General features: G+C 43.9%; 2 protein-coding genes across 2 annotated transcripts in view; both read left to right on the forward strand.

Moving 5' to 3' along the window:
• The window catches only part of LOC309560594 (histo-blood group ABO system transferase-like), a gene marked incomplete at both ends in the record, with an annotated part of 17,641 nt that extends 17,586 nt beyond the window's left edge, over positions 1 to 55 (forward strand). Inside the window, one exon of the mRNA XM_082264223.1 lies at positions 1 to 55. This exon is cut by the window's left edge and continues 118 nt beyond it. Coding sequence (XP_082120349.1) covers positions 1 to 55 — 55 coding nt within the window.
• Positions 56 to 21,455: 21,400 nt separating this feature from the next.
• On the forward strand, positions 21,456 to 112,364 carry CCDC180 (coiled-coil domain containing 180; the record flags this gene model as incomplete). The annotated part of the gene is made up of 36 exons (XM_082262829.1): positions 21,456 to 21,524; positions 34,860 to 35,047; positions 38,784 to 38,872; positions 41,777 to 41,886; positions 41,973 to 42,101; positions 43,591 to 43,701; positions 45,966 to 46,061; positions 54,307 to 54,470; positions 54,933 to 55,052; positions 57,144 to 57,223; positions 62,470 to 62,558; positions 64,276 to 64,398; positions 66,430 to 66,603; positions 68,662 to 68,777; positions 69,330 to 69,456; positions 74,023 to 74,334; positions 75,074 to 75,312; positions 77,359 to 77,534; positions 77,984 to 78,164; positions 82,985 to 83,131; positions 86,697 to 86,841; positions 90,064 to 90,180; positions 91,370 to 91,468; positions 93,628 to 93,714; positions 95,199 to 95,389; positions 97,040 to 97,107; positions 97,649 to 97,766; positions 101,499 to 101,573; positions 101,683 to 101,749; positions 104,872 to 105,016; positions 107,588 to 107,748; positions 108,574 to 108,711; positions 110,061 to 110,172; positions 111,110 to 111,215; positions 111,596 to 111,740; positions 112,110 to 112,364. 36 exons carry the CDS (start codon positions 21,456 to 21,458, stop codon positions 112,239 to 112,241), a joined length of 4,746 nt encoding a protein of 1,581 aa, XP_082118955.1. The 3' UTR covers positions 112,242 to 112,364.
• Between the last annotated feature and the right edge of the window lie 31,815 nt (positions 112,365 to 144,179).

Consider the following 144,179-nt stretch of genomic DNA (forward strand, 5'->3'; position numbering starts at 1 on the left):
TAAAGAGCTAGAAAAAAAGACAGTCAGATTAAATTTCATGTCTGTGCTTATATAGATACGGAAGCAACACATTTAACAAAAACAACAATGTTAGGGGAAATGCAGAGGCTTCCCAGGCCAAAAAATAGCCCAAGGTCTTCAAGTGGCTTCTAATGAGTCCCTGTCATAAATGGTCAAGTCGTAAATGGTCACAGTTTTAGAAATACAAATCTGTGAGGCAGCAGTATTGCCCCAAATTGACCTATAGCTGAACTCCTCATAGCCACACTTCATTCTGTAATGCAAACAGCTATGGAGTTTTCTTCCAAAAAAGCAGCTAATTAATATAAGAGAAGATACCACTCGGACTCATACAAGACTAATCTACAATGTCCAGCAGGCTGAAACACATTAGACCTCCTGGGAGAAATATACATCAAATACATCTGACATGTTTCGTCATACATGACATCACTCAAGACAAAACATGTCGGGTGGAGCTTTGCACTGATGCCATCATGTCCTACCTGACCCTGGAAGTGAAGGTGTTCCTGTATTTGTCTGCCGGCAAATTAACTGTTTATCAAGGCTCATGTTGTTTTTATGCATTGTAAGTCGTTTTAATGGCATTTTAATAAATTTATCTTTAATGTTTTAATGGTACTATTTAATTGCCCTTCACAATCCCACAAAAATAGAGGAATCCAATTTGCAGTGAGGCAGAGTTCAGGGATTAGTAGTAAGTGAGGCAGAGAGGCCAGTTAGTAAGTGTGGCAGTGTTCAGGGGTCAGCAGTAAGTGAGACAGAGAGGTCAGTAGTAAGTGAGGCAGAGTTCAGGGGTCAGTAGTAGATGAGACAGAGTTCAGTGGCCAGTAGTAAGTGTGGCAGTGTTCAGGTGTCAGTGGTAAGTGAGGCAGAGAGGTCAGTAGTCAGTGAAGCAGAAATCTGGGGCCAGTAGTGAGGTAGAGAAGTCAGTATAAGTGAGGCAGAGAGGTCAGTAGTAAGTGAGGTCAGTAGTAAGTGAGGCAGAGTTCAGGGGTCAGTAGTAGATGAGACAGAGTTCAGTGGTCAGTAGTAAGTGAGGCAGAGAGGTCAGTAGTAAGTGAGGTAGAGTTCAGGTGTCAGTGGTAAGTGAGGCAGAGAGGTCAGTAGTCAGTGAAGCAGAATTCTGGGGTCAGTAGTGAGGTAGAGAAGTCAGTATATGTGAGGCAGAGAGGTCAGTAGTAAGTGAGGCAGAGTTCAGGGGTCAGTAGTAGATAAGGCAGAGTTCAGTGGTCAGTAGTAAGTGATGCAGAGGATAGATTTTATAAATATGTAATCTCTCACACTAAAATAATAAAAAAGATGTAGTGCTCAAATGTTTACCGTGACCACTATTCCTCGTGTGTCAGTGAATACACAAAATATAATAAATAGAGATATATATGATGCAGCAGCTTTAAATACCAGCTCAAAAGGAGCTAAAACACGAAGCTGCGCAGTAAAAGTGAATACATGTACGAGTTTTAAACCATGTATAAATAATAAATATTGTGAAATGACAATCTGTCAATAATCTATAGAATCAACAATCTTCAAAAAAACGAGTCCAACAGATCGCTGAATATTGCACAGTTCTGTGAAGATGAAGGATGAAATAATATCATATATTAGGAGCCCCGTAATTAAAAGTAGTTTGGTCAATGTGAATCCACCACCAATGTGACAACCACTCCCATTAGCTGGCAACTCACCAAAAATTATTAACCCCCATTCTCATTGGCTCATACGCAGTGGGGAATATATTACAGCAGTCCTCTTTGGATCAACATCGCCCAACGCCTTTCTTCTCTCAAATAGTCCTCAAGATGCCAACCATAGAACGAGAAAGCTCCACTAGTGTGATATTGTCTCAATCAAGTTTATTAAAAATATAAGTTCCCACTTATATTGCACAAGGTGACAAAATGCAAAGCACATATATAGTAAACACAGGGGGGTCTGGAGAATTCCCCTAGTCCTCACCACCTCCACGCTGGTTACCGGACCCCAGGGAAATGATCTCCAAGACTCTGACAAATTCTCCGGTGTGCGTGTAGCCACGTTCCGATGCGTTTCGTCACTTCCGACTTAGTCACAGGGGGGTCTTTTTCTTTGAATATTGTTGATTCTATAGATTGACAGATTGTCATTTCACATTATTATTTATACATGGTTTAAAACTTGTACATGTATTCACTTTTACTGCGCAGCTTGGCGTTTTAGCTCATTTTGAGTGGGTATCACTCATTTTTTTTTTAGAGGATCGATTTTGCCCAACAGTGGTAGGGGCTCCCAGCATAAATCCCCCCCCCCCCAACCCCTGGTTCTAGCACAATCCACTTATACCCCTTTTGCAAAATCCCTTCCAAGCACAGATCCTATCCACTGTTGGAAGAACAACAGCAAGTACTGTGTACTGTATGTATGCATTATACCTATCTATACCAGCAGGTGGCACTGCAGTGTTATAGTAATATAGCTTGCAAATCATTGATATGAGGAAGCATTATCTTTCTCTGTATATGGTCTTATTTGTGTTCTCTTTCTGTCTCCATGATGTGAAGACATGTATTGCTATCCTCCATTCAAGTAAAGCAGCAGTATTGAAGAAGCTTCCAGCGCATCATTTCAATACTCAGCCAACAGGTTATGGGCCCAGGCACTGGAGAGAATGCTACAAGTCAGTGCGTACTGTATACAAGCTGCTGAAAGATGGCAAGCAGTTCAGATCTGAAGTTTTCAATTGCAAAGCTGAACAATGCCAATTACCAGCTGTGGAAGTTAAAGCTAGAAATGCTTCCCAGCAAGGATGGCTTGTGGTAAGTGCGGAATACAGACAGACCCACAAACAGAGATGGAGGAATGGGACAGAAGAGAAAGACAGGCAAAAGTAACCATAAGCTTACTAGTGGAAGATGACCAGCTTATCCACATAAGAGCAGAGAAAACAGCCAAAAGTATGTGGACTTTATTACAAATGTGGACACATTACTGCATGAGCGTTCAAGTCTAAACAATAGGGTTGAGCGGACACCTAGATGTCCGTGTTCGACGGGTTCGGCCGAACTTTAAAAAAAAGTCCGGGTCCGTGTCCCGGACTTTTACCGAACTTTTCCCGGACACCGAACCCCATTGAAGTCAATGGGGACCCGAACTTTAAGGCACTAAAATGGCTCTAAAACACCAATGGAAAGGGCTAGAGTGCTGCAAATGGCAGCAAAACGTAGTTAAGAGCATGGCAAGTGCTCTGCAAACAAATGTGGATAGGGAAATAACTTAAAACAACAAAAAAAAAACAGAAAAATAAAACAATGTTCTTCATCTCTGAAGGACGAGGCCCATAAGGAGTAGGAGGGAGGTTGAGGTGGTGGTGGATGTAGCGGTGTCATAGGCGTGCGCACAGGGTGTGCCTGGTGTACCTGGGCACACCCTAATCACCTAGGGCACATAGCATTATCGCTCTGTTTGCCAGTGAGGAGATGGGAAAGATCTCCCTCGCACCTGCTCTGCTCTATTTCTCTTTGCCAGCAGGGAGAGTAATGTATCGGGGCCATGTACATGTAGGCAAACACATGCATGTGTATTTCAACTTTGGGGTGCACACCCTAATGCAATAGGCTGCGCACACCTATGGGCGGTGTAGGTGGAAGCGGCGGTGGAGGAGGACCAGGGCCAGATTAAGAGCATCATGGTCTTGGTGCTGAGGATTTTGAAGGGCCTTAAGGGCCGTGCCTTGGCATGCACCCAGAGGAGGAAGGGTGCAGCCATGCATGCCTAATTCAACATGGGATGCTGTCTCTGAAGCCCATAAACACATCCATGCATCGGCAACTGTCCCTCCTTGTCCGGCCTTCGCGCTGTGTGGGGAGGTTCTGAGGGTGCTGCCTGGGGAAGCGAGCATAGAAGCCAGACTTCTGTGTTTACAAGTGACAGAAGAGCGGTCACAGTGAATATGGCCAACCCGGGGCCTATATAAAAGCTAGGGGCCTGCATGGAGCTGCAGCTCCAATAGCCCCTACGTTAATCTGGCCCTGAGGAGGAGGACGAGGTAGCCAACACTGCTTCTTTTCACAAATTTTAAATGAGGGTACACCCCAAAAGAGTGAGAAAGAGCAAAAATGGAACAATGGCTGGGTAAGGTCGGTATCCATTGCTATTCTGCACAAGGTACGGAAAAGTCCCGTGGGATCCATGCCTGGTTCATTTTAATGAACGTGAGCTTGTCCACATTGTCTCTGGACAGGCGGCTGCGCTTGTCTGTTATAACACCCCCAGCCGTGCTAAATACCCGTTCAGATAATACACTGGCTGCAGGGCACGCCAGCACCTCCAAGGCGTAAAGGGCAAGCTCAGGCCATGTGCCCAATTTGGAGACCCAGAAGTTGAAGGGGGCAGACCCCTCATTCACTACATGTAGGCGTGTGCACACATACTGCTCCACCATGTTGGTAAAATGCTGCCTCCTGCTAAGACGTTCCATCTGAGCTGCTGGTGCTGCTGTTTGTTGTGGCGTGCTGACAAAGCTTTTCCACATTTCGGCCATGCTAACCCTGCCTTCTGAGGTGCTGGCGGTGCCCTGGTTGAGTTGGCGACCTCCTCCTCCTCCTCCTCTGCCTTGTGCTTCCACTGTGGCCCCGCTGTCAGATGGGAATGCCAGCAGCATCGCGTCTACCAGCGTGCGCTTGTACTCGCGCATCTTGCGATCGCGCTCCAGTGAGTGAATTAAGGATGGTACGTTGTCCTTGTAACGGAGATCCAGCAGCGTGGCCACCCAGTAATCAGCACAAGTTAGAATGTGGGCAACTCGGCGGTCGTTGTGGAGACACTGCAGCATGTAATCGCTCATGTGTGCCAGGCTGCCCAGAGGCGACGAAAGGCTGTCCTCTGTGGGAGGTGTATCGTCCGTGTCCTCTGTATCCCCCCAGCCACGCACCAGTGATGGCCATGAGCTGGCCTGGGTGCCACCCTGCTGTGAACATGGTTCCATCTCCTCCTCCAGCTCCTCCTCATCCTCCTCATCCTCCAGAACTGTGCCCCTGCTGGACAATTGTGTCCCTGGCGTTTGTGTGTGCAGGAACCCACCCTCGGAGCCCCTTGCGAATGACTGCCCTGAAAGCCTTTGAAATGTTACCTCTTCATCCTCCTCCTCCTCCTCCTCATCCTGTGCCACATCCTCTTCCATCATCGCCCAAATTGTTTTTTCAAGGAGGCATAGAAGTGGGATAGTTAAGCTGAGAACGGCGTCATTGCCACTGGCCATGTTGGTGGAGTACTCAAAACAGCGCAACAAGGCACACAGGTCTCGCATGGAGGCCCAGTTATTGGTGGTGAAGTGGTGCTGTTCCGCAGAGCGACTCACGCGTGCGTGCTGCAGCTGAAACTCCACTATGGCCTGCTGCTGCTCGCACAGTCTTTCCAGCATGTGCAAGGTGGAGTTCCACCTTGTGGGCACGTCACATATGAGGCGGTGAGCGGGAAGGCCGAAGTTACGCTGCAGCGCTGCCAGGCGAGCAGCAGCAGGGTGAGAACGCCGAAAGTGCGCACAAACGGCCCGCACTTTCTGCAGCAGCTCTGACATATCGGGGTAGTTTTTAAGGAACCTCTGCACCACCAAATTCAGCACATGCGCCAGGCAAGGGATGTGCGTCAAACCGGCTAGGCCCAGAGCTGCTATGAGATTTCTCCCGTTATCGCACACCACCAGGCCGGGCTTGAGGCTCGCTGGCAGCAACCACTCATTTGTTTGCTGTTCCATGCTCCTCCACAACTCCTGCGCGGTGTGTGGTTTGTCCCCCAAACAGGCAAGTTGTAAAACTGCCTGCTGTCGTTTACCCCTGGCCGTGCTGAAGTTGGTGGTGAAGGTGTTACGCTGTCCGGATGAGGAGGCGGTAGAGGATGAGGAAGCGGAGTAGGAGGAGTTAGGAACAGGAGGCAAACTGAAGCGCCCTGCAATCCTCGGTGGTGGAAGGACATGCGCCAAATTGCTATCCGCCTCAGGCCCATCCGCCACTGCATTTACCCAGTGTGCCGTTAGGGAGATATAACGCCCCTGACCGTGCTTACTGGTCCACGTATCGGTAGTTAGGTGGACCTTGGCACAGATGGCGTTGCGCAGTGCACACCTGATTTTTTCCCCCACTTGGTTGTTTAGGGAAGGGATGGCTTGCCTGGAAAAGTAGTGGCGGCTGGGCACGACGTACTGTGGGACAGCCACCGACATAAGGTTTTTAAAACTGTGCGTCTCCACCAGACGGAATGACAGCATTTCAAAGGCCAATAATTTTGAAATGCTGGCATTCAGGGCCAGGGATCGCGGGTGGGTAGGGGGGTACTTCCTCTTCCTCTCAAGTGTTTGGGAGATGGAAATCTGAACGCTTCCACGGGACATTGTGGAGATGGTTGTTGGTGACCCAGGTGGTGGTGTTGCTGACAGATCGTCTGTTTGCGGGGTGGCAGGTGCCGGTATCACTACAGATGTGGCTGGAGCGGCCGAGACTGCAGCAGAAGAGGAAGCAGGATGAGCCAGAGACGTTTCTTGGTTTTGAAGGTGTGTACTCCACTGCAGCTCGTGCTTTGCACTTAGATGCCTGATCATGCAGGTTGTGCTCAGGTTGAGAAGGTTTATGCCTCGCTTCAAGCTCTGATTGCACAGGGTGCAAACCACTCGTGTCCTGTCATCAGCACATTTTCTAAAGAACTTCCACGCTAGAGAACTCCTTTGAGCTGACTTTGGTGCGCTCGTTCCCTTGCTGCGTTGGTCAGTAGCGGGCGTAGTGTCTAGGGCACGGCCGCTCCGCTTCTGCACCCTGCTCCCTCTTCTGCTGTGCTGGTGGCTCTGTGCGACCACCGCCTCTTCCTCCAAACTACTCAGGTCACCTGCATGACGTTCATTCCATGTGGGGTCGAGGACCTCATCGTCCTCCACATCATCTTCCACCCAGTCTTCACCCCTGCCCTCCTTGTCGGTCTCCACAATGCTGAACGCCGCAGCAGTTGGCACCTGCGTTTCGTCATCATCGGAGACGTGCTGCGATGATCCTTGCATGTACTCATCTTGAGAAATAAGTGGTTGGGCATCGCTGCACTCAATCTCTTCCACTTCTGGGGCAGGGCTAGGTGGATGGCCCTGGGAAACCCTGCTGACAGAGTCATCAAAAAGAAGAAGAGACTGCTGTATGGCTTGGGGCTCAGACTGCTTGCCTGATTTGCAAGGGGGTGAGGTGAAAGACGGTTGGACATCGGCTGCAGGTGCCAACTGTGACCTTTCTGCAGTAGACTGGGTGGGAGACAATGTGAAGGAACTGGAGGCACTGTCAGCAGCAAACCAATCTACTATCGCCTCCACTTGTTCTGGCCTCATCACTTCTAGGGGCGTATGATGCCCTACCAAATACTGATGCAGGTTCTGTCGCCTACTCACACTTGAGGAAGGTGTTTCACTTGTGCGTGTAGCTGGCACAGATCGACCACGTCCTCTCCTTGCAACAGGAGCTCTAGCAGCAGCACCACCACGACCCAGGCCACGGCCCCTATTTGACGCTCTGCTCATATTTCTGAAATTTAAGATCTTGCCCTAGAAAGGTCTTTATTGAATAGCGGAACAAAAGAACAACAGTATCGCACGGGTGTATCTCACAGTCAAATATGCAAACTATGCCGCAATTTAATGTTTTTTACACCAAAAGGGTGTGTATTGAATAGCGGAATAGGATAAAAAACTGTGTATCTCACACGTACAAACACAGACTAGGCCCGATTAAATTTTTTCCTACCCTAAAGGGAGGATGAGGAAGAGGAGTATGGAACAGGCAGCATCCTCAAATCTTCAGAAGTATGAGATGAACCCCAAAAACTTGGAAAGGTGGATCTCACACGTACCGACACAGACTATTCCGCAATTTAATTGAGCCCCAAAGGTTTTTATTGAATAGCGGAATAGGAAATATGATCAAAAAAAAGTGTATGTTTTTCACACGTACAGAAGCACACTAGGCCCCAATTACTATTGTTTGTACACCTAAAAGGATGGATGAGGAGGAGGAGGAGTATAGAACAGGCAGCACCCTCAAAGCTTCAGAAGTATGAGATTGTGTTCACTGTACCCCACAAAGATTGTGTTCACTGTACCCCACAAAGATTGTGTTCACTGTACCCCACAAAGGTTTTGTTCACTGCACCCCACAAAGATTGTGTTCACTGTACCCCACAAAGGTTTTGTTCACTGCACCCCACAAAGATTGTGTTCACTGTACCCCACAAAGGTTTTGTTCACTGCACCCAAAAGGATTGTCTTCACTGCACCCCACAAGGATTGTCTTCACTGCACCCCACAAAGATTGTGTTCACTGTACCCCACAAAGATTTTGTTCACTGCACTCCAAAAGGATTGTCTTCACTGCACCCCACAAAGATTGTGTTCACTGTACCCCACAAAGGTTTTGTTCACTGCACCCCACAAAGATTGTGTTCACTGTACCCCACAAAGGTTTTGTTCACTGCACCCCACAAAAATTGTGTTCACTGTACCCCCCAAAGATTTTGTTCACTGCACCCCACAAGGATTGTCTTCACTGCACCCCACAAGGATTGTCTTCACTGCACCTCACAAAGATTGTGTTCACTGTACCCCACAAAGGTTGTGTTCACTGCACCCCACAAAGGTTTTGTTCACTGCACCCCACAAAGATTTTCACTGCACCCCACAAAGATTGTGTTCACTGTACCCCACAAAGATTGTGTTCACTGTACCCCACAAAGGTTTTGTTCACTGCACCCCACAAAGATTGTGTTCACTGTACCCCACAAAGGTTGTGTTCACTGCACCCCACAAAGGTTTTGTTCACTGCACCCCACAAAGATTGTGTTCACTGCACCCCACAAAGATTGTGTTCACTGTACCCCACAAAGGTTTTGTTCACTGCACCCCACAAAGATTGTGTTCACTGTACCCCACAAAGATTGTGTTCACTGCACTCCAAAAGGATTGTCTTCACTGCACCCCACAAAGATTGTGTTCACTGTACCCCACAAAGATTTTGTTCACTGCACCCCACAAAGATTGTGTTCACTGTACCCCACAAAGGTTGTGTTCACTGCACCCCACAAAGGTTTTGTTCACTGCACCCCACAAAGGTTTTGTTCACTGTACCCCACAAAGGTTTTGTTCACTGCACCCCACAAAGATTGTGTTCACTGTACCCCACAAAGATTTTGTTCACTGCACCCCACAAGGATTGTCTTCACTGCACCCCACAAGGATTGTCTTCACTGCACCCCACAAAGATTGTGTTCACTGTACCCCACAAAGATTTTGTTCACTGCACCCCACAAAGATTGTGTTAACTGTACCCCACAAAGATTTTGTTCACTGCACTCCAAAAGGATTGTCTTCACTGCACCCCACAAAGATTGTCTTCACTGTACCCCATAAAGGTTTTGTTCACTGCACCCCACAAAGATTGTGTTCACTGTACCCCACAAAGGTTTTGTTCACTGCACCCCACAAAGATTGTGTTCACTGTACCCCACAAAGATTGTGTTCACTGTACCCCACAAAGATTGTGTTCACTGTACCCCACAAAGATTTTGTTCACTGCACTCCAAAAGGATTGTCTTCACTGCACCCCACAAAGATTGTGTTCACTGTACCCCACAAAGGTTTTGTTCACTGCACCCCACAAAGATTGTGTTCACTGTACCCCACAAAGGTTGTGTTCACTGTACCCCACAAAGATTGTGTTCACTGTACCCCACAAAGATTTTGTTCACTGCACTCCAAAAGGATTGTCTTCACTGCACCCCACAAAGATTGTGTTCACTGTACCCCACAAAGGTTTTGTTCACTGCACCCCACAAAGATTGTGTTCACTGTACCCCACAAAGGTTGTGTTCACTGTACCCCACAAAGATTGTGTTCACTGTACCCCACAAAGATTGTGTTCACTGCACCCCACAAAGGTTGTGTTCACTGCACCCCACAAAGATTGTGTTCACTGCACCCCACAAAGATTGTGTTCACTGCACCCCACAAAGATTGTGTTCACTGTACCCCACAAAGGTTTTGTTCACTGCACCCCACAAAGATTGTGTTCACTGTACCCCACAAAGATTGTGTTCACTGCACTCCAAAAGGATTGTCTTCACTGCACCCCACAAAGATTGTGTTCACTGTACCCCACAAAGGTTTTGTTCACTGCACCCCACAAAGATTGTGTTCACTGTACCCCACAAAGGTTTTGTTCACTGCACCCCACAAAGATTGTGTTCACTGTACCCCCCAAAGATTTTGTTCACTGCACCCCACAAGGATTGTCTTCACTGCACCCCACAAGGATTGTCTTCACTGCACCCCACAAAGATTGTGTTCACTGCACCCCACAAAGGTTGTGTTCACTGCACCCCACAAAGATTGTGTTCACTGTACCCCCCCAAAGATTTTGTTCACTGCACCCCACAAGGATTGTCTTCTCTGCACCCCACAAAGATTGTGTTCACTGTACCCCCCAAAGATTTTGTTCACTGCACCCCACAAGGATTGTCTTCACTGCACCCCACAAGGATTGTCTTCACTGCACCCCACAAAGATTGTGTTCACTGTACCCCCACAAAGGTTTTGTTCACTGCACCCCACAAAGATTTTGTTCACTGCACCCCACAAAGATTGTGTTCACTGCACCCCAAAAAGGCTGTGTTCACTGCAGCCCACACACAGAAAAATGGATGTGGATCACTGACACCTGCCTATCTCCTATCCCACACCACACAGCAATATAGATTGTAGTTTGTAGAACACAGTTTCCCTAAAATTCAGCAGACTCTGTCCCTAACAGGACTGAGAAGAGATCGTAGATCAGGAGAACTAAGTGCAGACCCCACCCCACACAGCAATATCGATTGTAGTTTGTAGAACACTCTGACCCTAAAATTCAGCAGCAGCCTCTCCCTAACAGGATTGAGAAGAGATCGTAGATCAGGATTGAGTGCAGACCCCACCCCCCACACAGCAATATCGATTGTAGTTTGCAGAAGACACTGACCCTATAATTCAGCAGACTCTATCCCTAAAATGCCTACAACTCGCCCTGCCTAAACACTCCGACCTGTCCCTCAATTCTATCCGGACACAAATGGTTTTTTCCTGCCTATCTTTCCCTAATCAGCAGCCAGCACGTTGATGTGTGCTCTGTCCCTGATCTAATCAGCATAATGACGCCGCTGCGGCTGCCTCGAACTTATAAAGACTTGGTCACATGCTTCAGACGGCCAATCACAGCTACTGAGACATTTGCAGGCATGGCTGGGATGGCTTAAGGCACACCAGTTAAACGATTGTTGATTGGCTGTTGAAAGCCCGCCATGAAAAGAGCGCCAAAGCATGCAAAACCCGGAAATAAAACGACCGAACACGGATTTTTACCCGAATATACAGTAAAGTGTCCGTGTTCGTGTTCGGGTAACAAAAATCCAATTATTCGGTACGAACACGAATAATACAGTCCGTGTTCGCTCAACACTACTAAACAACAAGATGTTTTTGCTAAGAAAGCTGTATAACATGAGGCTAGAAGAAGGCCAGTAAATGTGTAAGCCTTTCAGAGACATAATATATGTAATAACGTGCAGCGCTAAAATAATACTCAATAAAGAAGTACAATGATTAAAGTGAACAATGTGACTAAAATATCATAAAAGTCCCAAGTGCAAAAACGTAAAAATCTATTCCAGGGTGATGTGCATGATCCACGTAGGACAACAGATCCCAACACCAAGAGGAAAGACATATGATTACGCTCACCAGAACAAATGGACCCAACTTGTCATATGACAAAAGGGTCACATAGGCTCATAAGATATCTTGAGGGTCTTCAAACTGCAGTAAAGGATGTTCACGTTTGCAGTCAAAGGGCCAGATATAGTAAATCTCCTCTCTCCCCAGATTACATGGAAAGGATAATCCCAGACAAAGCAAACATAGTGTAATTCCATTTAAAATTTATTAAAAGTAAAAAATACACTTACAAACATCCAGGAATATTAGGCAGTGAATGAGAGAGACATGAATCCAGCAGTCTTTGGCATAGTCCTGGCTGCATGAGGCAAAGTTCTCTTTTTCAGAGACATATACTGCTCTTATTAACGCTTTAGAAACCAGACCTGAGGAGGATCTAATGCTAGACTAGGTCAAAGACAAATTCATTAATTAATATGACGGAAGGAAAGAATACGCACCATGATGACAAAGTTCTTAAGATGTACAAAGGCAGAAAACAGAGCATGTTTTAGTTGTAAAAGGACCGGTCAAAAAGGACTGTTCCATCTAGAAACCCGAGCAGCAAAAGCTAGAGCCATCTAGAAAAGAAAGAGTCAAAAGGAACCTGCAAACACTTCATGGAGTGGCACCTTTAAAGTGACACAGAGCGGCGGGCCACATGGCTGGTGCATAGACTCAGAAGCGACAAACCACATGACTAGCGATGAGCTCTTCTTCACAAAAATTGATTACAGTGTAAAAAAGTTTTCCTAGAAAACGGGAAAAACATCACCTCAGAAGTTAAAGGCCAGGGCTTCCTGAACTGCATTACACCACAGGAAGGCAAGCATAGTATCTTTGTAAAGGAAGTGCTGTATGTTCCAGAACTAGAAGGCACCCTTCTATCAGTAAAAAGTCTTGCAAACATTTGTCTTCACAGTTAAATTCCAGGGAGATGGTTTTACTGATTTACTGATTTTAATGATGCTTAAAGTGAAACAAGAAAAATGAAAAAATTACTTTAAATATCGTGCCTGGGGGTCCCATTAATGTGCCTGTAAAGTAGTGCATCTCTACGATGTATGTAGCAATACTGACATTTCTAAAGCAAAAAATGTCATATACAAATATACATATACAATTTCAAATCACATTTACTTGTCATACAGGTGCTGAAAAATTTGGGCCTTTGGTGTTAGTGGTGCCTGAACACCGTAATTTCTCACAGTTACTCTTGCTGGGCACAGGTACAGGCCCTGCCATTAGAAATAAGATACGGAAATTGAAATTGTATGAACCTGTCATACAGGTGCAGAAAAATTGGGCCTTGTGGTATTAGTGGTGCCTGAATACTGTAACTCTTCACAGTTATTGTTAGGTGCAGGGCACAGGGCCTGCTGTTAAAAATTACATACAAAATTTAAATTGTATGCACCTGTCATACAAGTGCAGAAAAATTAGGCCTTGTGTGTTGGTGGTGATCTAAACCAAAAACATTGTTGGAAGCTAGCAGAATCAAGATTGTGGAATAGGATAGGCAGCATATGCAGTCTTCAAGGGCAGTCCCCTAGCAAATTCAATCAGTTACATCAGATGTGAAAGGTTTGTAACATACGAGACATAAATTACAAAAGTGCGCTATAACAAATGAAGAGAACAAAAATGTTCATAAATGGTGTCTGCTGAACCAGCAGTAAAACACAAAAACCTTTATATCTAAAGGATGTGGTGAAATTTACAAAAGTCTTTCAGTCCAAAGAATATAGTGAAGGTTGGGGAGTGATGGGAGGTAGGTGTGACCTCTTCCCAGGTGGTGATCCAAAGTAATTATTTGTAAACTTGAATACACGTGTGAACCCCCAGTGATAGGAGTGGACTCTTACCACAATATGGAGAGATGTAAGCATATACTGTGTTTATCCAGGGGCCCAAACTGGTCAGTTAGGTGGTGCAATTCTCAGGTGGAATGGATCAACCAACTGCTTCCAAATTGAGAGGATCTGTAGGCTAGCCGTGCTGTTACAAGTCTCGGACCGTACTGCAGACGTCCGTGACCACCCTATATATGCTGCTTATTTATCTGGATTCTGTAAGTGTTACTTCACACATTTTTTCAATAAACTGAAGGTAATGCACTATAGTTCCTTCTTCTTCTTTGGGCACGGTCTTTGTGGCGATATCCCCTTGTTTGGAAGCCTACAGATCCTCTCAATTTGGAAGCAGTTGGTTGATCCATTCCACCTGAGAATTGCACCACCTAACTGACCAGTTTGGGCCCCTGGATAAACACAGTATATGCTTACATCTCTCCATATTGTGGTAAGAGTCCACTCCTATCACTGGGTGTTCACACGTGTATTCAAGTTTACAAATAATTACTTTGGATCACCACCTGGGAAGAGGTCACACCCACCTCCCATCACTCCCCAACCTTCACTATATTCTTTGGACTGAAAGACATTTGTAAATTTCACCACATCCTTTGGATATAAAGGTTTTTGTGTTTTACTGCTGGTTCAGCAGACACCATTTATGAACATTTTTGTTCTCTTCATTTGTTATAGTGCACTTTTGTAATTTATGTCTCATATGTTACAAACCTTTCACATTTAATTCTTTTTCCGTGCTGCTTCCAATTTTCATTTTTACAAGGTTCACGCACCTAATTTCTTTATCCATATTAATCAGTTACATCAGCATCAGGGACTTGATAGCTGCTGTTGATCCAGGACTGATTCATTTTGATAAAAGTCAGCTGGTTAACAGAGTCTGTGGACAGACACACTCTTATGTCCGTCATAAAACTCCAGCAGCACTGAACGTCCATTCGGAAAGTATGCTGGAAGCAGGACAAGCCAGTAGCTCCATTGCATATCGAGCAAGTTCTGGTCAGTGGTCCATCCTCAAGACCCAGTAACCCAGTGGATACGCAGTTGGAGAGGTCTCCAAGTCTGCTCTTGCCCCTAGAAAATCATGCACCATATGATGGAGACACTGCCGATGGTTGCTTAAACCCAACAGCCCTGGGTGCTGAGGACTAAAGAACTGTTTAAAGGCATCGGTCAGCTTGCCGCCTTCTCCACCGCTCCTCCTTTGGCTGAACGATGCCTCAGAAACATGTCGAGAGAATGTTAACCTCACAGTGTCTGGAAAGGCGTTGCACAAATTTGTCTTCAAGGCATCCTCAACATGTTTCATCCTCTGCAAAGGCAGGATAAGCTCTGCAACTTTACCCTTGTATCGTGGATCAAGAAGGGTTGCCAACCAGTAATTATCACTCTCCTTGTTAGCACAAATTCTCTAGTCCTCTCACAGGCTTTGCAGAATCAGGGAGAAAAAATATGATTGGGAAGGCCTTTTAATTGAGGTTTACATTTGTACCCCTATTGTTGCCACCAAGTGGGTGATCTTCTCCTTGGCACAAAAAAAAAAAAAAAAAAAACTTTCCTGCATAGGACACAGAAAAAAAAGAGCCTTATGGAGATTAAAAAATAACACAATAGGGTATTAACCAAAGTGTAGATTTATTTATTGTGCAACAAAGTGCAAATAATTGTAAAAATGGTGTTGTTGACAACCATGAGGTTAGTAAATTGAAATGAGCTGGGAATACAAAAACAATTACCAATGTGACAACATGTAGCAAAAAACATGAATAAAAACAATGGTGATGGGGTTACGTCCGGATGCCAGGTGCACCTTGGCAAAGATGGCAAAATTCCCACGACAAAGACCGTATGTGACTTTACCTATGGTAATTGACTAGGGAATGCCATATGTGCCAAGCGCATGGGGGCTCGAGCTAAAAAACAAGGCAAAAGAAGCAAGGATGGAAAAGAGGGAGAACGAGCACTGGAAGTGAAAGTGGAAATGCTGCAGTCAAAAAGGGGGCCAAGTAAATGGAAAGATGATGTCCTTGTACAACTCTCAGTTGGGTGTACTGCAATAGTACTTCTCCCTATTATGGCCCCAGTGGTCCTGGATCCGTGAAAGATGCTGAATAAACTAGCACAAGGCTAGAAAATGGATTGCTTGAACAGCTCCTAAAGTTCCACTAAGCCCCTCAATACCAGTACCTGTGCAAAATGAATACAATGTCCAAGGTGCTACCAGAACAATGCTGGTTTATTGATGCAGTTAGTAAAAGAGTATGCCCAGAATATATTCCATCTGCCACATCTGTGGTCACTGATCATCCTTAACATGCAATGATGTAGAGGGAATCCTGGAAACAGTAAAAATGTTTTAATCCTGAGTGCATCCAAATAGACCTCGGCTGAAACATATGCACAAAAGAATGAGGGAAGATGAAACTGTACTTCTCAGCCCATGATTCCATAGCCTTGGATAGAGCAGCTAAAGTCAGAGCCGGTTTGCAGGCCATACCTGCCGTCAGATAGATCCTCTTCAGATCCAAATCCATCCTGCGGTCAAGCGGATCTTAAAAAGAGACCGTATCCTCTAAGGGGAGGGTTACGTGCTTAACCAGCCTCATCACTGCTGCATCCACTGGAGGAGACTCAAGGTTTTTGACATCTTCCTCCCTGAATGGGTACAATCTGGACATCTTGGGGACCAAAGAGTTTTTCCTCTCAACTGGATTGGCTCAAACCCTTGAAGACATATCATCCTCCACCCACTGCATCTTCCATAAATGTCACTAGTTGCTCACATGCTGAACTTTCCTGATGGTGAACACAGGGAGAAGGGAGTGAAATGGGAAGTATCTGTTGCCAATTAACCCCCCAAGGAAGAGCTCCTGAGCCGGTGAAGTAGTGGCGGTGACCCGCACGCTTGCTAGCTTGTTGCACGTACGGGGATCCTGGAAGCGGCATCCGTACGCCGATGACATCAATGCGTTTCACTGTGCTGGTGCGTAGCTTCGTCTGGCCTTTGCACATAGTGGAACTTGAGTGAGTACTGAGCTCAACCTATAGAACACCTTTGGGATGAATTAGAGTGAAGACTGTGAGCCAGGTCTTCTCACCCAACATCAGTGCCTGACCTCACAAATGCGCTTCTGGAAAAATGGTCAAACATTCCCATAGACACACTCCTAAAAACTTTGTGGACAGCCTTCCCAGAAAGGTTGAAGCTGTTATAGCTGCAAAGGGTGGGCCAACCCAATATTGAACCCTACGGACTAAGACTGGGATGTCATTAAAGTTCATGTGCGTGTAAAGGCAGGTGTCCCAATACTTTTGGTAATATAGTGTATTTTATATTGTATTGTCAGGATAATCTCTCCTATGGAGCCATTGTGTTTTCCAGATGGGGAGTGGTCCCTGCTGGGAGAAGACAGTGATTATTGCTAGTAGGTATCACATCGGCTAGCGATAATCGCATGCAAAATCCAGGAGACTGGTGGTACCAAAGTTGACCAATCGGTCAACTTGGGTACATTCAGACTGCCCTTACATAGTTCAATTTTTGGCCGGTTCCTGCTAAAGACTCTAACTGGCCGAGATTTGAACCATTTAAAGCTGGCTTTAGCCTATAAGGGTGCTACAGAAATTCTTAAAAAATAATTATTAAAATAAAAACCACAAAAACGCACACATTTTTTTTTTGTTTTGTTTACATAGAAGCCTGCACCCACAAACAGGAGATGGCAAGTGCGACTTCCACGTAAATTGTGGGGCGGTGCGCAGGTGGTGGGATGAAGACTCTGACCACATTGCACACCAATAATGTATAGAACATGAAAGCTGGTCAGAAAGATGGAGTGCTCCTCAAATTTGTCATGTTAGGGTCCAGGGCTGTTTAACCACTTGCCGACTGCCTAACGCCGATCTACGTCGGCAGTCAGCCCCTCACAGGCAAAGTGACGTAGGGCTACGTCACTAGCTTGTGAGGGTCTAGGGAGCGAGCGCGCGCCCCCGGAGGCGCGCTCCCGCTCCCGCGTGGTCACGGACCCCCCCGCGCGTGTGACCGGCGGACCCGATGCGATCGGCGGGGGAGAGGGAGAATGTCAGGCAGCTTGTGTAAACAAGCCACCTGTCATTCTCCTTGCTGTTAGGATACTGATCACTCGGATCTAGTATGTAGATCCGTTGATCAGTGTCCATACAGCTCAAGCCCCAGCCAATCACAGTAGAAAGCACGCCCCTAGGGATACACACAGCCCATCCCTCCCAAATAAAGTTAACCCCTTCACTACCAGTGTATTTTTACAGTAACAGTGCATATATATAGCACTGATTACTGTAGAAATGTCACTGGTAACCCCAAAAGTGTCAAAAATGTCAGTCAAGGGTCCGATCTGTCCGCCGCAATGTCGCAGTACCGCAAAAAAAAAAATCGCAGATCGCCGCCATTACTCGTTAAAAAAAAACAACAAAAATGACAGAAATCTTTCCAGTCATGCACCATCCAGCCTCTGCAGCTTTGTTAGTAAACGCGATAACTTTTGCGCAAACCAATCAAAATACGCTTTTTGCGATTTTTTTTACCAAACATAGGTAGCATAAAACAAATTGGCCGAAAAAGTAAAAAAATTTTGATTTTTAAATTTTTTTTTTGGGGAATTTCATATAAAAAAATGTGAAAAATATTGCTATTTTTGCAAAATTGACGCTCTTTTTTTGTTTATAGCGCGTGATCAAAAAATCGCACAGGTGATCAAATACCACCAAAAGAAAGCTCTGTTTGTGGGAAAAAAAGGACGCCAAATTCGTTTAGGTACAGCGTCGCACAACCGCGCAATTGTCCGTTAAAGTCACGCAGTGCCGAATCGCAAAATACCCCCTGGTCGGAATGGGGGTAAAATCTTCCGGGGCTTAAGTGGTTAATTGGCTATTATTAGAGGAAACATGACAACTACCACCCCTAATATGAGTTCAGGTGTCAGGACAGCCTCTTTAGACCAGCCCCGCTCTTCCATCCACCCCCCTGAACATGAATTTCTATGGAGAGAAGTCATAGTCACTATTCTCCACTCTGCAGCAGCGGGAGCGCGCACTGCACCGCACCGCCACCGAAACCATATAAATGCGCGAGGCGCGCCCTCTGCTGCTCACATGTGGAACCTACAGGCTCCGGTCACTGCTGATCTCGCAGGATTTGGCTGTGTTCTACCATGGAATTTGGAAAAAATCTCGCGAGATGTGTCTGGTTGCCTGGAAACGGAGGAAGCCGAAAAGGACGCATAGAAGTCAGCAGCACCCGGGAGTCCCTCCTGTGCCAGGCTGGAGAATGTGCGGCCAGGACTCGGGTGAGACATGACAGGGGCCCGGACACTCATAACACACTATAGTAGAATATATAGATCGTGTAATGTTCACAGGACCTGCTGGACTTTCTCCTCCTAGGTGAAGAGTATACACAGGACTTCTGTTTCTTCATTGACTCTCTGATCTTTTCTGAATATTGGTGTGTGAGTGTAGAATAGTGGTGGTATCCTCTGAATGTTCTATACATGCCTGTCAACCAATGGGAAAACCACGCACATTTCACCGGCAGAGACTTCAATTCACATCAGTTTTCATGTGAGTTTCACTCAGTTTTTAGGCACGCTGACATCAGTTTTCATACACGTCAGTTATCGCCCTACTCCCACCAGTGTGCCCTATTCCCCGCCAGTGTGCCCTATTCCCCGCCAGTGTGCCCTATTCTCCGCCAGTGTGCCCTATTCTCCGCCAGTGTGCCCTATTCTCCGCCACTGTGCCCTATTCTCCGCCAGTGTGCCCTATTCTCCGCCAGTGTGCCCTATTCTCCGCCAGTGTGCCTTACTCCACGCCAGTGTGCCCCATTCCCCGCCAGTGTGCCTTACTCCCCACCAGTGTGCCCCATTCCCCACCAGTGTGCCCCATTCCCCACCAGTGTGCCCCATTCACCACCAGTGTGCCCTATTCCCACCAGTGTGCCCTATTCCCCACCAGTGTGCCCTATTCCCCGTCAGTGTGCCCTATTCCCCGCCAGTGTGCCCTATTCCTCACTAGTGCGCCCTATTCCCCGTCAGTGTGTCCTATTCCCCGCCAGTGTGCCCTATTCCCACCAGTGTGCCCTATTCCCCGTCAGTGTGCCCTATGCACCACCAATGTGCCCATTTCCCCACCAGTGTGCCCTATTCCCCGCCAGTGTGTCCTATTCCCCGCCAGTGTGCCCTATTCCCACCAGTGTGCCCTATTCCCCGTCAGTGTGCCCTATGCACCACCAATGTGCCCTATTCCTCACTAGTGCCCCCTATTCCCCGTCAGTGTGCCCTATTCCCACCAGTGTGCCCTATTCCCCGTCAGTGTGCCCTACTCCCACCAGTGTGCCCTATTCCCCGCCAGTGTGCCCTACTCCCACCAGTGTGCCCTATTCCCCGCCAGTGTGCCCTATGCACCACCAATGTGCCCATTTCCCCACCAGTGTGCCCTATTCACCACCAGTGTGCCCTATTCCCACCAGTGTGCCCCATTCCCACCAGTGTGCCCCATTCCCACCAGTGTGCCCCATTCACACCAAAGTGGCATTTGCAGCACATCCCCCGTTTAATGGAATAGGCCTTGTTACTGTCTGCCAAACGCAACTGCAATGATAGTTTTGCCGCGGGCATGAAGAACAGCATTGCACCATGCGACCACCCTGCTGCCTTTACACCTTTAAGTGGTATTAAACCCAAAACCAAAAAAGCAATACATTGCAGCTTACCAATCATTAGATGTGGTGTCTGCATTCGTTTTCTTTTCTTAGGGCCCTTTCATACATACGGACCATTCATCCGTTTTTCATCCATCTGTTCACAGATGAAAAATGGACATCAATGCATTCCTATGGAAAAACAGATGTATATGGATGATCATTCATTTACATCCATTTCCATCCACTTCCATCAACATCCGTTTTTTTTAACGTATGAAAGCCCTATTTTTCATCCGTTAAAAAAACGGATTGGACGAAAAACAGATGAAAAACTGATGGCAACGGACGTAAAAAGGAATGGCAACGGATGAAAAACTGATGTTGACTGAAAAAAAAAAAAAAACTGATGACAAAAAAAAAAACGTGACTGAACTGATGAAACAAACAATCCTTTCACACAGCTTTCCACCCGGCGGACTCGCCGATCCCCGCTGAGCAGGCGGATGACAGATCCCTCTCCGCTTACTTTGCAGAGACGGAGCTGTCCGATCCCCACTTCCCTCTATGGGAGATCGGATGAAAACGGACCGCCTGTCCATTTTCATCCGATCTGATCCTCCAGACGGATGGAAAATAGGGTTTTCATCCGTCCGGGTTTCACGGACAGGATCGGATTGGATAGCAGCGGATGTCAGCGGAGACGTCACCGCTGACATCCACTGCTCCATAGAGGTACATGGAGCTTCCGAACAGGTCTGCCTGAAAAACTGACATGTGAACCTGAACGGAAAGCCGGTGTGAAAGGGGTCATAGGCCTTTTCCCCTCCGTTTTCACCAGGTGATCTGACCAGTAACACACCTCCTGAATCAGGCCAGAAGTAAATATTTCTCCTGCCAGATGCACCATCCAGCCTCTGCAGCTGTCAGCCTCTCAGAGTTTGACAGGCTGGCGGCCATGGGGTTGATCAGGGCATCTGTGTCTTCCACCATCTATTTACCCCCAGAGCCCATGCAACGGGCAAATGTAAGATTGGGACAAAATCTTTTAACAGTTATATTCATTTTTTTTTATATATCTTGTGATTTCACAGATGGTGTAGGGTAACAAATTTCCGGTGTGCGTCGAATACCTGGAGAAATGGCTCTTGTTGGAGAAGTGCATGTTGTGCCTAGCGGTAAGGTCTACAGACAGATCTTCGATGCAGAGGTAGGTATAACAAATTGGAGAGTCTTCAGTTAGAAGAAAATGTTATGTGTCATGCTAATAGAGAGGTGACAGGCAAGACCGTTTACAACTGTCAATTCAACTCATTTATTCAAGTGAGTCTATTTTAAATTCCAACTGAACTGTTGGTTTAAATCATATAAATATATTCCAGGTGCATACAAATTTGTGCAAGGTCTTACTGCCGGTTCACACTGATCCGACTTGTCAGGCGACTTGGTCGCCTGACAAGTAGCTTCCAATGCTGTGCAATGGAACCGTTCTAATCAGAGCGACTCAAGTCTTAGAAAAAGGTTCCTGCACTATTTTTCTGCAAAGTCGGAGCGACTTGCATTGACTTCTATTATGAGAAGTCGTTGCAAGCCGTGCTGAAGTCGCGCTGCACGGGCAACTTCATTAGTCGCCCGAAGTCAGGGCGACTTTGAGTCGGATTAGTGTGAACCGACTCTTATAGTTGGTTTTCCTTAAAAAGCAGCCACAGCCCAAATAGAAAAGACTGTGCTCTGCCAGCATGCCGCAGAGAAAGGCCCTCGATCTCCCAGACTTTCCACTCGCCCCCTGTTGAGTGAAAGTTAGAGCTTGCCAATAAGCGGGGAGTATGAGCTTTGCTGATTGCAGAGATATATGTCTGACTCAGCAGGGGAGTATGATGGACCTTTGCAGAGAGACTGCTGCTTTCACACAAAAGAGAAAGCTCATTCTCTCCAGCATGTTGGCAGTGGACAGGCTTTTCTAATGAGACTGTAGCTGCTTTTTAACCACTCTGCAACCGCTCACAGTAATACTACTGCGGCAGAGTGGTTCGTTATCGTCCAGTCACGTAGTATTAACGTGACTGGACACTCCCCCTTCTGGGCGGCGCTTGCGCGCCGCCGGAGGCTCGCTCCCGCTGTTTTCAGTCACAGCGGGAGTCGGGCCAGGGGAGGAGCAGCGGCGATCGCCGCTGCTCTTACCCGATCGTCGGGGATCGAGTCTGGAGATCCGCCCGCTGTGTGTAAACACAGCGGGCGGATCTCCATAGTGACAGGGAGTGACAGATCGGACTGTTCAGCATAGCTGGACATCCGATCTGTCCATGACTCACACAGTCACCTCCCCCCCTACACGTCAGTAAGCACCAGGCATACATTAACCCCTCCCTCTCCAATAAAATTAACCCCTTCCCTGCCAGTGTCATTTTTACAGTAACAGTGCATATATATAGCACTGATTACTGCAGTAATGTCACTGGTACCCCCAAAAGTGTCAAAAATGTCAGTCAAGGGTCCGATCTGTCCGCCGCAATGTCGCAGTCCCACAAAAAAAAAAAAAAAAAAAATCGCAGATCGCCGCCATTACGCGTTAAAAAAAAAAACACCAAAAATGACAGAAATCTTTCCCTTTGTTAGTAAACGCAATAACTTTAGCGCAAACCAATCAAAATACGCTTATTGCGATTTTTTTTACCAAACATATGTAGCATAAAACAAATTGGCCAAAAATTTTTAAAAAAATTGGTTTTTACATCTTTTTTGGGGGGAATTTCATATAAAAAAATGTTAAAAATATTGTTATTTTTTCAAAATAAACGCTCTTTTTTTGTTTATAGCGCAAAAAGTAAAAATTGCACAGGTGATCAAATACCACCAAAAGAAAGCTCTGTTTGTGGGAAAAAAAGGACGTAAATTTCGTTTGGGTACGGCGTCGCACGACCGCGCAATTGTCAGTTGAAGTCGCACAGCGCCGAATCGCAAAAAGTGGCCTGGACGGAAGACAGCAAAATCCTCCGGTGGTAAAGTGGTTAAAGAAAAACTCGTTTTCTTAATGGTCGCACCTGGAAAATAGTTACCAGAATAAGGCCTTTTTTACGCTGTCCTGCTACGGTTTGCCCGCAGTGCAGGTGCAGTGTAGTTTACCTGTGATTTTCGTGCGGGTTACCCGTGCTTTTCAAGTTTCTATTTTTTCAGGTTTTTATTGTTTTGCCTGCTGGATAGGTTCCTTTCCTGTTATAGTGACAGCATTTGTAACCAGGACAGGAAGTTAGGGGAAATTGCTTTAAAACTCAAACTGTAATGTGAACCTGATGTCTATGGTTTATGTACATTAGATTAATATAGTATTTCCTTGATAAATTACCTATTCAAACCCCTCCTGCGCCCAGCCTGTTAAGAGCTTTTAAATTCTGGGAGGCAGAGGTGGGTGTTCGGGTCATGCGACCGATATGATTGGCTGTTACAGCGGTCACATGATTGGAGAGCTCCCGATCTCAAGTATACATCAGAAGCTTTCCAGACCCCATTGGTGACTGAGCTGGAAGGAAAGAGAAGAAAAGAGAAAAAAAAAAAAAAGACAGAAAAAGAGAAAGAAAAAGAATGAAAGAGAGGAAGAAAGAGAAAAAGAGACAGAGAGTGATTACCTGAGCGTCACCCAGTAGTGGACAGCAAGACCTCTGATGTCATCATCATTAATAAACATCATTGTAAAAAACAGTCCCAATCTTGCCAGCCTTTGCTAACTGCAGTGTGCAACACATTGCTCCACGTATTGGTACTTTGCAGTGCCAGTCCATCTATTGGTATTAGAGGAGGAGACACACTATAATAGCTGAACATTTAACAGTTTACACATTTCTTTTAACGTGTTATAAAGGGGAACCCTGAATTCAAGGTTTTTTTTTAATCCTTTAGATTACTGAGCGTGTGGAGAGAGTCCTTTGCGGATGTGTACTCCTCAGAGTTGGAGGTTGGGCCATCTTTAGTGGACATCATTGCCCAGTGCCCTCCCAGAGCGTTGCTATGCATCATATCCACAAACATCCTCTCTGACACTGCAACAACGAGCTGCTCTATAACCTTGCCAGGAACATTGCCAGTTTGGTACTCCACTTCTTTAGTCATAGCAGTCTGGACATTACATAGGACATTTCACACTTACTTTAGTGGTAACCCCAATCACAATTAAAATCAGAACTCTCCCGACTCAGGTATCCAAACAGAGGCTTTGGCATTCTTAGGCCTCTTTCACACGGCCGCTCCGTTTTTTTGCGGGACTTTTTTTTTTTTTCACGGAGCGGATGACAATTGTGTCATCCGCTCCGTATGTCCGCATATCATCCCATCCATTTGCGGATGATATACGGACATAATTTAAGTCTATGGGCATTGCGGATGGCACCGCTGACATCCGATTTTGCTTCCTTTCCGTTTTTTGAACGGAGGAAAAAATAGGATTCTGTTCCGTTCCAAAAAACGGAACAGAACTGAAAGGAAGAAAATTGGATGTCAGCGGATGGTATTCCGCTGACATCCGCAGTGCCATTGACTTACATTATGTCCGTAAATCATCCGCAAAAAAATAGAATGATTTGCGGACATACGGAGTGCCCGTGTGACAGGACCCATAAACATCACATTTTCAGATTCCTATTTAACCCTTGCCTCCCCACTGTACAGGGCAGTGCATAGAGCAGCCTTTCTCAACCTTTTCAACACAGAGGAACCCTTGAAATAAATTTCTCGTCTCTGGGAACCCCTGCTAAAAATTTTAAATCTACAACTCATGACACATTAGTGTGACAGTCAGTGGGAAGAATGCTCCTAATGCCCCGTACACACGTGCAGATTATCTGCAGACTTTTGTCTGCAGACTTACCAAAACCATATAATATGAGGTCAAACCTAAACACTTTCAATTTGTATGCAATCCGGCAGGCCCTTGCACTACATAGAAAAGGTAAATCTGAAGACAAAAGTCTTCAGATAATCTGCACGTGTGTACGGGGCATTACTCTTGTCATCATTGGGAATAATTACTCCCTTACATATAGCTAAAAGGAACAATGGTGTCATTGGAAACTTATTTGAGAGGCAAAAATTGCCCATTGTTCTTGGAACCCCAAGGAACCCCTAGAAACCTCAGGAGGAACGCTAGGGTTCCACAGAACTCTGGTTGGGAAACCTTGGCATAGAGGAAAGCTTCTCTCCAGATACACAGTGGATCCCCCAACTGGGATCACTTCCATATAATGGCAGACAGTTTTACTGGCAGTCTCTCTAATACCAGGGTTAGCACTCACAGATAGTTTCTCTTTAAAAAAAAAAAAAAAGTTTTAGTTACCTTTGCTGTAGTTGCAAAAACTCTATGGGGTCCTCTTTTCCTTTTTGATCTGCCATTCCAGACACACAGCCACTGGGCAATACAGTAGCAGGCACAATTTAAATGTCACTGCTGTGAAATGTCAGCACACATGTCCATGGCAGGCTCCCAAACTGGCGGATTGTTTCGGCCATGTGGGGTTGGCCGAGGTGGTAAAACCTCTCCAGGCAGAGAATTCACTTTCTCATTTCTGTAATGTCCTCTTTTTTTTTTTTTTAATACACCGTAGTGCACACAAGCTGCTTACAAAGTCCACAGCAGTTGCATGGTTCCAACGAAAAAGAGAACTGTCAATTTTCACACTAAAGCCCCGTACACACGTACCGATTGTCGGCCGTAAATATTCGGCCAATTGTAGGCTTGTTAGTATGATGCTTCCGACAGCCGACAGCGCATTTACGGCCGAACAGAATCTGTCGTGCAGGCATTAAAATTTTTGTTGGCCAACACCAGAACGGCCGATTGTTCTCCAGTCAGTACAGATTTCGGCCGACAGACAGCAGATTAGCAAGACTGGGCATGCCCAGAAAAGAAAAAAGACAAGGAAAGTTAACCATCACATGACATCACTTCTGCAGTCAGCTGTCTTTGGCAGTCGGCAGTCTTTTGCAGTTTTCAACAGACACGACAGCCCTGGACAAAAGACGGCCGATCGTTCGGCCGACGATCAGTACGTGTGTACGGGGCTTAAGCCTTGCAGGTGTACAACACCTACAGCACACAATGTGCTGCAATCAATGGCTCCATTAAACAGATAGCAAAAAGTTATTTCCATAAACTCACATTTCAGCGAGGATCTGCGAACTCCACGTTTGCCCGCTTCTGGGCATCAGTTGTGGGATTTCATTCACACCAAGGGTAGCACATTTAAGTACTCAGTAAAAAAAATGACTTTTATTCATCAAGCAAAAGTTCTTCACAGCAGGTTTCCCTCGTAGCAGTTTTAGCATCACATCATTCCATCAAAAACTGTTCAGTCTCTTGGCTATCTTTGGTCTACACCAGCCGAACATTCCATATTAAAAGCAGAGACACACCACTTCTCTTGGGCAACAGCCTTGTCAAAACACCCCTCTTTGAGACCAGAACAGACATTCTCCTGGTGTCTTCTTCACACACATTGCTCTCCTGCAGGACTGCTGTTTTCTTGTGCACAACACAGAACACTGTCCTCATCAGTTTGGTTAAGACACCTGTTCTTTTTATGGGCAACAACCACCTGACAATTAGTGTAACACCTGGTCAGAGACTCCTTGCTTGCCAAATGATGCTTTAACCATGTCATTATGTGCAATGGTGATGGGCTAAACACCCCCCCCCGTTCGGTTCGCACCAGAACATCTCAAACAGGGAAAAAGTTCTAGTGAACATGCAAACTCTATTAACCACTTCTGGACCAGAAGGATTTGCCCCTTTAACCACTTTAAGACCGGAAGGATTTGCCCCCTTAATGACCAGGCCCTATTTTGCGATTCGGCACTGCGTTATTTTAACAGACAATTGAGCGGTCATGCGACGCTGTACCCAAATAAAACTGACGTCCTTTTTTTCCCACAAATAGAGCTTTCTTTTGGTGGTATTTGATCACCTGTGTGATTTTTATTTTTTGCGCTATAAACAAAAAAAGAGTGACAATTTTGAAAAAAAAAAAAAAAACAATATTTTTCACATTCTGCTATGACATTTTAAAAAAAAAAATTAAAAAAAATTTTTTTTTTTTTACATTTTAGGCCAATTTGTATTCTGCTACATATTTTTGGTAAAAAAAATCGCAATAGGCGTATTTTGATTGGTTTGCGCAAAAGTTATCGCGTTTACTAACTACGGGAAAGCTTTATGTTGTTTTTATTGTTTTTTTTACTAGTAATGGCGGCAATCTGTGATTTTTTGCGGGACTGCGACATTGTGACGGACAGATCGGACCCCTAACTGACATTTTTGACACTTTTGAGGGTACCAGTGACATTACTACAGTAATCAGTGCTAAAGATATTCACTGTTACTGTAATAATGACACTGGCAGGGAATGGGGTTAAACCAGTGGTGATCAAAGGGTTAAGTGTGAGACTAGGGGAGTGTTTTGGGGGGAGGAACTTGTGAAATGAACATAGAGACCTGTGATCCTATATAAGAGGATCACAGGCGCTCTGTGATCATTTCAGAGAGAACGGTCAGCTGTGTTTACAACAGGTGACTGTTTTTCTCTCTCAGCATGGGGGCGCTTGTGGGTGCCTGGCGGCAATCGCGGCTGCCGGCCCCATGAATTGGCACGCAACCACTGCCTAGTGGGGGCGGGCTCGCCCCTAGGACCGCTAACATGAACCGAAGTACCAATACGTCGAATCACGCAGCCAAACGGTTAAAGTCTATAGGACACGAACATGAAAAATCAAAAGTCCAAATTTTTTTTTTTAAATGATCGTTTTTACAGTAACAGTGATTTTAGCGATGCTTAAAGTGAAACAATAAAAATTAAAAATTATTTTAAATATCATTCCTGGGGGGGTCCCCATAGTCTGCCTGTAATGTGGTGCATCTGTGCGATGTATGGAGCCTGCTGCAGCAATACTGACATTTCCAAATGAAAAGAAAAAAAGGAAAGGGAAAAATGTCATTTAACTTGCTCGTGGCTGTAATGTATTGCCGGCTCCTGCCAAAATAAAAAAAAAAAAATGGCATGCCGCCTCCCCCAAAATCTATACCAGACCCTTATCTGAGCATGCAGCCTGGCAGGTCAGGAAAGGGGGGAACGAGCGAGCACCCCTCCCCCTCCTGAACCATACCAAGCCACATGCCCTCAACATGGGGGGGCGGGTGCTTTGGGGCAGGGGGGGCTCTGCCCCCCCACCATAAAGCACCTTGTCCCCATGTTGATGGAGACAAGGGCCTCCTTACGACAACCCTGGGCTGTGGTTGTCGGGGTCTGTGGGTGGGGGGCTTATCAGAATCTGGCCCCCAGTTGAAGTTGGATATGTCGAAACGCGTCAGGAATGACCTTACGGCGTCCATAGTTACTGACACAGCGGAGGAATTTGAGTATCTGGAGGCACCTTCTATTTGGCGTGGAGCCAATTCAAGCATCCGAAGGGTATCTATCTCTCTTGCTGGGTGTTGGAGTATTTATGCAAATAACCATCTTGTAACAAGTGAATGCATTGTGTGGGATTATGTTGAATAGAGTGTGTTCAAACGGTATCACACTAGTGGAGAATTTCTTTTCACATGTCCGTGGAGCAGTGTTTCCTGGAGTCCATGCCCTTGTAGCCTGATCCACGAGAGTGGTGAGGCATGTCCATTCGGTGAGTGTCCAGTTCAGCTATTTTCCCGGCACTGTGGTGGTGGAGAGTGGGGCGACCCCCCTAAAAAATCACGATCACTTCTGCTCCTTGGATACTACTACTTATGTTTACAACTTATGTTTATTTTTAGTTCATGGACTTTATGGACTATTTGTGCTGAGGACTGTTATTACAAGGTCACTTCATAGAAACATAGAATGTGTCGGCAGATAAGAACCATTTGGCCCATCTAGTCTGCCCAATATATCTGAATCCTATGAATAGTCCCTGGCCCTATCTTGTATGAAGGATAGCCTTATGCCTATCCCATGCATGCTTAAACTCCTTCACTGTATTTGCAGCTACCACTTCTGCAGGAAGGTTATTCCATGTATCCACTACTCTCTCAGTAAAGTAATACTTCCTCATATTACTTTTAAACCTTTGCCCCTCTAATTTAAAACAGTGTCCTCTTAACATGATTTTAATGTTATATGTGGGTCTCAGCCTTTCGAAACTTGTAACATATGTGTTTTATCATATATATATCAAATTTCATTTATTAATTTGTATCTTTTAGGTAGCAGCATTCATTTATTTACCATACTCCTAAGCGCATAGGGTCATTCTCCATATTTCTTTGAGTTTAAGATCTATTGTGAGTATCTTTTGTATTACACAGGGGTTGAAGACAGACAAACCAATCCGCACACCAAAATAAGGCAAAATAAATAATTGCAAATCCCTCTGTAAAAACAAAGTAATAGCAGCCAATTTTTCGTAGTGTCACCACATACAATAAAAATCAATGAAATAGAAAAAAAATCAGCACTAAAATCACAAATACAATATATACGAATAAACAAATAAATAATGAATGTGGTAAAATCCAATTAAATAAAAAGGTGTGCTGATAAGTGCAAAACCTTCACTAATAAATACAGTACATTTATTACACATACAAATTCATAGTAAATGTATATAAAACGAATTAACTGAAACAGTGTACTAATATGTGCACAATCTTCAATGAAAAAAACACACAAAGTGCACTCGATGTGAAAAAACAGGTAGTCCAAACCAAAGGTTCCAGTGGAGAAACCACAAATATGTGGAGATATAAAATATATTTGAATCAGTGTCTATAAAGTCCGACAAAATAAGTTACGATCATCAAAGTAAAAAAGAGAGAGTGTTTTCCGTGTAAAAGGAAGATTCCCAAAAACCAGCAAATAATAAGCCACCTAAAGGTGCAGTGGCCGCTCACCTCACTGAGGATTAATAATCGCATTCAAATCAATCCCAAACAGGAACAAATCCTCCACATTGATGGTGATTTGGCTCAAGGCAGGGATGATAACCACCATGGAATAAGTTCCTATGCAATAACAAAACCTCCACAGTGGCTCATGGAAAAATAAAGGTAGGGCTCCATAGTGCTGTATATCAGGATAAGATTTTTATTAAAAACAAGCAACTTACATTTAAAATCAGTCTGTGTATGTGGAAGACCGGCGGGGTCTCCAGATGGTGTAAAGTTTCATAAATGCAGAACTTCCGGTCTCGGCCGAAAACCGTAAGTGACATCACCTGGCTCCTCCCGACGCGTTGCGTCACAAATGAGGTGACTTTATCAAGGGTTTACTAAAACAAATAGATTGTTCACTTTGCAAGAGAAGTTTCCCCAGAACTTAGTAAATATGGTCAAATTTCATTTTGCAAAGAACACCTAATCACTTGCAAGGTAAATAGAAAAACAGTATTTTGCCTTGCACATATTTGGATGATGGACATCCCTAGAACTTTACCCTTATTCATTATGATCTGGCAAAAAGAACATTGCAAAGTAAACAGTCTATTTGTCTTTAGTAAATCAACCCCACAAAGACAGAGAGGGAGATTTACTAAAACTGGCACACTCTGAATCTGGTGCAGCGGTACATAGTAAGCAATCAGCTTTTAACTTCAGCTTGTTAGTGTTGTGGGTTATTAAATCCACAACAGTAAAATCAGTCTGTATATGCAGTAAAGCAGTGACCACGCCTGGTGAAGAAGACGTAATGACGAAACACGTCCGAGGCATGATCAGGTGGTCTCTGTAGTGAGTGACGGCAGACTCGGAGTAACCCAGGAATTACCTGGCTTGCAGTATGTTGAGCAAGTAGCGGTGAGATACTTTGACTACGCACATATCATCACTGATTGTTTTAAGGCTTGTATTACTTTTTACTTGTGTGAATGCAATTCAATAGGGGATTAAGGGAATAAAGTTGTAAACTATATTATGCCATGTATCTCATTTTTTATTGCTTGAGCACTGGTTTAGGGATGGACTGGTGGGTGAGCTACCTAGGCGGATGTAAGGTGGATTCCTTGCGTTTGGTTTTTTGGACGTTATTTATTGTGCCAGAACAGAATCAAGGGGCTTATATGTCAGAGATCTGGTGAGTTCTCTATTCAAAGGGGAGGGGATTACATGAGGTGTGGTGAAGGCACTGACTGGATCAGCTTCATTTTTAACAACAGATTGATTTCATCATCTTCACCTATCACATTGTGGTCTTACATCTACCGTGTTTCTCCAAAAATAAGACCTACTGTGATTTTCAGGGAGGGCTGCAATATAAGCCCTACCCTGAAAATAAGTCCTAGTTTAAAGTGTTTGTAAAATCCTAGAATCCAGTCTATTTCTGTTTTTTATAATGTCCAATGTGTGTGTTACTGTAATATAATTGTGTCAAATACCTTTGGTACAGAGCCGCTCGGCACTCAGCTGATCTCAGCTGATCTCCCGCTGCTCTCCTCCTCTTTTCCCAGCTGTCAGCGGGGGATCTCAGCCCCTCCCCTCTGCACTGCTCAGAGCATAGAAGAGAGCTCCTGCAGGTCAAGGAAGCGTCGAGCTGCTCTGTAACAAAGGTATTTGGCACAATTATTATACAGGAACACACACATTGGACATGATATAATACTAATATTAGAGTGGATTCTAGGATTTTACACTTTTACTCGGTTCACACAGGGGATTCCGGCAGGTAGGGAGGGAGAGGGGGAGAAAAGACAACACATTACATGATAAGACCTACCCCAAAAATAAGCCCTACTGTGCCTTTTATTGCCAAAATTAATATAAGACCCGGTCTTATTTTCGGGGGAAACACGGTATACTTATGGACTATTTATGGACTTTAAAATTATAAGTGTATTTAGTTAAGTTTTTCTTTTAATTTGACAGCGCTTCCATTGCTGTTTGGTGGTTTTCATTTTCAGCTTTTTTCTCATGCTTGTTATACTCACTGTGGAACCTAAGGGGTTAATCCTGCGTGTAAAAAAAGCTGTTTGATTCTGTCTTCTCTGATCCTCCTCTCCGTTTACTGTCCCCAATCCATCTTCAGAGCATTGGGGGCACTATGCACATGCTCAGTATTTTTTTTTCTTTTTTTTTGGGGGGGGGGGGGGGGTGCATTTGATCAGCACAGGGCCAATCAGCACTGTCCAGACAGAAAGGAGAATGAAAACTCCTCCTACAAGCTTTAACCAGTGCTCGGGAAGACACTGATATGAGTCACAAGACTGCTATATTCTGATATTCTGCTTAGGAGAAAAGGTATTTAGCAGTTTATATTTACTAAAATATTTCCATGTTCTGTGTACTGTGGGAGACCAGATATAGTGAATGCAGGCTCCTGGATTTAGTAACACTTTAGATCCCTTTCACATGGGCGATCCGATCAGGTTTGTCTGTCAGTTTTCCAGGCGAACCGGAACGGATCCTCCAGTCTCTTCTCTTGAGCTGCAGATGTCAACGGACACACGTCCGCTTACACCTGCCGCCATCCGATCTGATCCCGTCCACCAAAAACAGACGGATGGGATCTGGCAGATCGAATGGCATCGAATGGAAATGGACAGGTGGCCTGTTTTCATCTGATTGCACCATAGAGGGGAGCAGGCTGTGTCTGTGTCTGCTCTGCATAACGGAGCGGACACGGATCTGTCATCTGCCTGCTCAATGGGGTTCAGCAACGAGATCCCTTGCTGAGAACGCCGATCACGCTTCACAGAGGTGCCCGTGTGAAAGGGGCCTAAAGCTTTGGAAAAAAAAACTAGAAACTGATTGGTTACTATGCACAGCTGCACCAGATTCTGTGCACACCAACTTTCGTAAATCTCCCCCACAGCGTCAGTCTGTCACAATATATATTACCCAGGCATCACAGTAGGTACTTCATACATAGGTTACAAAACACAAGTCAATCAAGTTCAATAAGCCATAAGCCAGGTAAGTGCAATAGGTGTTTAAGCATACTTTTTTTTTTTCCATGAAACTTTATTGAAATGTAAAAATTACATTTCATTCATTTGCATGCACCACTCTGCTGTGGTGTGTGGAAGCGAACAGTACACAGAGCCCTCAGGTGAGCTCTGGACTGTTCTGGAATAATGCATACAGTATGCATTTTTCCATAAAGCGCTGCTCGGCACACAGGGGCTCCATTGTGTGAACAGGGCACATAAAAAAAAATGATTGTTTTCTGTGTGCCCTTGCAGAGACCTGCCTTTTACGAGTGCAGAAAGATGTAAGTCTCTACACAAGTGTGAAGAAGACATTGGTCAGGTTCAGGAGGAAGGCAAATTAGACTTTTACAAGAAATGGCAGGATTTGCATACAATTTAGTCGCATGAATCTCTGGCTCTGCTGACCGTTTTGTGATATGATTATTTTTTTTAGCCAAACAAAAATGTTTATTAAAGATTTAGCAACGTTACATTGCCATCTATACATGCCAATGCAAAGTATGTCAGAAATATACCATACAACAATATCTTTTCCCACAACAATGAAAGGATGTCAACATTCAATAGTCGTTTCCGGGATCAACATGCGCAAATTTTAAATGTATTGCCACTATACATATTGAAACCGTCAATTGCATTTAAGCATTAAGCCTAACCAGCCTATCCACTGTTAGATCCACCGGGACATCCAGCCATCGTGCCCAAATTTTTTCATATTTAGACGTATTACCCCTGTGCTGATATATGACCCCCTTCTCCAATCTCAATACACTGCCCATGGTTTTGATCCATTCTCCTACTGTAGGAGGGTCTTCCAACTCCCAGTGTATCATAATCAGTTTCCGTGCCTGAAACAGGACTCTATGTATGACCTCTCTCGTGTACACTTTTCAGTCATACTCTCCCAGTACACCCAGTAATGACACCCTAGGGTCTACCAGAAGAGACACACGGAACACGGTTAATTGTCTGCACCACTCCCGCCCAGTAGAGATGCAACTTTGGGTGTCTCCACAGGTGGATTAGATCCCCGTGATCCCTCCTACATCTCGTGCAGGCAGGATCAACTTGAAGACCCATCAAGTGCAGTCTATGGGGAGTGTAATGTACCCTCAATATTATGTAAAGTTGGGTCAATCTGGAAGACCTCCTCCCAAAGATCATTATCCATTTGGCCTACATCCATCTCTCCATCACTCTCAAGGGGTGCTACCTTAAATAGTTGTAAAGCTTTGTGATATAAAACCTTTAGATGATTTAGCATCCCGTATGAGACCGAAGATCGGGGTCGGGGATAAGTGCCATTGTGGTGATTTACTTTGTGCTTTGACCGCATGTTGCAGCTGCATATATTGGAAGTGCATAGAGGATGGCAAATTATACCTGGCCTAAAGGTCCGGGAATGTCAGGAGCAACCCAACCCATTATGAAAATTTTGCTCAAGGTGTGTTACACCGTATTCCCTCCACCTAACCCCAGACTGCAGCTTTCCTATTTATGATATGATTATATTCATATGTTTGTCTAGAAAACTATAGATTTATTAACTAAACATTTCATACTTGCAATTCAGTATGTACTCCTTAATTGTTCTCCTATCCTGTTTAAGGTCCAGCTGGTGCGGTCTCTTGGTGAGGCACGGGCTCGGGTGGCACAGTATGGAGTTAGCTTGGACAGTGCAAAGATTCCTCTGGTGCGAGACGAGACACAATCAGCTGGGTTGCTGTCCCTTCGCCAGCGCCAATGGGTGGACAGTATGCCATACGATTCCTACACTGAAAACCCAGTTGTGTACAGGTGAGCATAAAGGGGGACGTTTTTTGTTAAGCCAGGTCACACCAGGCTCCTAGGTGTTGAATGAACCTCAATGCATGGCGACTGTACAAAGATGTTATGTAAGGAAATGTTCTCCTCATTGCCTATCCTTTTCACGGGTCATCACTGGTCAGGGGCTGCCCCAAAATTCCTATGGAAATACTGACTTTGTGAAAGTTAGTATTTGCATAGGGTAGGTATACGTTCTCATGTGACATAATTTGTCTGATGAGTGTCTGCACAAACATACTGCATTGTGCCAGTGCAGTATCGTGTATGCTCCAATGTGGATAGGTGCCAGATTCTCACAGTGTGTACTAAAAGCTGTAGCAAGTCAGATTGAGCCCACCTCTGTTCCTGGCTAAAGGACATCCAGCATCACCTAGTTCTTTCCTCCTTATGCCTCGTACACGCGCATCGATAGTTGGCCGTGAATTTTCGGCCAACGTCCGATCGGCCGATTTTCGGCTTGTTAGTATGATGCTTTCGCCAATCGATTCCGACTTTTCGGCCGAACAAAATCTGGTGTGCAGGCTATAAAATTTTTGTTGGCTGTCAACAGAAGGGCCGATTTTCCGCCAGTCAGTATAGATTTCGGCAGACAAAAATCTGATGAGCAAGACTGGGCATGCTCAGAGAAGAAAAAACACACGGAAAGTAAACCAGCACATGACATCACTTCTGAAGTTGATTTTTGTTGGCCGAGAAAATTCGTGTGCAGTCTAGAGCACATTTCAACCAACACAACAACACTGGACAAAAGACGGCCGATCGGTCGGCCAACTATCGATGCGTGTGTACGAGGCATAAGCCTTACTGTCCCTGGCCTTCTCATTTCATGAATTGGATTTCAGTTCTTTCAATCACACAGCATAATGGGAACATTACCTAGGGCAGCATACAGTGCCTTGAAGAAGTATTCATATCCCTTAAAATTTTCCACAATTTGTCATGTTCCAACCAAAAATGTTAATGTGTTTTATTGTTTTTTTTGTGATAGACCGACACAAAGTGGCACATAATTGTAAAGTGGAAGGAACATGATAAATATTTTTTTTTTTTTTTTACAGATGTATGAAAAGTGTGGCATGCATTTGTATTCAGCCCCCTTTACTCCCCCTTGACTAAAATATAGTGGAACCAATTGCCTTCAGAAGTCACCTAATTAGTAAATAGAGTCCACCTGTGTGTAATTTAATCTCAATATAAATACAGCTGTTCTGTGAAGCCCTCAGAGGTTTATTAGAAAACCCTAGTGAACCCAAGGAACACACCAGACAGGCCAGTGATAAAGTTGCAAAGAAGTTTAAAGCAGGGTTAGGTTAAAAACAAATATCCCAATATTTGAACATCTCACAGAGCACTGTTCAATCCATTGTTCAAAAATGGAAAGCGTATGGCACAACTGCATACTTACCAAGACATGGCTGTCCACCTAAACTGACAGGCCGGGCAAGGAGAGCATTAATCAGAGAAGCAGCCAAGAGGCCCCTGGTAACTCTGGAGGAGCTGCAGAGATCCACAGCTCAGGTGGGAGAATCTGTCCACAGGACAACTATTAGTCGTGCACTCCACAAATCTGGCCTTTATGGAAGAGTGGCAAGAAAAAAGCCATTGTTGAAAAGCTATGTTGAAGCCATAAGAAGTCGAGTTTGCAGTTTGTGAGAAGTCATGTGGGCGACACAGCACAGATGAGACCAAAATTTAACTTTTTGGCCTAAAAGTAAAACGCTATGTGTGGCGGAAAACTAACACTGTACATCACCCTGAACACACCATTTCCACAGTGAAACATGGTGGTGGTAGCATCATGTTGTGGGGATGCTTTTTTTCAGGAGGGACAGGGAAGCTGGTCTGAGTTGAAGGGAAGGTAGACGGAGCCAAATACAGAGCAATCTTAGGAGAAAACCTGTTAGTCTGCAAAAGACTTGAGACTGGGGCAGAGGTTTACCTTCCAGCAGAACAACGACCGTAAACATACAGCCAGAGCTACGATGGAACATTTTAGATCAAAGCATATTCATATGTTAGAATGGCGCAAAGTCCAGACCTAAATCCAATTGAGAATCTGTGGCAAGGCTTGAAAATTGCTGTTGGCAGACGCTCTCCGTCCAATCTGACAGAGCTTGAGTTATTTTGCAAAGAAGAATGGGCAAAAATGTCACTCTCTAGATGTGCAAAGCTGAGAGAGACATCCCTAAAAAGACTTGCAGCTGTAATTGCAGCAAAGGGTAGTTCTACAAAGTATTGGCTCAGGGGGGCTGAATACAAATGCACGCCACACTTTTCACATATTTATTGGTAAAAAAAATGTGAAAACCATTTATCATTTACCTTCCACTTCACATTTATGTGCCAATTTGTCTATCACATAAAATCCCAATAAAATACATTTAAGTTTTTGATTGTAACATGAAAAAATGTGGAAAATTTCAAGGGGTGTGAATAAAGGCACTGTACATACAAATACAGAAAATAAAGGACAAAGAAAGGGCACACCAGCCTAGCGCATTATCCTCAATGTAGGCTTTATTAAAAAAAAAAACATAAAAATGGCTACTCACAAACAATGGTGTAAAACCAGCATTTCAAATCCAAATATCAGGAGTAGTCCATGTGAATATCCACTGTCCTTAACGGATGACGGCTGACGCGTTTCGAGGCTTCGCCTCTTGCTCAGAGCCACCAGAAAGAGGCAAATCCTCGAAACGCGTCAGCCGTCATCCGTTAAGGACAGTGGATATTGACATGGACTACTGATATTTGGATTTGATATGCTGGTTTTACACCATTGTTTGTGAGTAGCCATTTTTATGTTTTATTAATAAAGCCTACTTTGAGGATAATGCACTAGGCTGGTGCACCCTTTCTTTGTTCTTTATTTTCAGTACTTGTTATACTACCCCCGTCCAATAGGGCAGCACGGCCCTAGCCATTTGAGATGCCAAATATGAGTTCCATGGAAAGAGTGGTCGGGGAGCCCAGGTTCTGAGCGCAGGAGTAAGGTGTTTGGAGCACGTACAAATACAGCCTTCTTAGTTTTGCCCATTCCTCTAGACCGGCATCCACCCAATAATGCATTTTGATATTTGCTCATCTCCCCCAAAGAGCCAGCCTTTGCAAATACTCATGGCGTGGCAAAAAAATCCCCCCCCCCTTTCATCCATCCGAGGTCACATGATTCCCCAGAAAAAGTCAGCGAGGAAGGGCAGCAAGAAAAAGAAGCAGCTCCTAAAGTTCACCTTGCACTGCGCACACCCTGTGGAAGATGGCATCGTGCATGCTGCTAACTTTGAGCAGTTCTTCCATATATGCATCAAGGTGAATGGAAACGTTGGCAACCTGGGTGGCAGAGTGGTCACTATTGAGAGAAGCAAGAGTAAAATCACTATGACTTCAGAGGTGGTGTTGACCTGCACGTTCTCTGGGTAATCTTGAGGTTGGTCCTGAGCAGTCAATTGCAAGACCTGGGTGCCACTGGCTGGTAGCTGGATAGTACACACTTCTTTTTTTCTTATTACATGCAGAGAGTTGTAGATCTGGAGAACAGAGCTTGCCCATTTTACGATTAGCAAAAGACTGCTATGGTCTTAGTTATTTACAGTATGTGTATGTACTTTATACAGTATTTATAAAGACTATAGTTTTCACCAGTTCTAGGAATTACCGTATTTTCTTTGATCTTTTCAAAAACTGAAAAATCTGCTAATTTCTTCAGGGAGAAAACAGCATCAGCTTTAAAGAAGGTACATGAAAGCGAAGATGTGATTGCAGCAAGAGAAGTGAGAGGTCTTTGTGACATTATTGGTAATTGTTTTCCTTTTTTACAAAATAAATTCAGGTTCTTATACTGTTGCTTAAAAATGATGAAAGATGATTTTTTAACTTTACTGTCAATTTAAAGCGGTATAAAATCCTAAAGCAAATACTTATAATATTATAGCTTACAATTCTTAGACGTGATGGCTGCATTCATTTTCTTTTTTAGGGCTTTCTTTTCTTTTTTTCACCTGGTGATCTGGCCAGTAAATCTGTTGTTTTTCAAAAAAACAAGTTCTCTTCCAGATGTATCAGTTAACCACTTGCCGACCGCCGCGCGACTATATACTGCGGCGGTCAGCCCCTGCTGGGCAAAGCAAAGTACCGGTACGTCGCTCGCCTACGAGCCTCTAGGGCTCGCATCGCACATTATATTATACTTACCTTAGAACGATGCCTTCTAGCATGGTCACATGATACGCTGGGTCCCAAGTCTTCTCTTTTCTGGACTTCAGAGTGGGAAGATACTTCTCTGGATGTCCATGTCAGTGCCTGGTGATGTGGACACTGCCTATTAGATATCCATCAGCAGGGTCCTTACACATCCTGAATATTGCAAAAATAGGGTTCTTTTCATGCGGCTTCAAGGGCAACATGAAAAACACTACTCTTTTAAATGACATGCCTTGAAGATGCCTTTAAAATAAATATCGGAAAAATATGATTCTAATGGACAGCTTTACCGACATCATATTCTGGCATTACATATTCACAGTTTAATATTCTGGATGTGTAATTGATTTTTTTACCTTTTATGTTTAGCTTGCCTTAAATACGGTAGCAACCCATTCATTTCAACTTGAAAATAAGGCTTTTTTAGGTAGTTTGAGCTGCGACACCTAACTTTTTTTTCAAGTGGCTGTAGGCCTGAAATAACCAGTTGAAGTAGCACCAAGAAATCTAAAAGCATTAGAAAGGTTTAATCCTAAAAAATATATAAAGGGCTGCCTGTGTCCTAGCAACCAAAGTTGCTAGGCGGCAGGGGAGGACCGGGCCAGGGGGCAGGAGGGCAATTGCCCCCCGGGTTGCTCTGATGCCCCGTAAAAAGGCTGCACCGCTTCTGCCACAGACATGCCTAAAGAATTCCTGGTGAAGAGAAGTAAAAATTCCCCACTGTTGACCTACTGAGTGCGGGATAAAGACAAGGACAGAGTGCAGGCTCCCCCCCCAGCAAGGAGGGTGTAAACTGTGTCTGAGCAGAAGCCGGTTCCATGCCCAATTGTAGACCCTCCTCTCCCGGCCAGCCCCGAGTTCTGCCAGTAAGTAGAGAGTACCTGGAGTGGAGCTTCAGCATGGAATGGGGGTCAGGAGGGGTAGGGAAGAGGGAGAGTGGGAGGAGGGCCGAATCGCTGCACCATGGGCCTCTGGTTTGTACTTTCCCCCTGGGCCGAAAGTTGCCAGTCAGCCCCTGCTAGGCGGTAGTAGCTGCCTGCATCCTAGCAATCTAGAAATACAGGAGGCATGAGCCACCTGAATACTACAAATGAATGAACTTATGTGGCAAGAGATGCCTGCATCCTAGTAACCTAGGACACTAGCGGCAGGAGCCACCTGGAGGACAACAGGCAACAAGAGTTGCCTTTACCCTAGCAACTTAGGACATTAGACAGCATGAGTCTTCTGCATCCTAGCAGCCTAAAGCCCCGTACACACGTACCGATGGTCGGCTTACAAATGTTCCTCTTTTCTCCCCGGGATGTCGGTGTCTGCTGAAAAGTGCAAAGACAGCACAAGGACAGCACAAGAATTTTGTCCGCCGACTGCAGAAGTGATGTCATGTAATGGTTAACTTTCCCTGTGTTTTCTATTTTCTGAGCATGCCCAGTCTTGCAAATCTGCGGTCTGTCGGCCGAATTGTGTACTGACAGGCGAACAATCGTCCGTTCTGGTGTCGGCATACAAATATTTTCATGTTTGCACGAAAGACTTTTGTCCGCGGATTGTGCGCAGACATCTGTCGGAGGCACCATACTAACACACGTACAATCGGCAGATCCTTCGTCCACCGACGTTTGTATGCCGACGATCGGTACGTGTGTACGGGCCTTTAGATACTAGAGGGCATTAGCTGTCTGCATCCTGAAAATGAATGACACTAGGCAGAAAGAGGCGCCTGTGTCCCAAAAACCTAGGAATCTAGGAGGCAAGAGCCACATGCATCCTAACAACCTTGGATGCCAAGCAGCAGAAGCTGTCTTTCCTAGCAATCAAGCATGCTACCCACAATCACAAATATATTAAAATGAAAGGAAAACACTCCACAAAGTCCATCCACAAATGAAGAAGTGCGAATTGGAAGGCTGTGGATGGGCTTTGTTTCTATTGTGTAGTTTTTTTCATTTCTACTAATACATATATTTGTTTCTGATTGTAGGACATTATTTTATGCATTTTTATTCACTAATTTATTCACCCATATATATTTATTGGGATAATATGTATTGAGTTATGGTATATTTTGGTTATCTATTGCTTTTTTGCTGGGTCATTTATTATTAAGGGGGAAGCACAACAGGTTTCATGTATATACACTCTTATGTTGTTTTGTATTTGGACAATCCCTGAGTGCTGCTTCTGTATAATTTTGTACGTTTTTATTTTAATTATCATCCCCTGGCGCAGATATTTTTTTTTTTATCTATAATGATTGTGATCTATTGACTGTCCAGTATATTTGATGGGTAGATGTTGAAGTAGCTACACTCCTATCTTTTGAATGGCATCCGTATTCTTCATGTTTTCAATATAACACATAATAGAATATTGTTATATGATTTCATCTGGTACCATAAAAGTTTTTTTATTGTGCTGCGCTCATAGTGCTTCCTCAGTTATATTATTTGGATAATAGTGTCCCTTTTAATTTTGAGTATAATTTTCCTCCCCTTGCAGTTTCTGAAAAAAGAGACAGTAACATCTTGCAGCGAATCACCACAAACAGACAAGAACGGCATGAGAAGGCGATTTCTGATCTGCATAGAGAATTATCTGACATCAGCAAGGTGGTGAAGTAATAAAGGATTCTGGAGGAGCTCTCTGATGTGTTTAATTTGCACTTCATAGTTAAATTTCCCTTTTTTTTTTTTAGGAAATGGAGGCCTTAGTTCTGGAGGCTGGAAGGACTCTCCAAAGATATTTATTGGAGTCCGATAGAAAGATTGACTTGTTATTCCAGCAATGTGAAGAAAGGAAAGACAACAGGTCCCTCACAATGGTGGTAAATATGTCCTTCACCTTTACAGCAGAGGCATTGTTCTTACCAACCAATCACTCTGCAAAACTGAAACTGATGACCAATTAGGTTTCATCTTTTCAACATATCTAAACCAAGAAACAAAAATGTTATAAATTACAGTTTACCAGTCCTTAGATGTGTTGGCTACATTCTTCTTCTTATCTCAACCATACAATACAAGACACAAAGGTAAAGTATACATAGGCCCTGGAATATAGGCTCGTACCTTCAGGTGATTGGACACTGGCAAAGCTTTCAAGGACACACCCCCTTTTTGCCTTCGCTATAACCCTAATAACTTAATCTGGTGATCCTGTTAGTAACACACTTCCTGTCCTGGGGTGATCACCCTAGGCGCCTTCTCCGATTTTGACTACAAAGCCCTCAATCTCTCCTCATGTCCATTACATAGATAGGTGCTCTTCTGTACTTCTCAGAACATAGGAGAACGGATAAGATTGCTTATTAAAAAAGAATAGCGCACAAATGCAAAAGAAATTACTACCATATCTGAAGAGAGTCCATAAATAAAAATGGGGGTTTGGTCCCACCATATGGCCATATCGTGCTCAAGCCCACTACTGCATCAAAGTACCCCATTATCAGTGGGTCCTACACTATCCATGAAAAAAGAGATGAATCCAGCCTTTCTAACCCTTGGAGATAATACTCCTTGCTGGGAGAGATGTGCAAATGCACTACAGGGGACTCCTCCTATATCCACTTGATGGTGGACACTGATTGAGTACAGGTGTGTGTGGGAGGTGGGGAGGGCTGCTCAACCTCGATAGTCTGGTCAGACTGAATACAAGATTGCTTGATATATCAGTTCATTGCAAGGAAGTTACAAGGACACTATAATTCAAGCAAGATAAACAGGAATTTTTCTATACTTGCAGTAAGCAAAAAAGATGGCTCCACCCAAAATAAACACACATAAAATGTCTAAAATCAAAATCCAAACTAAAAATACAAAGTTAATGGAATAAGAATTTAAACTTTACTGTGCTTCTGAAATGCTTCAGAGGATTTCCACAGACAGTGAGAGAAGGGAAATGGTGACTCGCCTGCCGCTACTAGACCTTCATTCAATGGATTTAACAGGCAAGGTCCCGGGTATATAAGATATTCCACCACCATCACTTACCTTTTAAATATACAGTAATGGATACTTCCCACATCTAAAGTATGTATACCACCACTGCTGTTGAAAAGTCTAATCAACGCAGGAAATGCAGGACATTTCAGGAAAGGAATGCAGGAAACCTCAGCCTTGTTTCAAGCCTAGTACATAATAGCAGCAGTCTGAGGTTGCAAATACACGAGGAACATATACACAGGGTAAATGTTTGGGGCATCTAATCTTTATATTTAGCATTCAAAAATATGCCAGAAATGATTCAGAAAATGCAAATTTTGCCATGCTGGTGGGTTTCTTGCTTTTTTATACTGACTTTTTATTACCTTTCAGTTTTTAAATGAACTTAGGGATCATGTAGTCGAGGAATCCTCCTACAGGAAGGAGTGGATCAGACGCACAGAGAACACTTTGTTTCATCTAGAAGAGAAACGTGCAGATCGCGTAAGTACATACTTCTGACCTATTTAAAATGATTCCAAATATTTTTACCTTAATGCATTCCCTGCATTAAAGAGGGGTTCCGCCCCCTCTAAAAACTAAAAGTCAGCAGCTACACACACTGTAGCTGCTGACTTTTAATATTAGGACATTTACCTGTCCTGGAATATAGCAATGTCGACACCCCAGCCGATGTTTCTATCGGCTGTCGGGTGCTGCCATCATTGCCGGTAAGGGTAGAAGCGTGCTGCACTCTTACTGGCACGGCAGCAGGGGAAGGAGGAGGGGTGAGGAGGGGGGCGGAACTGCTGACGCACATCGCCGTAGCAGGGTCTGACGGAAGTGGGGACAGGCATTCTGTCAAAAACAGGTTCCTGCTCCCCCCCCCCCCCCCGAAAAGTACCAAATGTGGCACTGAAGGGGGGGGGGGAGGAATCAGATAAACATAATTTCCACTCTGCTTTAAGGTAAAAATGTTCAGATCGAAGTCTCTCTCTCTAACCCCCCCCCCCCTTCCTTACTTGAGTCCTCAGTCGATCCAGCATTGTGTCATCTATAGCAGCTCTCCCTGCTCTTACAGGCTTTGCTGAGGCAGCGGGAGCCAATGGCTCCTGCTGCTGTCAGTCAAATCCTGTGATGAAACAGCGGGGGTAGGGGCCGAGCCAAACTAAAAGTGTCTATTGACACAGACTGCAGGACTGGATTGAGCCCAAAGGTGTTCCACAATAAAAATCGGCTTCCTATGGTGACACACCAAGAAAAATTGAAGCCAGGAGCACTGCCAGAGGACAGAAGAGGAGGATCTGGGCTGCTCTGTGCAATTACATTGCACAGAGCAGGTTTGGTATTTAAAAAAATAAAATGTAAACTCTACAATCACTTTAAGAGGTTCCACTTTGATGAAATGTAACAACTGTTTGAGAACAGCGGTAAAGGATGTGATCTCTTTAGAAGTTGCTGAACAAAATTAAGACTGGCTGATCCTCCTTTCAACAGAGATCATGTGACCAACATCATAGGTCTTTTAGTCATTTTCACTATGAAAGATTTACTTTCTGTAGTTATTCACTCCAGCAAGACTGTTAACATAGCTTTATGTTAACATTTCAGTATTGGTCAATATTAGGGGTTTTCTTCCCTAAGTTTGCTGTTGTTTATTTTTTAAGTGCAGATGTTAACACATAGGTTATCTATAGAGAGTTAAGGAGTAGTGGGTGTGGCGTTGCTCTGCTAATAATGTTATGTGTGTGTGATTCCCTTTAAAAATGTTTTTTTTTTTTTAAAGTGTTTGGTGCTTTGTGATTTGCAATGTGGTAACCATACAAAAAACGACACATTTAAATTACCAAAACGAAATCAGTGAAATAGGCGCCGCTTCTGATGACGTTGTGCTAATGAAACACGTAGGGCGGAGCTTTCCAGCATCATTGAGTCACTTCTTGTCAGGCTGTGGAGCATTCCAGACATCCTGATTTTTATGCCTATTGATTGCTGCCAAATTGTAAGTGCATTTCTGATTGTTTGAACGGAATAAACAGTTAAAATGGTATTTTGCTATGGGATATAATTTCTCTCTACATATGGAAGAGATGAAGGGGCTAACTTTTTAAAGGAAAAAGGAGAGGAAAAGACATATACAAGCATGGATCTGGGTCCTGTCATACAGCAGTGAAGCTGTGAATGCGAGATAGCCCCTCGAAGGGATGGCTCTCTGGTGAGTGCAGTAGCATAAGGGGAGCACAAAGTGGAGCACCTGCACAAGCATGAATTTGTGATACACGCCCATAAGGAGCGCCTGTCACTTAATTTTTCAATTATATATGGACTGATTATTTACTCAATTACTTTTTTAGCACATATCACAGATTGATTATATACATTGTTATAGAGGTTAATGTTTACTTACATTTTGGTCTATAAGAGCACCTGTCACTTTACAAATATAGCAATTGAATGTGTATTATATATTTTTTTCACCGATTTAGTTTTGGCAATTTAAATGTGTAGTTTTTCTGTATGGTTACCACATTTGAAATCACAGAGAACCAGGCACTTTTTAATTCTTTTTTTTTTAAAGGAAATCACATACATAATATTATTACCAGAGCAGCACCACACCCACTACTTCTTAACTCTCTATTTCAGACTCTAGCTAGGTAGTTGTCCTAGTGGAAGCAGCAGCTCCCATAGAAACTAATAACAGCCATTTGCACCGAACCACCCCAGTTTTCTTAAGTTATATAGGGAAACTATGTTTATCTTTTTAGATCACTGATGCATTGAAGAAATTCACAACACTATTGACAACGATTTGCTATCTCATGCCTTCTGATGTGCTTCGATTTATTCATAAGGAAGCTATGGTAAGTCGTTTTACAGCTGGCAACAAATCAAATAATTTGGTGACCGACTAAAGATATGCTTGAGAAATTACAGCTGTACTAAAGTCAAAAAGGTATCTCAATGTGATATATAAAGTACAAAAGTCATAGGCCCCTTACACTCTGTTTGAGTACTCCTGTTCAGTGGGGAATCTGTCTGCTGATCAGCGCTGAGCATGCCAAAGGTTGGTTCGTGTCAGCCCTGAGTGGACACAGCCTGCTCTCCTCTATAAGCGGTGGGATGTAAATGGACTGCCCGTCGGTATACACCCAACTTTCATCCAATCCAATACACCAGATGGATGTATTTAGCAGATATGATTGAATTGGATATCGGCTGCTCCATAGAGGAGACTGGAGGGTCCGATCAGGTCTACGTGAAAAATTGACAGGCGGACCCTCTTGGTTCGCTAGTGTGAAGGGGGTCTAGGACAGGTGTAGAAAAATGCTGTACATTAAGAATGTTTTCAGAAATAGAAGTGTTAATAGTTTATTTTTATCATTTAACAAAATTGAAAGTAAATGAACAGAAGAGAAATCCAAATCAAATCTATATTTGGTGTGATCACCCTCTGCCTTCAAAACATAATCAATCCTTCAAAGTACACTTGCACACAGTTTTAGAAGGAACTTGGCAGGTAGGTTGTTCCAAACATCTTGAAGAACTAACCACAGATCTTCTGTGGATGTAGGCTGCCTCAAATCCTTCTGTCTCTTCTTGAAATCCCAGACGGACTCCATGATGTTGAGATTAGGGCTCTGTGGGGGCCAAACCATCACTTCCAGGACACGTATTCTTGAAGATAGTTCCTAATGACATTGGCTGTATGTTTGGGGTCATTGTCCTGCTGTAAAACAAATTTGGGGCCAAATACATGTCTCCCTGATGGTATGGCATGATGGATAAATATCTGCCTGTATCTCTCAGCATTGAAGACACCGTTGATCCTAAGCAAATCTCCAACTCCATTTGCAGAAATGCAGCCCCAAACTTGCAAAGAACCTCCACCATGGTACACTGTTGCCTGCAGACACTCATTATTGTACCACTCTCCAGCCCTTTAGGAACAAATAGCCTTTCTCTTACGTCCTCCGACAGTCGCCGCCATCTTCATATTTGTCACAATGGGGTATTAGACTTTGCTCCGAAGGAGTAGCTAGGCAACAGAATATGTTAATATAAAGGCTTTTAACATATCCCACCCCCAGGGGGTGGTCCCCTCAGTCAATACCCTCCTACTTCCTGTATCCATACTTCAGTTTCAATGTCTAGCTTGTCAGGAGTAGCTGAATGTCTCTATGCTGGGGCATTTTTTGTCTCAGCTTTTCTTTTCTCTTTTGATTTTCTTTGAGTTTTTTCTCTTGCTTTACTTAGCTGTTATTTTTTCAGCGTTAGTTAGTTCTTCTGATGAAGAGGATTCGTGCGGGCTGGGTCTCGGGCTGATCCCCCTGGTCGCAGGTTGTGGGTCAGTGGCTTCCCGGCCTGCCATCGAGCGTTCAGCCAGGTATCGCTCCTGGCACAGTGAACGACCCATCCCTGTTCGGTGCAGGGATGCTTGGTGAGGTGGCTACCTCAATGGACGCTGTGCGGTTTCTTAACCCCGGTTTAGTGCGTCCTGGATGCGACTCTCCCTGCCTCATGTGCTGCGGTTTGTTCGCCTGTGCGGGTTCCCCACGCCATTAGGAGGTAAGTGTACTTATGTGGGGACCTGTCTGTCGGGGGGGTGTCAGTCTGGGACTGTGTAACCTGCCTCTATTCACACTATTTGGCTCCCTGTCATTCTGCCTGCACGCTGTGGGCTGCAGGGGGGGGGGGGCTGTGTGGCACTGTGTGTCTGCCTGTGTACTGTGTGAAGGGCTGTGTGCTGTGGGGCATGCTTTTGGTCATGTTGGGGCACTATACAGCGGTCGCTGCGGCGATCCGCCATGTTTTTTACATGGGTGGTGTTTTGTAGTACATCACAGAGCGGGGGAGCGGCGTTTTCGGCGCCAAACGGCGCCATTTTGCCTGCACTCGCCCCAGCCGCATGTTTTCACTGCGGGCGGCCATTTTCTTGTAGCCTTCCATAGGCTTTAACAGAGCGCCCTGATTGCATCACTTCCTCTTTCCTGATGTGCACCGATCGAGGCGGCAGCTACAGCAGGGGTCTCCTCAGGTTTTAACCTTTCTGTCTTCCTATATCCATTGCCTGTGTTCTGTGTTATCCCTGTGGGGGTCTCATTGTGCTTGTGTGTGTGGCGGTGGGCTGCGCTCGCCGCGCTTGTTAAAGGGGCAGTTAACCCTTTCTTTGCCAGCATATTTTTTTGGGGCAATGGATTCTCAGGAGGGCAAATTTCCTGCCACATTGGTGGGTAGCCAGGGGACTGCTGTTTCCCCCCCCAGGGGGGGATTTGGCTGCGATTGTGGCTAATCTTGCTGCCCAGGTGCAAATGTTGGTGGCTGCTCAATCCACAAAAAGGTCCCGAGCTTCGATTTCCTCTGGTTCAGAGGGTGATGGTGCGGGGGCTGATATGGCCGGGGTCTCCTTATCAGGGTCCCGTTCCTCCCTGGATCCTGTGGGGTCCGAGGTGGAGGCTGAGGTTGAAGGGGTGGATGATTCTCCTCCTGGCTCGTCTGAAGAGCTTGCACTCATGGATGAAATGGTTGCTTCCATCAAGCAAACGCTGCGCTTGCAGGATGAACCGTGTCCGCCTGCTGCCTTGGCAGCTTATGGGACAAAGAGAAGACGCAAAACATCGCAGGTTTTTCCCTGCACTGATGATTTTCAGAGCGCTGTTAAGGAACAATGGCGTAATATCCGCAAGCCTTTTGCTGTACCCAGTAGGTTCAAACTGCGTTATCCTTTCACGCCCGCTACTGACGAGCGTTGGTGTGTACCACCTCCAGTGGATCACGCGATCGCGGTTCTGAATAAGTCCACTGCGATTCCTGCTGAGGATACCCCGGTGTTCCGGGATGCCACAGACAAGAGGCTGGAGTCTCTTGCCCGTCATACCTATTCTATTATGGGTTCTATGCTGAAAGCTTTGTTTGCTTCCCTTATGGCGGCCCAGGCGGCCGCGAGTTGGACGCAGGTGCTTAGACGCGTTTTGGTGGCTGATTCCGCCCCACAGGCGACATTGGACATGGTGGATCAAATCCATCAGGGTGTCATGTATTTGTGCGATGCGGACTTGGATATGGTCCCGTTGGCCGCACGTGTACACGGTGTGGCGTGTTGTCTCGCCGTTTGGTTTGGTTGAAGTGTTGGTCGGTGGACCAATCTTCGCGCAAGACCTTAGCCAATCTACCTTATGACGGTTCTCGCCTTTTTGGCGAATCCTTGGATACTCTGATAAAGGGGATCACAGGGGGTAAGAGCACGCTCTTGCCCCAATCCCAAAAGGCTAAGGCGGCTCCTGGTAAGAAGCATGCTTCCTTTCGGCCCTCTCAGGGGTCCTTTCGTGCCTTTCGGCCGCACTATAAGGGCAAGCCGTTCAAAGGTCAGGGCTCCCAAAAGAAGCCGTGGACAGGTAAGCAGAAGTCCGGCCAGTCCGGATCCGCTGCCCACAACAGTGCGGCCTGAAGGGGCGCCCTCACCCGGTTCTGGGGTGGGGGGACGCTTGCTCGGTTTTCCACAACCATGGCTGACCCGTGTTCGGGACAGGTGGGTTCAGGAAATCGTTCGATCTGGTTACAAGATCGAGTTTCTCTCTCGGCCGGAGAGCAGATTTTTTCCCTCAAATCTTCAACTGTCTCCGGAGCGTTTGCGGGATCTGCACCTAGCGGTGCGGGACCTGAGGGCTCAGGGAGTGGTGGTCCCGGTGCCTCATCGGGACAGATTTCGGGGGTTCTATTCCAATCTGTTCACCGTGCCCAGGAAGGAGGGCAAGGTACGTCCAATTCTGGACTTAAAGGCTCTGAACCGCTTTGTGCGGGTTCGCAAGTTCCGCATGGAATCTCTGCAGTCGGTGGTGGCTGCCCTGGTTCCGGGGGAATTCATGGCCTCCATCGACTTGAAGGATGCGTACCTACACATCCCCATTTTCGAGGGTCACCAGAGGTACCTTCGATTCGCCATTGCAGAGGATCACTACCAATTCGTGGCGTTACCTTTTGGCCTCGCTTCGGCTCCGCGGGTTTTCACCAAGGTGCTTGCACCACTGCTGGCCTTGTTAAGGGCCCAGGGCATCTCTGTCCTGGGGTATCTGGACGATATTCTGGTTCGGTCTGCGACCAGCCAGGGTCTGGAGACGGATCTGTCCGTCACGGTGCAGACTCTACAGGAGTTTGGTTGGACGATAAATTATCCAAAATCGACGCTGTGTCCGTCGGTTCGTCTTCCCTATTGGGAATGATCCTGGACTCGGTCCAAGCGAAGGTCTTCCTACCGGACGACAAACTCAAGATTCTTCAGGGAGAAGTCCAGTCCCTCAGGGACGTTCCGTGCTCATCCCTGCGGAAGTGCATGCGGTGTCTGGGACTGATGGTCTCGGCTTTCGGGGCAATTCCCTTTGCCCAGTTTCACACGAGGGGTCTCCAAGCGGAGATCCTGTCCAGGTGGGACGGGCGTCCGCAATCTCTGGATATCCAGATTTCGTTGAGCCATCGCACCAGAAGGGATCTTCTGTGGTGGCTCCAGTCCCCAGCGGTGTCGGGGGGAAAGTCTTTTCGTCCTCTTTCATGGACGGTGATCACCACGGATGCCAGCCTGTCGGGCTGGGGTGGTGTTCTGGGCATTCTGTCCGCCCAGGGGACTTGGTCGGAGGAGGAATCCTCCCTTCCGATCAACATTCTGGAGTTGCGTGCGATAAATCTCTGCCTTCAACGTTGGACGGACAATGCCACGGCGGTGGCTTACGTCAATCACCAAGGCGGCACCAGGATTGCCCGAGCGGCTCGGGAAGTGGCCGACATTCTTTCTTGGGCCGAGACTCATGTCCCGGCGATATCGGCGGTACACATTCCGGGGGTGGAGAACTGGCAGGCGGATTATCTGAGCCGCCAGACCCTGGATCAGGGGGAATGGTCTCTCCACCCGGCTGTCTTCCAGATGTTGTGCGCGAAGTGGGGTCTTCCGGATGTGGACCTGTTCGCGTCTCGTCTGAACAACAAGGTGAAAAGGTTCGTGGCAAGGACGCACGATCCTCGGGCAGACGCGTCAGACGCGTTAGTAGCCCCGTGGCATCAGTATCGGCTGCTGTATGCGTTTCCGCCGATTCAATTGCTGCCCAGGTTCCTTCGCAGGTTGAACTCGGAACCACACACAGTGATTCTTGTGGCACCGGACTGGCCTCGCCAGTCCTGGTACGCTCCTTGGCGTCTGCCTCTTCGAGAAGATCTCCTGTCTCAAGGGCCGATATTCCATCCTGCTTTACAGTCGCTGGCTTTGACGGCCTGGCTGTTGAAACTGAGGTCCTGAAAGATAGGGGTCTTTCTCCGGAGGTCATTCACACTTTGATTAACGCGAGGAAGTCTTCCTCGGGGAAGGTATATCACCGTACTTGGAAGGCCTATTTTGCCTGTTGTGAGTCCAGGGGGTTTTCACCTCGCACATACTCTGTGTCTAGGGTGTTGTCCTTCCTTCAGACGGGTGTCGACCAGCGTCTGGCGCTGGCTACGGTCAAGGGTCAGGTGTCTGCGCTGGCCGTTCTCTTTCAACGTCCTGTGGCGTCTAACTCTTTGGTTAGTACCTTTGTTTAAGGGGTGCGACATCTGGTCCCTCCTAGGAGGGAACCTTTACCTCCTTGGGACTTGAATCTTGTTCTGTCCGTGCTACAACATGCTCCTTTTGAACAGATCAGGAAGATCTCGTTGTCCATGTTGTCCAAAAAAGTCGCTTTTTTGGTGGCGATCACTTCGGCTCGCAGGGTTTCGGAGCTGGCAGCTTTGTCCTGCAAGTCTCCGTATCTGGTCATTCATCTGGATAAGGTGGTCTTGCGACCTAACCCTTCTTTTCTTCCGAAGAGAGTTTCGGATTTTCACATCAATGAGGACATTGTCCTGCCTTCACTCTGCGCGAAGCCCAGACATCCGAAGGAGGTGGAGCTGCATTCCTTGGATGTTGTTCGGGCGATTAGGGTTTACCTAAAATCGACTGAATCTTTCCGCAAGTCGGATTCCTTGTTTGTCCTTCCTGAGGGACCTCGGAAGGGCATGGCTGCGTCGGCCTCTACCATCGCCAAATGGATCAGACAGACTGTTGAACAGGCCTATGCTTTGAAGGGGAAAGTTCCCCCTGTGCCTGTGAAGGCGCACTCTACCAGATCTCTGAGTACGTCTTGGGCCTGTCGGCATGGGGCTTCTGTGGCCCAGGTGTGTAAGGCGGCGACTTGGTCGACCGTGCACACTTTCACGAAATTCTACAGAGTGGATGTTCAGGCATCGGCAGATGCTTCCTTTGGCCGCAAGGTTCTTAGTGCGGCAGTTCCTTAGAGCTCCTTGTATGGGCTCCTTGGCTGTTTGGGATACATGTTGTTATCCCTAGGTTATTTGTTTTCCTGGGTTATTGCTTCTGTTGAGCAAGTTTTTTCTCCTGTTGCCCAGCTGGTTTCCTTCCTTTGGTAAGGTTCTTTTCTCTGATGTGGAGACTGCGTTGCCTTTAGGCGCGGCTGCGTTTCCCACCCCTCATGTTTGCACTGCTTTGGGACGTCCCCATTGTGACGAATATGAAGATGGCGGCGACTGTCGGAGGACGTAAGAGAAAACGGAATTTTTGTAAGATCTTACCTGTAAAATTCCTTTCTCTGAGTCCTCCGACAGTCGCCGCCCCCACCCCTCTTTTGGGGTTTGGTTGTATACTCTACTGCTATTCCACTGAAACTGAAGTATGGATACAGGAAGTAGGAGGGTATTGACTGAGGGGACCACCCCCTGGGGGTGGGATATGTTAAAAGCCTTTATATTAACATATTCTGTTGCCTAGCTACTCCTTCGGAGCAAAGTCTAATACCCCATTGTGACGAATATGAAGATGGCGGCAACTGTCGGAGGACTCAGAAAAAGGAATTTTACAGGTAAGATCTTACAAAAATTCCGTTTTTTCTGCAGCCAGTTATTTCATATTTTGACTCATCAGTCCAGAGCACATGCTGTCATTTTTTACTGCACCCCAGTTCCTATGTTTTTGTGCTTAGTTGAGTCGCTTAGCCTTGTTTTCATGTCCTATGCATTAAAACATAGTAATTGGGGTGCAGAAAAAATATTAACACTTGTATTTCTGAAAGCATTCTTTGTTTACAGAATTGTTTTCACAATACATATATATATATATATATATATATATATATATATAAAAAATGGGGATATTGCTGCGCTCACATTAAGACTAAAACCATTCAATAGAAAATATAGAAAATATAAAACAAGTCAATAGACTAAATAAAGCAGCCAACACCTGACCTAGAATTAGAAATACCAGATCTGAGAAACAACATGTAATGGATATGGTGTAGCGCTAATAATGATTATATGAACTCCACAGTCCACACAAGTGTTCAGATAGAACAAGTGAAGTACAAAAACAAAGTCTTTCCAAAAGGGTGCTCCGAAAGAAAAACTGCCAACCACTCCAAGCTCCAAAAGCCCCGTGTGCAGGAACCGCCACCAAAGGATAAGAATGGCCCCTTACCACAATGCGATGATCCCCACTACAGGGATCGTATCCAGCCTGTGTGTAATATCCAATGCTCATACGGACAGATAGCCGGCTCCTAATGACCCCTCATCGGCTCCAACTGGAACAAATGCAGATACAAAAAAGAGGGACAACTCCCATAGTGAAGCACAATCATGAACATGTATTAAAATAAGAAAGCGAAGAGTGGCAACTCACATTAACATGAAGATATATCAGCGTAACTCAGAGCATTCCTTGGGACTCCGTTTCAAACCAGGAAAATGGCCGCCGCGTCCCCTCGTAGGTCACAGCGTGACGTGCCGCATATATATATATATGCATTGTATTATTGTATTGTGTAGTGCTCTACAATTGCATCACCAAAGTTTCCATATTGCTTGTGATGACTGCAAGCTCCTATTAATTGGTTCTGTGGTTCTAATTGTTTTCGTACTGTGAAGCCTATTAATTTGTGTGGGGTCAGAGAGAGGGTGAAGCTGGACCAGTAAGCACACATCCCTGAGACTTGGGTAGCTTGGTAGACGAGTGCATATAAAATGCTGAGAAACGTAGTCAGCAGTTTGTGGATTGTGTTTTGTTTTTACTGTTTTTCTGCTTCATACACCTAGATGATAAATCAAGCCATACTTGCCAACCACAGAGCAATTGCCAAGCTGTCTCTGAATCTGATGGAAACAGAACTAAAAAGAGAGGGAGCTCAGCGCCTTCAGTGGCAAGACCTAATAAAAGCCTGGAAATCCCATGAAAAAGAAAGAGTGATAACTGAAATCAGGTATCTTGTTCAGAAAACACATAATCCTTCACTAAGCTATAATGAGAGCTCAAAATAATGATTGTTATACCAAAATAATGATTGTTTTATAATTCAGTTATTTGAGCCTATATTCACTTTGGAGACAAGGTTCTAGGCCTGTTTTTGTGAAGCTGTTTTTATTTATGTGATCTACAGTATACCTGTATATGCTTTACAAATAATCCAGGTAACATCATACAGATAATGAGAATTTGTTGCTTTGCAAGCCTGTATTGTAACCTCGTCAGTTGTATTAATGATGTGCTATTTGTGGTTAGGCACTACCTGTGGGGTCTTAGAATCAATAATGTGCAGCACCTATATTATTAACTGTGGTTTTCCTTTGTGTTTGTCTTATTAATAATCACTTTTTATGGTCCTTCAAAGAGCAGACTAGAAACAGAAAAAAAAAAAAAAACTCTTCTAATATTTGTTCTACAGGCTGCTTGCAGAGCAGGAGATGGACCAGATGCCTGGGAGTGTCAAGAGGGAGATTGACCTGCTGATAGATCAGCAACAGTCACTCCATAGCAAGAGGCTTCAGCTGCTGTGTTCGGTCAGGTACCGTATGTGGTTCTCATGTAGCAGAAGAACATGTGTAGCAAGTGCTATCAAGCATATTTAGCGATATAGAGAGTATTTGCTGGAAAGGAGGAATGTAAAGCATGGTAGAGCATTGCCCGTTTATCAGTTACCGTATTTTCCGGCGTATAAGACAACTGGGCGTAGAAGACGACCCCCCTACTTTTCAAGTTAAACATAGGTTTTGGGCTATACTCGCCATATAAGACTACCCCCCTTCCGAACCAAGGCAACACCATATACCGTATACGCAGAGTATAAAAATCCCAAAGATAATTAACCACTTAACGCAAACTGGCGTAGACCTACGTCGGCTGACTTTAAGTGGTTGTACCAGGATGATGCCTCTAGCTAGAGGCATTATCCCGGTACCGTTTTTTAGAGCCGGAAGTCGGCTTTTCTGGCGTTAACAACCGATGCGACTCGGGAGCCACGATCGCCAGAGCGAGAGCAATAATTAAAAAAAAAAGAGCTACACTGTAACTCTAAACTGGTAACCGTTAAAAAATTTTTAAAGCATCGCCTATGGATATTTTTATTGACCGTAGTTTGTCGCCATTGCGCGGGTGTGAAAAAAAAATGTAACATGTTGGGTATCTATTTACTCGGCGTGACATCATCTTTCACAATATACAAAACAAATGGGCTAACTTTACTGTTTAGTTTTTTTAAATGCAGTGAAATGGAATTTTTCCCCAAAAAAAAAAAATGGCGTTTGAAAGACCGCTGCGCAAATACCACGTGACAAAATATATTGCAATGGCCGGCATTTTATTCTCCAGAGTCTGTGCTAAAAAAATATATATAATTTTTTCGGGTTTTTAAGTAGTTTTCTAGCAAAAAATACTGATTTTAACTTGTAAACAAAATGTGTCAAAAATAGCCCTGGTCCTTAAGTGGTTATGAAAGTGTAATCTATGAAAGCGCTGGCTGTCTGTGCCCTATTCATCTGCAAGGTACCGTAAGTACCGTAAATGTATTCTCTTATAAATCTCCAAGGTATTGTAAATATAAAAATCCCAAAGGTAATTAAGTAAGTGTAATCTATGAAAGCGCTGGCTGTCTGTGCCCTATTCATCTGCAAGATACCGTAAGTACCGTAAATGTATTCTCTTTTAAATCTCCAAGGTATTGTAAATAGGTATTACCGGTACATGTATAATCTCTCAAGGCACTGGCTTTGCGGGAATCCTGTACTGGTATACTGTATGTACCGCAGCTTTGGCTACATACAGTATACCGCGCTGAGCCAATTACGGTGAGCGATGTATTCTATTATTGAATACAAAGCCTGCTCGGATTGGCGGAGTCAGAGAGAGTAACATCATCCTACCTCTCTGACTCCGGCAATCCGAGCAGGCTTTGCATTCAATAATAGAATACATCGCTCACTGTGATTGGCTCAGCGCGGTATACTGTATGTAGCCAAAGCTATGGTACATATAGTATACTGGTACAGGATTCCCACACAGCCAGCGCCTTAAGAGATTATAGATCTACCGGTAATACTTTCACTTACAATACCTTGGAGATTTATAAGAGAATACATTTACGGTACTTACGGTACCTTGCAGATGAATAGGGCACAGACAGCCAGCGCTTTCACAGATTACACTTACTTAATTACCTTTGGGATTTTTATATTCGGCGTATAAGACTTCCCCCCCCCCCCCCCCAATTTTTTTGAGGTTAAAAGGTCGTCTTATACGCCGGAAAATACAGTAAGTGTATTTGGGTATGGCAACATACCCCACCTCCTTTACTGAATAAACCCCACACTTAACCTACACTGTTGAACATCATTACTTTCCTATCATATATCGTAGTGTAGGGAGTAGGGAGGTTTGGTAGGGGTTGAGTCAAGGTTGCTTTTCACAAGAAAGGTTGAGATTTGCCTACAATTTTAGTTGCATAGATGTCTGTATCTACTGAATTTCTTTGCTCAGTATGAATTGTTTACCAAAAGCTTAGTTTTTGCAGTGAAATAATTTGTAGATCAACAAGTAAAGACGAAGAATCTGTAACACATCTCTAAATTTGTGGCACTAAAGACAGTTTTCTTTTTCTTAGTGATTTCATACCTGAGACCTGTACAAAGATGGCAGTGGCTGAATGGCATAAATCTCTTCTGAACTTAAATAAGGAGATAGGTAAGAAAGAACACTGTGTGAATACTGGAAATATAGTTAAGTGTTCTAGCATGGCAAGACCACTTACTGTTATCTCACATATATATTCGTATTATTATAGCCGAATTTACCACCCTAACTCCTCCCACAGTTTTTACACTACATAGACAGTAATAAACCGAAACGTGCGGATTGTTCCCGATTGGTGTGCTATTACTTTGTGAACGTTTTGCCAAATGGTTCACAAAATGTCGGCAATTTTGTGGCGACCATTGGTCCTATAGGAATGAATGACGGAATCTGTGGTGTATTTTGGTTTTGTGCTGCCCTAGGCAAGACTAAAATTGGGCGCCCCCCCTCCCCCACCTATGTAACTTTGCCCCACTCCTTCTTTTTTAATGGATGTGGCTCCCTCCAAAATTGAAGGACTACAAGTCCCAGCATGAACCCCTGAGATCTCACGAGAGAGGGGGTGGGTGAGGGAGAGAGAGAGGGGGTGGGTGAGGGGGGGTTGAGAGAGAGGGGGGGAAGAGAGAGCAAGAAAGGGGGGATGAGAGAGAGAGAGACAGACAGAGAGAGGGGGGTGAGAGAGAGAGAGAGGGGTGAGAGAGAGAGGGAGGGTGAGAGAGAACAGGGGTGAGAAAGAGAGATAAGAGGGGTGAGAGAGAGAGAGAAGAGGGATGAGAGAGAGAGAGAGAGGGGGGGTGAGAGAGAGGGGGGATGAGAGTGAGAGAGGGGGGAATGAGAGAAGTGGCTCTAGCAACCAGTGGCCAATAGAGACTCAGGTGGAGGGGGGGGCAGTTTCTTTGCTGCTCCCCTACAAAGTGCCGCCCTAGGCCTGGGCCTTGTTGGCCTAGGCCAAAATACAGCACTGGACGGAATGTTCAAAACTATAGTGGGAGCTGAGAAAAACTAGAGTGGGAGCTGGAAAATCAGGACATGATTCGAAACTGCCACGACTCCCTTCATTTTTCATTGTACGTTTTCTAGTTATAAATATTTTATTGATTTTCAAAGTACTGTTAACAACAACAAAAAGAAAGAAAACAATAGATATAAATATACATCTCATAAAAAATGACCAGTGCAAATTGTATCCCATATTCCCTCCACCCAACTCCTCCCTATCCCATCCCCCTCCCCCACCTACTATATCAATTTCCATTTTCGATTTTGTCTCAAATCTGGACCAAATTCTAGTTTGTATCCTGTATCTTCCAGCAAGATTTCCAGATATTTATCCAATGTTTTTGAAATCTTCCCATTTTCTACATTTGTCTGAGATATTTTTAGGTTGTTCTTCTCTATTTCCCAAATATTCCGTATTGTAAATGTAATCCACTCTATTACACCATTCCTTTAGTGTTGGGCTCTTTGCCTCTAACCAATTACTTGGGATAACTCCTTTAGCTGCATTTAATAAATTTGGAACCAATGTACTTTTGTATTTTTTAAAGAGCATTTTTGTTCTGTGGAATAAACACCACCAGGGATCATCTAAAACATTAACTCCTGTAATTTCAATTATCTTACATCTAATTTTTGACCAGTAATCTCTAATTTTGGGACAATCCCACCATATGTGGTACAGTGTCCCCTTACCCCCACATCTTCTCCAACACCGATCTGTTTTTCTGGTTGATATTTATGTGCTATTTTTGGGGTTATATACCATCTAGATAAACATTTATAATTTAATTCTATAGTACCAATAGTACCAGTATCTGTAGCTGAGCAATATGCGGCTCTCAATACCATATTTATTTCGTCATTTGACAGTGATTCACCTATTTCCCTTTCTCATTTTATAACAAACGGAGGGATCTCCTTGCCTAGATGTAACAAAACTGAGTGACTGTAGCAGAGAGAGGGAGTACACCCCCTGGGAGTGCACATGTGTGTAGCCAGAGGTTTTCTGCCTAGTGTCCTTCTCCTTTAGGGAGCAGTATAACCCAATGGTCAAGAATGAGGGGAGCTGTGTCCGTCAATGAGCATCAGAGAAATGGATTTTAGAGCTTTCTTTAGGTGGTATTTGATCACCTCTGCGGTTTTTATTTTTTGCGTTATAAACAAAAAAAGACCGACCATTTTGGAAAAAAAAACAATATTTTTTTATTTTCTGCTAAAAAACAGATCTAGTAAAAATAATGTAAAAATCAAATTTCATCAATTTAGGCCAGTATGTTTTCTGCTACTTATTTTTGGTAAAAAAAAGATCCTAATAAGTGTATATTGATTGGTTTGCGCAAATTTAGTTATTGTTATGTGTTTTTTTGTTTGTTTGTTTTGTTTTTTTTTTGTTTTGGTTGAACTAGATGGACTGCTGTCCTTTTCAACCTGTCTAACTATGAGATTGGACTATGAGATGGGCGATCAGATACTCCCTGTATCAACATTCATTAGTGCTGATCCAGAAGAAGGCAAAAAACCTACTAAAGCATGGTCCAATTTGCTCCAACAGGGAAAAAACTTCTTGACCCCCTTAGACTACATTTGCACAAATTATTTTTCTGGTGCAAATAGCAGCGGCAGGAATTTTCTGATTTCTGCAGCTTTTTTTTGCAGTCTGTAAGTGGCTAGCTATGGCTTGCTGAGCCTGTACATTTTAATCACAAGGCGGTGGCGAGTCGCAGCTATTCGTGTCTGTTCATGCAGTGCACTTTGTGTGCGTCCAGCAGTGATCACCACAGGCAATCGCTGGCTGCATGAACATCCAGAGGAAGGCAATATAAGGTGCTCTGCTGTGCTGTGCTCCCTCAGTAATGTAATGTGCTGTCCCCCCCCCCCCAGTAATGTAAGGTGCAGTGCATTACCCCCCAGTAATGTACTGCATTGTGCTGTGTCCCCCCAGAAATTTACTGTGCTCTGCTGTGCCCCCCAGTAATGTAATATGCTGTGCCCCCAGTATCGTAATGTGCTGTATTCCCCCAGTAATGTCATGTGCTGTGCTGTGTCATCCCCACCCCCGTAATGTAAGGTGCAGTGCATTACCCCCCCAGTAATGTCCTACACTATATACATCCCCATTTCTTCTATACTGATATGCTGGTTTGAACAACCAACGTGAGGAAGTCACTGCTTGTATTTACGATAGTTTCCTGGGGACGACACATCTTTACTCTTAGTTGGAATCGTGGTGCCCTTTGAATAAGCCATAAACCGCCTCTGCAGGATGGCATTGGTTTGGAGGCGGCATTGCCATTTGGTTAATCTTGCTTTCTGCCCTGCAACGATCGGTACTTTTCCTGGATAATGGACAACTTGGGAGAGGGGGGGAGCCTTGGGACGTTCATAGCCTTTTCTGTAGTTCTTCTTACATCTCGTTTGCAAACAAGACATTGAATTTTCTCCTTTGTAGCACAAGCTTCATCCTTCTCTTCATCCTGTGGTGGGGGCTCCATCAATTTCTTGAGGGTTTCCTCCACCCATTCTCCATCTCCGCTATGTATTCCACCATTTTGTCCAATTTATTTTTCATTTCTTCCTTGTTCTTTTCCATTACTTCTGTCCATTTTTCATTCTGGCACCTGATTTTTTCAGCCTGAAGTTCAAGCATCAGGCGGAATTGCTCATTGGAACAATCAAAGGTTCTTCGATCCAATTTTCCAGCAAGGTCTTCTCTGTCTTTAGCATTTCGACCGGTGTGCACTTTTAGCTCCATCACGTTGTGTTCCATGTTTTCCAGCCTCTTGAGAATAGCATCTTTGTATTGTTGATAATTCTCCTCCGCTGACTGCATTCTGTCATCATCATAGATTTTCTTTTCCTTCTTTTTTTCCAACTTCAGGCAGTTTAATTCCTGTTCCAGGTCTTGCAGCTTCTTTTCTGTAGCTAGGATCCTCTGGAAATCCTCTGAGGATTCCACCCTGTACACACGTCTAAATGGTGATGATGATGATGGTGGTGGTGGTGGGGAGTGTGGTGGACTGGGAACTTTAATCTCCCCAGGGCTGCCACCTTCCGATTTTATTTTCTGTATGACCTGCTCTTTTATCTGTTTCTGTAGCTTCTCAATGTCCACCTGCACCTTTTTTTGTGTGTCCAGGTCTTGTTGCAGATATGTGAAGTGCATCTGCATCTTCTCCATCTCCGTCTGCAGCTGCACAATGTCAGCCTGCATCTTATTCTGCGCCTCGAGCTGCAGCTGCTTTTGTTCTTCCAGCTGTTTTCGCAGCTCTGCGATCTCCTGCATCTTCTGTGCGTCGGTTTTCTTTTCCAGATGTAGTTTCTTAAATTCAGAGATTAAACTTCTGACTTGGTTCTCCAGGTCTGTGATCCTGGTCTCCGTCTTCTCCTCCTTCTGCTTTTGGAGGCTGTCCTCCGATATTAGCTGCTCAATAATGTCAGCCATCTGCTGGCCTTGTTGTTCATAGGCCTGCTTGATCATTTGGCTAATTATCTGCCGTTGCGTGGTCATTTTCGCAAAACTAGAGTGGGAGCTGAAAAATCAGGACATGATTTCTAAACTGCCACCACTCCCTCATTTTCACCTAGAAAGGTGAAGGGCAATTTCTAAACCTGCGACTGTGCCTTCATTTTTAACCACTTCCTGCCCGCCCTATAGGCAAATGGTGGCGGGAAGGTGGTTACATTATCCTGACCGGACATCATATGACGGCGGCAGGATAATGCGCTCTGCGCACCCCTGGGGGGAGCGCAGAGCGGCAATCGGTGCTGCGGTGTGTCACTCTGACACACCGCATCTCCGATCTCGGTAAAGAGCCTATGTCCAATCACAGTTGGTCACATAGTAAATAGGAAGTTCTGTTGATCGGCTTTCCTCAGTTCGTGCCTGACAAGCACTGCATTGGTTAGCTGCTCATTTTGTCTAGGGGTGAGCAGAAAGCTTATACTCACCCAATCCTTTGATTGTCCAGAAAATGACTCTCCCACCGTTCAGCGGGGGACTGTTCCTGGTCTATGGAGCCTGCTCTGGGCGTGATGACGTCAGGAACAGTCCAGTATATAAGACCACTGGAGCAAATGGATGCCGGACCAGTCTTGTGTTAGGAGGATCCGAGGATTAGGTAAGTAGATCTCCACTCTCCTTTCCCCTAGAAAAAAACAAGCACTTATCCCGTACAGTGCGGGCACAGCCCTACTGCATGGGAGAAAAAAATGTTTTGCTCGAAGCTCAGCTTTAAAGTTGTGGATCAACTTTATATAAAAAAAGCATAAATTGGCTTTAGTGAGCATGCATTTCTTGTTGGTCACCTTGCTCTACGCAGGAATATTTAGTGTAAAGCACTTTTGTTTCTTCCATGCAGGGTCTGTGAACACACAGTTTTTAGACAGACTTCACAATCTCCAGAGGGACACCATCCATCGATGTACAACAGCAGCAGAAGCATGTCAAGTGAGTGCTCCATGACACTGGTATGGTTGTTTGTTTAATTTTGTAATTTAGTGCCGTGATGCTAAAGCTGGATTATATATTCATTGTATTCTGCCCAGTATTGGACAAACTTTGTATTCTGTGGTCTTTGCTTTTACTAGTTATATTTAGTTTCAATGCAGATGACACTGTGCAAGACTAGAAATGTATGTGCAGCACAACCTTGAGGGAAAATGATGCTTATACTTGCAATAGATGTCAAGGGCAAGCACTAGAAGGAGCATGGTAATGTAACCTGTGTCTCCAGGAGGGCTTCCCAAAGCTACAATGTTCGTTAAGAAGAGGAAGACAACATTATGATTGGACAAATGGTATCTCATAAGGTCTCATTCAATCAGGCGTACTAACCTGTGTGTCCATGAGAAGAGGCCGTCTTCAGCCATGCGAGAGGCACAGGTGTATCGTTTAGCAGGCAGCCTGTTTAAATTAATGACAGGTGGAATGCTGCACAAATCCCCAAGTGCATCCCAAAGTGTTTACTTGTGCAAGTCTGATGCACAGATCAGGACACAGTCTGTCTGCGCTCCGATCTGTGCATCAGATCCGCACAGAAGTGCACTCCAGGATGCGCATGGAGATCTATACAGTTTAATGCAGCTGGCTGCTTGCCATTGATTTGAACAGACTTCCTGCATGGGTCTGTACAGAATACCTGTGCATTCCACGCAGGTGATAACAGCTTCTTTGCACAGGTGTATAGATCAGCCTTTTTCAACTAGGGTGCCTTGAGGTTTCTTCAGGGGTGCCTTGGCAAAATGCCTAAAAATTTATCAAAAATTGTATACAAGCCAGCAGGTGAATCAACCCTGCCTTTTAGTTACACAAAGCCACGGGTTTTCATTATGCACCATTATGACTTTCTAGATACTGACACCCTAACAACCAATGACATAATCAGTTAATAAGGAGGATGTCGGTTGCCTCTACAGCATCTTTGTTTGACCATCCTTTGCTGCCTCTCCCTGTCAGCACTGGGGTGACATTAGCTGACTGATGGAGAGAAATTGAGAGAGAATAGAAATATTGGAATACAAGTCAGTACCAGTGCGCTGCTTTGGAAGAATAAATCACCTCTAACATTGGGTGTCCTACGTGTGGATGTTACTGCATTATGTAAGGCTATAAAAATAGTTTTTAACTTTTAGAGTGGGGTGCCTCGAGACTGTTTATAACTTTAAAGGGTGCCTTGAGATAGTTTATAACTTTAAAGGGTGCCTTGAGATATTTTATAACTTTAAATGGTGCCTTGAGATAGTTTATAACTTTAAAGGGTGCCTTGACTGAAAAAGGGTTGAGAAACACTGGTATAGATCAATACGCCTGTGTGATTGAGCCAGTAGTATAAGGAAATACTCAGGCATTGTAAATGGTATGCTGGTGGACCCATGGAATTCAGTTTTAATGTTTGCAAACCAAAGATTATCCTACAGCTAACATCCAGGTAAAAGGTAATTTTTTTACCACCATATGTGGAAAATCCAAAATTGCAAAGAGCTTCCTGTTTGCAAATCAGAAACAAATCAGAAACCTGTTTTTGGCATTAGTGTACATAGATGGATGCATCTGACATATACATATTATATATCTTACAGTATGTTATCATATGCAAACAAGATATTGCCTTTTATTTTAATATGGCCAGTTCTTGTACAGAACCTGTTTTGTTTCTTATTTCCAGGCTCAGCTGATGAATTTGGACATCTGCAGTAAGGAAGAGGCCGAGACAATCTTGACCAAAGAGCTTTCCCCAATCACCGCACAATTCCAGATTAAATATGACAAAGAACAAAAGCTAATTTCTGTATGTCTTCTTTTTTTTTTTGTTTTACAGTACAAACATTTAAAGAATGTTATTGATAAACTTTTCTCTGCTGCCCTGTAAGACATAGCATCATATATGCAACATTTTTCATATTAACCACTTTACCACCGGAGGATTTTGCTGTCTTACGTCCAGGCCACTTTTGTGATTCGGCACTGTGCGACTTTAACTGACAATTGCACGGTCGTGCGACGCCGTACCTAAACGAAATGTACGTCCTTTTTTTCCCACAAACAGAGCTTTCGTTTGGTGGTATTTGATCACCTGTGCGATTTTTACTTTTTGCGCTATAAACAAAAAAAGGGCGTAAATTTTGAAAAAATAACAATATTTTTCACATTTTTTTATATGAAATCCCCCCCCCCCCCCAAAAAAAATGTAAAAATCTAAATTTTTTAAAATTTTTGGCCAATTTGTTTTCTGCTACCTATGTTTGGTAAGAAAAATCACAATAAGCGTATTTTGATTGGTTTGCGCAAAAGTTATTGCGTTTACTAACTAAGGGAAAGATTTCTGTCATTTTTGGTGTTTTTTTTTAACGAGTAATGGCGGTGATCTGCGATTTTTTTTGCGGGACTGCGACATTGCGGCTGACAGATCGGACCCTTGACTGACATTTTCGACACTTTTGGGGGTACCAGTGACATTACTACCGTAATCAGTGCTATACATATGCACTGTTGCTGTAAAAATGACACTGGCAGGGAAGGGGTTAATTTTATTGGAGAGAGAGGGGTTAATGTATGCCTGGTGCTTACTAACGTGTGGGGGGAGGTGACTGAGTGACACAGGGACAGATCGCAGGTTCAGCTATGCTGGACCCTGCAATCTGACCCTGTCTGTCACTTAGGAGATCCGCCCGCTTTGTTTACAAAAGCGGGCGGATCTCCAGACTCAATTCCCCGACGATCGGGGAAGAGCGGCGGTGATCACCGCCGCTCCTCCCCTGGCCCGACTCCCGCTGTGACTGAATACAGCGGGAGCGAGCCTCCGGCGGCGCGCGTGCGCCGCCCACAAGGGGAGGGGTCCAGCGACGTAGGTCTACGTCGCTGGACGGGAACGAGCCACTTTGCTGCAGTACAGTCAACGTGACTGGTCGGCAAGTGGTTAAAGTAGAACTGAGGGCAAAACATTTTTACATTTTGGATAGAGTAAGGGAGGGTTTTAACCCCTGTCAGTTTTTTTGCCATCTGTCTCCAATAGGGAAGATTTGTCTTCCCTTCCTGTCCCATAGCTACAACAGGAAGTGAAAGGAAATCCCTCCAAATTTGGGGAATCCCTGGTTGTCACCAGAGTTACCAGAAGATTTACAAAGTGACAAACCAAATTTTGGGATTTTCTTTTACTTTTATTCTCAGTGATAGCAGCAAACAGGACAAATATGGTGACTCTCCCTAACAGGCGCAAGGAAAGCAGTAAAACTTTGACAGTTGTTCTAATTTCTATCCAAAACTAAAAAAAGTTTTGCCTTTAGTTCTACTTTAAAAGGCATGTATGCTAAAAAATATGTAAGTGTAACACTTCTAAGTATTAATTACCTCCAACTGATATCACACTACTACCCCTAGCAATGCGTTTATCTGCTTTTCTCTCAAGAGGACTGAGACAACTTCAGGCATCATTCAGGGCCATCATCTATTTCCTAGAATAGGAAGCTGGTCAATAATTGACCTAATCGTGCACAGTAGCTTTAATCTTTTTGTTGTGTACAAATATCTTACGCAACTCAGCCCTCACTGCTTTATTTCACTTTTTCACACTGTTCAGCCTGAGTGAGTGATCACTTGAAAAAGGGGGACTGAGTGCTCCCTCCTGTTCACAGCAAACTGTTTACATCACTCTCCCAGATTACACCACTCAGGCCCAAGCACAGTCACGTGCTAAAAATGACTGTATTATTTAAAATAATATAGGTGCTGTATATTATAAAATATAGTGACTTTATTAAAACAGACTTGTGAATTACTGGAACATTTGCTTTAGATCACTTCTTCTTGCTTAACATTTTAGGATGCAATGATGACTGTATCAAAGCAAATGGACTCACATACAAATAAGTTATTCAAATATGCCAAAAAAGCAGTTCATCTTTGGGATGTCTTGCAAATCGGACTCGCCCAGCAAGAAAAGACCCTGCAAAAGAATTTAGACTTCTGTCGCAAAAAGAATGATGCAGAAAATCAGGTACGATTGACTCCTATAGTATTCTTGTCTCCCTTCTTCTAGGGTAGATATCAGTTTTTACCCCCCACAGACTGATCTTACCGTACCACCTCATTGCCAGATTTATGAATGCACAGTACATAGGTTTTATCTCCACTGGCACCTTATTGTTTCGATCCAAGATGGTAACATGCCACTCCATCAGATGTGCAAGCCTATTTGTCCATATTTTACCAGTCAGCTTTATGCTTTAATGTTTTAACTTGAACACCCAAAATAAGAGCTGTAACCAAATTTGTTGATATAGGGGTATTGGTGATTATTCTCTATAGTGTGCCACATCCCTAACTTTGAATATAGAAATGGAAATTCCCCTATTGTGGGGACTTTTTAGGCACTCTATTCATATAACAAATTAATTCCTAAAAACAGGTTTTATTTACAAATCACAGAAAACACAGAATATATATGGTATGAATAGCTAAAAATACATCAACTGAAGTATAAAATGATGCTAAAGACAGATATCCTCCTCCCAACGCGTTTCAGAGACTGTGCAACTCCTTCATCAGAGGTATAGGAAGTATCATTTATAGTCACTCAAATGGTGTAATGATGAACATTCCATGTTTTATTTAAAAACAAAGTCTCAAAGCTTTCTGCCTTTCCGCCCAACCTTAGAGGTAACGTATATTGTCCTGAATTGTCTTGAGATTAGGGATGGAGTCACACGGTACTCCCACCGTGCGCCTCATTTAAAGTCCCACCCCCCCCACTTTTTTTTATTTTCCTGAATGAAAGTCAATAATGCAGAGGAGCATCAATGAGAGTGCTACACTCAACTTGTGGAAACCAGGAGGAAATGAGGCCTAGCAGACAAGGTCCTGCATCTATGGAGCCATAAAAAGAAAATACAGAGGGCGCACCAGTCTAGGGCATTACCTTTTGCAACAATTTATTTTAAAAAAGTATGCACATCTTTCAAACGAGATGAAAAGTCAAGCGAAAATAAAAGTGTAAGTCCACCAAGATTCTCCACTCAGCATGGTCTGCTAGTTAAAAACACTTAAGACTTCATCTGGTTTGTGAGTATGATGTACATACTTTAAAATAAATTGTTGCAAAAGGTAATGCGCTAGGCTGGTGCGCCCTCTGCATTCTTTTCTTTTTAGAGCTTTATCTGGGTTTCCCTGACCTGTTGGGAATGGTAGCACAGCCGAAATGGCAGCTAAACCAGCAGAGTCGCCTTTCTAAAAGATCAAGCCGCATAGTAACTTCTTAAGCGCAGGAGCATAAATTTCCTTTTTTTTTTTCAAAAATTTCCTTATTCCAATCTATGGATTCATTTTGGAATGAATCGGCCTCACAGTGAGTAGTAGTATAAGGATAAGCTGACTTTTAACAGCATAGTATAAGTGATGTGTCCTCGGTGAGGGCATGCAGTAGGACTTCAGAGTCTCTGAAACGCGTTGGGTGGAGGATACTAGTCTATAGCATCATTTTATACTTCAGTTGATATATTTTCAGCTACTCACACCATATTTATTCTGTTTTTTACTGATGATTTCAAAATAAAAACTGTTTTTATGAATTAATTTGTATATATATATATATATATATATATATATATATATATATATTCACATTGTAAAGCGCTGCGGAAACTGTTGGGGCTATATAAATCCTGTATAATAATAATAAATATATGATTTAAGTGCCTATAAATTCCCACAATAGGGGATTCTCCATTTCTATATCCTAATTGGTTGATATGATTAACTAGGCAAATTATTCACATTTTAGTTAGTGATATCTACCTCTGTGATTTTTAACGGCTCTGTTTCCTTCCTGTTTTTTTATATCAAACCTGAAGGTTTTTTTCTGCCCTTTTTAGACACGTTTAATGTTTAATAGGCAAGTGAAGACACCTATGACATATAGAAGAGCAATCAGATTCTTATTAGCTCCATTTCAAATCAGTGGAAGATGATTTATGATTGTTTTTTGTGAATCATTACAATTTGCACAATTCTGGCAATATTCCAAGCATACTGACTGCCCTGTCCTTTCCACATACAGAAAAGAGAAGCCAATCTTGACATTATTTTGGACAGTCTGCGGCAGGGGAGCACTGTGGAACAAATGCGTGCCCTCATGGACAAGGCCCTAGCATGTTTAAAGGACATTAAAGCTGGGTAACCATTTTATCCTTCCTAACCAATATGTTTGTAATCATTATTTTACTAATCAACTCCCTATTCCTCCAACCAGCCCTTTCTGAGTTCAGAGAGTCAGCCATATTCATATACTGTATAAGTGAAGTCTTCCACAGTAAACCACAGACTTCCTAAATCCCATGGAATATCAGCAATGAAATCTTACTGCCATACATCCTGGCTATGTTGCAATCCATCTTGGAGTATTTGTTTCCTTGCATGAAATGCAGAAACAGAAATATGGTGCAGCAGGAATGTAAATATGTGACTGTAATCTCTGTAATTATATGAAATGATATATATTTGAAAAGATTTTGAAAATCACTTAAAATACAGTATGTGTTCCCATTTAAATATTGTCAGCATGGCTTATACCAGTAATCAGATTTTATCCCACAACTCCTCAGTAGCATTATAACTTAAACATTTTCTATGGCCAGAAGCCAACACAGACACGTTCCCTGTCCTTTAGTTATACATGTCTCTGCTGGATAGTCCCTAAATGTTATGAATGATTCTGTCAATCAACAGATATGTGAAGTTTCATCATGATCAAGTCATTGTTACAGAGTCCTATCCTGCAATGGTGCTGAGTGAATTAATGTCATACAGCTCGTCTATAAGCAAATTCTTTCATGTCCAAGAAGTTTATGGACAGGTGAGTCAATCATAAACCAGAAATAAACTGAAAAAAGATGTAGTGCTACCCTATATTAATAAACATAAATGTAATTCATAATCCACAAACTCTATTAATTATATACATAAAATAAAGTGCATAGTGCAAACAAAGACAGGCGGTGACGTCATCACATTGGCGGAGCTACGGACGCCATTGTATACGAGATATGCTCATTGTCTTCTGTTAGCATGTGAGTGTTGCTTTTAATCTTTAATAAATATCTATGGTGGTCTACACTATTGTGGTCTTCCCTTTGCTTCTTATGTATGAAGCCTGGGAATGAAGATACCGGGATAAAAGTGAATGGAGAGATGGAGTGGAACATTAATTTAGGCGCTTGTGACCTCCTCTAGCATAGTGAGGTCCTATATAGAAGGTAAGAGGACACCCTTGAGGTTAGGTGAAGGGCACGATGGTGTGTGTGTTTATTCATCAAGTTGGCCAACTACAAGAAACGTCTGTCCTCTGTGATTGCCGCCAAGTACTAAGTCATGTTTTGCTAAGCGGTCAAATAATTATTTCACTCATTAAAATGCAAATCAATTTATAACTTTTTTGAAATGTGTTTTTCTGGATTTTTTTTGTTGTTATTTTCTTTCACTGTTAAAATTAGAGACTGATTATTCCTTTGTCAGTTGGCAAACGTGCAAAATCATCAGGGGATCAAATACTTTTTTCCCTCACTGTACCAGAGGGGTTGGACCCTCAAGTTATAGAGTGGTCATATCAGCATGTGACACAGGTCTAACTCGAACCCAATGCTGGACATCTGGTGAAGACAGCTCACATCAGAGATCTATGGGCTGTTATGCAGGATTCAATATCAAGGAGGACTCAAGTGAACAGCATCGCGACCATATTTTATCCGATGTTTGTAAGTACGTTTCTTAATAAACGTATTTGTTATGGTTTTAACGTGCTTCACAATGGGATCCTTTATGTTCATCATTCTGCTGAGCCTCATTTGATCCGAGAGCTGAGTGCATATATGGTTGCGATGCTGTTTGCTTGAATCCTCCTTGATATTGAAGCCTACATAACAGCCCATTGATCTCTCATGTGAGCCATCTTCACCAGAAATCCAGAGCTGGGTTTGAGTTTGACCTGTGTCACATGCTTATATGACTGCTCTGGTAAGGAAAAAAGATATTGGGGGGCATACCCTAAAAAGCACAATTCTCAGGTTGGCGCTGCTAAAAGACCAATATACAAATTGAACAATATAATAGCACACACATACACAGAAAAAAATTGGTTTACAAATTTTGCAAGGCTATTTAAAAACACCTGCTCTTATACAGTAAATATGGGGATTTGGTCACACCATATGGCCATACTGTGCTTAAGCCCACCACTACGTCACTACCACTACGGTATTATCTTCTCTATGAATAGTGTAGAACCCACTGAAAATGGGGTACTTTGACGTAGTGGTGGGCTTAAGCACAGTATGGCCATATGGTGTGACCAAATCCCCATATTTACTGTATAAGAGCAGGTGTTTTTAAATAGCCTTGCAAAATTTGTAAACCAATTTTTTTCTGTGTATGTGTGCGCTATTATATTGTTCAATTTGCTCTGGTAATTAGACATGCTGGAAACACTGTGGTGTTGTGTGTACCATTCACCTCACTGAAGCTGGTGCGGGGCTCTCATCTGTCTCTCCATTACCAAATATGTGGACTTTATATGTTTTATATTATATCTGATTAGCGCTGCATATTTATACTTTCAGTTTTTTATTTAATATCAACAAATTATTGCTGGCTGCTTATATATGGAATTGTATCATAGGTAGCATTTTTATTCTTAAAACAGAGTCATAAGTATATAAACAGGGGATGAGCTATCTCTATATCAACTCATATGGTACCTTTTGGTCCCAGAAGCGGGGGGCGGGGGGCGGGTTTCATCAGTGTAACAGCCTTCCCAATAAACAAATCACAGTTGCAGTTATCCCCCTGAGGAAGATACGAGGTCCCTGTGTCATCATGAGTAGTGGAGGGGAGGGGCAAGGACGGACGCTGCACTGACCTCGCCCGAGACTGAGCAGCTGCCGGCTTATGCAGCTCATTCAAGGCTTTTTGTTTTCTCACCGCACCACCACGATATTCACCTGCCCATTGTTGCCTATCATAGATTGGTGCACTCTAGTACCTTCCAAATGTGAGTAGTAATACAATTTTAAAAAAAGATTTCAGCACTATCCAACTTTCTTCCTTTTATATGGCACCAACATTGCATGAGAAGGAGTGATACAATGCCTCATGGGACGTGTAGTTCTACAACAGCTGGAGGGCCGTAGTTTGAGGATCCCTGCCATAGAGGATCCCCACCTGGGGGGGATTGAACAGATCCTTTCCTATCCTAGGTAGGCATTAAGCGCTTTTTGACCAAACTTAATTGCAAGGTCACACGCATTAAGGTGAGCGCCCATTCATAAGGGGGTGCACAGTTTATTTGCGAGAGATCTTCACTGTGGCACCTTGGAAGCACTTTGTGTGGCTTTACTCGTGCATGTTTGCAGCACTATTAGCATTTTTCCGTGTTGCTCTTTACCTGTATTCTCTCTCTTCTAAAGCAGAAATGTCACCTCTGTGTCAAACTTATAAGGCACCAGTGGAGGACAACCTGTCCCCTTCCCATCCACTGTCCAGGCAGCTTGGAGGAGAGTGAAATTGGTAGTGAATAAAAGCATTGTTTTATTACCATTTTGTGAATATTCCTAGCTAGAATTTAGCTCATTGAGAAGATAGACTGGCCTTACAGTCTGACTTCAGACTTCTCCTTTCGTAGAGAGAAAATACAAGCTAATAATTAAACATTATGTAGGAAAGCTGGGGTTATGTTATTATAATAACTCAAGAGTAGAAACTCAGATTACTATAAACATTGTTGATGATATATATTTGTGTGCCGCTCAGGCTTGCCGATATGGGGTATCCATGTGGATTTCTCTGCAACCGCTGCAGGGAGTGGTGGCAAGGGATGAAGCCTGTCCTGGCTCTTAGCTATAGCTTAAGGGAGAAGAAAGAGGTAATGCCTGATGCCTCACATCCGTGTAGTCCTATGGTAGCGATGAAAGTGATGAGAAAGACTTCAAACAACAAGTTCTTATTGTTTGAATAAACTCTTGCATCACTACCATAAGACTACACGGATGTGCGGCATACCTTTTTCTTCTCTCTTTTCATGACTGGTTCACTTTATTTACTTACCCACATTTCATAGTTTACTGCTGCTGCTTCCTTGTGGTCTAAATCCACTATTTTTAACTGCACTAAGTGATATACTGAAATTATAACTAAAGGCATTTTTTTTTTAGTTTTGGATAGAGTGAATTACAACACCTGTCAGGTTTTGATTGCTGTCTCTATCCCCGTTGTGGAGATTTAACCTCTTGTCCTGTTTACTGTTATTCATTAAAGTGAAAGAAATTCTAAAAGGTTTGGTTGTGACAAGAACAAGAATAAGGGGAAAGCTTGCAATGAGGACACTAGTGCTGATGATAATCAGGGCTTCCCTCACTTTGGAGGGATTTTCTGGCACTTCCTGTTTTGGCTATGGGGCAGGAAGTGAAGAGAAGCCTTCCCAATGGCAAAAAAAAAAAAAAAACACCAGCAGAGATTATAACCCCCCTTACTCTATTTAAAATAAAAAAAAAAGTTTCTTCTATAAATAGCACATGCTGACTGTAAATTCCAGACATTTTTTAGGAGTGAAACGGTGCCTAAAGGAAGGTCTGTCTATGTTCTGTTCCACCTAGCAGATACCAGAGAAAATTTTGGAAACAGAATCATGTAGGAAATAAAAATTAGAAATGTTTGAAATACATAATAAGTTTAACCTCTTCTGGACCGCCCCACGCACATATACAGTACTGCAGCAGGGCGGCCCTCCTGCACTAAATTAGGTACCTGTACATGAATTCGTGCACTGGGTCTTGGGCGCAGGAGCCAATCACTCGATGTTTGCTGGCATCTCATGATCGTTCTCAGGAGAGGCAGAACGGTGGTCTGCCTATGTAAACAAGGCATATCGCCGTTCTGTGAGAGGGAAAGATGGAGATCTCGTGTTTCTGCTAAGCAGGAACACGGATCTCTGTCTTCCCCCAGTTAAAGCACCCCTTCCCCCACAATTAGAAAGCACTCCTATAGCGCAAAAAATAGAAAAAGAAGAGGTAATCAAATACCACCAAAAGAAAGCTCTATTTGTGGGAAAAAAGAACATCCATTTTATTTGGGTAGTGTCACACAACCGCGCAATTGTCACCTAAAGTAACGCAGTACGCATACTGTAAAAAATGGCCTGGTCATGAAGGGGGGTAAACCTTCCGGGGCTAAAGAGGTTAAATGAAGGCATTACTATATACTATACAGTATTACAGAATTGAAGTTTTACTTTAAAAACCTCTTCCATCAAGTGCCTTATGCAGGTAGCATGGTACCACTGGCTCTGAATTTTGTACATTCAGGTGCAAGAACTGCTATGACTTGTAGTTCCTCTGCTCTGTATAATGTAGCTTTTTTTCTTCTTTTACAGAAGGCTCCTCTGATAATTAAAGAATCAGATGGTAAAAGCTGCAAAACCATGTCCCAGGAACCAGGCAGGCCGGATGTGGAAAAAGAGCCTATAGCCTATGCATCACAGGATATTGATGACAAGTCTGGTGTTACATGGGATCACCCTATAGAGAATACTGGAATGAAGATACTGCAGCCACCTGAAGTAGTAAGCACAGTGGCTGATGAAGAAGAAGTATCTGCTCAGGTATCAGCAGAGAATGAGAATAATGTAACAAACAATTCTGGCCATGATGACATTTTGGAAACTCCCGGCAACACTCAGATCAAGGTAAGTTTGAAAAATATTCTTCAGTGTTCAGGGCTGGCACAAGACATTGTGCTGCCTGCGTCCATGAATGAAATGCTGCCCCCCCCCCTCCCAAAAAAAAATAAAAAATCACACCCAACAAAAGGCCCCCTTATCCATTATTTTATATAAATGTAACCTTTAGAAAATATTAAGTATACTGTTATCTTCTTCCATAACTCACTACCGGACTGGTCCACCAAACACTCACTGCCTGTCCTAGTCCTCCTGTCACTCCTGTGTCTGCAGTACCCATCGCCCTAGAAGATCCAGCCTATTCTGCATGAGATGGAGTGCACTGATGTCTGAGGTCATTGCACACACCATGATCACGTGAGGGAAGTTCCCTGGAGGAGACACTCCGCCTCCTTATACTTATCAGTGTGCACTACGGGTGGCAGTATGAGATCGGGAAATACCACCCGTAACACACCGCAAACTGATGACACACAAAACTGCTGTAAAAAAAATCTTGGGGGTTAATTTGCTGCCCCTCTCCAAGTGCTGCCTGGGTCCAGTGGACCCAGTGGGACCCATGGTAGGGCCGGCCTTGTCTGTGTTCTGGAATACATAATAGTATCTGGATGGTGGAAAAAACATTGCATTGTCCTAGCCCCTGCAGAAACGGTGTACCAGCTCAGAAGGCCACCTGCCATATGCTTACTTATTTTGGTATGGCACTAGCTACAAAAGACAACTAACCATGTTCCCTGTATTCCAGCAATCGCCAACAGGAGAGCACACAGAAGTCCCAGAGGTGGTTGAGAGATTTTTAACATCCAGAGGAAACACATACACTGTGCTGTCACCCAGCAGGAAGCAAAAGAGCAAATCTATTGTGATAGACCAGCCAGTGCCAGAGAATGTGTTCTTCACCGAGGCTATCATAGAAGAGGAAAGCCCTATCAATATAAACCTGATGCTGGTGCCGGAGGAGCTGATTACTGAGCTAAAGAACAAGTGAGTCTCATAAACCCCATCTTATGAACCCCATAGACCCCATAGAGGTGGCTGAAATTGGCTTAGAAGAAAAGCTGCTCAGCTCTGAAATTGGAGTCCCATTGACTTTAATAGCTTTCCAAACCAGTTTTGTCTCAGAAGTTTTCCCTATAGGAAAACTATAATGGCTTGCATCAATCTCATCACAAATTATTGTATATCTGTTTTCTGCTATTTATACAAAAACATTCAAAATGGATCTTAAGGAGCATTTTGGATTTTCCAAAGAAAGAGCACAACAAAAACTGCTTGTTTTCTGTCTGTTTCATTTTGAATGAAACTTCCCAGAGAGCCATCTGAACAGAAAAAGGAGAGAGGTGGGGGAGCCGCTGCTCTTAGGCCCCTTTCACACAGGCGGACCGTTCAGATCCGCCTGTCCGGTTTTTTTTGCGGATCTGAACGGTCCCTCCATCGGTCCCCGGATCGGATGGGATCGGATGAGAACGGACCGACAGTCCGTTCCCATCCGATTTCCCCCATAGAGATGCATGGGGAACTGACAGCTGTGTCTCCGCACACAGCGCGGAGACACAGCTGTCATCCTGCTGTTTAGCGGGGGATCGGCGGCTCGATCCCCCGCTGAGAAAAACGGAATCCGTCCGACGGAGGGATAGTGTGAAAGGGGCCTTATGCATTCAATAGTGTTTGTGTATAGTTTTGCTTCAGCTTCTGAGCTGTAAACAACTGAATTTTTTTCAGCAAAGCAGCTAAGTAGAGGCTGAAAAGCATGTGAAAAAAAATCTTTATTAGCTATATATAAATATTTACCTAACATTTTTTACATTTTCTTTTTTTTTAGTCCTGATCTTAATTTAAAAAAAAAAATTATAATTTAGTCCTGATCTTAATAAAAAAATAAATTATAGACATAACTATATACCCTCTCTTTAAAGAAATTAAGGATAAGAACTCTATACCCAATCCCATAAAGTGGCTCTAAAGGCAGAAGGTTTTTATCTTAATGCATTCTATGTATTAAGATAAAAACCTTCTGTGTGCAGCTCCCCCCTCAGCCCCTCCATACTTACCTGAGTCCCATCTTTATCCAGCAATGTTTCACAAAAGACTCTGTGTCTGGAACTCTCCCTCCTGATTGGCTGAGACACATAGCAGGCACCATTGGCTCCCCCTGCTGTCACTCAAAGTCAGTGAGCCTATAAGGAGAGAGAGAGGGTGGGGCCAAGCAGGGGCTCCATGTCTGAATGGACACACAGAGCAGCGGTTCAGCTCAGGTGCCCCCATAGCAAGCTGCTTGCTATGGGGACATTCGGCAGGAGGGAGGGGCCAGGAGCACCAGCGGGGGATCCGAGAAGAGGAGGATCTGGGCTGCTCTGTGCAAAACCACTGCACAGAGCAGGTAAGTATGACATGTTTGTTATTTTTAAACAAAACAAAAAAATAAGAATTTAGTATCACTAACAAGTGTTTTGCTTTTTCTCCCTATGGGCTAAGTTCACTTTAACACTAAGATATTACACTGTTAATCATCATTTCCTTTTTTTCTCGCCGTCAGAACATAAGTGTGTAGTATGTCTTTTCTCTTGCCTGAGCTCAACGTTGATCACAAAGACTAAATAAACCTTCATATAACAAACTCAAGGGTTTGTTATCTGATAGCTTTGCTCTTCTCTATCAGTCCTATAAAAAGCTACTTAGCCCTGACCTCAGATAGGATACAGGTCACATCAGTGTGGGCATTATAGCCTGACACTGGGCTGAAATTTCTAGGGGGAAAATACAAGCGAATAACAACACACAAACCTGTCCCTGAGAGGTAAGACAGCTTTCTTATAACAGTATATAGTGATAATTTACATTCTTATTCATGCCCATTTATGATTGATTCTACGTTAAACACAATACTTTTTTTTTTTTTTTTTCTAGAGAGCCTTTTGGTATCTACCTGATTGGTTGCTGTTTGCCATGTAGATGCTCTCTTTTTCTCATTGGTCTGTTTACTGTTGTGACAATATGATAATCTCATTTTAACTTTCCTCTCATTTTCAGTATTCGGTTTGGCTTCTTTGAGCACCTGGAGGGTTGGTTTGATGAAATGGTGTCCAATTCTCATTGTATTGTTCTGGCCAAGAAGGAGGAGCTGAAGTCTGAACTGGATTTGCTCTGCCACCTTCATGAACCCAGGGGGCTACGCATAGAGATGGACATCCACAACGTTAGGGCAGGTACAGTCATTTGACACGTGAACTTTCATCTTTCATGCAAACATCTACGCAGACATATGAAACACAAGTAAGTGTTATTAAACAGTCATATGATATTTTAAACAATGCACTTACCTTTATAACCCCACCACCTATTCTGTACCATGGAATAAGTAGGGTGGTGACATTGTTTAGGTCTCGCAAAGCCTTACTTCCTTCCTATTTTTTGGACTTGCAATAAATATGATTATAAACATACACATATATCTTTAGTGAGAAACAGCTCATTGGAAACTCCTAGGAAAATATGTAAAACTACACTTATATGTCTATGGCTGGTATAAAAATATATCAGAAAGTTGTGTATTGGCAAAAGATGGGTTATTATCAATCAAAAGCCAGTCCTGTTTGCAATACATTTTAATCCTACATGTGCCTCTGAAAAAAATATAATTCTGATTCCCTTGTAGCTGAATTGCTCCTACACTCAGAACGTGTGGACCGCCACTGCGAAGGAGTGAATCAAGCACTTAATGATTTAAAGGAAGAGAGCACTTTACTGATTGAGAAAATGAAAAGTGAGACTGAAAATTTCCGCAGCAAAATCATATCCATGGAAAGCACATTCCTGAATGCCAATAAGTCTGATAAGTGAGTATATGACTATTTACTACACCATACCACTATATTAATAATTTGTCTTTTCATGTTTACTAATTGATCCCAAAGATGTGGGGCTTCAGACTATTGGAGGTACAGTAAGTCCACCCATAAGGGACATGATGGGTGACATATCAAAAATGGAGCAGACAGAATTTAGAGCATTTGTGCATGGCAGGAAAAGTAAAAAAACAACAGAACAAGGTGGTCATCTTTGTCTGCAAAATGTCGTCCAATGGGACTTTCCAAACTCGATCCCCTAATGTCAGTCACATGGTCCCTAATTCTCTGCCAAAACTTCCTTTGCGGTTTCCCTACATAAAAGGCATCGCATTAACAGGTTAATAGGCAAACAATGCCCACAGTCTCACAGTTAACTAAATGTTTGGGTGTAAAATTGTACCTGCCTATTCTCATTGAGTTGCTTGAGACCTGTATGAATCTACAGTATGAACAATGGCCACACTTAAAGGTACCCCTTGGGCATGACCGCCACAGGTTTGCACCCCGGTTGTCTCTCAAGTGGCTCTTGACCAACATTTCCTTAAATGAATGTCCATGTCTAAAGATTAGGCATGGATAATCTTCAACAAAAGAAACTTGTATACAACCACAGGATCCGTGATCAAAGCGCACCTATAAAAAGATCCTATCACTGCGCCATGCAATATGGTCTTATAAATATATGTCTGTGAGCAGTTGCCACTTTAACATAAAAGAAATAACAACGTATCTACCAGGTGCAGAAATATAGAGATAGTAGATAGTGGCGCTACAAATCAAAAAACCCCTGTGAATAAAACAAATGAATAAAGTTCAGTAAAGGTTCTAATAATATTAAAAAGTCCCTAATAAAAAATGTAGAAAGCATAAGTGTCCATGATGATTCCATTTCTTCCAGCAACTGTGTACCACACCACGTGCATAGGTGACACCACTCCCTTTCAGATGTCAACTCACCAAGTAAAATTGCCAAATATTCTCATATTGGCAAAGTAAGCAAACACCCTCTCTAGGGTTGATGATACTCCACTCCTCAGTGTCATCACCCAACCATGATCAACCATGCGTTGAACCCCACTTTGAGCGTCAGATATTACAAAATTTATCAGAATTAGTTTGGTTTTAATAAAGCTTGTAATACCTTATTGCACTATCAGTACTTTCTTTCTCTTATACACATGCTATTTTATGGATCATCACTGAGGAGTGGACAACAGTTGTGGATTATCATCAACCCTAGAGAGGGTGTTTGCTTACTTTGCCAACATAAGAATATTTGGCAATTTTATTTGGTGAGTTGACATCTGAAGGGGAGTGGTGTCACCTATGCATGTGGTGTGGTGGACAGTTGCTAGAAGAAATTGAATCCTCATGGAATTTATTCACTTTATTTAGGGGGGTTTATTCATTTGTAGCACCACTATCTACTATATCCATGACAAAAGAAACTTGTCATATGCAAATATAAGTCCTGAAGAAGTGGCCTGTGACCATGAAACGCATTGACTGTGTAACATGTGACATTAACTTATGGAAGAATGTATTTTTCCTTTTTATGACATGTGATGTATTTTGCTCTTTACACCCATTGGTTGGGAATTTTATCCTATATATGTAATAAACAATGAGATTTTAGAAGTTTTAGTTTTTGATTTATTACCAATAAGCTATCCTAGACCACCCTGTTATCTTGTTTTTTCTTTCTCTTGCTCTCTTTTGGGTTGATGATTCACAGGTATAAAAATCTTGGATTTGCACTCCATTTGTGCATGACAATCAATCAGCTTCTATCTTCGGCTTGTTTGATTAGGCTTTGAAAATGAAAAATAGAATCTGATTGGTTGCCTTGCGCAACCGCTCCAGATTCTGGCTGCTGCCTTTATAAACTTTTCCTGATGTGTACTTGTATTCTCACTGACAGACTGGAGCCATTTTATTTTGGCAGTTTGACTTGTTCAGCCTTCTCGTGTCTCTGCAACTGTATTCCCCTAAAGAGGGACAGTCATTTTTTAGGCAAGCAGAAATGCTGCACAGGAGAAGAGTAAGAGAAACTGTTTGTCTTTTCTCTTTTGTGAAGGTTTTCGTGTATTTTTAAAGTCTGTTTAGGACCCTCTTACAGCTTGTCTACATGTCAACACTAGGAGGTTAGATTATGGAAGAGGTAGGTGCGATTTATTCTGGTTTACCAAGAAACTTCTGGAAAAATAGAAAGGGAAGTAAAGAAAAGTACTAAAAATAGAAAATCTATCTGGTTCTTCAAAACCAGTAATTGGCTAACTGAATAGATTGTAGAGCAAGCTTTTCAAGCATGCTGGTTTCTTCCACATTAGAAGTCTGGATTTCAGGTATACTACAACCCAATTCCAAAAAAGTTGGGACACTGTACAAATTGTGAGTAAAAAAGGAATGGACTAATTTACAAATCTCATAAACTTATATTTTATTCACAATATAATATAGATAACATATCAAATGTTGAAAGTGAGACATTTTGAAATGTTATGCCAAATATTGGCTCATTTTGGATTTCATGAGAGCTACACATTCCAAAAAAGTTGGAGCAGGTAGCAATAAGAGGCAGGAAAAGTTAAATGTACAAATAAGGAACAGCTGGAAGACCAATTTGCAACCTATTAGGTCCATTGGCAACATGAATCGGTATAAGAACCTCTCAGAGTGGCAGTGCCTCTCAGAAGTCAAGATGGGCAGAGGATCACCAATTCCCCCAATGCAGCGGCGAAAAATAGTGGAGCAATATCAGAAAGGAGTTTCTCCGAGAAAAATTGCAAAGAGTTTGAAGTTATCATCATCTACAGTGCATAATATCATCCAAAGATTCAGAGAATCTGGAACAATCTCTGTGCGTAAGGGTCAAGGCCGGAAAACCATACTGGATGCCCGTGATCTTCGGGGCCTTAGACGGCACTGCATCACATACAGGAATTCTACATTAATAAAAATCACAACATGGGCTCAGGAATACTACCAGAAAACATTGTCGGTGAACACAATCCACCGTGCTATTCGCTGTTGCCGGCTAAAACTCTATAGGCCAAAAAAGAAGCCATATCTAAACATGATCCAGAAGCGCAGGCATTTTCTCTGGGCCAAGGCTCATTTAAAATGGACTGTGGCAAAGTGGAAAACTGATCTGTGGTCAGACGAATCAAAATTTGAAGTTCTTTTTGGAAAACTGGGACGCCATGTCATCCGGACTAAAGAGGACAAGGACAACCCAAGTTGTTATCAGCGCTCAGTTCAGGAGCCTGCATCTCTGATGGTATGGGGTTGCATGAGTGCATGTGGCATGGGCAGCTTACACATCTGGAAAGGCACCATCAATGCTGAAAGGTATATCCAAGTTCTAGAACAACATATGCTCCCATCCAGATGTCGTCTCTTTCAGGGAAGATCTTGCATTTTCCAACATGACAATGCCAGACCACATACTGCATCAATTACAACATCATGGCTGTGTAGAAGAAGGATCCGGGTACTGAAATGGCCAGCCTGCAGTCCAGATCTTTCACCCATAAAAACATTTGGAGCATCATAAAGAGGAAGATGCGACAAAGAAGACCTAAGACAGTTGAGCAACTAGAAGCCTGTATTAGACAAGAATGGGACAACATTCCTATTCCTAAACTTGAGCAACTTGTCTCCTCAGTCCCCAGACGTTTGCAGACTGTTATAAAAAAGAAGAGGGGATGCCACACAGTGGTAAACATGGCCTTGTCCCAACTTTTTTTGAGATTTGTTGATGCCATGAAATTTAAAATCAACTTATTTTTTTCTCTTAAAATGATACATTTTCTCAGTTTAAACATTTGATATGTCATCTTTGTTGTATTCTGAATAAAATATTGAAATTTAAAACTTCCACATCATTGCATTCTGTTTGTATTCACAATTTGTACAGTGTCCCAACTTTTTTGGAATCAGGCTTGTATTTATTGGCTAGCTAGATAGATTGTAGTGCAAGCTTCTGAAGCACATTGCTCTTTTCTTTCAAAAAGGCCAAAGTGCTTGAAAATCTTGCACTATACTCTACTTAGTTAGCCAATACATTGTATCACCCTAAATCCAAATTTCTATTTTTGTTAATGGCTAACATGATACAACACTCTTCTGCTAATACAAAGCGATGATCTTTAGTAAATGGTTATTTATTATTTAAAGCAGATCTAAAGTCAAAACATTTTCATGTTACTGCAATGAAAAAAATTACAACTACAGCCCTAAAATTCTTACCCCCACACTGGTATGGATTCACCCCTGAGCTGACCTGCCTGCTGGCTCTCTGACACTTCTGCATTATTACTACAGTGAGCTCTGTATGAGGCAGCAGTACTGATTGGCCGTTATTTCTTAAAAATGTTTGACTTTGGGTTCAATTAAGCCCCGGTTCACACTAGGGCGACCTGTGAGGCGACCTGGTCGCCTCACAGGTCGCCGCAGGTCGCCTCCCATAGGGAAGCTACGGACCCGTTCTAATAGGAGCGACACAAGTCGCTCCGACCTAGAAAAAGGGTCCGGAGCTTCTTTGGGGCGACCAGGAGGCGACCGCCATAGACTTCAATGTTATGAAGTCTGTGGCGGCCGCTCCGAGGTAGCGGCGCGCTGCTCGCACCGCGATCTCGGAGGTCGCCCCTGAAAGTAGCGTCGCGCCAGTGTGAACCGGCGCTTAAGGTCATATATTTTTCATATGTATCAATTTCCTAATAAAGCTTATGCACCTTTAAGTTTTAGGGACATTTTACTTGCTAAATATCTCATGTACAGTTCATTATTTTAATTCTACATTTCAGACTGGTAGCCCTGTGTAATTCCTTGCCGTCCATTCTGGATAGCCATAACAGTGGAGTCCAGACTGCCATGAGGAACTACCGCCAACATGTGGAGGAGATGCTGGGAAAGCTCTGTGACACCAATTCTGATTTCATCAAATCTTTCAGGTATGAACAAGGCCAATATTTAATACCAAATCTAGGTATCCATTGTCTGACCTTCATTTTGATCTGCTAAATATATAATTAAAAGTGTTTTGTTATATCTGTTGATGAGTTCAAACCTGTTGATTTTGCCATTAATTCTGTGGGCTGATAACTTCCTGTGCCCTTCCTGTGCACAAAGAGGGGTTATGGAGACAAGGCATGGGGAGGAGACCAAGAGAGGTCTATGTCCCTTTTAATCTGTCAAAAATAAAGTGGGTGGGGCTGACACCGCATGCTAAGGATTTCAGAGGGATACGCTTGTTGCTATTGTAGAGAAAGGCAGGGGCACATTATATACCTGGCTCATCAACGTGTGCTTTTCTGTACTTGCAATATCTTCAGAGGTGCACAAAATTTTTGTTGTTTTTTTTTTTTTATTTCGCTGGGAAAAACACTTTAAAAATAAATGTCTCCTACCATTGTTGGTTCTATCGGTTCCAACCAGTGGTGGCTCAGTGAATCCCTATTGTCCGAATCAGTTGGTGCAAGGACATTTGGGTCAGACTAAAACAATATTTCAGCGAAAACTTGACGAAAGATGTCTCCCCTGTAACGGTTTGGGCAGCACATAAAGCAGTGATGCGTGGAAAATGTATTCCGTTATCCTCCTAGATTCACCAAACTTGTAAAGCACAAATCCCAGCTCTTAATGATGAGTTGCAACTGCTGCTTGAATGTCATAAGCGTACCCCAGACACATCGCTGCTGCTGGAACTGAATCTGGCATTAACAACAAGTGCGGAAAAAAGTATCCGTTGGGCCTCTACCAAAATCTACCTGCACAGAGCAGAATAGGGACACTTCTAGCACATAAACTGAATCCACGCATGCAAACCTTTGCAGTTCCCAGGGTGTGTTGTTCTGATAGTACATACTCCCAAAATCCTGGTAAAGTGTTGGAAGCCTTTAGAGGTTTCTATGCCTCTCTATACAAACCCCCGGGAGGGGAGGATCCTCAGTCCTGAGCACAATACCTACAGGTTATTTCACTTCCCAAAATCTCTGTGATGCATAGGACACGTATGGAGGCTCCTTTATAGCTGCTATTAAATCCACAAAGACAGGTTCTGCTCCAGGGCCGGATGGCTTCCCAGCTCTCTACTACCTCAAGTTCCTGGCCTTTTTAAATCCCTCATTTGGGAAGGTATTTTAATGATCTGTGGGATGGGGCCTCTCTGGACCCCACCTCCCATATGGCATATATATCTCTGTTATTCTAAAGCCTAGTAAGGATCTGGGGGAGGTTGAAAACTACTGTCCCACCTCACTAATCGATAATGACCTTAAACTGTTTACAAAAGTACTGGCTAAAAGACTGTCATCCTTTATCAATTCTTATTTACATAGGGATCAGGTAGGGCTTCATCCTGAGTCATCAGGGATGGGATCAGATTAGAAGAGCAGTGGACATTATCATGCTTCTGCGGTCAGGATGGGCTGGGGGCCCCTCTCAAGAGGGACTTCTCCTGTAATTAGACTTGCAGAAAGCTTTTGACTTTGTGTCTTGGACCTACATGTTTCAGGTCTTGGAGACCTGAAGCTTTGGTCCTCTCTTTTTACGTATCCTAGGAATGCTTTATTCTGGCCCACAAGCTAGGGTTAAATTGATGGGATATCGCTTTGATACCATCACCGTGGAACGTAGTATACGACAAGAGTGCCCACTATCCCCACTGCTCTTCGATATTGCGATCAAAACTGTGGCCGTGACAATACCAGATGACCCGAACATTAAGCGAGTTCTATATGGTCCCCATACACATAAATGTGTGTTATTCGCAGATAAAATGCTACTATTTTTGACCTCTCCCCTTACCTTACTCCCGAACATTCTTTAGACTCTACTTAACTTTGGTAGGATTTCTGGGCTCAAAGTAAATGAGAAAAAAATCTTCTGCTATGAATATTATTATTACTGACTCCAACGAAACGGTTTCATTTTTATCAAATAGCTAAATTTTTTTATGTTCAATATGGCACTCAGGGGATTCTCCTTCCTTAAAAGCATATGTGCAATGATGCACTAGAGATCAGGGTTCTAGAGGGGTATTTCCATTTTATACGAGTTCTTGCTAACTCCACCTAAGAAACAACAACGCATGCTGGCATGGGAGAGGGACCTTAACTGTGCTGAGGACCTAGAGTCTTGGTATCCCAGACTTCAAATTTTTCAAATGCATCTTGAACGTTTCTTTAATAGAAGCCAGTCTTAAAGTACTGACCAGATGGTATCTAGTCCCTGTGCATCTGGCCAGGATGTTTAATACAGCCACAGCAGAATGCTTCAGGGGTTGTAATTTGCAAGGCTTCATGCTTCACATTTAGTGGGAGTGTCCCAAAATTAGGACCTTTTGGAATCTGGTGTTTTCGATGCTCTGGAAAGTAACAGGGCTCTCTATTAAGCAACAACCGAGTCTAGCCTTATTTAATGACTTGCCATCTGGATGGCCACGTCCACTGAAATACCTAATTTTCTTTATTCTGCTAGCTGCTAAGATTGTTATAGCAGGGGCATGGAAGACTACCTCAGTATCCTTTAGACAATTGAAACACAAAATCTCTTGGATTATGGCTCATAAAAAGATTGTAGAAATTATTAAGGAAGTACAGTAAGCTGTTTGACCAGACCTGGAAGCCTTGGGCTAACTATATGCATGTACCCCTGTCCATGACACCCGGTGCGGTATAAACATGGGACCCATCTCCTTGTATCCTCTGGATTCTCATTTCTCCTGATTCCCATCTTCCTTCTTCCTTTTCTTTGTTCTGTTCTTGGACCCCTTGTTGTCCTCTTTTGATATTCATTATCTTATCTTTGTTGCTATGTTATTGATGGTGACCAATGGTATTTTGCACGGATCAGGAGTTCCTTAAGAATAACTTGTTGCACAGCATGCTCAGTAGCAGTACCACAAGCTGCAATAAGCACTAACATGCATTTTTGGGTTCCAGTTATTGGTACTTGGTATTAAACTCAGGTCTCTTATCTTATGATTGGGATTTTGCAACTACACTCCTGTGTTCTGGACTTATGCTACATCTTGTTTTAGACAATGTGATATTGTCACCATGTTGTTTTTCTATGCTGAAATGAATAAAAAATTTTGAACGTAAAAAAAAAAATGTCAAAAACATGCAAAAATGAAAACCAAGATGCTTTGGCAACCTCTCCGGATCTTCATCACATTGTAACTAAAAAGGTAAAATCCAAAAAGGTTCTTCTTCAGTGATGCCTTTGAAGTTTTCCCAATTCACTCTTCGCTTTGTGGTCAGTTAGCATAATGCAGAGGAGTGATTGAGCACAGACATACAGTTAGTAAGGTTGACCAGTGCTCGTCTAACTATTATCTTCTCACACTGCCAGGAAAGGAGATACAATTGTTAAATGGTTTAGCCCTGTCTCATTTCAAAACTGTATCCTGTTTTTCCATTAGATTGGAGTTCTTCTAATATAAATTAAGTAGTAAAACTCATGTGCTGGAAATAAAAATTGAGTATTTCATTAATAACCCCTGCTTTTGTACAGATTATTTTCAGAAGGTGGCAATTTTTCTCCTGATGAGATTGAAACTCTTCGTAAGAGGCTGCATAAAGCGTCAGCCACCATCACTTCATTTGAGGGCTCCATAATGGTGGACCTGGAGGGGCTGGAGTCGTTGTGCTTAGAACAGGTAGATCTGGAGTAGTTACACATTTAGAAGTGAAAAGATAGGGTCTTTGTCAATTTGCTCTTATACACAATGCCCGTTATTGTGTCAGAATGTTCACCTCTGTTGAACTTCTGAAAAATTAAATGAATAGCCTCCAGAGATACAAGGTGGTATCAAATGGTTTTGAGACTGGTTTTGTAACAAGACAACAAATGGCACCGGAAGCACTGACCTTCATAAGTTAGTGTGCCAAAAGACATTGTGTCCTGTTTACCTTGGGAGCTTTGCAAGTAGTGCTATTCTGACCAAGTGAGTTACCACTTCTGCTATTTCATCATGGACAGCAAGTTAGAACAAAGAACAAACGCGAAAAACTGAATGCTTCATGAAGACATTGCACCCTGTCACCGAACTCTCCTCACACGTGAGTTTCTCGCCAGAAACAGCATGATCTTACTTCACACTTTGGTGTCCTTTTATGAAACCGAGATGAGCAGTGATCCTGCTGATCACAGCTCATTTCCGATCTTTATTGGTTTATGAAACAGAGATGATTGTTGGAGAACATGTTCTCCGCTGATCATCTATACACAGGGAGAATCTGTCATTGACTGACACAGAAATGGCCAGGTTATGAAGCTGCGATTTCCGCACTTCACTGGTGATCTGGGTCAGAATTCACACTCCCAGATTCACCAGCCTGGAGGTGGTGAATCGGGGAAAGAAGACAGAATTGGGGGAGAACTGAGGGGGAAAAAGGAAGATTATCGACTTCCTTCTTCCTCGTTCAGACCCCCCAACACAGTAATCATGTCCCCCTGCCATATTTATGTATATATATATATATATTTCATGTGTGTTGTATATATATATATATATATATATATATATATATATATATATAAAATGTATGTGTGTGTGTGTGTGTGTATGCAGTATATATGTAAATTTATGTAGGGGGACTAATTATTTTATTAACATTAGTGGAGGTCGAACGCACATGTACTCAGCAGTGATTATCTATCACTGCTTTTTAAACGGTTTCTCGTACTGTAATCTCGCTTTGTCTCACGAGATTACAGGTGGCCCATTCACTTGTACACAGATCTCGGCCGTTCTCCGAGGAAAAACTTCTCCTCTGATCACCCTGTGACAACTGATGTTCACCGCTTCATAAAAAGGGTGCCAGAGGTGAGAATTTTCCCCGGAGAACTGCAGAGAAGTGAACGGTGAAAAAAATTCACATTTTCATAAATGGACACCTTTTCACGCCATTGCGGAGATCCAGCACGAAACGCAGAAGGTGCTTGACACGTTTCGAAAAGAAGACTTCCAGGACACATACCAGCAGTGACAGGAACACTGGGAGCGCTGTATTGCTGTGCAAGGGGACTGTTTTAAAGGTGATAGTGTGTAATTGTAGATAAATAAAGTACTTTCTTGTAAACAGAGCTGGTCTTGAAACCGTTTGATACCACCTCATATATACAGGAATTTATGGAATGACCTATCATACTCACCTAAGATGGATGTCAGAGTGGATGGAATCTGTGAGTTGAATAGCCCATTGGCTACTTGAATGTTTCTCAAAAAATCTATTGCTGAATTATGTGTAGATGAAAATCTGAGTTCCCAATTTCTCCCACTTCAGGTAGCCTTAAAAATGGCTTACACTTCATATTGAACCTTTTATATAGATTACATTGCAGCAGTGCTAGTGTCAGACACCAACCTGATGGGGACATTGTAACTTAAATGAGTGGACTTCTTTACCATGGATGAAATGATAGGAAATGCTGCAGCATCTTTGGGAAGAAATCGAAGGCTAGTTCCTCCCCATGATGCTGGCTATATATTACAAATAAAGTTGAAGGAAGATTGCAAATCCAAAAACTGGCAGGGAGATCTTCCTGCTCAGTGATTTTGTCCATGCAATAGAAAAATATAAATTTAGGTACACTAAATAGGTAAACTATTAGGTTACTCTTTAAGCATGTTTTAAATGTCTGATACGGAAAAAGGGGATTCCTTTACACAACTGGCTTCCTTCCCATAATCCTGTAAAAAAAACACTGTACACAGCTTCTCCTCAGCGTTCTGCTTCAAAGCTAATCTAAGTACAGTGAAACTTTCTCAGGTTCTGCAACATGATGGGAAATGTTACACATACTGTATATTTGTGAATTGTTTTATTTTTTGGGAAATAGTTTTTTTAGATAATTTCAGTACTAACTTTAAAAAGACTAATTCAAGCCAGTAGTTTGTTTTTGGTACTTCCATTAAGACTTTAAAGCTGAATTTCATGAATTCAGCTCCTTTGTAAAAAGTTAAGGCGCACTTTGAGTTAAGTCCAAGGAGGTGCATGATATATCCTGGGTTTATCTCTATTATTTACATCTGACAGTTCTATTACACTCCTGGAAGACAGCTTTTGCTATATTTTAGGGTGCCTGAAACTGATACTTCACGTTCAAGCATCTTCAGCATTAGAGTCAGGGCAGGTGCTATGCCTGCCCTTCTCCTTCTTCTGCCCAATCACAGAAACCTTTGTAATATGTGAACTCTTTCACAAACTACAAAGGCTTCTCTGAATGGGCAGCAGTTTGGTGTGTATTGCTAGAGAGTTTTTTTTTTTTTCTTGGGAGAGTGCATGTGATCAGCACAGGGCCAATCAGCACTAGCCAGACAGAGGGTTAGGGATCCTGCAGCCTCATAGGACAGTCAGAGTAGAATTAAAACTCCTCCTACAAGCTTTGACCAGACACTGATAGAAGTCAAAAGAATGCTTTATACTGCTGATGAAAAGGGTATTTAGCAGTTTATATTTACTAAAATAATTTCCATGTTTTGTATACTTTGGGAGACCAGATATAGTTAATGCAGGGTCCTGGGTTTAGAAACACTTTACCTCATAGTGTGCCTGCACGTTTTACAAAGCTGCTGAATTCCGAAAATTTTACTTTAAAATGGTCACCCATCTTTGGCTTTCATTTTCTTGTAGCTGTTTGCATTGATTGAGTTTTTCTGCTTCTTAGATGTAAGGCTGCTCAGGCAAGTCCCTCTTCTCTTAATGTGTCATGTCTTTGTGTTGTTTTTTCCTGAAAACTTTTAATTGACATCCTATTATTAAATGTGCAAGTACAGAATATGTGGCTGCTGTATTAATAAAGGATAATAGCAAATACTCACTAGAATGTCAATACAATATGCTTTCCTTATCTATAATGTTTTCTTGTTTTTCAGGCCACAGAAGTTGTTAAAAAGTATGAAGACAAATTTCATAGTCTAACAATGGACACGATCTTCCTAGAGAATATACAGAAATTACTGACGAATCTGCAGGTGAAGATTAAAGCACTGGTAAGTGGGGTTACTAAGTCAACTCTGCAAACATTAAGGGAGATTTACTAGGACTGGAGCAGACAGAATCTGGAGCAGCCGCTCATTGAAACCAATCACCTTCTGGCTTTCATTTTCAAAGCTTAATTGCACAAGCTGAAGGTAGAAGCTGATTGGTTACTATGCACAGCTGTTCCAGATTCTGTCTGCTCCAGTTTTAGTCAATTCCCCCAATATATATATATATATATATTTTTTTTTTAACAGAATAAACCCAATATACAATAAACCCAATATACATATATTAAAGCCAGTCATACATGGGTTGAATTCCAAAAGAATTTTCGTTTGAAGTTTGCATCATTAGAGGGCTGCAGCAACGGCCGAGTTTCGTGCGGCCATGGAGTTTGAATAATCAGGCATGTTGGAAATTTTTAGAAAAATAAACAAATTTCTAATCAATGATGGGAGAATCGTCGGAGAAACATAACAGAAAAATAAAATGTGCATGAGCTTTGACCCGGAAAGAAAAGAAGATTCCTGGCCGCAAAATTTATTTTCTGTAGCAACATAAGGTAAAAATTGAAGGCTTGGTTGCTCGAATTTCCAAATTAATGGTGGCACCATTGGATTACAAAACACAAAAAATTTCTGATTTTCGAAAGAAAATTTGTTTGGAATTCGACCCATATATGGCCTGCATACGTTTTAGAGGGCGGACAGAACCAGCAGGAAAAAGCAGCAATCTATGCATGTAACCAGATGTGTCCCCAAAATCACTAAAGCAGAAGGGGGGGTTAGAGCACAGAGAGTATAATTTATTGCTGCTATTAAAAAATAATCCAGCAATTCAGACTATCCCTGCCCATTTAACCACTGGCCTGCGCTATGCTGTAGAAATGTATATATGTCTGTGCTCGGATCCTAAATAGCTTACACCATTTTTTTAAATGTATATTTAAACACATATATGGTATATACCAGGGATTCCCAAACTGCAGCTGTTGCAGAACTACACATCCCATGAGGCATTGTAAAACTCTGACATTCACATACATGACTAGGCATGATGGCAATTGTAGTTCCTGAACAACTACAGGGCCTTAGTTTGGGAATCCCTGGTATATACTGTATATATATATATATATATATATATATATATATATATATATTTATATAACGTACATTAGTATGATCTGATTGTCTGTAGGTTGTGACCAGCAATTCTCAGAGCCAGAAGATTAACTCTTATCTGGAGCAGCTACGGATGAAGATAGATGCCTGTACCAACCCCAACATGGATAAAGAAGTATGTTATCAATATGCCATTCTAATAATTTAAAGGTGCTTGTATGCCCAGGACCCCTGTATAGGGTAAGGAGCTTATGACTCCCTACAACCTCTGATAAAAAGCTGCAACAACCTTTTATCTTCCTCTTGACCAGCTATCACTATTGACGATGCAGACAGTGATTTAATTTTGACAGTGAGCTTACTGCTGAACTGTAGCCATCACTACATGTTCCATAAGGCATGGGGGTGTACCAGTGGCTCACAAACATTTCAATTCAACCTAGAATCTGCTATAAGTAAGTCAACTGGAAATTATTTCAGATAGAAAGATTGGAATACACAGATAATACATATATTTCCCTTAGTGTTAATTAGGGTAACTGTTAGTAATTTGAAAATGAAAACTTTGGAATACACAGATAAAAAATACAGCTATCAACATAACTAAGCAAGAAAAATAATTTTATTGGAGTGGCTACAGATCATCTTTAACAATCTTTTTTTTTCAACCGAACAATAACTCCGCTTGACAAGATTTGTGCAGATATGCAGTGGGGTTGATTTATGGGCTGTACACACGATCCGAAAATCATTCGAAATATACCGCTTTCTAAGTGATCAAACGATAATCTGATCGTTAGTACAGAGCTTTTGAGAGCTGATCTCGACAGTTCATCCAATATTATTCGATGGTGCAAGTACGAAGATTTTCCTCGTACAATACCAGATCGTACGATTTTCGTTTAATCAGCATAGTTGTCGCCCGAAAATACAATACGAGTATACTACAACACATTACATCACTTCTGAATTTTTATTCTGTCGTATGAGAATTTTCATAACTTTGGTAACCTATTCAGTTTTTAATTGGGACTAGCAAGCAAAAAAAGTCGGATGATCTGTCGTCTGATTTTCGGATCGTGTGTACCGGGCATTACTAAAACGGAAGAGTGTAAAATCTGGTGCAGCTGTGCATCATAGGCAATCAGTGTCTAACTTCAGCTTGTTCAATTAAGCTTTGACCTGAAAACAACTGGAAGCTGATTGGTTTCTATGCAAAGCTGCACCAGATTTTGCACTCTCCAGTTTTAGTAAATTAACGCCACTGCATATCTGCACAAATCATGTCAAGCTAAGTTATTGTTCGGTTGGAAGAAAAAGATTGTTAAAGATTGATGATCTGTAGCCAACCCAAAAAAGATATTGCACTCTCTAGATCAGGGGTGGGGAACCTATGCTTCGGGGGCCGTATGCGGCCCTCAAAGTCATTTGGTCCGGCCCCCTGTGCAGCTGAGTCTGTGTCTCTCTCAACTGATATGTCAGAACAAAGCCGATGTTTCCTGTATAGTTCCTGCTTCGTTATGACAGTCTGAGTGAGTCACAGGCGGAGAGATATCAAATGCACTCCGCCTGTGACAAATACAGGAAACATCACCTCTTCCTCCAGCATGGCGCTGCTACACTTCTCCTAGCCAGCATTTCCCGTCAGCAGCACACACAGCAGTACCAGCCAGAGCCAGCACTACCGGCCATAGCCAGCAGTACTCACGGCAGTACCCGCCAGAACCAGCAGTACTCACAGCAGTAGCAGCCAGAACCAGCAGTAGCAGCCAGAACCAGCAGTACTCACAGCAATACCAGCCAGAGCCAGCAGTACCAGCCAGAACCAGCAATACTCATAGCAGAAACAGCAGTACCAGTCAGAGCCAGCAGTACTCAAAGCAGTATACCAGCCAGAACCAGCAGTACCCACAGCGGTACCAGCCAGAGCCAGCAGTACTCACAACAGTACCAGCCAGAGCCAGCAGTACCCACATTAGGGGTGACTTAATTAAATGTTTGACCAAATATAACAGGCTAATTTTTAAGTTGATAATTTTGTACGGCCCCGAAGGATTTTATAAATACCCAAATGGCCCTTGGCAGAAAAAAGGTTCCCCACCTCTGCTCTAGATCTAGTAAATCAACCCCAGTGTGTCTTGTCAAAATTCTAATTTGAAGACCAGAATGTCTTTGGTATTAAACTTTAGATGAGACATTGTTCTTCAAATTTAAGATCAGATTTAGAATTCTATTGAAGTGTAATGTTGCCTGTTCCTAATGTAATTATATTTTTTCACAATCATTTTTTACCTTTTAATGGTATCGTTGCTGCATACTTTCCTTTAATAATAGGTGGTGACTAGTCAAGATCTATATGACTTTGCTAAAATGATTATGGAAGAAGTCTCCAAGAGGAGCTGCTACTTGTCTTGTCTTCTGGTAAGTCTGTGCATTTAATAACCAAACAGCAATACAGTAGCCAAAAATTATATACGGTATGTTTACTGTTTTACCTGCAAAAAGATGTGTATATCTGTTCAGCCAGTCTTGTGAACCAACTTGGACACATTTGCCACTTCACATTTTTAGGCATTTGACATATGTACTTAACCACTTGCCGACCGCCGCATGACTATTTACTGCGGCGGTCAGCCCCTCACGGGCAAAGCGACGTAGGGCTATGTCGCTAGCCTGTGAGGGTCTAGGGAGCGAGTGCGCGCCGCCGGAGGCGCGCTCCCGCGTGGTCACGGACCCCCCCGCGCGTGTGCCCGGCGGACCCGATGTCCGCCGGTCACTCGCGATCGTCCGTTAGAGCGGGAGAAAGGCAGGCGGCTAATGTAAACAAGCCGCCTGTCATTCTCCCCTGTGTAGGAATGGTGATCATACGGTTCTACTATGTAGGACCGTTGATCACTGTTCCTATACCTCAAGCCACAGCCAATCACAGTTAGAATCACGCCCCTTGGGACACACATAACCCCTCCCTCTCAAAAAAAGTTAACCCCTTCACTGCCAGTGTAATTTTACAGTAACAGTGCATATGTATAGCACTGATTACTGTAGAAATGTCACTGGTAACCCCAAAAGTGTCAAAAATGTCAGTCAAGGGTCCGATCTGTCCGCCGCAATGTCGCAGTCCCGCAAAAAAAATCCCTGATCGCCGCCATTATGCGTTAAAAAAAACAACAACAAAAATGACAAAAATCTTTCCCTTTGTTAGTAAACGCGATAACTTTTGCGCAAACCAATCAAAATACGCTTTTTGCAATTTTTTTTACCAAACATATGGTAAAAAAAAAATTGGCCCAAAATGTTAAAAAGTTTTGATTTTTACTTTTTTTTGGGGGGGAATTTCATATAAAAAAATGTGAAAAATATTGTTATTTTTGCAAAATTGACGCTGTTTTTTTGTTTATAGCGCAAAAAGTAAAAATCGCACAGGTAATCAAATACCACCAAAAGAAAGCTCTGTTTGTGGGAAAAAAAGGACGTCAAATTAGTTTAGGTACAGCGTCGCACGACCGTGCAATTGTCCGTTAAAATTCACGCAGTGGCGAATCGCAAAATAGGCCCTGGTCAGGAAGGGGGTAAAATCTTCTGGGGCTTAAGTGGTTAAGTTCACTGTATCCCAGCTCTACCTCCAGCCTGCCTATAGGCACAAATGTAGGACCTAATTAGCAGGCAGGTGATGCAGCAAAACAGTAAGGTTGAATCAGGAAACTGTAAAACTGAACAAGATAGTAATAGTAAAATCAGGGAGGTGTAGAATAATCTTCCTTGCTGCACAGTGTGGTAGAGGTGTATGCATCAGAGGATTGGCAAAACAAAATTACAAACACTGTAAGAGTTTGTGTGTTTCCAATGTGATTTATCTATTTGCCTGGAGTTGCAGTTAAATGTGAAGACTTTTTTTCATCTTACAGGAGCCCAGTCCTGTCATTCCAGAAGTCCCATTACAAGGCCCGATTGCAGCAGCAGCAGCACGTGTAGATGTCCCATTGCGACAAGATGGCAAATTGGCATTTGGGACCCCTGACAGCCTGCTGAATCCTAGCAGAATAGGAAAACTGGCCCTGGACGATGCAGCACTGGGTGTGATAAAGAACATCATGAAGTAAGTGCAAATAAAAAATAAAAACATCAACTACTGTACAGTCCTTGTATAGGAAAACGTATTTAACCTCCCTGGCGGTATGATTCTTTCCAATTTTAGGTGCTGAAAGTGGTACAATTATTTTGCATGTAATTCTTAAGGACGAGCAGCCCAAACCAACTATTTATATATGATTTTTTTTTATTGTACGTTCTTCTTTATAACATCTCGGGTATGATAAACTTTTAAACACAAATCATAAATTATAATATAATAAATAACTATAAATAAGTTAAAGTATGTATGTGTATATATATATATATATATATATATATATATATAGGATTGTGTCTATGTGAATGCTTGACCATTCTTCCAGAAGCGCATTTGTGAGGTCAGGCACTGATGTTATTCTATCTGGCTGAGGTCAGAAATCTGTGCAGGCCAGTCAAGTTCCTCCACCCCAAACTCGCTCCTCCATGTCTTTATGGACCTTGCTTTGTGCACTGGTCCAAATCATTTGGTGGAGAGGGGATCATGGTGTGGGGTTGTTTTTCAGGGGTTGAGCTTGGCCCCTTAGTTCCAGTGAAGGGAACTCTTAAGGCATCAACATACCAAGACATTTTGGACAATTTCATGCTCCCAACTTTGTGGGAACAGTTTTGGGGTTTTCCCTTCCTGTTCCAACATGACTGCGCATCAGTGCACAAAGCAAGATCCATAAAGACATAGAGGAATGTGTTTGGGGTGGAGGAACTTGACTGGCCCACACAGAGTCCTGAGCTCAACCCGATAGAACACCTTTGGGATGAATTAGAGTGGAGACTGGGAGTCAGGCCTTCTCGTCCAACATCAGTGCCTGACCTCACAAATGTGCTTCTGGAAGAATGGTCAAACATTCCCATAGACACACTCCTAAACCTTGTGGACAGCCTGCCCAGAAGAGTTGAAGCTGTTATACCTACAAAGGGGGAGGGTCAACCAAATATTGAACCCTACGGCCTAAGACTGGGATGCAAATAAAGTTCATGTGCGTGTAAAGGCAGGTGTCCCAATACTTTTGACAATATAGTGTAATTCCGGAAAAGGGCCATGGTCTCATACAGACCTGAGTTTTCTATGATAGTTAATAGGGGCTGTAAATTAGTGAATAGTGTAACTATGAATCCATGGCAAGTTTGACACTGAAGCCCCGTACACACGTACCGATGGTCGGCATACAAATGTTCCTCTTTTCTCCCCGGGATGTCGGTGTCTGTTGAAAAGTGCAAAGACAGCACAAGGACAGCACAAGAATTTTGTCTGCAGACTTCAGCTGACTGCAGAAGTGATGTCATGTAATGGTTAACTTTCCCTGTGTTTTTAATTTTCTGAGCATGCCCAGTCTTGCAAATCTGCGGTCTGTCGGCCGAATTCTGTACTGACAGGCGAACAATCGTCCGTTCTGGTGTCCGCAGACAAAAATTTTCATGTTTGCGCGAAAGACTTTTGTCCGCGGATTGTGTGCAGACATCTGTCGGAGGCACCATACTAACACGCGTACAATCGGCAGATCTTTCGTCCGCCGACGTTTGTATGCCGACGATCGGTACGTGTGTACGGGCCTTTACTTAATCATCACATTAAAATAAGGCAGGAAAATAATTCAGTGCATTTATCACTTCCTTCCAGGACACAGCAAAGTAATGGAGAGTCCCAACAGGAACATATTGATGGGAATCGACAGTCCAACCTTGCAGGTATGATGGATTTAGCAAAGGGGATCTGTGTATCTTAGTGACTGCTAACAACGTATATTTTCCACTACTCTTCACAAAGTCAAAACATAAACGAATAAGTGGATCTTTAAACCCTTTACTATTGAGCAACGCTGTGCTTCCACCAGGAAGACTAGAAAATAAATTGTTAGCAGCTATTATTGAGGACCAGAGTGGAGAAATAGGGTGCTAGACAGAGGTCTCTGCAAACTTAGAATTCAGAACTATGCTGCCATCTACTGTTCATTGTTATGCATTGTCTGCACTAAGCAGATTGGCAAACAGTTTCTTGCAGTAGGAGGACCAGGCGAGGTATATTTACATCACAGCCACCCACAATGTTTTCAGGGTACTCTAAGGGGTTAATTTACTAAAGGTAAATGGGGTTCATTCATTCCAATACACAGTGATTGGGTCTATGGATTTGGATGGACTTTTGTATGCACATATATTTTATTCTCATTGTTATAACAAGGATACATTTTGGATTGTTGATTAGCGTTTTTAATGCATTATTTTATAGGGTTACGTCAAGGTCAATCTTTGGCACCACGTCCACCATCACGACCGAGCAGTGGGAGTATAACCAAAAAGAAGCCTGGTACAGGAAATGGGGAAAATACCAAGTTTGCATCCCCAAGGTAAAACATATATTTTTACCTTTTTTTTCGCCCCTTTTTAACAACTGAAACCACCAAGCTACTCATTCACTCCCTAGTTATTTCTCGCCTCGACTATTGTAACTCCCTTCTCATAGGCCTACCACTTCATAGGCTATCCCCTCTTCAGTCTATCATGAACGCTGCTGCCAGGCTTATCCACCTTACCAACCGCTCAGCGTCTGCCTCCCCTCTCTGCCAATCCCTACACTGGCTCCCAATTGCCCAGCGAATTAAATTCAAAATACTAACCACAACATACAAAGCCATTCACAACTCTGCCCCGAGCTACATCACCAATCTTGTCTCCGAATATCACCCAAATCGTCCTCTCCGCTCCTCTCAAGACCTCCTACTCTCAAGCTCCCTTGTCTCCTCTTCCCATGCTCGTCTCCAGGATTTCTCCAGGGCCTCTCCCATCCTCTGGAACGTTCTACCTCAACCTGTACGGCTATCTCCTACTCTAGCTGCTTTCAGGCGATCCCTAAAAACTCATCTCTTCAGGGAAGCCTATCACACTGCCAACTAATCTGCCATCAGCTCATTCCCTACTCTTACCTCTTGTAACACCTGCCCCACCCCATTAGATTGTAAGCTCTTCTGAGCAGGGCCCTCTAAATCCTCTTGTATTTTATTGTACTATTGTACTGTATATGTACTGTCTCCCTCTAATATTGTAAAGCGCTGTGTAAATTGCTGGTGCTATAGAAATCCTTAATAATAATAATAATAATAATATATATACTGTGTATATGTGTGTATGTGTGTGTGTGTGTATATATATATATATATATATATATATATATACATATATGTAGCAATATTTCCAGGCACTAGGCCTGATATGGGTCTGCCATTGTTACCGGTGAACCTTCCAACACATTTAAAGCGGAGTTCCGGCCTCAAAATTGAAAAAATCGATTTTGGGCCATGTGCTTGCTGAGTGTCACCTGAAAAAGAAATGGATGCTCCCGATTTTTTTTTTTTTTGTTCACTTACTTTGTTATAGAAGAAAATATACTCACCTTCCTTCCACTTCCTCCCTCTGCGGCCGCGGGCCGTGCCGTCTCTTCCGGCTTGCGATGACTCCTGGGAGCTGAACGTCATCGCTCCCAGGAATCGGTGCGCCTGCTCCAGCCCCGCTCATCACTTCCGGTGCAGATGCGGCATTCCCTGCTAAACAGCTTCTGGGCATGCCCAAAAGCTGTGCAGGGATGCCACGTCTGCACCGGAAGTGACCAGCGGGGCCGGTGCAGGGCATTCTGGGACTCTGACGTCACCAAAGAGGATGCAGAAGAGGACGCGCTGGCTTCAGCTGCCCACACCTGAGATGGCAGCGCTGGAGAAGAAATTTTCAAGGTAAGTATTTCTTCTAAAAGGTAAGTGCGACCCGGGACAGTACAGAGGCTATCCATTGTGGAATGTACTAGCCCTGACTGTCCCGGGGGTATTTTTATCTAAATATCACCCCCAAGGCTGGAACTCCTCTTTAAGTTGTGAACCCAGGTGTGAGAATGGAGACAATCACCACTCCGGCATCTTTGGTTTGTTTTGTTTATTGTATTTTGGGGATGGGAGAAGGGAATGAGTGGGATACTCCTCTGGCTCAACTAGGTTAACTGGGACTTTATACAAAAATGCCCATTGGCGCTGTCTTGACGCCAGCTGAATGCCGACCAGCGCTTCCTGGCATTTGGTGATACGGTTATGCTGAACTTGTACTGGAACTTCGACTTTAACTTGTTTGTTAACTCAGAAGATCCAAGACTGTAGAACACTTGACTCCTGACACTCAATTTAGCTCAAAAGTCACTGAACAGCTCCCTTCAGTCCTTCACTGACTGAGGTAGCTCCTTATCACTGCTTGTGCTGCTGCAACTCTTACTCTGTACACTGCACACTGTACACATTAGCTCTTCAGGGCCCAACTGCTGGTGCCCCCTCTACACTTCAGGGTCTTCTGACTAGGTACCCCCTTTACAGCTAGCTGACTCCTGGATCCCTGGAACCTTCTCTGGAGTGGTCCCCTCTACACTTGGCAGACCCCTAGGGGCAGTTCACAGTACTCACGACCTTGGCAGGCTTTCTTGGAACTGAACCCTTCTACCTCCACTGGTCCTCGGCACACCGGATCCCCTTTGCAGCTCAACTCAGCATCCTCTGGATTCCCAGGCAGCCACCCGAGACACCCGATCCTTCTGACAGGAGGAGAGACAGCCGTACTCTCCTTCCTGGGACTCTGCTTCCCACCAAAGACGCTGCGTCATGCATTCCCCTCAAACTTATACCCACTCCCAGAATCCTCTGCGGCAGAATCTACCTTCTGGGGTAGATACAGGCCTGAATGTGTCTCTGATTGGGCTTCCTCCACTGCCCAATGAGAATCCTCTCATGGAGCCAGTGGGGAGACTCCCCTTCCCCTCTCAGCAGACACACACCTGGGAGACATGACAGCCCAGCTGAAATCATGGCCCTGCTGTTAGGCAGCCAAGGCCCACTATACTTTTACCTAGCACCTACCCTGTAGGGTTAAAAGCAGTGTACACTTAGTCCTTTTTCAGTAGCTAGTCTCTTGTTAGGAACCCGAGAATCAATTATATCACATCAACTATGTTATTTCAAATTTCAATGAAATATTTCACTGGTAATTCTACTCACGTTTTGTAAAGAACACTCAGTGGCAGCATCCATTTTTATTGGTTTGTCAGGTCAAAGTGTATGCATAAGCAACTTTTTTGTGTGTAAGTGGAAGGGTTAGAACCCCTGTCAGTTTTCCTATTGTTATATATATCACTGTTGCGAAGATTCACTCCTTTTATGTGTCCCGATCGCTATTCTTAGTGAGACAGAAAGTGTTGGAAACTCCAAAATGAACCCTTTTGCTGCTGCCATTGTACTGACCTCACCCTTTTACAGTGAGTTTGTCTGTCTTGTAAAAATAAAATAACAGTAATTTGCCACCCCTCCTCCCCCCTGTCTGATCCCATTTTTTCTTCCGACATGTGTCCTGACCTTACCTGTCTTTTCTGAATGCTTGGGGCCTCCACCGTGGGTGTCAGGATGGAGAGCAGGGAGAGATCAGCGAATAACCGTTCAATGATCTACCCTGTAAAGAGCGAACCTAGAAGTGTTCAGTTCTGAACACTTCCAGGTTCAGAGCTGTCAATCTCCAATTTTTCTGGCCAGTGAAGAATATGATCTATGTCTATGCTCAATTGACTTCAACAGAGTGCAGAGATGACAGGGGTTACTCTCACTTTCTGTTGCATCACCAAGACAGAGAAGATAGATTTTTCTAATGGCATACAGGCAGAGAGTAACCTTTCCCTACTCTATCCAGGACTAAAATGAAAACATTTTGCCTATACATACACTTTACATAAAGATTAAATTTAACAAAACTAAAATCAGTGTGCAAATTTCAATGATCTGCAGTGATCTGAATTGATCTTGCCTGACCTGTCAGAAATAAACTGGAATATTATTATTATACAGGATTTATATAGCGCCAACAGTTTGCGCAGCGCTTTACAGTGTGGGGGAAGACAATACAGTTACAGTACAATTCAATACAGGAGGACTCAGAGGGCCCTGCTCGTTAGAGCTTACAATCTAGAAGATGATTGGTTGATTCTGTTTTTTGCACTCCGCAGTCCCTTATTCAATGAGCCAATGTGGAAGTTGAAACCTCTGATATTCTTTATTCTTCCTCAGTGTCCGCAAGCTGGTGAAACCCACTCGTTTTGACAAAAAATACCAGGTGTTTGGGGAGAAGAAAGAGGAATCTGAGTAAGTTACTGCAAATGTATTACTGTAGTACATATGTACTGTCTATGTCTGCAGTTGTCACCTAAAATGGATCTGTTCAGCACCTTTTCATTGTAATTTTATTTTCCAGTCATTTTAAAGGCACCCTGATGTCACTTCTGTGGGAGAGCAACAATAACCTGCTGTACTTGGCGGAGGTAAATTTTACAAATTTTATTGGGCTGCCGTAGTTCACTATCGGATTAGCTAGTCCCCAGGGTTCATAATTGGGTGCTTATAGTTGTTGATGCAGGGTCTGTCTTAACTACAGAAGGCTTCTGGTGTAGGAGGTGACTATGCGCTACAATGGGCTAAGTAGTACAGAAAAGAGAGATAAGGTTGGGTAGGATTAAAGTGACAGTACAAATAAAAATGGGGTAGCTGTGGATTGTGTGTAGACATATAGAAAACACAATGACACTAACATACACGCAAGCAATTTATTGCAATGATTAAAATTACACAAGCAAAAAAACGATGACGCTGGAATTATCATCCAAAAGAAGACCTCTATCCCATAGGGAAGAACCTTCAATGGAGCTGGGTGAAATCATGACGGGGTTCGTCAAGTTATGTAGTCTCCAACAGAGCAATCATATAATATCAGTCACTTGATAGTGTGTGTCATAAATCCTGTGGTACAGGGGATTAGTAATCCACAATTACTCTACAATCAACAACTATAGGTTTCAAAGAGTTTATCCCTGGTAACCCCTCTATACACAAAAGGCAATAAGTCTCAATGTAACAACATTTAATACTGGGATTAAAGTGAACCTCTGATTTTTCTATGCAGAACCAAAAAACAGGTTAATTTCCACTTCCCTTCCACCCACCCAACAACATATAATTACATTTCCTTTGTTCCTCTGCCATCTCCTTCCAACACTGGGAGAAGAAGAAGCAGCTCATGTGGCATCACTGGTGCTTGGTGATTGGCCCAGCACTGTCACATGGAGTCACATTCTCCTCCATATTTGAAGGTATCGGGTATTTTCTTCTCTGAAAGCTGAATGGGGCATCGAGAGAGTCCAGGAAAGGTGAGCACATGCTGCTTACATTTCTTTTTCGAAGCAAGTGCACCAAAAAAATCTACAAACACTTTGCCCATCACAACGAAGATTCAGCGTCATATTTACAGTACATAAAGGGGTACAACAGTTGTCTTCCACACACTTTTCCTCCTGAGGCCTAATGTCATACTTTTTGATTTATTTGTTAACAAACCTCTCAGGAATGAGAAAACAATATTCCATAAATGTTTTGGCCATGCGGGGGAAATTAAGCCTGTTTCAGTCAATATGATGCTTGAATGAGACAGGGCTAGCAATTGGGGACCTACAGTATCTCACAAAAGTGAGTACACCCCTCACATTTTTCTAAATATTTTATTATACCTTTTCATGGGACAGCACTGAAGAAATGACACTTTGCTACAATGCAAAGTAGTGAGTGTACAGCGTGTATAACAGTGTAAAATTTCTGTCCCCTCAAAATAACTCAACACACAGCCATTTATGTCAAAATCGCTGGAAACCAAAAAGTGAGTACACCCCTAAGTGAAAAATGTTCAAATTGGGCCCAAATAGCCATTTCCTCCTTCCCGTTGTCATGTGACTCATTAGTGTTACAAGGTCTCAGGTGTCAATGGGGAGCAGATGTGTTAAATTTGGTGTTATCACTCTCATACTAGTCACTGGAAGTTCAACATGGAAGTTCTAAGGATCTGAAAAAAGGAATTGTTGCTCTACATAAACATGGCCTAGGCTATAGGAAGATTGCCAAGACCCTGAAACTGAGCTGCAACACGATGGCAAAGACCATACAGTGGTTTAACAGGACAGATTCCACCCAGAACAGCCCTCGCCATGGTTGAACAAAGACGTTGAGTGCACGTGCTCAGTGTCATATACAGAGGTTGTCTTTGGAAAATAGACTTATGAGTGCTCCCAACATTTCTGCAGAGGTTTAAGAGGTGGGGGTGGGGGTCAGCCTGTCAGTGCTCAGACAATACGCCGCACACTGCATCAAACTGGTCTGCATGACTGTCTAAAGATGATGCACAAGAAAGCCTGCAAACAGTTTGCTGAAGACAAGCACTGTGGACATGGATTACTGGAACCATGTCCTGTGGTCTGACGAGACCAAGATAAACGTATTTGGTCAAGCGTGTGTTGCGGCAACCAGGTGAGGAGTACAAAGACAAGTGTGTCTTGCCTACAGTCAAGCATGGTGGTGGGAGTGTCATGGTCTAGGGCTGCATGAGTGCTGCCCACAATGGGGAGCTACAGTTTATTGAGGGAACAATGAATGCCAACATGTACTGTGACATACTGAAGCAGAGCATGATCCCCTCCCTTCAGAGACTGGGCCACAGGGCAGTATTCCAACATGATAACGACCCCAAACACACCTCCAAGACAACCACTGCCTTGCTAAATAAACTGAGGGTAAAGGTGATGACCTGGCCAAGCATGTCTCCAGACCTAACCCCTATTGAGCATCTGTGGGGCATCCTCAAATGGAAGGTGGAAGAGCGCAAGGTCTCTAACATCCACCAGCTCCATGATGTCATCATGGAGGAGTGGAAGAGGACTCCAGTGGCAACCTGTGAAGCTCTGGTGAACTCCATGCCCAAGAGGGTTAAGGCAGTGCTGGAAAATAATGGTGACCACACAAAATATTGACACTTTGGGCCCAATTTGGACATTTTCACTTAGGGGTGTACTCACTTTTGTAGCCAGTGGTTTAAACATTAATGGCTGTGTGTTGAGTTATTTTGAGACCACAACAAATTTACACTGTTATACAAGCTGTATACTCACTACTTTACATTGTAGCAAAGTGTAATCTCTTCAGTGTTGTCACATGAAAAGATATAATAAAATATTTACAAGAATGTGAGGGGTGTACTCACTTTTGTGAGATACTGTATCTGAATCTTCATTGTCTGCTAATGCAGATCACAAGCAACCTAAAAAAAAAATAATAATAATATAGCCTGCAAAAGAAAACAGTTTAGAGAGACCACATGAAAGGGTGTGACTGCCATATAAAAATCACAAAAGAGGTATTAAAGCTTCCATTTTATAAAAATCATTACAACTGTGGTACATTATTACTATTTTATGTCTAAATACTTACTCGTATTGTAATGTATTCCCATATACTTTTAGATGAGGTTAGCCTAATGATTAACCATGTAACAATGTAATCATAATATCCCACTGCTGATCTGGTGATTTGTGCTATGTTCTATTTGTATTTTATGTTTTTCTAGGAATTTTATAAAAAGAAGGACCGTCGTCCGGTAGGACGCCCAGACTTACTACAGGAAACATTTGAGGACTGTGCGGACATGTTGGTGCTAAAGCTTCAGACTTATGAGAAGCAGGCCCTGGAGTATCACAACAACTGCTTACTGGGTAAAATGGCATTTAAGTGCATTTTAAACTGTACATCAGCCATAAAGTGTACCTGTGTTTTGCCTATCCAGGGCAAGGCAGCTGGTTCGTTTACCATACTTTCCTTCCTTTCGCTCTCCTGCTGCTCTATGCAACATTTGGGAGGAAAGAAGGGGGACCCTGTGATAGCTCTAGGTTAGGACTTGGAACTAACACAGTGTCAGGGACTCAATACCCTGCGCAGGCGCACTGGCGTCGCTAACCGGCGAACGCCTATGCGCATGCGCTGAGGCTACCTTGGTAGAGTTTGAGGCTACCTTGGTAGAGTTCGAGGCTACCTTGGTGGAAGTTCGAGGCTACCTCGGTAGAGTTGGAGGCTACCTCGGCAGAGTTCGAGGCTACCTCAGTGTAGTTTGAGGCTACCAAATTGGCGCCAAAATGGCCTATTTAAACACAGCTGTCACTCTTGGTGATTGCTGTGTTGTCTTCAGCTCTCCTGTATCCTGTGCTTGTTATATCTGCTGTTCCTGTTTACCTGACCCGGCCTGTCTTTGGATTCTGATTACCTGCTGCCCGCCCTGACCTTGGCTTGTCCTGACTATCCTCCTGTCTCGTCCTGATCTGTTTACCTGCTATCGGCTATTGGTCCTGGACCTGTTCCTGGCTCTCCCAGGGAATATGGGGGGCCGCAACCTGGTGTTAGCAAGCAGCCAAGTCCATCCCCACCATCTGGGGCCCTGGTGAAAACCGGCTAAAACTTAGACTCCGCGCCTCTGGTGAACCTGTGCCACGCCAGTTACCCGGTAAGCCACTCCTCTTACGTCAGGCTCTGCCACGTTACCCCATGACACACAGAGCTGAGGATTCCCTATGTGTCATTGCTAGCTGCCTAAGCAACCAATCACCAAACACCAGCACTATCATATGGTAGGAAGGGGGTGAGTCAAGTATTCCCTCGTGACCAGAAGTAACAGGTATATGACTTTGTTATCCCAAGGGCATGAAGCCCCTGGGAAGCAAAGTGAAGATAAGAGTGAGCATATAGTTGGATTTTTAATGAATCCAATGGTTTTCCCTGCATGGGCAAATCACAGGTGCACTTGAGAACAGTTGTGAAAGCATTCTCAAAATAATAGACCATATTTCCGTAGTGTGTGTCCACACAGCTGCCTATAGTGTTCACCAGAGGGGCTCATGCTAGGGTGGTAATGCAACAGCTTAATAAAGAGACAGTTGTCAATCCATAACAGGAAGTGTCTGACCAAAAATGTTCATGGCTGGGTCACCAGGCGTAATTTTGACGAAGGTTGCATAATTTAAAAATATTGAAACAGCCTTTGAAATACATTAACATGGTAAAGCTTGTAAGTCTTTTTAGTACTTCGCTTTAAACCTACTTTAAGGTAGAACTATAGTCAAATTATTATTTTTTTTTTATTTTGGATAGAGCAAGGGAGATTTATAACCCCTGTTGGATTTTTTTTCCACCATCTGAGTCCTATTGTGGAGATTTCCCTTCACTTCCTGTCTCATAGCCAAACAGGAAGTGAGGGGAAATCCTTGCAAATTAAAGGAATTTCTGGGGCACCCCCAGGTCACCAGAACTAGTGTCCCCATTGCAAGATTTCCCCTCTACCACTTTTCTGGGGCTAACCCAAATTTGGGACTTTCTTTTACTTGCACTTTCAATGATAATGGTAAACAGGAGAAATAGAGAGGGTGAATCTCTCTAACAGGGGCACAGACAGCAATACAAACTGCCAGGTCTTCTAATCCCTCCGCAATCTATCCAAAATGAAAAAAAAAAAAGTTTTGCCTTTAGATCTATTTTTACTATCTTATGGCAGTAAGTTTTGCATTCACAATATACAGTACTGTGTCCATTTTATGATGTATTATGAAGATTACCATTCACTAATATGACTCTTGCATCATTTCACTGATATTACAACCTAATTGATGATCCACCGTATTTGAAGCAGTCCTTTGGGTACCTCCTGATATAAGTCAATGTACCCCCAGGGGTGTGCTTAAAGTGACTGTAAACCTCAGACATGAAATATGAACAAAGCATATCCATCTATTGTGTGAACGTGTCTCAATCCAGAGCACTAAGTGTAATTTCTGTCAGCTTCCCCGTTCCTCTGCTATCAGCATGAATAATTTCTGGCAAGTTTACCTGACACCAAGAGAAAAATGGTGACAGGGGAGGGATCTCTAGCTGATTGACAGCTTTGGCTCTCTTTTCGTGAGCTGTGCGGAGGGGGGGGTGTGTCTCTTCCCTCCAATCAACTCTCAGAGCTCTCCTCACTGAACTCTGCAGAGTGTGACTTCAGCTGTCTGCCCCTTTTTTCTGAACTCTCAGACAAGCTTAAAAGTTACTTTGAACAGATGTAGAGAAGAGACGGTTGCAGATAGACAGATACAACTTTTGTAGGAGGATTTGTTTAATCTCTGTGTATTACCTGAGGACAGTCACGTCATTGGGTATAGGTAAAGGTTTACAACCACTTTAATGTAGTTTGAGACTCATTGCTCTATTCTGTGCCCTGAAATATACACAAACGTTTGATAACTTTTTCTTTCTCTCAGAGTTCCGGGAGCAGCTGGAAGAGTTTGAAAAGCTCTTATGTGATGTACCAAAACTAGTATTAGAAAGCCAAACACGGGAACACTTGGAAGCCATGGAAGTGAACATAGAACAAATACAACTGCTTTTCAAAAATGAGGTTGATAAATGGAACCAAACTAAGGTATATAGTCTATGATGCAGTGTATCAGTGGAAAAACAAACAAAGAATACTTTCCATGATGACTTTTCAACAGTTCTTATGGGACATTGCTTGAGGGGGTGTTGGCTGGTAATGTTAACTAGTTTTGTAGAAAAATTACAATTAAAAAATATTTTTAGAGTCAGCGCTGGATCTTAGGCTCCTTTCCCTATGTGTTCTAGTATATCCTTTGTTGTAAAAAGTCAGTTGTTTGCAAGGCTCAGTAGTTCAAGCTAAAATTTATACACACAAGTCAAGAGTAGAGTTGTACTCCATATCACATCCATTTTGCCAAACGACAGCTGGGTCTAAAGGAGACAACTACTGCTATACTGTACTCTCTACTTGAAAGGTCATATTGCTCTGGGAATCCTTTATCATGTATCAAATGGTTTTTATACTGTATAATAACTTAGTTAGGTTGTAAAAAGACACGTCCATTGAGTTGTGTCACTTGGAGATTTCTCCAATTCAACCAAAGCAAACTGACATTAATTAAAAAAAAAAAAACTTTGTAGCACGGCGAGGAAGATTTAAACCCTCTATGAGGAAAATTTCCACACTCTTTCTGTCCCAGTGTTGAGCAGAACAGGAAAAAAAGGGAAACCTGGACCTATATCAGAAAAATGTCCTCCAAAGGGCCACAGATACCAGTGACGGACATCCAACTGGGGCTCTAACTCTTCCTCACTCTATCCATAACTAGGACAGTGGTTTTGGCTGGGGGTGAGGTTTGAAGATAATGTGATGTAAGAATGGAACCCGAGCTGCAGCCAACATGTGAACATTCCCCCACCTATTTTCCAGGAGGAAATGAAGAATCTGCTAAGGCCAAGCCTGGGACATCCAGATAACTGCAAAACTCTGGAGGACATCTGCCAGCAGGAAGAGAGGAGACAGCAGGAGGAGACACAGAGAATAGAGCTCAATGCTAAACAGTTACAGGTGAGACAATGTACTGATTCTTCTCTCTTAAAACCAGGACACAATGAGGAAAGTACTTTACTTAAAGCGGAGCTATACTCACCTTCAGTTCAGTGATGCGGCGTCCTGGAGCTCCCTGCTGACCACTGACATCTTTGTGCCACCAGCTTCCTGATTTTGATCTACAGCCGCTTTCATTGACCATGCTGGGATTATATCACTCCCGCGCATGCATTGGAGTTCAGTCAGCTCGGCATTGCCAAATTTGTACAATGAGCTGCGCATGCACAGCTCATAGTACAGGGGTGGACAAGCAGTTAAGTAGTTTTAATGCAGAAGAGACATAGAATGTCTCTTCTGCATTAAAAATCCTGCCTGTTCGTCCATTTTTAATTCATGCCATAAAGTTCCACTTTTTTAGCCAAATTTTAGGCAGATGTAAATGACACAAGGCAGTTAATCAGACTGGGAATAGAAGGGGCAGTCCTGTGCACCAATCAGAGCTCTGCTACATTGCCCAGGGCTGTTCATCTAACAGTGGAAGAGTTCTGAATGCAGGAGGGTGCTGACCTCATCAGTGTGCTGCTCTTTCTTCATTGTCTACTCACAGGATGAAGTAGGTCCTGGATCAGACACTAGGGGGGAGATTTACTAAAGCTGGTGCACATAGAATCTGGTGCAGCAGCACATAATAGCCAATCATCTTCTAACTTCAGCTTGTTTAATTAAGCTTTGACAATAAAACCTGGAAGCTGATTGGTTTCTATGCAGAACAGCACCAGATTTGGAGTGCTCCAGTTTTAGTAAATCAACCCCTATTGCTCAGCTGCAGCGTAGTTGGCAGAAAACTCTCAAGGAACTCCAGCACCTAGCTGTGCTTCCTCGCTGGGATGTAACAATCCCATGACAGGTTAAACTGACAGGTAAAATATGGCACATGAATATAGCTCAGCTCTGTGTTTAGCTGTCAGGTTTAGAGTCATACCACATATCAAACTGCATGACAGTCCTTACGTTTCTTTAGTACTCGCCATGCCTGCCAACTTACAACAAGCCTAGAAGGAAACGGTGGATTTTTTCTCCAAGGCAGCCAGAGGGATGTCACAGGTGGCCTTGATGTTCGTTAGACATGCTGCAGTTAAAGTGACACTAAACAATATCCTTATTCTCCAACAATAAACCGTACACATCCACTACCTAATAGCCACGTAGTCTATTTTTATATTTTTTATGCCTATTATATTCTTCCTCATTTCAGAAAAATTGAAAAAATGCCTTCTATGTATGATTAAAGAATGCAGGAACTGTAAGAATGAAATGTTTATTAAAATAGTAATATGAATAAATGCTTAGTACGTTCTTGTTTTCAGGACTGTGTTTTGGAGCATATGCAGCGTTTTGTCACTTCCTTGGCTTCACTTGCAGAGAGCATCCTACTGGAGCTGGATGAAGTGCTTACTGTGGACGACGTACTACCAGCCAGTGAGTGACAATGATACATACTCGACAAAGTGAGAGGCATAGCAGGAAGAAGCTTGAGGAATTCTTGCAGGGGCAGTGGATGGGACCTTAGTTCCAACTGACATCTTCCAACATGAGATTTCCCAACAGCTCCTTCTATACCCACAGTGTGTGGGCGGGTTATTGAGAGCCAAGACCGCACCATTGTTTTGTTGGTAAAGAAATCAATGTATGTATTTCGAGTAGGACAGAGAGGGGTAGGGGAATAGAAGGGGTTCTGTAGTGTAGCAGGCAAGGCTAATAAAACTCTTGGATTTTGGTGCAGCAAATGCACTGTGTTTCCAGCAAAAACAGAAGGTAAGGAGCTCACTAGATCTTTCCGTACAGTTTTTTAAAGGGGTAAAACATAGGCAAATGTGTACATTTTGTAGGAGTATACTAAATATTTTTATTTTGCCCTGACATACATTTTAAAGAGCAATTTCACCTTTTCAGAAAATTTGGAAAGGTGAACTAACTGCCTCCATGATCCCTGCTGTACTTCTGCAGATGATGAGCTGTCAATGCCCATAGAGCTGATGTAGCGGTCCAGAGATTTGAAATCTCTACTCTTCTCCCTCTTTCTGCTGGACTTCTGGGACAGATTCGAGTAAATCTGATTGGTCAGCGCCGGCACAGAGCATCACCCTGATCCACCCCGGGAGCCCTGCAGAAAGAAGGGAAAATTCCCAAACTGCTACACTGACTGAATAGACACTGACAGATCATCACCCATGGAGGTAAGTACAGTGTGGACTGGAGGAAGGGGAGGCTGTGGGGTGTTAGTTAACCTTTTCATTTTTTCTTGAAATGCGAACTAACGCTTTAATGTTAAGTTTAGGCACACCAAAATGTACATTAGGTGCTGCCATACCCATGCCTAAAATTTTGACCACCAAAGATATCTTTACATTTTCAGAAATGGAAATCCCAAAGGAGAATCTGCTGACACTGATCAGACGCAAGAAAGCTGGCCTGCCCTTGGAAGATACAGAGTACCAGCCATTGATAGAGCGTAGGAGCAGGTAAGGTATTCAGTGAACTGCGGTCATTACCACTTCAGCAAGGTTTGAACATACAAAATGTATTGTAATCGTTACTGTTAGAGATATACTTTAGTCAGGCGTGAGAATTGAACCTTAATATCGTAAGTACAATGTTTCAGAATAGTAGGTGGTATCTGCAGGATCTGTAAATCTAGCAAAGGTCTATTACAGCTGCTTTGACCTGTTTTGCTTCAGCATTGTTGTAACTGCTGTGACATAAGGCAGCCATCCCTCTCTTGTGGAACAGAAAAGGCTTTCTGTATGAAAGCTCTGTCTTCTAATATAATGTTACAGATCATGACATTCTTGGCTGTTAAAATAAACTGTATTGTTTATGCTGTATGGCTTCTGTTTCTTAGGGTCTGGCCAGGAATTAGTCTCAAGAACTCTGTAGACCTGAAACTCAGCAACATAACTGATGGCATGTCCACTGCATCTGTGACCACCGCCAAGACTACATTGAGCCATGTGTCCACAGTTGAAACCAGAGACTCTTGCTACCTGGTTGGTTTGTTATTTATTTTGAAAATGTGCTGTCAGCCAGAACATTTCTATAACTCTTGAAAAGAGTTGGGAAACCTACGGTTGTGATTGGATTAGTTGTCATTCAGCACCTCAAAATATCATTGCAGGTTATACCAAGCTTTTATACGACTGTTATATAAAGCAACTTATTAGAACACCCAAAACTCAGCCAGAGGAGCTCTAAATATTACTTTAGTTTACACTAAAATCTTCATAATAACAAAAAAAAGAAGCATTATTCCTACCATATACATTTTCCTGCCTCCTTTATATTGTGACAATTGCAATCGAAAATGTATCTTGTTCAAAAGTAATTCCAAATAGCATCCTTTTGTTTTTGTTTTAAAGAAATTCATGCAAGACGCAGAGTTGGCATTGGTGAACATCGTAGAGGAGCAGAAGCAACAACATCTGGTGGCTCAGCGCTGGAAGCAGTGGTGGAGTCAGTCCATACTCAAAATAAAGGAACTGTATTTATGAAACAATGCTGACTGTTAATTTCTGCAGCCTTAAGTGGACACATAGGACCTTCCATATAAAAATTTCTTTGCTGTCAGCAATCAGATAAGTTTATTAATATGCACTACAAATAAAAACTGCAACTTGATTTGTCTCAATGAGCAACACAATAAATACATTTTAAAGTATTAGTTGACTTAATCACAGGCCGTTGGATACAGGTGCTCTTGACTATTATTGGTGTACCTTCTGTCCACCACCAGATTTGGTAATACAGTAGGTAAAAGGGGTGTATTGTGGTTTTTGTATATGTTTTCTTTACTTATTTATCCTTGTCTAATACAAGGTGGCTCTGGCTGCCAATATCTTGCAATGGCTCATGAAGCTGGAGTGTCAAAGTTGCCTAGCCCTGGTCTAATAAAATTAACCATTACACAGGAATAAACTGTACTTTAATATGCAGCCAACAGACACAACATTACTGTCCTTTACTCACATTTACTGTACATGTCTTTTCTTAGCTGTACTCTTGAAAAAAAACTGTCACTTAGATCATTCTCTCAACTTGGCTGAATGAGTCAGAAGAATAAAGCACCTCTTCCTTCCTTACCTTCTCTGTTTAAAGTGGGCTGTCTGGAGTTTTATGTAGAGAGAGAGAGAGTCTGAAATTAAGCTTCTGTTATGCTTTTAGAAAAAGCATATTAATAAAGAAAAATGAATGACATCTAGCTGTGAGGACTTTGAGAAATTTAAAAACCATTGTTTATAGACAGTCCCCAAGACGTATAACATATACTTAGTTGAACCTAGAACATTTCCTTAAATTTCACAGGGAGAGGATGCTATTTACTGAGATTTCCTTTAAGATGCCGAAACAGGTTGTCATGGTCAGGATTCAGGCTCAAAGACCAGTAGCTATAACAGTAGAGAGGCTCCCAACGACCAACTGGATAAGAAGGCAGGTCCCCCTAACGCAGGGGTCTTCAAACTATGGTCCTCCAGTTGTTCAGGAAGTACAATTCCCATAATGCCTAGTCAGATCTGGGAATGTCAAAGTTTTACAATGCCTCATGGGGTGTGTAGTTACGCAGCAGCTGGAGGGCCGTAGTTTGAGGATCCCTGCCCTAACGAATGATGCGGGCTAAGCTGTGGTGCGAGATCTAAGTACTAATGGGTGTTCACGAGAGCTCCTGATGTTGGAAATGGGTTTTGCTGCATGTTAGTACCAGGTCATTGTTCCCAGGATTGCCCTACCAGAAGGTAAGCAAGTTGGGGTCCAGTAGCAGATATAGCAGGTAGGGATCAAGCGGAAGCGGAGACAGTAAACAAGCCAAAGGTCGGTAACAAGGGGTTGCAGTTTGACATTAAGCAAAAGCATAGTTGAGAAACAAACCAAAGGTCAGTAATGTGTAGTAGTAAAGATGCGGACGGCAACAGGAGTGACAAGAGAGAGATATTGGCTAGAAAGAGCACAATAATCTGGAAAACATGAAGTGCAAAAGGCTAGGTTTAAATCAGGAAATTCATCGGAGGAGCAAGTTCAAGATTCACAAGAAACAATACATAAGGCAAGGTAGTCTAAGCAATCAGGTAGTAAACTGTCCAGCATATCAGGTGGACTAGGGAACATTTTTTGCTGCCAGACAGCAGAGGTTCAGGTCCAGGCCCTGACACATAGCTTCTTTAAAGTGGTTGTAAAGGCACAAGGTTTTTTACCTTCATGCATTCAATGCATGAGGTTAAAAACCTTCTGTGTGCAGCAGCCCCCCTAATACCTACCTGAGCCCCCTCTCAATCCAGCGATGTACACGAGAGCCTTGCCTCTCCAGGGACTTGCACTCCTGATTGGCTATTGGCAGCAGCGGGATCCATTGGCTGTCAATCACAGCCAGTGAGCCAATCAGGAGAAAGAGGGGGCAGGGTTGAACTGTGGCTCCATGTGTGAATGAACACACAGAGCAGCAGCTCGGCTCGGGTACCCCCATAGCAAGCTGCTTGCTGTGGGAGCACCCGACAGGAGGAAAGAGCGCCTGCGTGGAACCTGAGAAGAGGAGGATCCAGGCCACTCTGTGCACAGAGTGGGTACAGTAAGTATAACATGTTTAATATTTTAATGGAAAAAAATTAAAACTTTACAATCACTATAAGTCTTGTGTCAAAACACAATCTCATATATGGACATCACTTATTTCACAAACAAATGACTAATTATTGTAATGTAAAAACATTTGGTTTTATTGATACAAAATATTAAAAGCGATAAATAAAAGAAAGCTTTTACATGTTTGTCAAGCAGAAAATCTATTTTTTTATCGACATGTTTCGCTGTATAGAGATAGCTTCTTCAGGAGATATATTTCTGGATATTACTCATGTAAATTGACAAGACAGTAACATACAATTAGTCATTACAAAAGGCCTTCACAAACACATATACAAATATTTTTACATTAAAAGTATATATATATATAAACACTGATGCTCACGTTAGTAGGTCCACAGTGAAGATAGGCAATCTTACTACATCAATGAAGGATATCTCAAGAAATTGTATGAATGTAAAACTAAAATGGAGACACTCAGGCCTTGTTATAAAGGCGCTTACGGACAGATATCTGTGCACCACAGGGGACAATAAAGCTCAGAATTTCAAAACCTGTAGGACTTAAGTAAATTTTAAGTTAGTTATTAGAATATACAAGGTGCTTTGCAAGGGACCCCCCCCCCCCCCCATGTTGAAGAACCTCCCTGTATTCTAGCAACCAATAAGTTAACTGGGTCAGGTTCCGCCCTCCGTCCATCCCTTCGCTGTACTTCCGATGTCAGCTGCTGTGCCCTCTGTAAGGTAGGGCAGGGGAGAATAAACTGCTGATGTAAAGGGGTGATATAAAAGAGGCAAGGGAGGGGGGTGCGAAAAAATGGGTGAGGATAGTTATGTGAAGGTGGGTGCTATAAAGGAGGGTGAGGACAGTTATGTGAAGGGGGGTGCTATAAAGGGGGTTGAGGACAGTTATGTGAAGGGGGGTGCTATAAAGGGGTGAGGACAGTTATGTGAAGATGGTGCTATAAAGGGGGTGAGGACAGTTATGTGAAGGGAGGTGCTATAAAGGGGGTGAGGACAGGAATGTGAAGATGGTGCTATAAAGGGGGTGCTAAAAAGGGGGTTGAGGACAGTTATATGAAGGGGGTGCTATAAAGGGGTGAGGACAGTTATGTGAAGGGGGGTGCTATAAAGGGGGTGAGGACAGTTATGTGAAGGGGGTGCTATAAAGGGGTGAGGACAGTTATGTGAAGGGGGTGAGGACAGTTATGTGAAGGGGGGGTGCTATAAAAGGGGTGAGGATAGTTATGTGAAGGGGTGCTATAAAGGGGATGAGGACAGTTATGTGAGGGGGGGTGCCATAAAGGGGGTGAGGACAGTTATGTGAAGGGGTGCTATAAAGGGGATGAGGACAGGAATGTTATGGAGGGGGGCTGGGGACTGCAGTTTGAAGGGGGGTGCTATAAAGCGGGTGAGGACAGTTATGTGAAGGGGGTGGTATAAAGGGGGTGAGGACAGTAATGTGAAGGGGGTGCTATAAAGGGGTGAGGACAGTTATGTGAAGGGGGTTGCTATAAAGGGGGTGAGGACAGTTATGTGAAGGGGGTGCTATAAAGGGGGTGAGGACAGTTATGTTAAGGGGGGTGCAATAAAGTGGGCGAGGACAGTTATGTGAAGGCGGTGCTATAAAGTGGGTGAGGACAGTTATGTGAAGGGGGTGCTATAAAGGAGTGAGGACAATTATGTGAAGGGGGTTGCTATAAAGAGGGTAAGGACAGTTATGTGAAGGGGTGCTATAAAGGGGGTGAGGAGAGTTATGTGACGGGGGAGCTATAAAGGGGATGAGGACAGGAATGTGAAGGGGGGGTGCTATAAAAGGAGTAAGGACAGTTATGTGAAGGGGGGTGCTATAAAGTGGGTGAGGAGAGTTATGTGAAGGGGGGTGCTATAAAGGGGGTGAGGACAGGAATGTGAATGGGGTGCTATAAAGGGGGTGAGGACAGTTATGTGAAGGGGGTGCTATAAAGGGGGTGATGACGGGAATGTAAAGGGGGTGCTATAAAGGGGGTGAGGACAGTTATATAAAGGGGGTGAGGACAGTTATGTGAAGGGGGTGCTATAAAGGGGGTGAGGACAGTTATATGAAGGGGGGGTGCTATAAAGGGGATAAGGACAGTTATGTGAAGGGGGTGCTATAAAGGGGATGAGGACAGTTATGTGAAGGGGGTGCTATAAAGGGGATGAGGACAGTTATGTGAAGGGGTGCTATAAAGGGGATGATAACAGGAATGTGAAGGGGGGTGCTATAAAGGGGGCCAGGACAGGAATGTGAAGGGGGGGGGAGACTGGTATGAAAGGGGATGGGAACTGCAATTTATTGTAGGGGGTGATATAAAGGGGGGTCCGCAGACAAGAATATGAAGGGGGGCTGAGGACTGTAATGTGAAGGCGGGATAATGTGCAGGGGGACTGAGAACACCGATGTAATAAAAAGGATTGTGATGTGAAGGATCTGAGACTAGGTTCACATTATTGCGTAATGCGTGTAGGCGGCCCATTTATGTCAGTGGGCTGCCTTATAACGCAAAAAAAATAAATCCCTGACTTTTTTTTTTTTTTTAATTGCGCCATACCAAGCTGCATGGTACTGTGGCACCATTCTATGTGGCACCTGTAAAGACGCGCCACGTTTGGGCATTGTCCAGAGGTGCCATTGAGAGCCAAACATGATTCGGCCCTTGGCTGGAAGAAAATTTTACTGGCTGGACCTTCATAAATTTAAATTCAATATCTCTGACGTAAAGGAACATTTTTACTCTTTGCAAGAGGCTTAAAAACCACACTCTTCTTCACAGGAATGTATTCTTGTAACAGATTTACTGTAGATAAAGCCCACATCTACCTTAAATGAGTATAACATTTCCTGCACGTAAAAATCTAGACTGCATGAAGTTTTAATAGCTGGGTTTATGTTTATGATATGTCTGCTGTACAATTTTATTCTTCTCTATCTTATTGTCTAGCACATTAATGGCTGTTCCTGGCATGGTGCGGCACTGAGGTAGTTTTCAAGAACATGTCATGAGTGATGAATGTGTAGTGTTCAGGATGTCTGTATACACAATATATTTTTTAATTAGGAGATTAGTGCAGAGACTGAATATTTAGAACTGTAGTCTTTGGCATCTATATCTTGCAGCAGCACTGTTGCATTTTGGCATCTGTGAGCGGAGGCTTTTCTGGTCATAGCAAATCTGTGTAGGGTAAAGCAACAGGTTCACCTAATAGTATTTTGGGGTTGGGAGTTTGATTTGTCACCTTGAATAGGAGATTGCTCCCTAGAGGGCAGTTCAGAAAACACAATCCACTAAAATAATTCTTCATTAGTGTTGAGCGAACACGGACTGTATTATTCGTGTTCGTACCGAATAATTGGATTTTTTGTACCCGAACACGGACACGGACACTTTACTGTATGTTCGGGTAAAAATCCGTGTTCGGTCGTTTTATTTCCGGGTTTTGCATGCTTTGGCGCTCTTTTCATGGCGGGCTTTCAACAGCCAATCAACAATCGTTTAACTGGTGTGCCTTAAGCCATCCCAGCCATGCCTGCAAATGTCTCAGTAGCTGTGATTGGCCGTCTGAAGCATGTGACCAAGTCTTTATAAGTTCCAGGCAGCCGCAGCGTCTTCATTCTGCTGCTTAGATCAGGGACAGAGCACACATCAGCGTGTGTGAGCTGCAGTGAACACAATCTTTTTGGGCTGCAGTGAACACAATCTTTTTGGGGTGCAGTGAACAACGTCCTTTTTGGGGTGCAGTGAACAAAATCCTTTTTGGGGTGCAGTGAACAACATCCTTTTTGGGGTGCAGTAAACACAATCTTTTTGGGGTGCAGTGAACACAATCTTTGTGGGGTGCAGTGAACACAATCTTTTTGGGGTGCAGTGAACAACATCCTTTTTGGGGTGCAGTGAACACAATCTTTGTGGGGTGCAGTGAACACAATCTTTTTGGGGTGCAGTGAACAAAATCCTTTTTGGGGTGCAGTGAACACAATCTTTGTGGGGTGCAGTGAACACAATCTTTTTGGGGTGGAGTGAACAAAATCCTTTTTGGGGTGCAGTGAACAACATCCTTTTTGGGGTGCAGTGAACACAATCTTTTTGGGGTGCAGTGAACAAAATCCTTTGTGGGGTGCAGTGAACACAATCTTTGTGGGGTGCAGTGAACACAATCTTTTTGGGGTGCAGTGAACAAAATCCTTTTTGGGGTGCAGTGAACAACATCCTTTTTGGGGTGCAGTGAACAAAATCCTTTTTGGGGTGCAGTGAACACAATCTTTTTGGGGTGCAGTGAACAAAATCCTTTGTGGGGTGCAGTGAACACAATCTTTGTGGGGTACAGTGAACAGAATCTTTGTGGGGTGCAGTGAACACAATCTTTGGGGGGTACAGTGAACACAATCTTTTTGGGGTGCAGTGAACAAAATCCTTTTTGGGGTGCAGTGAACACAATCTTTGTGGGGTGCAGTGAACACAATCTTTTTGGGGTGGAGTGAACAAAATCCTTTTTGGGGTGCAGTGAACAACATCCTTTTTGGGGTGCAGTGAACAAAATCCTTTTTGGGGTGCAGTGAACACAATCTTTTTGGGGTGCAGTGAACAAAATCCTTTGTGGGGTGCAGTGAACACAATCTTTGTGGGGTGCAGTGAACACAATCTTTTTGGGGTGCAGTGAACAAAATCCTTTTTGGGGTGCAGTGAACAACATCCTTTTTGGGGTGCAGTGAACAAAATCCTTTGTGGGGTGCAGTGAACACAATCTTTTTGGGGTGGAGTGAACAAAATCCTTTTTGGGGTGCAGTGAACAACATCCTTTTTGGGGTGCAGTGAACAAAATCCTTTTTGGGGTGCAGTGAACACAATCTTTTTGGGGTGCAGTGAACAAAATCCTTTGTGGGGTGCAGTGAACACAATCTTTGTGGGGTGCAGTGAACACAATCTTTTTGGGGTGCAGTGAAAAAAAACCTTTTTGGGGTGCAGTGAACAACATCCTTTTTGGGGTGCAGTGAACAAAATCCTTTGTGGGGTGCAGTGAACACAATCTTTGTGGGGTACAGTGAACAGAATCTTTGTGGGGTGCAGTGAACACAATCTTTGGGGGGCACAGTGAACACAATCTTTTTGGGGTGCAGTGAACAAAATCCTTTGTGGGGTGCAGTGCACACAATCTTTGGGGGGTACAGTGAACACAATCTTTTTGGGGTGCAGTGAACAAAATCCTTTGTGGGGTGCAGTGAACACAATCTTTGTGGGGTGCAGTGAACACAATCTTTTTGGGGTGCAGTGAACAAAATCCTTTTTGGGGTGCAGTGAACAACATCCTTTTTGGAGTGCAGTGAACACAATCTTTTTGGGGTGCAGTGAACAAAATCCTTTGTGGGGTGCAGTGAACACAATCTTTCTGGGGTACAGGGAACAGAATCTTTGTGGGGTGCAGTGAACACAATCGTTGGGGGGTACAGTGAACACAATCTTTTTGGGGTGCAGTGAACAAAATCCTTTTAGGGTGCAGTGAACACAATCTTTGTGGGGTGCAGTGAACAAAATCCTTTTTGAGGTGCAGTGAACACAATCTTTGTGGGGTGCAGTGAACACAATCTTTGTGGGGTACAGTGAACACAATCTCATACTTCTGAAGATTTGAGGGTGCTGCCTGTTCCATACTCCTCCTCCTACTGCTCAACCATCCTTTTAGGGGTACAAACAATAGTAATTGGGGCCTAGTGTGGTGGTGTACATGTGAGATACATACACTTTCTTTTTGATCATATTTTCTATTCCGCTATTCAATTAAAACCTTTGGGGATCAATTAAATTGCGTGATAGTCTGTGTCGGTACGTGTGAGATCCACCTTTCCAAGTTTTTGGGGTTCATCTCATACTTCTGAAGATTTGAGGGTGCTGCCTGTTCCATACTCCTCCTCCTACTGCTCAACCATCCTTTTAGGGGTACAAACAATAGTAATTGGGGCCTAGTGTGGTGGTGTACGTGTGAGATACATACACTTTCTTTTTGATCATATTTTCTATTCCGCTATTCAATTAAAACCTTTGGGGATCAATTAAATTGCGTGATAGTCTGTGTCGGTACGTGTGAGATCCACCTTTCCAAGTTTTTGGGGTTCATCTCATACTTCTGAAGATTTGAGGGTCCTGCCTGTTCCATACTCCTCCTCCTACTCCTCAACCATCCTTTTAGGGGTACAAACAATAGTAATTGGGGCCTAGTGTGGTGGTGTACGTGTGAGATACATACACTTTCTTTTTGATCATATTTTCTATTCCGCTATTCAATTAAAACCTTTGGGGATCAATTAAATTGCGTGATAGTCTGTGTCGGTACGTGTGAGATCCACCTTTCCAAGTTTTTGGGGTTCATCTCATACTTCTGAAGATTTGAGGGTGCTGCCTGTTCCATACTCCTCCTCCTACTGCTCAACCATCCTTTTAGGGGTACAAACAATAGTAATTGGGGCCTAGTGTGGTGGTGTACGTGTGAGATACATACACTTTCTTTTTGATCATATTTTCTATTCCGCTATTCAATTAAAACCTTTGGGGATCAATTAAATTGCGTGATAGTCTGTGTCGGTACGTGTGAGATCCACCTTTCCAAGTTTTTGGGGTTCATCTCATACTTCTGAAGATTTGAGGGTCCTGCCTGTTCCATACTCCTCCTCCTACTCCTCAACCATCCTTTTAGGGGTACAAACAATAGTAATTGGGGCCTAGTGTGGTGGTGTACGTGTGAGATACATACACTTTCTTTTTGATCATATTTTCTATTCGGCTATTCAATTAAAACCTTTGGGGATCAATTAAATTGCGTGATAGTCTGTGTCGGTACGTGTGAGATCCACCTTTCCAAGTTTTTGGGGTTCATCTCATACTTCTGAAGATTTGAGGGTGCTGCCTGTTCCATACTCCTCCTCCTACTGCTCAACCATCCTTTTAGGGGTACAAACAATAGTAATTGGGGCCTAGTGTGGTGGTGTACGTGTGAGATACATACACTTTCTTTTTGATCATATTTTCTATTCCGCTATTCAATTAAAACCTTTGGGGATCAATTAAATTGCGTGATAGTCTGTGTCGGTACGTGTGAGATCCACCTTTTCAAGTTTTTGGGGTTCATCTCATACTTCTGAAGATTTGAGGGTGCTGCCTGTTCCATACTCCTCCTCCTACTCCTCAACCATCCTTTTAGGGGTACAAACAATAGTAATTGGGGCCTAGTGTGGTGGTGTACGTGTGAGATACATACACTTTCTTTTTGATCATATTTTCTATTCCGCTATTCAATTAAAACCTTTGGGGATCAATTAAATTGCGTGATAGTCTGTGTCGGTACGTGTGAGATCCACCTTTCCAAGTTTTTGGGGTTCATCTCATACTTCTGAAGATTTGAGGGTGCTGCCTGTTCCATACTCCTCCTCCTACTCCTCAACCATCCTTTTAGGGGTACAAACAATAGTAATTGGGGCCTAGTGTGGTGGTGTACGTGTGAGATACATACACTTTCTTTTTGATCATATTTTCTATTCCGCTATTCAATTAAAACCTTTGGGGATCAATTAAATTGCGTGATAGTCTGTGTCGGTACGTGTGAGATCCACCTTTCCAAGTTTTTGGGGTTCATCTCATACTTCTGAAGATTTGAGGGTGCTGCCTGTTCCATACTCCTCCTCCTACTGCTCAACCATCCTTTTAGGGGTACAAACAATAGTAATTGGGGCCTAGTGTGGTGGTGTACGTGTGAGATACATACACTTTCTTTTTGATCATATTTTCTATTCCGCTATTCAATTAAAACCTTTGGGGATCAATTAAATTGCGGGATAGTCTGTGTCGGTACGTGTGAGATCCACCTTTCCAAGTTTTTGAGGTTCATCTCATACTTCTAAAGATTTGAGGGTGCTGTCTGTTCCATACTCCTCCTACTCCTCATCCATCCTTTTAGGGGTAGAAACAATAGTAATTGGGGCCTAGTGTGGTTTTGTACGTGCGAGATACATACACTTTTTTGGATCATATTTCCTATTCCGCTATTCAATAAAAACCTTTCTAGGGCAAGATCTTAAATTACAGAAATATGAGGAGACCGTCAAATAAGGGCCGTGGCCTGGGTCGTGGTGCTGCTGGTAGAGCTCCTGTTGCAAGGAGAGGACGTGGTCGATCTGTGCCAGCTACACGCACAAGTGAAACACCTTCCTCAAGTGTGAGTAGGCGACAGAACCTGCATCAGTATTTGGTAGGGCATCATACGCCCCTAGAAGTGATGAGGCCAGAACAAGTGGAGGCGATAGTAGATTGGTTTGCTGCTGACAGTGCCTCCAGTTCCTTCACATTGTCTCCCACCCAGTCTACTGCAGAAAGGTCACAGTTGGCACCTGCAGCCGATGTCCAACCGTCTTTCACCTCACCCCCTTGCAAATCAGGCAAGCAGTCTGAGCCCCAAGCCATACAGCAGTCTCTTCTTCTTTTTGATGACTCTGTCAGCAGGGTTTCCCAGGGCCATCCACCTAGCCCTGCCCCAGAAGTGGAAGAGATTGAGTGCAGCGATGCCCAACCACTTATTTCTCAAGATGAGTACATGCAAGGATCATCGCAGCACGTCTCAGATGATGACGAAACGCAGGTGCCAACTGCTGCGGCGTTCAGCATTGTGGAGACCGACAAGGAGGGCAGGGGTGAAGACTGGGTGGAAGATGATGTGGAGGACGATGAGGTCCTCGACCCCACATGGAATGAACGTCATGCAGGTGACCTGAGTAGTTTGGAGGAAGAGGCGGTGGTCGCACAGAGCCACCAGCACAGCAGAAGAGGGAGCAGGGTGCAGAAGCGGAGCGGCCGTGCCCTAGACACTACGCCCGCTACTGCCCAACGCAGCAAGGGAACGAGCGCACCAAAGTCAGCTCAAAGGAGTTCTCTAGCGTGGAAGTTCTTTAGAAAATGTGCTGATGACAGGACACGAGTGGTTTGCACCCTGTGCAATCAGAGCTTGAAGCGAGGCATAAACCTTCTCAACCTGAGCACAACCTGCATGATCAGGCATCTAAGTGCAAAGCACGAGCTGCAGTGGAGTACACACCTTCAAAACCAAGAAACGTCTCTGGCTCATCCTGCTTCCTCTTCTGCTGCAGTCTCGGCCGCTCCAGCCACATCTGTAGTGATACCGGCACCTGCCACCCCGCAAACAGACGATCTGTCAGCAACACCACCACCTGGGTCACCAACAACCATCTCCACAATGTCCCGTGGAAGCGTTCAGCTTTCCATCTCCCAAACACTTGAGAGGAAGAGGAAGTACCCCCCTACCCACCCGCGATCCCTGGCCCTGAATGCCAGCATTTCAAAATTATTGGCCTTTGAAATGCTGTCATTCCGTCTGGTGGAGACGCACAGTTTTAAAAACCTTATGTCGGTGGCTGTCCCACAGTACGTCGTGCCCAGCCGCCACTACTTTTCCAGGCAAGCCATCCCTTCCCTGCACAACCAAGTGGGGGAAAAAATCAGGTGTGCACTGCGAGACCTTGGTGTCTGTGCCAAGGTCTACCTAACTACCGATACGTGGACCAGTAAGCACGGTCAGGGGCGTTATATCTCCCTAACAGCACACTGGGTAAATGCAGTGGCGGATGGGCCTGAGGCGGATAGCAATTTGGCGCATGTCCTTCCACCACCGAGGATTGCAGGGCGCTTCAGTTTGCCTCCTGTTCCTAACTCCTCCTACTCCGCTTCCTCATCCTCTACCGCCTCCTCATTCGGACAGCGTAACACCTTCACCACCAACTTCAGCACGGCCAGGGGTAAACGACAGCAGGCAGTTTTACAACTTGCCTGTTTGGGGGACAAACCACACACCGCGCAGGAGTTGTGGAGGAGCATGGAACAGCAGACAAATGAGTGGTTGCTGCCAGCGAGCCTCAAGCCCGGCCTGGTGGTGTGCGATAACGGGCGAAATCTCATAGCAGCTCTGGGCCTAGCCGGTTTGACGCACATCCCTTGCCTGGCGCATGTGCTAAATTTGGTGGTGCAGAGGTTCCTTAAAAACTACCCCGATATGTCAGAGCTGCTGCAGAAAGTGCGGGCCGTTTGTGCGCACTTTCGGCGTTCTCACCCAACTGCTGCTCGCCTGGCAGCGCTGCAGCGTAACTTCGGCCTTCCCGCTCACCGCCTCATATGTGACGTGCCCACAAGGTGGAACTCCACCTTGCACATGCTGGAAAGACTGTGCGAGCAGCAGCAGGCCATAGTGGAGTTTCAGCTGCAGCACGCACGCGTGAGTCGCTCTGCGGAACAGCACCACTTCACCACCAATAACTGGGCCTCCATGCGAGACCTGTGTGCCTTGTTGCGCTGTTTTGAGTACTCCACCAACATGGCCAGTGGCAATGACGCCGTTCTCAGCTTAACTATCCCACTTCTATGCCTCCTTGAAAAAACAATTCGGGCGATGATGGAAGAGGATGTGGCACAGGATGAGGAGGAGGAGGAGGATGAAGAGGTAACATTTCCAAGGCTTTCAGGGCAGTCATTCGCAAGGGGCTCCGAGGGTGGGTTCCTGCACACACAAACGCCAGGGACACAATTGTCCAGCAGGGGCACAGTTCTGGAGGATGAGGAGGATGAGGAGGAGGAGGAGCTGGAGGAGGAGATGGAACCATGTTCACAGCAGGGTGGCACCCAGGCCAGCTCATGGCCATCACTGGTGCGTGGCTGGGGGGATACAGAGGACACGGACGATACACCTCCCACAGAGGACAGCCTTTCATTGCCTCTGGGCAGCCTGGCACACATGAGCGATTACATGCTGCAGTGTCTCCACAACGACCGCCGAGTTGCCCACATTCTAACTTGTGCTGATTACTGGGTGGCCACGCTGCTGGATCCCCGTTACAAGGACAACGTACCGTCCTTAATTCACTCATTGGAGCGCGATCGCAAGATGCGCGAGTACAAGCGCACGCTGGTAGACGCCATGCTGCTGGCATTCCCATCTGACAGCGGGGCCGCAGTGGAAGCACAAGGCAGAGGAGGAGGAGGAGGAGGTCGCCAACGCAACCAGGGCACCGCCAGCACCTCAGAAGGCAGGGTTAGCATGGCCGAAATGTGGAAAAGCTTTGTCAGCACGCCACAACAAACAGCAGCACCAGCAGCTCAGATGGAACGTCTTAGCAGGAGGCAGCATTTTACCAACATGGTGGAGCAGTATGTGTGCACACGCCTACATGTAGTGAATGACGGGTCTGCCCCCTTCAACTTCTGGGTCTCCAAATTGGGCACATGGCCTGAGCTTGCCCTTTACGCCTTGGAGGTGCTGGCGTGCCCTGCAGCCAGTGTATTATCTGAACGGGTATTTAGCACGGCTGGGGGCGTTATAACAGACAAGCGCAGCCGCCTGTCCAGAGACAATGTGGACAAGCTCACGTTCATTAAAATGAACCAGGCATGGATCCCACGGGACTTTTCCGTACCTTATGCAGAATAGCAATGGATACCGACCTTACCCACCCATTGTTCCATTTTTGCTCTTTCTCACTCTTTTGGGGTGTACCCTCATTTAAAATTTGTGAAAAGAAGCAGTGTTGGCTACCTCGTCCTCCTCCTCAGGGCCAGATTAACGTAGGGGCTATTGGAGCTGCAGCTCCAGGCCCCTACCTTTTATATAGGCCCCGGGTTGGCCATATTCACTGTTACCGCTCTTCTGTCACTTGTAAACACAGAAGTCTGGCTTCTATGCTCGCTTCCCCAGGCAGCACCCTCAGAACCTCCCCACACAGCGCGAAGGCCGGACAAGGAGGGACAGTTGCCGATGCATGGATGTGTTTATGGGCTTCAGAGACAGCATCCCATGTTGAATTAGGCATGCATGGCTGCACCCTTCCTCCTCTGGGTGCATGGCAAGGCACGGCCCTTAAGGCCCTTCAAAATCCTCAGCACCAAGCCCATGATGCTCTTAATCCGGCCCTGGTCCTCCTCCACCGCCGCTTCCACCTACACCGCCCATAGGTGTGCGCAGCCTATTGCATTAAGGTGTGCACCCCAAAGTTGAAATACACATGCATGTGTTTGCCAGCAGGGAGAGTAATGTATCGGGGCCATGTACCTGTAGGCAAAGAGAAATAGAGCAGAGCAGGTCCGAGGGAGATCTTTCCCATCTCCTCACTGGCAATGCTATGTGCCCTAGGTGATTAGGGTGTGCCCAGGCACACCCGGCACACCCTGTGCGCATGCCACCGCCACATCCACCACCACCTCAACCTCCCTCCTACTCCATATGGGCCTCGTCCTTCAGAGATGAAGAAGAACATTGTTTTATTTTTCTGTTTTTTTTTGTTGTTTTAAGTTATTTCCCTATCCACATTTGTTTGCAGAGCACTTGCCATGCTCTTAATTACGTTTTGCTGCCATTTGCAGCACTCTAGCCCTTTCCTTTGGTGTTTTAGAGCCATTTTAGTGCCTTAAAGTTCGGGTCCCCATTGACTTCAATGGGGTTCGGTGTCCGGGAAAAGTTCGGTAAAAGTCTGGGACACGGACCCGGACTTTTTTTTAAAGTTCGGCCGAACCCGTCGAACACGGACATCTAGGTGTCCGCTCAACCCCATTCTTCATAGTTTCATGGTAGGTAAGGTTAAAAAAGACAATAGTCCATCCAGTTCAACCTGTATAGCAGGGCCGCTGATAGGGCAGTACAACTGGCCCTGTTGTACCGGGCCTAGCCCCATTAGTTCCACAATACTGCATGTTAACTTTTTTTTTTTCTTTTTTAAAAATGGCTGAAAAGTAAAGTAAATTTATGCAGTGTTTGGCTGCATTAGGCAGGGATCCCAGAGGAGCTCACATAGAGTGCATCCTCACAACAGCATGCTAAGACCTTGAGCAGAGCTCCAAAAGAAGTGTCCTCACTCCGCCATCATTAGGCTAACTCCTGACACCCTGACCTCGTAAGATGGGCAACACAGGGGTATTAGTACACAAAGACTTGTGGCCGAAGATGCAGGGGTAGTAACACACACAAACTTATGGCCGAGAAAGCAGGGATAATGGCACACACATTCCTATGGCCTGGGATACAGGGGTAGCAGCACACTCAATCTTAAGGCCAGGGATGCAAAGGTATCAGCACACAGTCTAATGGCCAGCAATGCAAAAAAAAAAACAACATGCCCAACGGCCAAAATAATGCAGTTTGGATTGTAGGTGTAGCAGGTGAGAGGCTGATCCAATTAAAGGTCCATCTCAGGATCAGATCTACTATTGTATTCAATTACTGCTATGATTCATCCACAGATTTGCTTATAACTAGACACATGTAACATTCACATTATGTCAGGTGCATAATACAGTCCGCTGTATGCTGTTGAATGAAACAGAGGGTGTAGGTACTTTGCAGGAACCCAACAAGGATTCACCAAAACTTATAGTTGCAATTTTGGGAGTTTATCACTCACTGCTTGGAGACTGTTTTTCCAACCCTCATAGACTGATAGATATCGTCCATTCATTCACTGAGATTTCCACTCCAATCCTCCCAGCAGGGCCAATCCTGGGCGGGTGCGGGAGGTGCACCGCACCCAGGCGCTTCAAACTGTCAAAAAGGGGGGGGGCGCCCGGAATCGGCCGAAGCTGCCAGTGACTCTATTCTCCACTCCACTGTGATACTGCAGAGCCAGCCCAGACTACTATCCTTCCCGTTCCTCCCAATCCCAACACAGCACGCCGCTGCCGCTTACTTACTGACCAGCCCGTCACCGTGCCCAGCAGCCTCTGCTTTCTGTTCTCCGAGTCCTGCTGTTGTATCACTGGTTGCTAGAACCGCTTAGCATCTAGCAACCAGTGACGTCATATGCCCGGGGCCGGCCCGCCGCCCCAGCATTCACAGTGGAGGAGGAACCTATTCCTCCGCGTCTGCCGCTGCTGTGAGTAAACAGGCTGCCGCTCCACCCCCACCCCCTCCAGTGGCACGCTTTCTATGCAGTGTAGAGCCTGTGCCTGCCCTGCCCCTGAAGAAACCGGCGTCTGCTGTGCTGCTAGTTCTTCTCGGACTCAAAAGTGAGTAAGACATGATGATTGACAACAATTTTATTGAAGCTCACTCAGCCTGGCTCAGCCTCACTGCCCCTCAGCCGCCCTCAGGCCTCAGCGACACCTGACAGACCCCACAGTGCTCTCTGCCTGCCACAGTGCCTGCCGGTGCCCGCCCAGCCACCACAGCACGTGCCCGCCTGCGGCCTGCCACCACAGGGCCTGCCCGCCTACCACCACAGCACCTGCCCGCCTCTCCTCCACTGAACAGCAGCAGGAGCGGCAGTGAGATCGTCCAGCAGGGGGCGTCTGCATCTGAGCCATCAGGCTTTTTCTAAGCCAGCAGGATGCCCTGTCTACATTAATCCAGCCCTGAATCCGGGGACAAAACCGGGAACAGACCTGGACCGGGGACAGTGTCCTCAATCCGGGGACTGTCCCCGGAAACCGGGGATGTCTGGTCACCCTACTCTAAAGCTTCTGACACATACAGTAGCCGTAAAAGAGGCCCCTGGAACCTGGGTGCCCCGATACTCAGCATAGTCAGGGCTCCAACTTACCTGTGGTGTATTAGGTCCACTGAGTCCTACGAAAAAATGTCCTTCTGTGCGTGCACAAGAACCTCAGTCGTGTTTAGATTATTGAAAAGGAGCAAGAAAGAAAAAGTATTCCTTATCCCACCCACTCAGCGCTCATGTATATGCAATACTCCTAGGATCAAAACGTATGTATCTAGCAATGCAGCAAGATATACTCGTATGCCTATATAACCAATAAAGCAGCAGCTATACTCAAAACATAACATAAAAAAAGGTGCGTATAGGAGCCTCAGCCCATATAAACACTAGCAGCGCTAAAACAACCTCTAACAAGGTTGAAGGTAAATGGCAAACAAAGTAGGAAATTAATATAAAGCCTTAAAGTTCATAAGTCCATAATATTCTCAGGGTGAAGTCACACGAAAGAATGGGTGCATAGAAAATTCGTTGTGTGGTGGAACACAAGACTTCTTTATCGATCACTCAGCAACCATCATATCCTTCACCTCACCACTGTGCTCCCCCCCCTTGAGAGTGGACACGTACCCTTAACGCTAGGGTTTAGCGCTTTATTCAATCAAAAATCCTCCACTTCCGGATGGTGATCCCCTCAGGATTCCACTCCAACTAGTAGGGATATAGTCAGCGCCTCCTCCTCTCCTCTCACATAAAAAGGGGGGACAGATACCTCCTCCTCTCGTCTCACATAAAAGGGGAACAGATACCCATAGCGTAATATGTACAAACAAGGCTTTATTAAAAAAATTAAAATCACACTCACATGGAATCGGATGTATTTATGCGAACAACATATCCAAGGCACAAAACCCGGTCCTCCTACTACTGACGTTGTCCCCACTGAGCCACACGGTACGGGTGATCCAGCCACCCTATCACGATGTTACTCGGACTCAAATGGCGTTTAGTGCTAGGGATCCTCTGGGATGTCCTTGGTATGGAACAGAATGACCGCGTGCTCACGCCCTGACGCGTTTCGTCGGCACTGGACTTCTACTGAGGGCGTGAGCACGCGGCCACATCACCTCATCTTTATACCCTTATGGGGGGGGAGGGTGCAGGTGTGCGTGGTGCTAAACGAAGGGCGGGGTCCTCAACCACGTGGGCAGCCGGAAGTCCGCCGCCAATACGCATACAATCTACGTTGGCGTCCGGAAACCACTCCGCCGCTGATCTCCAGGTCCGTACATCCGGACGCTGGAGACACCGGAAATGACGTCTCTGAACTCCGCCCGTCGTTGTGTCCGCCTATCCGGACTTCGATGGGACCGGAAATGACGTTCGTCATTCGTCCCGCCCTGCCCTCGAGGCAGGAAACAGGAAACGAATTAGAGGTGACGTTTAGCAGAACCGCCCCCCACTGAGTCCGCCTATCCGGACACAGAAAGGGACCGGAAATGATGTGCATCCATCGTCCCGCCCTGCCCTCAAGGCAGGAAACAGGAAGTGGAGCCAGCTGTCATCTATTTGTCTGGACAGGAAACCGGAAATGGAGCTCTCAATCTACATATCCCTCATTCTAATACACCGGAACGGCGTAACCCCCTACATGCATATGATGCGAACTTCTCAATAGAGCGAGCCACATCTAGGTCCCGCCCCCCCCCACCGCAACTATGCTACTCGTTAAGGCCGGCTTCATGACCGTCCCTGCGGACAGTGGGGACATCGCCTATATGCATTCCCTCATATACTCCTAAACATTAATTGTATTAGCACACACTTAATGCATACATCTATTATCTCATAACAGTTATACAACCAAAATGAAGGAATATGGGTATAGTTGACACATGCCTCAAAATTGCATATCAAATATCCTCAAAAAATACAAAAAAAGAGAGAGAAACAGGTACAAACAATGATTCCCAGAACGAGCTTGCTATTGCCCGCCAGGCTATATCCCATCAATGTTATATATAAATCAGTGTAAAAATAGTATGAACACTGATCGTTATACTCTCTTAATAAGTACTCACAATGGTTTCTTAAAATACTGATCATTATGAAACGATATTGAATATGTTCCACTCCATGTAATGGGGATATCACTTCAGCTATCACCTTATATTGGTGCTCCCAAGGGGAGCACCAATTCTACCGCATGTGTTAATATCTAAAATTGGGCTCACTGATTAAAATTACAGCAATGGATCCAACCAACTGGGTCCTATTTTCACCTATCATTCTCGATTGTGGTGCTCCTTATATGGTAACACACTATCGGCGTATAAAACTAAACAAAAATGCTCTAGCCAAACAAATGGCCTAACTGACCACTAATAAAACTGTATACCTGAATAACTGAATAAACCATATATATCTGCAGGAAAACACTGGTATCAGCTTATAGCGTAGACCGTTCACTGCAGAGGCTCAATGGGACCTATCCTACAGGTACCCACGAGCTATTGGACATACAGAACTGGTATCCAGGGGAAGGGAAATCTCACGGATATATTAATAATGCTTATGAAACAAAACCAAAACAAAAACGAAATAAAAACCAAATAAAAACCAAAACGAAGGAAAAAGAAGGTTCCAATTGCAAAAAGGGCTAGTACTGATCCTTCTGGGTTAATAATCACTAATGAAGCAGTTGATATCCAACTCCACGTTCATACCATTAGGGACTAATGCATTGGTTTGGTAGATCCAGAAGGTTTCTCTTTTAGAGAGCTCCCTAACTCGGTTGGAGCCCCTCCATACCTGTTCCACCTTCTCGATTCCCCAAAAAAGCAACCCCGAAGGGTCCTTATTATGATGGTACTTGAAATGTAGGGGAACACTATGGTATTTATAGCCCTTTCGGATGTTCCCTATATGTTCTGAGACCCTCTTGCCCAGAGTTCTCTTTGTCCGACCGATATAGATCAGCCCGCAAGGACACTGCAAGCCGTATACCACATGCGTGGATCTGCAGGTGATTAGGTCCTGAATCTCGAAGGAACGTCCATTAGCAGATGATGTAAAGGACGTATACCCCCTCAAATGGACATCCACCTGCCTACAGGCCTTGCAATGTCTACACGCATAAAACCCAACTCTGTTATCCCAAAAAAACTTTGGTTTCACAGGTGGGTCGAGAACTTTTTTGACCAGTCTATCGCCGAAACTCGGAGCTTTCCGGTAAATGAAGACTGGTTTCTCAGGGATCATTTTACCTATAAACTTATCCATTTGCAAGATGTTCCAATTTTGTCGAAAAATTTGCTCCACCTCCTTATACTGGATGTTGAAATCTGTTATAAACCCCCACTGATGTCTATCATTGGGCGTTTTAATTTTATCACTCAGACACTCGCTTTGTGGAATTTTTCCGATCTCGTTCATAGTTTGTTCGAGATCTTTTGCTGGATAACCCTTTTCACAAAAGCGATTCTTGATCACCATTGCCTGTTGTTGGTAATCTGAGTCGGCAGTACAGTTCCTTCTCACACGAAGGAACTGTCCTTTGGGGATATTCCTTAACCATGTGCTATGATGTCCACTCTGCACAGGTAAGTAACCATTCCGGTCCGTTGGCTTAAAATAAGCCAATGACACTAGATTGGAACCCTGAATCATAATTTCAACGTCCAGATAGTGAATTTTTTCCTTACTCCAATTGAACTCTAGCTTGATATTGTTTCCATTCGTATTGAGATCCTGTGCAAACGATATCAAGGAGGCTTCGCTACCCGCCCATACAAAAAAGAGATCATCAATGTATCTCTTGTACAGGACGAGCTCGTCCCTAGCGGCGGCGTAAATGTAGCGATCCTCCCATTCCCCCATGAAGAGATTCGCTAGGCTCGGGGCATACTTAGCCCCCATGGCAACGCCCCTCCGCTGGGAGAAGAACGTGCCCCCATACCAAAAATAGTTATGGGACACGCAAAATTGCAGTATCGAGCCTAGGAATCTCCTCTGGGAGAATGGGATATCCGGTCGTTTGCATAGAGCCCAATTTAGCGCTAGCAGGGCGTCATCGTGTTGAATGACCGTATAAAGAGAGGCCACGTCGGCCGTGACCACGTAGACCTCCCCCTGCGGTAAAACGACCCCTCTGATCATAGTAAGGAAATCCTTTGTGTCTCTCAGATAGGATCTGAGAGATTGAACGCTGTCCTGCAAAAAGTGATCTAGGTACTGCCCAATTCTGGAAGTGACCGAATTAATGCTGTTCACTATCGGTCTAGGTGGAGGATTTGTGTCACTTTTATGGATCTTGGGCAGCGTGTATATAGTAGGAACTCTACTATAGCTCGGCACCAGGAACCTTCTTTCCTTTTTTGTTAGTATTCCATCTTGATAGCCCGTATTAACCAGACTTTCCAACTCTCTTCTATACGCAAACGTTGGATTGCCTGGTAACACTCCGTAGGTGGAAGTATCCGATAGCATCTCAGACAGCTGTTGGTCATAGAAACTCTTGTCTAAGATCACCACCCCCCCACCCTTATCAGCTGGCCTAATGATGATATCTTTGCGTTTCTCTAGCAATTCAAGGCCCTCTCTTATATACCGAGGATTTACATCCTTCTTGGGTTTTATTCTTTCCAGGTCTCGGAGGACCGATTGCTTGAACACTTCGACACATTGATTAGCCGGCTGGGGTGGATTAAAGAGCGATTTGTTTTTGAGGCCACTATCTTTACCTATTAGACCATTACCCAAATACTGAGTTTTTTTCAAAACATTTTTACTGGGGTTTAAAAAATGCCGCTTCAAATTAATTTTTCTAATGTATTTGTGGATATCCACATAAACATTGAATTTATTAATTGGCCTTTGGGCTGCGCATTTTAACCCTGCATTAAGTATATTGGTCTCTTTTTCAGTGAGAGTGGTGTTTGTCAAGTTGTATATACCCTTTACTCCTTTTCTCTCCTTCTTTTTTTGGTGTTTGAGTCCACCTCTACATCCTCTGGTTGTACGTCTACCCTGGGCCAAGGGCGGTCCCTTTGGTTGTCCAGGTGGGGGAGCTGGGGCCTCCAAGAGTCCATTTGGGCCCCTACAGGTTTCCCTCTCCACGGTTTCCCCCTCCTCCTCCCACCTCTGCCTCTTCCCCCCCTCCAGGGAAAAGGGCGATTCTGGGCCGGGGTTCTTGGATCTGCAAAACCCGGTGCTTCATTGTACCTATTGTAAGTGGGCACAGAGAAAGTATATCCAGAATCGTACTGGAATTGCCCCTGTTGCGTGTTGCCCCTGTATGGGCCACTCGGGGCTCCCTGTTGCCAATCACTCCTTTGTAAAGGGACAGGAGGACCTCTCTCCTCCATCTCTCTTGAATTGGCATAATGTATCGGTTCACTCCTATAGGGGGTAGGGACCGTACCTACTGTGCGGTTACCTTTTCCTTTGCCTTTACCTTTCCCACGAGGGGTATTTCTCGGCATAGGCATTCGAGGTACAGCTACTGGTGCCAATGGCTGGGGCACCTGCTCGTGGTTGGTGGGTAGTGGTGGCATTTGCCAGGCATATACCATGTTGTTTTTAAAATCTTCCATATCCCTACGGAATTTTTTGACTTTCTTTTTGTGTGTCTCCCGATCTACCTTTTCTAATTTTTTCTGTATATCCGTGTTGAACTTAATTACCTGAGGCGAGTCCTTCTCAGGTTCAATGTTTGCCTTTATCTCAGCTATTCGTTTCTCTAAAATGGTCATCTTTTTCTTTTTCCGTTTTAAAACCAGTTCCTGTAACTTAATGCCCATATTGTTAAAAAATTCTAGCCATTCCTTCTGACTATCCTCATCATCCAAGCCATCCTGTGGGGTGACCTCCCACCTTAGGCTCCGCATGATGATGCGTTCCTTTAGGTACTGCTCGAAGGTGCAGATGTCCCACCATGTGCGTATCTGCTTCTCGAGCAAAATACCCAAGGCAGCCAGATCCGATCCCAGATCTAAATCATTATCGTCCTCAATCTCATCTGCAAATATGTTCTTTATATCAATTTGCCTGTTTTTGAGAAAGAGAATTGCATCCATAGCTGCTAAGTTACCAAAAACCCAAATATAGAAAAGGAGCAAGAAAGAAAAAGTATTCCTTATCCCACCCACTCAGCGCTCATGTATATGCAATACTCCTAGGATCAAAACGTATGTATCTAGCAATGCAGCAAGATATACTCGTATGCCTATATAACCAATAAAGCAGCAGCTATACTCAAAACATAACATAAAAAAAGGTGCGTATAGGAGCCTCAGCCCATATAAACACTAGCAGCGCTAAAACAACCTCTAACAAGGTTGAAGGTAAATGGCAAACAAAGTAGGAAATTAATATAAAGCCTTAAAGTTCATAAGTCCATAATATTCTCAGGGTGAAGTCACACGAAAGAATGGGTGCATAGAAAATTCGTTGTGTGGTGGAACACAAGACTTCTTTATCGATCACTCAGCAACCATCATATCCTTCACCTCACCACTGTGCTCCCCCCCCTTGAGAGTGGACACGTACCCTTAACGCTAGGGTTTAGCGCTTTATTCAATCAAAAATCCTCCACTTCCGGATGGTGATCCCCTCAGGATTCCACTCCAACTAGTAGGGATATAGTCAGCGCCTCCTCCTCTCCTCTCACATAAAAAGGGGGGACAGATACCTCCTCCTCTCGTCTCACATAAAAGGGGAACAGATACCCATAGCGTAATATGTACAAACAAGGCTTTATTAAAAAAATTAAAATCACACTCACATGGAATCGGATGTATTTATGCGAACAACATATCCAAGGCACAAAACCCGGTCCTCCTACTACTGACGTTGTCCCCACTGAGCCACACGGTACGGGTGATCCAGCCACCCTATCACGATGTTACTCGGACTCAAATGGCGTTTAGTGCTAGGGATCCTCTGGGATGTCCTTGGTATGGAACAGAATGACCGCGTGCTCACGCCCTGACGCGTTTCGTCGGCACTGGACTTCTACTGAGGGCGTGAGCACGCGGCCACATCACCTCATCTTTATACCCTTATGGGGGGGGAGGGTGCAGGTGTGCGTGGTGCTAAACGAAGGGCGGGGTCTAGTGTTGAGCGAACACGGACTGTATTATTCGTGTTCGTACCGAATAATTGGATTTTTTGTACCCGAACACGGACACGGACACTTTACTGTATGTTCGGGTAAAAATCCGTGTTCGGTCGTTTTATTTCCGGGTTTTGCATGCTTTGGCGCTCTTTTCATGGCGGGCTTTCAACAGCCAATCAACAATCGTTTAACTGGTGTGCCTTAAGCCATCCCAGCCATGCCTGCAAATGTCTCAGTAGCTGTGATTGGCCGTCTGAAGCATGTGACCAAGTCTTTATAAGTTCGAGGCAGCCGCAGCGGCGTCATTATGCTGCTTAGATTCAGGGACAGAGCACACATCAACGTGCTGGCTGCTGATTAGGGAAAGATAGGCAGGAAAAAACCATTTGTGTCCGGATAGAATTGAGGGACAGGTCGGAGTGTTTAGGCAGGGCGAGTTGTAGGCATTTTAGGGATAGAGTCTGCTGAATTATATAGGGTCAGTGTCTTCTACAAACTACAATCGATATTGCTGTGTGGGGGGTGGGGTCTGCACTCAATCCTGATCTACGATCTCTTCTCAATCCTGTTAGGGACAGAGTCTGCTGAATTTTAGGGAAACTGTGTTCTACAAACTACAATCGATATTGCTGTGTGGTGTGGGATTGGAGATAGGCAGGTGTCAGTGATCCACATCCATTTTTCTGTGTGTGAGCTGCAGTGAACACAATCTTTTTGGGCTGCAGTGAACACAATCTTTTTGGGCTGCAGTGAACACAATCTTTTTGGGCTGCAGTGAACACAATCTTTTTGGGGTGCAGTGAACAAAATCTTTTTGGGGTGCAGTGAACACAATCCTTTTTGGTGTGCAGTGAACACAATCTTTGTGGGGTGCAGTGAACAAAATCCTTTGTGGGGTGCAGTGAACACAATCTTTTTGGGGTGCAGTGAACAAAATCCTTTTTGGGGTGCAGTGAACAACATCCTTTTTGGGGTGCAGTGAACACAATCTTTTTGGGGTGCAGTGAACAAAATCCTTTGTGGGGTGCAGTGAACACAATCTTTTTGGGGTGCAGTGAACACAATCTTTTTGGGGTGGAGTGAACAACATCCTTTTTGGGGTGCAGTGAACAAAATCCTTTTTGGGGTGCAGTGAACAAAATCATTTTTGGGGTGCAGTGAACACAATCTTTTTGGGGTGCAGTGAACACAATCTTTGTGGGGTGCAGTGAACACAATCTTTTTGGGGTGGAGTGAACAACATCCTTTTTGGGGTGCAGTGAACAACATCCTTTTTGGGGTGCAGTGAACACAATCTTTTTGGGGTGCAGTGAACACAATCTTTGTGGGGTACAGTGAACAGAATCTTTGTGGGGTGCAGTGAACACAATCTTTGGGGGGTACAGTGAACACAATCTTTGTGAGGTGCAGTGAACACAATCTTTGTGGGGTGCAGTGAACACAATCATTGTGGGGTGCAGTGAACTCAATCTTTGTGGGGTACAGTGAACACAATCTCATACTGAAGGTTTGAGGGTGCTGCCTGTTCCATACTCCCCCTACTCCTCATCTAGCCTTTTAGGGGTACAAACAATAGTAATTGGGGCCTAGTGTGGTTGTGTACGTGTGATATACATACACTTTTTTGGGATCATATTTTCTATTCCGCTATTTAATCAAAAACCTTTGGGGATCAGTTAAATTGGGGGATAGTCTGTGTTGGTACGTGTGAGAGAGATCCACCTTTCCAAGTTGTTGGGGTTCATCTCATACTTCTGAAGGTTTGAGGGTGCTGCCTGTTCCATACTCCCCCTACTCCTAGCCTTTTAGGGGTACAAACAATAGTAATTGGGGCCTAGTGTGGTTGTGTACGTGTGATATACATACACTTTTTTGGGATCATATTTTCTATTCCGCTATTTAATCAAAAACCTTTGGGGATCAGTTAAATTGGGGGATAGTCTGTGTTGGTACGTGTGAGAGAGATCCACCTTTCCAAGTTGTTGGGGTTCATCTCATACTTCTGAAGGTTTGAGGGTGCTGCCTGTTCCATACTCCCCCTACTCCTAGCCTTTTAGGGGTACAAACAATAGTAATTGGGGCCTAGTGTGGTTGTGTACGTGTGATATACATACACTTTTTTGGGATCATATTTTCTATTCCGCTATTTAATCAAAAACCTTTGGGGATCAGTTAAATTGGGGGATAGTCTGTGTTGGTACGTGTGAGAGAGATCCACCTTTCCAAGTTGTTGGGGTTCATCTCATACTTCTGAAGGTTTGAGGGTGCTGCCTGTTCCATACTCCCCCTACTCCTAGCCTTTTAGGGGTACAAACAATAGTAATTGGGGCCTAGTGTGGTTGTGTACGTGTGATATACATACACTTTTTTGGGATCATATTTTCTATTCCGCTATTTAATCAAAAACCTTTGGGGATCAGTTAAATTGGGGGATAGTCTGTGTTGGTACGTGTGAGAGAGATCCACCTTTCCAAGTTGTTGGGGTTCATCTCATACTTCTGAAGGTTTGAGGGTGCTGCCTGTTCCATACTCCCCCTACTCCTAGCCTTTTAGGGGTACAAACAATAGTAATTGGGGCCTAGTGTGGTTGTGTACGTGTGATATACATACACTTTTTTGGGATCATATTTTCTATTCCGCTATTTAATCAAAAACCTTTGGGGATCAGTTAAATTGGGGGATAGTCTGTGTTGGTACGTGTGAGAGAGATCCACCTTTCCAAGTTGTTGGGGTTCATCTCATACTTCTGAAGGTTTGAGGGTGCTGCCTGTTCCATACTCCCCCTACTCCTAGCCTTTTAGGGGTACAAACAATAGTAATTGGGGCCTAGTGTGGTTGTGTACGTGTGATATACATACACTTTTTTGGGATCATATTTTCTATTCCGCTATTTAATCAAAAACCTTTGGGGATCAGTTAAATTGGGGGATAGTCTGTGTTGGTACGTGTGAGAGAGATCCACCTTTCCAAGTTGTTGGGGTTCATCTCATACTTCTGAAGGTTTGAGGGTGCTGCCTGTTCCATACTCCCCCTACTCCTAGCCTTTTAGGGGTACAAACAATAGTAATTGGGGCCTAGTGTGGTTGTGTACGTGTGATATACATACACTTTTTTGGGATCATATTTTCTATTCCGCTATTTAATCAAAAACCTTTGGGGATCAGTTAAATTGGGGGATAGTCTGTGTTGGTACGTGTGAGAGAGATCCACCTTTCCAAGTTGTTGGGGTTCATCTCATACTTCTGAAGGTTTGAGGGTGCTGCCTGTTCCATACTCCCCCTACTCCTAGCCTTTTAGGGGTACAAACAATAGTAATTGGGGCCTAGTGTGGTTGTGTACGTGTGATATACATACACTTTTTTGGGATCATATTTTCTATTCCGCTATTTAATCAAAAACCTTTGGGGATCAGTTAAATTGGGGGATAGTCTGTGTTGGTACGTGTGAGAGAGATCCACCTTTCCAAGTTGTTGGGGTTCATCTCATACTTCTGAAGGTTTGAGGGTGCTGCCTGTTCCATACTCCCCCTACTCCTAGCCTTTTAGGGGTACAAACAATAGTAATTGGGGCCTAGTGTGGTTGTGTACGTGTGATATACATACACTTTTTTGGGATCATATTTTCTATTCCGCTATTTAATCAAAAACCTTTGGGGATCAGTTAAATTGGGGGATAGTCTGTGTTGGTACGTGTGAGAGAGATCCACCTTTCCAAGTTGTTGGGGTTCATCTCATACTTCTGAAGGTTTGAGGGTGCTGCCTGTTCCATACTCCCCCTACTCCTAGCCTTTTAGGGGTACAAACAATAGTAATTGGGGCCTAGTGTGGTTGTGTACGTGTGATATACATACACTTTTTTGGGATCATATTTTCTATTCCGCTATTTAATCAAAAACCTTTGGGGATCAGTTAAATTGGGGGATAGTCTGTGTTGGTACGTGTGAGAGAGATCCACCTTTCCAAGTTGTTGGGGTTCATCTCATACTTCTGAAGGTTTGAGGGTGCTGCCTGTTCCATACTCCCCCTACTCCTAGCCTTTTAGGGGTACAAACAATAGTAATTGGGGCCTAGTGTGGTTGTGTACGTGTGATATACATACACTTTTTTGGGATCATATTTTCTATTCCGCTATTTAATCAAAAACCTTTGGGGATCAGTTAAATTGGGGGATAGTCTGTGTTGGTACGTGTGAGAGAGATCCACCTTTCCAAGTTGTTGAGGTTCATCTCATACTTCTGAAGGTTTGAGGGTGCTGCCTGTTCCATACTCCCCCTACTCCTAGCCTTTTAGGGGTACAAACAATAGTAATTGGGGCCTAGTGTGGTTGTGTACGTGTGATATACATACACTTTTTTGGGATCATATTTTCTATTCCGCTATTTAATCAAAAACCTTTGGGGATCAGTTAAATTGGGGGATAGTCTGTGTTGGTACGTGTGAGAGAGATCCACCTTTCCAAGTTGTTGGGGTTCATCTCATACTTCTGAAGGTTTGAGGGTGCTGCCTGTTCCATACTCCCCCTACTCCTAGCCTTTTAGGGGTACAAACAATAGTAATTGGGGCCTAGTGTGGTTGTGTACGTGTGATATACATACACTTTTTTGGGATCATATTTTCTATTCCGCTATTTAATCAAAAACCTTTGGGGATCAGTTAAATTGGGGGATAGTCTGTGTTGGTACGTGTGAGAGAGATCCACCTTTCCAAGTTGTTGGGGTTCATCTCATACTTCTGAAGGTTTGAGGGTGCTGCCTGTTCCATACTCCCCCTACTCCTAGCCTTTTAGGGGTACAAACAATAGTAATTGGGGCCTAGTGTGGTTGTGTACGTGTGATATACATACACTTTTTTGGGATCATATTTTCTATTCCGCTATTTAATCAAAAACCTTTGGGGATCAGTTAAATTGGGGGATAGTCTGTGTTGGTACGTGTGAGAGAGATCCACCTTTCCAAGTTGTTGGGGTTCATCTCATACTTCTGAAGGTTTGAGGGTGCTGCCTGTTCCATACTCCCCCTACTCCTAGCCTTTTAGGGGTACAAACAATAGTAATTGGGGCCTAGTGTGGTTGTGTACGTGTGATATACATACACTTTTTTGGGATCATATTTTCTATTCCGCTATTTAATCAAAAACCTTTGGGGATCAGTTAAATTGGGGGATAGTCTGTGTTGGTACGTGTGAGAGAGATCCACCTTTCCAAGTTGTTGGGGTTCATCTCATACTTCTGAAGGTTTGAGGGTGCTGCCTGTTCCATACTCCCCCTACTCCTAGCCTTTTAGGGGTACAAACAATAGTAATTGGGGCCTAGTGTGGTTGTGTACGTGTGATATACATACACTTTTTTGGGATCATATTTTCTATTCCGCTATTTAATCAAAAACCTTTGGGGATCAGTTAAATTGGGGGATAGTCTGTGTTGGTACGTGTGAGAGAGATCCACCTTTCCAAGTTGTTGGGGTTCATCTCATACTTCTGAAGGTTTGAGGGTGCTGCCTGTTCCATACTCCCCCTACTCCTAGCCTTTTAGGGGTACAAACAATAGTAATTGGGGCCTAGTGTGGTTGTGTACGTGTGATATACATACACTTTTTTGGGATCATATTTTCTATTCCGCTATTTAATCAAAAACCTTTGGGGATCAGTTAAATTGGGGGATAGTCTGTGTTGGTACGTGTGAGAGAGATCCACCTTTCCAAGTTGTTGAGGTTCATCTCATACTTCTGAAGGTTTGAGGGTGCTGCCTGTTCCATACTCCCCCTACTCCTAGCCTTTTAGGGGTACAAACAATAGTAATTGGGGCCTAGTGTGGTTGTGTACGTGTGATATACATACACTTTTTTGGGATCATATTTTCTATTCCGCTATTTAATCAAAAACCTTTGGGGATCAGTTAAATTGGGGGATAGTCTGTGTTGGTACGTGTGAGAGAGATCCACCTTTCCAAGTTGTTGGGGTTCATCTCATACTTCTGAAGGTTTGAGGGTGCTGCCTGTTCCATACTCCCCCTACTCCTAGCCTTTTAGGGGTACAAACAATAGTAATTGGGGCCTAGTGTGGTTGTGTACGTGTGATATACATACACTTTTTTGGGATCATATTTTCTATTCCGCTATTTAATCAAAAACCTTTGGGGATCAGTTAAATTGGGGGATAGTCTGTGTTGGTACGTGTGAGAGAGATCCACCTTTCCAAGTTGTTGGGGTTCATCTCATACTTCTGAAGGTTTGAGGGTGCTGCCTGTTCCATACTCCCCCTACTCCTAGCCTTTTAGGGGTACAAACAATAGTAATTGGGGCCTAGTGTGGTTGTGTACGTGTGATATACATACACTTTTTTGGGATCATATTTTCTATTCCGCTATTTAATCAAAAACCTTTGGGGATCAGTTAAATTGGGGGATAGTCTGTGTTGGTACGTGTGAGAGAGATCCACCTTTCCAAGTTGTTGAGGTTCATCTCATACTTCTGAAGGTTTGAGGGTGCTGCCTGTTCCATACTCCCCCTACTCCTAGCCTTTTAGGGGTACAAACAATAGTAATTGGGGCCTAGTGTGGTTGTGTACGTGTGATATACATACACTTTTTTGGGATCATATTTTCTATTCCGCTATTTAATCAAAAACCTTTGGGGATCAGTTAAATTGGGGGATAGTCTGTGTTGGTACGTGTGAGAGAGATCCACCTTTCCAAGTTGTTGGGGTTCATCTCATACTTCTGAAGGTTTGAGGGTGCTGCCTGTTCCATACCCCCCCTACTCCTCATCTAGCCTTTTAGGGGTACAAACAATAGTAATTGGGGCCTAGTGTGGTTGTGTACGTGCGAGATACATACACTTTTTTTGATCATATTTCCTATTCCGCTATTCAATAAAAACCTTTGAGGATCAATTGAATTGCGGGATAGTCTGTGTCGGTACGTGTGAGAGAGATCCACCTTTCCAAGTTGTTGGGGTTCATCTCATACTTCTGAAGGTTTGAGGGTGCTGCCTGTTCCATACCCCCCCTACTCCTCATCTAGCCTTTTAGGGGTACAAACAATAGTAATTGGGGCCTAGGTGTGGTTGTGTACGTGCGAGATACATACACTTTTTTTGATCATATTTCCTATTCCGCTATTCAATAAAAACCTTTGAGGATCAATTGAATTGCGGGATAGTCTGTGTCGGTACGTGTGAGAGAGATCCACCTTTCCAAGTTGTTGGGGTTCATCTCATACTTCTGAAGGTTTGAGGGTGCTGCCTGTTCCATACCCCCCCTACTCCTCATCTAGCCTTTTAGGGGTACAAACAATAGTAATTGGGGCCTAGTGTGGTTGTGTACGTGCGAGATACATACACTTTTTTTGATCATATTTCCTATTCCGCTATTCAATAAAAACCTTTGAGGATCAATTGAATTGCGGGATAGTCTGTGTCGGTACGTGTGAGAGAGATCCACCTTTCCAAGTTGTTGGGGTTCATCTCATACTTCTGAAGGTTTGAGGGTGCTGCCTGTTCCATACCCCCCCTACTCCTCATCTAGCCTTTTAGGGGTACAAACAATAGTAATTGGGGCCTAGTGTGGTTGTGTACGTGCGAGATACATACACTTTTTTTGATCATATTTCCTATTCCGCTATTCAATAAAAACCTTTGAGGATCAATTGAATTGCGGGATAGTCTGTGTCGGTACGTGTGAGAGAGATCCACCTTTCCAAGTTGTTGGGGTTCATCTCATACTTCTGAAGGTTTGAGGGTGCTGCCTGTTCCATACTCCCCCTACTCCTCATCTAGCCTTTTAGGGGTACAAAACAATAGTAATTGGGGCCTAGTGTGGTTGTGTACGTGTGATATACATACACTTTTTTTGGATCATATTTTCTATTCCGCTATTCAATAAAAACCTTTCTAGGGCAAGATCTTAAATTACAGAAATATGAGGAGACCGTCAAATAAGGGCCGTGGCCTGGGTCGTGGTGCTGCTGGTAGAGCTCCTGTTGCAAGGAGAGGACATGGTCGATCTGTGCCAGCTACACGCACAAGTGAAACACCTTCCTCAAGTGTGAGTAGGCGACAGAACCTGCATCAGTATTTGGTAGGGCATCAAACGCCCCTAGAAGTGATGAGGCCAGAACAAGTTGAGGCGATAGTAGATTGGTTTGCTGCTGACAGTGCCTCCAGTTCCTTCACATTGTCTCCCACCCAGTCTACTGCAGAAAGGTCAGAGTTGGCACCTGCAGCCAATGTCCAACCGTCTTTCACCTCACCCCCTTGCA

Source organism: Pelophylax lessonae (assembly GCF_965119305.1).
Source record: "Pelophylax lessonae genome assembly, chromosome: 7".
Classification (NCBI taxonomy): domain Eukaryota; kingdom Metazoa; phylum Chordata; class Amphibia; order Anura; family Ranidae; genus Pelophylax; species Pelophylax lessonae.